This window comes from Cygnus olor, chromosome 4 (assembly GCF_009769625.2).
Source record: "Cygnus olor isolate bCygOlo1 chromosome 4, bCygOlo1.pri.v2, whole genome shotgun sequence".
NCBI lineage: Eukaryota > Metazoa > Chordata > Aves > Anseriformes > Anatidae > Cygnus > Cygnus olor.
The window spans coordinates 17,393,404-17,537,582 of NC_049172.1; the positions used below are offsets into that span (position 1 = coordinate 17,393,404).

Here is a 144,179-nt window from a genome sequence, read left to right on the forward strand (position 1 = left end):
ACCAGTACTACCCACTAAGCTACTAAATCATATCTCATAGCACCTTGTCCAAGCGTTTCTTGAACACCGCAAGGGACGGTGACCCCACCACCTCCCTGGGCAATCTGTTCCAGTGCCTGACGACTCTGAGAGAAAAAGATTTTCCTGATGTCTAATCTAAACTTCCCGAGGCGCAACTTGTGGCCATTTCCTCAAGTCCTATCATTAGTTATCTGAGAGAAGAGGATGACCCCCTTCTCATCACAACCTTCCTTCAGGAAGTTGTAGAGTGCAATGAGGTCTCTCCTGAGCCTCCTCTCCTCCAGACTAAACAATCCCAGCTTCCTCAGGCGCTCTTCGTAAGACTTGTGCTCCAGACCCTTCGCCAGTTTTGTAGCCCTTCTCTGGACACGCTCCAGGGCCTTGATGTCCTTCTTGTACTGAGGGGCCAAAACCGAACACAGTACTCAAGGTGCAGCCTCACCAGAGCTGAATACAGGGGAACCATCACCTCCCTGCTCCTGCTGGCTACACTATTTCTAATACAGGCCAGGATGTCATTGGCCTTCGTGGCCACCTGGGCACACGGCTGGTTCATGTTCAGCTGAGAATTGATCAACACTCCCAGGTCCCTTTCCTCTTCACAGACTTCTAGCCACTCTGCCCCAAGCCTATAGCATTGCATGGGGTTATTGTGGCCAAAGTGCAGGACCTTGTTGAACGTCATCCCATTCGCCTCAGCCCAGCCAGGGAACATGAAACCCCCACAACAAACCGGCACGTAGGGTACGCCGCCCAACACCAGTGCCCACCACCGCCGCCAAAATGGCGCCGCTGAGCTCCCTCCAGCACGCGGCGCTGCGAGCGGGACTAGAACTACATCTCCCAGGAGCCGCCGCGCCCCGAGGGCGATGCGATTGGCCGGGGCCCGAGCCCAATCAGCGGCGGGGAGGTGGCCAGCGGTGCCGCAGGTGCTCTGCCCGACGGAGGACAGCGGCCGGCGGGCGGGGGGAAGATGGCGTCGGGCGCCCGGCAGTGGTGGAGGCTATCGGTGCTGGTGCCGCACCCGCCGGCCGGGAGCCGCCTCCTCTTGCTGCTGCTCCTCCTCCTCCTCCTCTGCGGCCAGCTCGGGGGAGGACAGAAAAAGAAGGAGGTAGAAACGTTCGCTTCTTTCGCCCTCTCCCTGCGCCCTCCTCCTTGCCCCGACGGCTCCACTCCTTCCCCGGCCCCGAGGGGAGGGTGCCTGCGGGGCGGGGGGCGCCGGGCAGCCCCGGGCCGTGCCCCGGCGGAGCGGCTGCTGCGGCCCCTGCCCGGCCCCGTGGCCTCCCACCCGTGGGCCCGGCCCCGTGGGGCCCCCACCCGCAGCGTGGCGGGGGAGCTGAGCCCTGGCGAGCGAGCAGCAGGAGGGAATTAAGGAAAAATTAAAGAGAAGTTATGGAGAAATTAAAGGTGACGGCTCGGACGCAGAGAGCCCTGGCGGGTGTGTCTGTGTGCTGCTGCAGGTGCTCAGTCTGCTCGAGGCATCCTGGGGGTGAGGGGGGCACGGAGGAAGGGGCAGCTCGCATTCGGTTTCAGTAGGAGTCCTTCAGCAGTAGGGAAGTGTGCAAAAAGTGTTTTTTAACACATAGTGTTTATGTGTGCCGTATTCAGGTTTTGATGCTACTGCAGGTTACTACACTTCATCCTGTCTTGCACTCAGTTTCAGGCCAGGTATTTGCATACCCATCACTAGGCCAGCCAGCAGAATCTCCTTACTCTTCCGCTGTAACTTAAGGGTGAAAATAACCTTTCACTGACCAATGAATAACCACAGACTGCTACTGTACTGTGGAGCTTTATAATTTAATTAATTTATTTGCATCCCTTCTTTTCTATTAGTGTTACCAGACTTGTACTTGGTGGTGGAAAAGGAGAGGGAAAGTTTTGCTAACAAATAATCTCCTTCAACTATATAATCCAGCAGAGAGAATGGTCAAAAATGTTGGATTTGATGTTCTTTAACTATGTAGGTTATTAAGGTTTATAGGTCAAGGAAGTAAAAGCCCCAATGTAGTCTGTAAAATCCTGATTTAAGTTTCAAAGTAGTGGTCTGACTTTGTGGACTTACCAAGTTAAATAACAATCTTGGAAGTCGAGATAAATCATTTGGGTGTCAAGGTAGAAAATTAACACCTGAACTCTACATGTTCCCTTTTTTTTTGCTTGCTTTTTTTGTTTTGTTTTGGACAATTTTCTGCAACTGGAAAGAGTAGGCAGTCTTCTGCTATAATTAACTTATTTTTTCAAATTTTTTTTTGTTTTTAATAAAATGTGTTTGATGTTTATCACTATTGATTCTCCCATGCTGTGATGTACTGGCTTTGCAACTTTTGTTGACACTTTCCTGTGGAGTGGCAGCTGTGCTACCAAGATAACTGAAATAATTTTTATTTCTTTTTAAATGGAATCCTTTCCTGGCAGTAAATAATGGCAAATTAAAATGGCCATCTACAAATGCTTTCTATAAAGTTTACCAGTTTTACTGAAGAGACAGTAGATAACAGGATTGAAACAGATACGTTTTGCCTAGCTGTTTGGTAGTGCTGTTCAGGGTGGTGTTTCTCATCTGAAAAGCTTCTTGCTTGATTTCTTTCTTCTTTAACCTATTTAATTGATGAACTAATGCTTAGCCTTCTGCATAGTTTTACCTCCACTTTTCAGTCCTGTTTAATACTTCCGCTCCTATAGACAGAACACTTACGTAAACATACTGTATCTACAGCAACATCTTTACAGAAACTACTGCAACATTGTAAGCACTTTCCTCACCCTAAATGCAAACTTAAAGCATAACATAGTGATTTTCAGGGTTTAATTAATTGCATAAATATTACGATTGTTTCTTTGTATGTTTCTGTATAATATACATTACAGCTAAAGCCAGGCTTCTTTTCTTGCCTTGTTAACTACATGTAGAAAACTGCCCAATATATGGGGGAAAGGGGGAGGTATATCTGTATGAGAAATACAAAACTTGAACTTTCTCACAGTAAGCCGTTTGGAAATAATATGTGCAAAATATTGTCAGGATAATTGTGTAAATTGGAAGAGCATAGAAACTTGTGGTATGGGAGGTTGGGATTCCTGGTTTGCAACACTGTCTGGAAGCGTAGTTGCAAAAGGCAAAGGTGATGGAGGTTAAGTGAGTAAAATGAGCCTGTTTTTCCACACAAAGACTGACAAGATTGCTGTAGCTTTTGTAGAAGTTGGAAAAATAGTTGAATGTAGTGAATTCTTGTGAAGTGAACCTTCAAGAGGGAAATTAATGTAGTAGGGTTAAAATGCCTATCTTGGGAGATAAAAAGATGTCACATCTCAGATTCCTTTTTCTTCTTTGCTTTGTGTGTGCATTTCTTGGGGGTGATTGTATGGAAGGAGAGGTTAAGGACTAGAGAAAGGAAATGTCTTTCCCAATCAACTTTTTTGAAAACCTTGAGTGCTTGAAAAAGTACTTCAAAATGAAATACTTGAGGGGAACTCGAGGTGTTGATATTGGATCATAAGCAAAGAAAGGAACCTTGGTGAAGGCAATGATTTTTATTATTATTATTTTTTCTTTTTCTCAAGTGTCACCTATGTAGAAAATTATGTATAAATCGTTGTCTGGATTGATTGTTTGAGCGTGTAAGATGGAAATAATGACTACAGAAAAAAAGAGGACTGAGTTAAGCTATTAAATGTGTTTGAAGGAATTACTGCTAACAAGGAAAGACAAATAGAGGAAACTAGAGAAAACTGGCATAACTTTGTGTCGCAGATTCATTGTGTTGATTGGTAAATACTATGTTATATCTGTGTTTAGAGTGGAAAATACTAGGTCTTAAAGTGTTGAAATACATTGTCCTGTACAGCAAAATTCTGAACGATAATTACAGAAAGCTGCTGAGTTTTGTCTTCAAAAAAAAAAAAAAAGAGAGAATGGTTTTAAATTAGTTCATAATTAGTTCTGTGGTGTCATGGAAGTTGTAAAATAGCAGCATAAATCCATAAACCTATAAAACAGTCTTTTTGCTTCTCTTCAATCCTGCTATTCGCTCTTCTGTATTGTGGACACCCAAGACAGCTTTTGCCACTGAAGAAATATATAGAAACCATTTGACTCTTTTAACATGCCCAAAGGTAAAATATTTTAATTTGGAACTTAGATGAAGACCAACATCGTATCTTTCTCACCAGTCTCACACCTAAAAGCAGTCTTTACAAGTTTAACTAGCTCTACAATTTTAATTCTGGTGCTGAGCAGTACCTTTAAGTAAAGCGAAGCAAAAAAAAAAAAAAGTTTCTGATTGTGGAAATAGCAGCAAGTGACTGAAGAAGTGATTTTTCTTTTGGCAACTATATTTGTAACTTGAGAAAATAACTGTTTCCACAGTATCTGAGGTAATATAATTGTATTTTAATATAAGCATTTTTCACTAAGGCATGTTCTTTCCAATCCTTTTATTTTCTTTTTGTGTCTTTTACCTACTTAAAATTTGTGTAACTATTAAAAACTGAAAGAAATCAGAAAATCAGAATGAGACTATTACAACTTGAAATATACCACTTGGCTTTTTATTATAAATTTGCGCGGGTAATTTACATTTCATGTTGCTTTAATATCATTCATTGTTTTATGTCCAAATGGATACATTCTTTTTGGACTGAAGCACATAAAGGTAAGATGTTGGTTTTGCAATATTATAAATTTTACTCTGTGTACAAAATGCTTATTTTTGAGCTTTCAGATGGATGATTCAGAAGCTTAATTAAACCACTGATATGCAATTGGAGTAGTTGTTTTTCTGTAGGTAAGTTTGTCGTTACCGCTAATTCAGACACGGAGAAGCTGTCTTTTTATAGTATATCAGCTTCGTTTGGGTTAAGTATTTTGTTAAGCTAAAGTCTACTAAAAAAGATGCTGTTGAGGTGTAATGATGTTATAATCACTCTTCCGTATTGTAAGCTTTTGTAATGGTTTCCTTTGCCTGAGTATTTTTGAAGTGTTTAAAGACAGATGTAGTTATCATTATTCCCTACTTTTTCCTTCTTACTGCCCTCACCCCTTCCCCAAGTGTATATACAAATTATGACAGTTGTGACAAATTGTAGAAAATATTTTGGAAGGACAGACTGCTTCATCCTTTATTCCAAAACTCAGCTACACTTATATTGTTTCTGACAAACATCTTACCTTATGTGCCCTCAGAAGTCTTCAGTTGTGGTGATTCTGGAACTAAGGTAGTCTATTACAGCATCTTACTGTTATAAAGATCCATTTTTTTTGTGAAGTTCTAATCAAAACTTCTGCGTGTAGTGTCCCTGTTTTTCAGTCGGTTATTTCTTGTCCTCATGATGATCATAACAGATAATTCTTTGATAGTCTTCTCCATTTAGACAGGAACTAAAGGTAGCGTTTGACAGTTCTTCTGGGATTTTTTTTTTTTTATAAACGGAAGCAACAGCGTCTTTTCTTTAAGGCTATAAGTTCTAAATGTGATTATTTTCCTGAGTCAGTCTTCAGTCCTGAGCATACTTTGTTCTGTGTGAAATTAACTGGGATAGATTGGCAGGATCCTCTTGCTGCTTTGCTGTGTGTTCTTGTTTTCCTTTGGATTTGCGTAGTGAGCCCATCTCGGTTATTCCAGGTTCGTGATGATTATTAGTGCGTTCCTTCCACTGTAGCCAGGATATTACATCTGTTTGAAAATTCCTTTCTTATTCTAATTTATTGTGATTGTCTTTTGTTGTAAAAGTAGTGAAAGTCACCCTTGCAGGGCCTGCCCAACATGCAGCAAAACCTGCTGCCTTTGGTTGCCATTGCTCCAACGTGGAAAGGCAATACTTAATTCCTTCCTCTGTCTTCTAATGCTGTTCTCAGCGTAGTATTAATTTCTTCTGATCAACATTCTGCTTGCCTGTTTAAATTAAAGAAAGAAATGATGAGAAACATGTAGTAGAGCCAGTGGAGAAGGAAAGAAGCAAACATTAGAAGAATAGTCTTCTTCTGAAGTAATAGTGATGCTGCATTGGGCACTCTGTTACTTCAACACTGAACAGTCGGTGTTGGATGAAAACAGAAAAAAGATGTACGAAGAATTAGAAGTATTTAGCATGTTCAATAGCATGTGTGGTATAAAGGATGGATTCTTGACCTCTGATACTTTTATTTTTAAAACAAAATAGTAATAATTAAAACTCATGTTTCATCTCTCTCTCTTGAAATTTTATTTAACATTAAACTTGAATATAAAAGACTTCTTGGTATTCTAATCATTAAAATGTTATGTTTGGTCTCCAGACTGCGGAACGCTGCATGTTTTTGCTTTTGAAACAGCATGCAGGAAAATGTTTGGCATTTATACCAAGTCACAGGCTCCTCTTTAAAAGCTTTATTAAAAATTAAGATCTGGCAAAGGTTGAATCTTTGAAGGGAAATGCAGTCCAGGTTATAGATTGAACTTCAAGTAATCTTGAAGCTGTATTTAAAGTGGAAGGTCTATATCCATTTGGGTAATTTGGTATTTTATCTTTTGTTGCAGTAGGCAAAGAAGAAGTTTTTTCAATTAATACTTAAAGCACTAAAGTAACTGTCCTGGTTTTGAAGTGAAATAAAAGCAAGAAGTACTACCTGAAAATGTAAAATTCTTTGAATACAATTCTAAATGTTGTTTCTTGAATCTGTCCTAAAAGGAAAAGGAGGGGGGTGGGAGCGTTTGCAAGAATTCTTTGTTTTCCACTGATTTTTTTTTTTTCAAGCCACAAAAACCTTTGCATCCCTTCCATTTCTGTTCCTAATTAACTGAGGTTTTGGAGAAAATGGACAAAATTAACTAGCAGTTCTAATTTTAACAAATGTGCGTAGAGAAACTTAATGTCTTCTGTGATTGCATACAATAAGTGAAATAAGGGATGCTTACAACAGCCTGATAGTGTTTTTGTAATTGGATTACTGAAACTTTTTTCTGCCCAGTTGTCTCCATTTGGAATCCTTGCTGTCATAAGACAGATCAGTGGCTTAATTGATCTTTTTCCCTGTTCTGTTCTATAACCGTTTATACAGCACATCCTGTGCAGCCACATGGAAAATACAGTTAGCACTTAGAACTCAAGCAGATACTCAGGATAAATCAGTCAGTATAATTAGAAGGGGAAAGCATGGTGTTTTTTTTTTTTTTGTGCATTATTATTTTGGATCTTCAGATTTATTTTCATTTCTGAAAGTGTATTGAAGGTCACATTTTGTTGGCTAAGCTAGTGATCAGAACTAAAAAAAGCAACAACTTTATCTGGTATGATTTAGGCCTCTTCCTCTTGATTTAATAAATCTGAAAGTGAGCAGATATAAAAATAAATACCTTTTTACAATGTAAATATACAATATAAACATATATATATTGTATATATTATATATATTATAATTATATTATTATTAATTATATTTTTATATAATTTATATTATAAATATAAAAATACGTTTTTACAATATACAAATTTTTACAAATAAAAAGTATTGTTTGTCTTTTCATATAATGCTGTTAGATATAATATACATAGGCATTATAGTGCCTTCTTTAATATTTGATAGGTATATAGAATTTAATAACTACTTTTCTTCAAAAATTTATATAATGAATGATTGCCATGAAATAAATTGAAAGATATTCCTATAGTGATCATACATGCTGTATTTCAGGTAGACTTATATTTTCTATGCTATTATTACAATGTAGAAAGTTCTTTGCATTCAGAGAAAGATAAGCAAACTTATACTTTCATTGAGTGGATTGCTTGTTTTACAAAAGAATTTAAAAATAATTTGCAACATTTTGGTTTGAGATGACAAAGATTTGTACCTGTGGCAGTGCAGGCTTCTTCATGGCGATGCTCTTTGTGATTGCTGAAGTGGCAGGACTTTGTCGTTTCTAGCGGGTGTCTGTTTTACCATCTAATAGGATTTACTAGTAAGATTTTATTTTAATCTGGTAATTCCCTATAGAATATCCTCAGTTCTCCATATTCTGCTTAAGCAGTTGCAGTTCTTATCCTAATTATGCAATTCCATTATTTTTTCTTGCTCTTTTCTGTGGAATCCAAAGCAATTTGTTTCTGAATTTAATACAAATTGGACATTAAGCTTAGCAAAGTTTGGCTGTATTACATAAAACATTCATATATTAAGGTCATAACACAAGTGGTAACTACAGTTGTGCAGTGCCTTTGTGCAGTGACATCTTGAGCTAGTAGAGTTCTTCAAGGATATAGCCTGTAACGTCCACTGCTTTAAGTCTAAAAGCCATTTTCTACTTTGGTTTTAGGTTTAGATTTTGGTTTCAGTAATTTCCTATCACCATCACTATCTGCTGTACTATTACAAAATTAGAACCTTCAGTTACTTTCCTCATCCAGTTGCCATACAGAGGCCAGCTAAGACAGGTTCTAGTCCTTAATCTTGAGTATTTCCATTTCTGTTTAACTTTTCTAGATCTTGGTATGCATGTCTTCATTCCTGAGTTATTGTAAATGTCTCTTCAAAGATTTTTGAGCTACTGTAACAAAAGTATAGATAATATGGTGAAAGTCCCTCAAGCATAAGGTTAATTTTTTGAACTTGATGGTTTTATGAAGTCTTTTGATACTTAGCCTGTTTTCATGACTTATGAAATAATTGACAGTTCAGCTAATTAACTAGCTAATTCCCTTAATACTGCATATTATCAGGTTCTACACATTTAGGTTTTCAACACAAAAATAATATCAATAAAGAAGTAACATGTGAATGTAATCATTATGTTAGAGTACTGTGATTTTTTTTCTCCATGCAGTGACATAATTATGGTTAAGGTTGTATCTACTTTGGTTTCTGTTCAGGTTGTATGAAGTGGTGAAAGTACATATATTGATTGTGATTTGTAAGATGTTTCAGGGATTTCTTCTGAGATGTGGGACTTGAATGCTTTCAGGTTAATGAAGATCAGGCTGAATCTGTATCTTCTCACTTGGCCAAACACTCTTGAATTTAGAAAGGTACACGAATGCACACAGCAATAAATGTGTTTTGCTTTCAAGCATCTGTTTAAATCTTTGACTCCTTTTAGTGAGATGGTTCTGGGTATCAATTAGATTTTTTTCTCAGTATGCCTGAGGTCAGGTGCTTAGAAAAGGTAGTGCCCATGCTACCTGCTTTATCCATCTTCTTAATGGGGCCATAGAGTTGAGTTCAATGCAACATCTGGAATAGTGTAGGACATGTTCAGAGGCCCAGAGAGCACTGAAAATTATTCCTTTAATATAAAAACATGAAGAGCTAAAATTTTTTTCTCTTATGTTTGTACTTTTCTGACCTAATTTAAAAAAAAAAAGCTTTAGGTTTTCATCAAGCTGTAATGTTGCTGTAACACTGGAAGGAGGTTTTCAGGTTATGTATGAATCTAGCCGTAGCGTAGTGCAAAAATCATTTGAAGGTGGATCAGTCTTTGTGGTGATGGATGGCTGAAGTTGGTAAGATTTCTTCTTATCAGCTGCCAGCCATATGTCTTAAATGGAGTTGCTGTTAATGGCATGTAAAATGTCATTAAGAGACAGATTCCTCCTTCAAGTTCTCTTAGCAAGTCCTAGATTCTTCTAACTTATCTTATGCTGCAGTGTGACCTGCTTAACAGATGGCCTCATCAGGTTGGAGTGTTGGATCTGATCAGCTTTTTTATGATCTGATGATCAGATTTTGAGGCAAAATGCCTGTGAAATATGACAAGCCAAAAAATTGCATGTAAATATATTAAGAAGCCCACAGTAAGATGCATGCAATTCCAAAGAGACAAGTTTTGATCATCCAATCAATGACTGTTTTGACTGAGCACAAACATTTTGGTCATGCTGCTTAGATCTGTCCTCTTATTACAGTTTAGCAGCAAATGTTCTCACCAAATCCAGTGACAGTGTTTGGTAATTTGCCTTAGCAAATGGTAAATAATGTTTACCAGGTTTAAATACTGAGATTTACGAGAAGCCAGGTTCAGTGATCAAACATATTCAGAAGTGAGAGTTCTTAAAACATATTGAAATACTGAAATCTGCTAGAGGATAGAGGAGGGTACTGCTAAATTGTTTGAACTATGTTATTTTTGCATCACACTGTAGTCATGGTTTGTATTCTTGGTAACCACGTGATGGTTCAGCTTTAATGCATTTCACTGGAAGTTTTTTAATCTTTTAGTTCCATGCCTGATTTCTGTGAAATCTTCCAGCCTAGTGGAAAGTGAGTGGCAGGAATTGCATTGGAATTTCAAGGAAGATGGCAGTCCTAGAAAACCTAATCCAAGATGAAAATGTGAGACTATTATGCCTCTCTGCTGTCCACAGCAGATGGGTTCACTTACTGAGAATGTGACAGTGATTTAAATGGAAGCACTAACTTCTTTAGTGGCAGTTTGTTTAGAAACTAAGATAAAACATTATTAATATCCGCTGGAGAGGCTCCAGATACTATCATTGCTTTTCATTTCCTTTATGCTTCTTTGGTTTTGGGCATTGCTGATCATTTGCCCCTTAAAATGCGTGGTAGGCTTTCTCATTTTTCTTTTTGGTTTGTCTAAGCTGGATAAATTAGACAATACCGATAGCAAAAAAAATACATATAGTGGTTTGCCCTGGCCTATGTGAAATAACATTTGCCTTTGTGTTGACAACTATGAGTTCATCTTTCTATAACTCTAAACCCAGGTCCTATACATGATCAAAGTACTTAAACCAAACTTCATGGAGAATGTAGCATCTGGAGTCCAAAACTTTCATCTACAATGTTCTTGTGTAACTGCATATTTGTCCTGCAGGTTGCTAACATAACTAAATTAGTTCAAGGGTAATGGGCACGTGCAGTTCTGCTTTTGCGCGTATGGAGAACAATCCTTGTCTGATTTGGTAGCTTGTATTTCAGCCCATTCTGTGCACGGAAACTTGGCATTCTTAAACTTGTCATTGTTTGCTGTGAACTTGTGTAACATTGACCGATAGGATTTAATTTGTCAGTGGAATGTGACATCTTGTCCCTTTATATAGTAGCCTTATGGTTAGAGCACGTCTGGGAAATTGAAATAGTGAGAGCAGTTGATACCATTTCCCAGAAATCAAACGATTATCCTGGTTCACATAAAGTGCCCTAAATGCTTTGCTGTCTGCTGTTCTGGGCGCCTGGATCCTCTTAAGGTGGTCTGTGTTATTAATTTTATGAGCAGGCTCTGAAGTGAACCAGCTGTCTTCTACCTGCAATGCATTGCTTGCGTTTTGGAATGGGCTCTGAGTGTGCAAACTGGATTCTATTACTGAAATTAAACCGAAGCACGAAACGTTCCAGAAGTGCAGGTAATGCACTCCAAGTGCTAATTGGCATTCCGTCCTTGGAACTGGTTGAGAATTATTTTGAAGTAAAATTCTCAAAACGTGCAGGGTGTGGCTGTTAGGATTGCAACACCAGCTGTTTTGTTCTGCAAATCCATTCTTCAGCATTGCACTACTTGCTAATACAGATCTAGTCCAGCTGTCCTCTTGCCCAGGCACAGAGCTTCAGAAAAGGTTGAAGCATTCACTGGGTCGGAGAAGAACAACAAGAGGGAAGGTAATTTTGTAGCTGAATGATGATCATTCAGAAGAGGGATGTCCCGAGTTCCCAGAACTATTTATACATTTAATCCAATAACTGTTTAATGTAAAATTTTGCAATACAATCTGTTCAAGTAGGTTTACTTGTCCACCATCTGGAGATGAGTGCTGACTGCCAAACTTCTTAGTTGGGGAACACACAGAGGGCAGTGGAAGAAATCAAGGTTACTTTTGAGTAGTGAGAGTTCTTCAGGATAACCCCTACACACTGACTTTCTCCATCTAAGCTGCTGTCACATTTTCAGTTTTAACTTCCTTGATCAGTGGAGGTGGCTGAAGGAAGGAAGTTTAGAGGGCACTGTGTCCAAAGTGCCAGCCCCCAAACATCTAGATGTAATGGGGGTCTTGCAGGTAACACAAAGGTGCTCTAATCAGCACTTTTTTTTAAAAAACTGTTCTAGGTTTGTTTGTGTGTTACAGGTCTGTGGAGGAGAAGGAGAATACACAACATTTGCGCTGTAAGTACCCAAGAGAACCAGGAGAAGCTTCTTCAAACCCGGAATTGCTAGCTTTGTTCTCACCCCGTGGTTGCTGTAGGTCACAGTCCTCTAGTTAACAGCTTCTGTGTGGCTTAAACTAAGTACTACGTGGCTTAAACTAAGTACTATATACCAGGTGAGGTAAAGTATAGCATGAAGTTGCAGTGGTGTTTGACTTAGTTTATAGCTAGTCAAATATGGTGATATTTGACTTTGTTTTTAAATGAATGCAATATGGGGTGAGGGGAGATAAAAGCTGGTAAGTTTATTTTAGTGCAGGATGTTGTATAAAACATTAGTAGTTGGGCTACACTGAAAAACAATGAGACCTGAATTCATCACAACTGAAGCTTTTAGTTTAGATATTTTTACTGGAGGTTTAGCAACCTTTATTGTCATCTGTGGTAGAGGAGAGAATGGTTCCACCCACATAAGATTTTGATATTTCAGACCTCAGCATCTTCATTTAAAAAAAAAAAGAACACGCTGGTATCTTAGTGTTCATTTTACAAGATTTTTCAAGTGAGGCGAATTGGAGAGATTGGAAGTACCAAGTATATGTTGCACACTCAGATGAAATACAGTTTTGTATTTGTACAACTTTTATCTTTAATTGCATTTTTCTTGTCCCACCATGTTCAAGTAATATAATTACAATTGTATTAATACACTAGTTTACTGGCATGTATCTTAAGTGGCTCAAAAATCTAGCTGAAGTTGTTCAGTTATAGCATTATTTTTTTTGAGCAGCGAATGCATTGTGCTCTGATGCAGAACTTGTGCTCAGTTGGCTGAGAGAGGAAATTACAAGTTCATTAGCTGATACAGCAGCTTTGTTTTCCAAAGTAATTTGAAGTCTGCACTTCTCCCAGGAAGTCAAAATAGAACTTTTCCTAAATTTAATGAACTGTTTGACAGTAAAAAAGTTCTTTAGGAAACACATTTTTACTGAAGTCCATACAGTAAATCCTGAGCCTACAATGAGTTAATACAATTCGTTTTTAAAATGAGCTTATAAACAGAGAGACACTTTCAACTGGTTAGATCTATACTCACTTTTTGTAAGAAAAACATAAATAGGCCTTTAGAAATTTGATTTCAGTTAAATTTCAGAAATTCTTTGCAGAAGGTAAAAATTTAGACTTCATATGTTCATGCTGCTGTTTCCTAACATATTTAAAGTGTAAGGTTTTCTATTAAAGCATCATAACCACTTTGTACAGTCTTGATTTGACATTCCTCAAGAAACTTCTGCTTTAATCTTATCAATGGCACTTTTTTTTTTTAATTTCTAAATTATGTGATGGTATCTATGCATAGTCTTTCCTTAAACTGCTCAGAAATAGCTTTGGAACTACTAAGTAATTTTATGTTGAACGGATTAGGGGCTTTATCTGTCACAGGTGATTGTCTGCTTCCTGTTGAACCTCAGAGGCCATTCATTAGTATTAGCACCATGCGATGTTCGATGTTCTTTGTCTTGTAATGAATGAGTTACCAGCGAAGGTGGCATTCCAATGAGAAGAACTCCTGCTCCAGGAATGCTTCGTACTGATCTCTGTTAGTGCATGGGTAATTGCAGGTAAGCAAGAACTTCATCCAGATGGCTGACAGAGGAGAAAGTTTTGTATAAGCTTTTGTTGTTAGAAAATGTGGAAGTAATAGTCACAGAGAAGAAGAATGCTAAATCCAGTGGCTCTGTTGTATTTTTATTGTTTTCCTCATGAGAGATGGAAGTTGCTAAGAAGCTCTGACAATAAAGTGACCAATAAAAGGATGACACAATAGAATAAAACTACGGAGAATAAATGTCAGAGGTAGTGAAGAATGTATGAGTATTAGTAATAAAATGACACTGAAATAATGTAAGTGAGGATAGATGAAGATTTTTCTCACAATGAGAACATTAGTCATGATCAAAAGTAGTTTGAAAAAAGGTATTAGGAGGCATACTACTCTGAAATATGCATTAACACAGAGATAATGGATACAATATACAAATTGCCTGATTTTTTTTAAAAGTGGAGATTACACTTTATTAATTTTGATGCTTTCAAAACTTTCTTTACTGCCTACTATTTCTAACTTTGTCTTAATTGCTTGTGGGATCTTTTTATGGAAAGGTTTTACCAAAAGAAAAAAAAGAGGGTTGTCTTCTGATAGAAGAAGGGAAAGAAGAATCAGTCTGAACATGAATCCAAACTTTTGAGGAAGTTTTTATGAAGTCTTAGTCTGCATGTTATAATTTCCTCTGCTTGCATGAAATTTCATATATTTGGACTTGTACATTCAGGGGAACGTGTGGTCAAATAAATACAACTTCCCCTTCTGTCTTGGAGAGATCTGTGATTTCTACAACAGTAGCAGATTGGAAAGCCTGAAGATTTTTTCCCCATATAATACTGTTCATTGTCTCAGAGAACTTTTCTGTTGTGCCATTTTAATAAGTATCTTCTAAGTGTAAGGAACAAGAATACATCCAGATTGTTGGCTGCTCTATTAGTGAATGTGCAATACTATGTACATGCTCTAATAGCAGTTGCTTTGAACTGCTTAAAACAGCAGTCTAAAGAATAAGTGATTTTTGGTATCGCTTCTGTATAGCACTTGATTGTGAAGAAATGTGTATGTGAAGTGATAAATAGAGGGAAATTTTGAACTTCTCTATAACCGGTTTGCAGGATGCCAAGGACCTGCTGGTAGATCATTAGTTATATTCTGGAATTCTTTTAATAGAGGAAGATTTATGACAAAGTGTTCTGTCCTCTATCCTTACATCTCTCTGAAGATTATAGGCTTTCCATTAATGCCACAAGGACCTGGGTTAAATTAATGTAGATTACATGTATGAAAAAGAGAGAAAATAAGAGTTCTGAGCTTTTTTTTCTTCATGCCACTTAAAACTCTTCACTGTGTATATTCAGCAAGCCAAACAGATGTTATAGTTACACACTTTTTCCCACCTGCCTTCTGAGGTAAGCTTTTGTACGGTTAAGTTTAATGCATTTAAAACTGAAATCACAGGATGATTAAATAAAATTTTTGAGACAGATCTTGCTTACATATCAGCTATAGCTTTGTTCAGTTTTAACATGTTTTTTTTTCTTGCTCATCTGTTTGAAGTGGAAAAAAATAATGTGCAGAATGTAAACTTTGACAATATCAGAATCTTTCATACTTTCTTGAAAATGTATTGATGCAAAAACGTTTGTGGATCTTTTTTATTCCTACCCAACTCTAGCCATAGTGCTTACTATGTTTTACAACATTATTTGCATATGGTCTTCCTTACTGGAATCTCTTTGGGCTACATAGAATTATAGTATAAAATCTCTTCGTTAACCAAAGTGACTTATATGGAGTCAATTATATGGAGTAGATTACAGCTTTTTTTTCACCATAATGGAGAATTCATGTGCAAAGATAAGCTCAGTGAATTTTGATTATGTATCTGCCATAGGTCAAATACTGATATCTTCCTGATAAGCATGTGGAGGAAAGAGGAGGGAAATACTGTGTTGTTTTTTTTCCCACCAGCTGTCTGTCTTGTCTAGAGGACTGCTGCCAGAGTTGTAAACAAGAAAATTAAAACTATGCTTGGGAAAGTAGGAAGCTGTATATTTTCCAAATTAAAAAAAAATAAAAATGCTGATGTGGGACTGAAGACTGATTGTCTGTGCAAATCTTACCACTATCTCATACTGACTTTCAAAGTGACCAAACTGATTTGTCACCTCCTTTCTGCCCACTGTTATTTCTCAGAACTAGTAATAGGATCCAGGCTTCATGACTATAAATATTCTGCTGTTGATAGCAGAGCAGAAGGAAAAAAGTAACTTAAAAGAAGTATTTCATTTCCTACAGGAGTTAGACTATACAGAAGCATCTAGTTGCAACTTATGTTGTTCCATAGCATCTAAGATGTTAGGTCTTTTTTTTTTGATCAGGGCATTCATACCGAGGTCAAGACCTTCAAGTTGTCTCAGTAACAAAGTTACAATTGTGATTTGGTCATGTGGAATTCACTCAGTGCAAAATAAAAGCATATGTTTTTTTCATCACATGATTTTTGGAACAGTTCCTTGGTTGATGCTCTTAATACATCGTAATGTTATAGAGTATACAACACATTTCAAGATTAGAACTGTTGTATTAGCATGAAGCTGTAAGATGAGAGCTTTTAGTTGTGGTTATTATTTTAAAATTAGTGATGGACAACTGTAACATATGCATAAATGTTAACATAGAATGCTTTTCCCCTTCTTTACATACACTAATATCAGTGGAAAGCATACCACACTTGTTCTAGGCTAAGGCAGACCTTTGCTGTTGTAGTTGCTGCAGTGTTTAACTGATTTCCAGATATCCGTGAGCAGAATTTTGGAGAGTGAAGGTATAATAACACTCAAACTCATCTCCAGTTGACTAGCACCATCATGTTTTCTAATTAGTTTAATTTTTCTGTAAATAATTTTGCACGCTTAGATTAATAGTGGTGTTACTATATATCATATTTAGAATGGAAACATAATAATAGCATGTCTCAGTGTTCTTCAAAAGGTTGATGGAATTCAAAACCAGGAATAATTTGTTTCTTTAATTCCCCAGCAGGTGTAGATTTTTAGAGATATCTTCTGCAGGTAGAAATGTTGCTACACTCCAGTATTACATTTAAATGAATAACAGTAGTTTTTGTTTGTTTATATTCACAAGAGGATGTTATGTTTACCCAGGCTCTTATGAGAATAGAAATAAGATGAGCAGAAAGGTATGTGTGCTTTCTTCCAATTTCGTATTACCTGTATTTTTCCTTGTTTCCATTATTTTCAACTTGGGGATAGATCTCATGTCTTGTCAGTACAGATAACTGCTGTGTATACTGTGCCTCCAGAAGTCAAAAGGCAGGTGCGTGAGCACTTGTAAGCAACAGCAAAAGTCCTTCTGACCTGTAAGCTGTGTTATAAACAGCTTAGAAAAGGTTGCTGCACTTTGCATATTTTTGGGAATTAATCTACTGCAGTCATGGCCCAAAAACTATGGTTGGAGGGTGGATAGCCATGAGTTAGTATTATACAAAAATTCTCAGGCAGATGTTCAGTGCACCCCCTCTTAAACAAAAGAAAAAGCTCAGAAGTTACGTTGTTAGAAGGTATGTGCTAGACTGTTTAAAATTTCAAATATGTTTTGAGTTTGCTGAGAATTTCAGCAAACTGATTTTGAAGTGATTAGATGAAAAAAATCTTCAAAAGTCACAATGTTCAGTTAATGCTATGATCTGTTTTACGGTTATCTCAAGTCTTGGGCTGTTGTTGATTTATTTTCATTTGCATTTCCAATATCTTTCTAATTAGATTTTTGATACTTTCCAAATGCTTTTTTTAAAGTTACTTCTATGCATTTCCTTCCTTTACTGCTGTGCATAGATGCTGAGCAGCTAGCTGTGTGTTTGTCTTGCAGCTGCCCTTGCTAAGAAACAGGCAACCAGCTTGTGCACCACTGTAGTGGAAAAAATTCCTCCCTTAAATTTTTTGTCGATTAGAATGGTGAGCAAAGTCTAAATATTTTTAAAGACCCTTCAGATAACACATGCACCAAGATTGGAGGATTATTTCTTTCAGGTTCAGCTGTTTGAGCTGATAAGGATATTGGACTATGGATATTCAAACCTGAAAAATCCTAAGCTCGTAGGATGATTTGGTTGGGAGCAACCTTAAAGCCCATCCAGTTCCAACCCCCTGCCATAAGCACCTCCCATCAGACCAGGTAGCCCAAAGCCCCATGCAACCTGTTCTTGAATGCTGCCAGGGATGGGGCATCCAGAACTTCTCTGGGCAAAAAAAAAGGATTAAAATCTTCAATTTTACTTACAAACTGATGGAAAGATGTGCAAATTATTGTTGCAGCAGTATGAGGACTATAAACAGTTTTTATCCTTAAAACAATCTCTTATGCGTTGTATTTTAAAACATAATGAACATCCTCTTTAAATACTATACAGGGAAATTGTTTTTTTTTAATTTCAGTCTAATCAGTATATTAATTTCAATTTCTTGTATAAAAGAACATCTAAAAATATTTTTCACTTAAACATGCTATAAGTAGATGAAAGTTCAATGACTGTAATCCATCCTTGATTTTGCAAACCAATAGTTAAGATTCCAACAATGTCTTAATATTAACTATTGTAACTATTGTATTAATTGTAAATTAATTGTCTTGTGTATGATGATAATACCTATTGTGTATAGGTGCAGTAGATAAATACTCACCTCAGTGTTTCCTTACTAGTGAATGACAAAACTAGAGTGCAAAATGTTTAAATGTAAAGGTTTAGGCTTTAAAAAAAATCCGCTTAAAGGAAATTAAACTTGTGATTCAGTTTTGGGCTTCTGATAACTACTGTCTAAATTAAAGGAAATATTCTGTATGGTTTTCCCAGCTTGATATCTCCCAGAATGTCCACTGTTTTAGGTGTTGTCAGCTAGATTATACCTAGTATTTTTCACAAAGACCTCTTCCAGAGTGGATCCAAAATGGAAATGAACAATTTACAATCTCTTCCTTACCTTTCAGCTCAGCTTCTTTTATGCTTGGTGTATCCCTGTCCTTTCCTTGACTTAGTCTGTTTAGTCACCTTTTTCTCCTGTTAAAGCTGTTGTATAAATGTTTTAATTTCTCAAGCATCTTGTCTTTTAAAAAAAAAATAAATTCATAAAGGGCAAGTAGTTCACTTAGAGTTTCAGAGTTTCTCCTGTTTGTGTGGTTTTTGTTTTGTTTTGTTTTTGAATTTTATGGGAATGGGGAAATTTAGACCACTAAGAGTATTGCTCAGTAGTAACATGTCTGCCCCTCTTCTGGAGAGGGATTGCTTAACAGTGACCCACATAATGCTACGTGTTTGACAGGACTAGAATATCTGCCTTATTTTTAATAGCACCGTACAAAACAGAGAGCAAAGAACAACATTTTTGTAGTGAAGAATCCCAAGGAAGCCAGAATAAAATGTATATATTTTCTTTTTTATCTGAGTTATCTTTTACTTGCTGTGCACTCTTGCATGGCCTCAGTTCTTGAATGCTTAATTTTAACAAGCAAATTAAGGAGTAGTCGTATCAGTAGATTATTCCTGTGGTAACTAAATTATCTTGATTTAATTGGGACAGGAAGTATGTAGGGTGCCTGAATTAAATATGTTTCTGTGATACAGAATGGCATTTCAAAGTTCAGGTTACTTTGTTCTCTGGATACTATTTAGATCGTTTAACACATTTGCTGTCTTGGCCTGTAGTCTTCTTTGTGTTCTGTTAGTCATCCTGACCTATCATTTCTCCTTGAAATTTCTTCATATATATGAAATAAATTATTTCCCACGTGTGGTAGGGAATGCAGTTATCCTGTAATATCTGTCGCTTCTAGCATTAGCTTTATATGGCTTTAGATCAGAAAAGTATTTATCTTTTCATTATTCAGATTGTTTTCATTGGCTATCTTTCTTTGTTTTTGTTATCCCTTTCTACGTAATTCTCTCGGCGGAGCAGTTTGGTATCGATGTTATTTTTGGATATTTGTCTATAAAACCTGTAAATAAAGAAATGGCATAATAGGAGGTCAGTTTCTTAAAACCTCTCTGATGGAGATTTTTCAGTTTTTTTTAACATTTCTAGAAATAACTCTTAATTTTCCTGTTAGTTGCTTGTTATATTTTTCCTGCCTTTTTTTTAAGATAGAATTCTGCTTGTCTGTTGGAGCCTCTGAGCTTTTATGAAACAGTCACCCGCTGCAGTTGCAAGTCATCACACATGGAGTTATGTTTTTTGCTGCCTGTGACTGTATTCTTATTCTGCTTAACCAAAATGTCTACTTATTTCCTTTCTGTGTTCTAATTTTTCTTTCGTCTGTCTAGATCACTTCCTTGATTCTTCTTTCTGTTAATTCTTGCTATTTTCGTAGCTTTTTTGCTTTCTCAGAAATTAAATATTCATGTATGTGATGGACATCTGATGCCTGCTCAATACTGAGAGCAAACTCTGTCTTGGAATGTTTGTTGCTGCCTTGGGGAAAGCTACTGATGTATTTTCTGCCAAAAAATTGTTCTCTAGGTCTGTTCAAAGTCAGATTTCAAACTGTCACTGTTCACTTCCTGCATTATATTACATTTCCCTTCCCTTTAATGTTAGAATGTAGTATTTTTCTTCCGTTCTGTTTCTTCATGTTGTATCTCCAATTGCTTCTACATTTTTCTTCTTATGTTTTTCCTTTGCACGTTTTTATTTATCATACCTATTGCTTAGTGTAATACACTTTTGTGATTATCTAGGTATTTTTCCTTGTAGCCATTGGTTTCATCATTTGTGTGTTTTTCAACATTTTTCCCAAGGATTTTGATCCTTTTTCTTGTCAATGTACTGCTTAGTACATACAGATAAATTTAAAAAGATGACCCCATGATCTATGTGTTATATCTCTTGCTCTTAGATAATAGTTATGTTCAGCTCTACTTTAAGAACTAATGAAAATAACAAAGTAGGATAAGTTAGGTTTTGATGTACTTGTATTGAAGAAATTTCTTGTTTGGACTTCCTTTTTTTTTTTTTTTTGCCTTCCTCGAAAATCTGAGTGTCATGCCTCTAGATTTGTTTGGGGTAGGGAAGGGAGGCATGTCTGTAATCATGTGTCCTGGTCTTGGCTAGGATAGAGTTAATTTTCCTCCCAGTAGCTGGTATGGTGCTGTGTTTGGGATTTAGGATGAGAATAATGTTGATAACACACTGATGTTTTAATTGTTGCAGAGCAGTGCTTATGCTAAGCCAAGGACTTTTCAGCTTCTCGCACTGTCCTGCCAGCAGGCAGGCTGGGGGTGCAGCAGGAGCTGGGAGGGGACAGACCCAGGACAGCTGACCCCAACTGGCCAAAGGAGTATTCCATACCATCTGATGTCATGATGAACAAATAATATGGGGGGGCTGGCCAAGGTGGGGGGACCTGCTGCTCGGGGATAGGCTGGGCATCGGTCAGTGGGTGGTGAGTAATAGCACTGTGCATCACTTGTTTGTCCACATTATTATTAGTAATACTATTAGTTGTATTATTATTATTTTCCTTTCTTTCCTGTCCTAATAAACTGTCTTTATCTCAACCCACAGGTTTTCATTTCTTTCTAATTCTCTCCCCCTGTCCCAGAGAGGGAGGGGGGAGGATGAGTGAATGGCTGTGTGGTGCTTAGCTGCCGGCCGGGTTAAACCATAACATCGTGGTAACTCTGGACAAGTGTACAAAGCTAACAAAGGCTTCTTTTAATTATTTATGAATGAAATTATCTCACTCTGTATGATCTATCATAAAATCAAAGACTATCTGCACATTAATGTTGAGGTGCATGCAAATATTCCTCCTGTCTGTCAGGACCAGAATAGGTTCAGTTTACAGCAGTCAAGAAAGAGCATCTCATGTTGTCATTCTTCCTACTGGTTTCCATCAGCAGATATCTGTCACTATTTTGAATTCCTCCTCATTGCTGAGTTGACTGTTCAATGTCGCATTGCTTATTATTTTGATTATTTGTTTCTGCCTCACATCACTTTTCCTTCAAAGTCCATATCCCTTGTAAGTGAAGACAGAAATTGAAGGATTATTCATTTATGGGCTTTTAAGGAGTCAACTTTCCCTAAAACAGTAACGTTTGTTTACTTCTAAGTTGATCAAATCATCTAGAAAACTATCCTGTGGCTTCTACTCCTGAAAGAAATACTCAGAATTTGCTTTCCAGATGCTGTCTGGTTTGATCCAGGTTTTCTCTGAGAGAATTCATACCAATGCTGATTTGATTGTTTTCATATACTTAGGTGTCCTGTGTTCAACTAACACTGCAAAATAAGAGCAAGGATAAATCCTTGAAGTAACCATTATTACCATTTCTAACTGTAAGATACTAAAGGACTTTTAGCCTTAGAACTAAAATACTTGACATATTGTTAATCTGAAAGGTAAAAGGCTTTGTTAGCTCTGCTGGAGCTGTCTTTTCTAATTATGACCTATAAAGTTCTTGGATTCAGCACGATTCTGTTTCTCTGTGACCAATATCCATTTGTCTTAAGAGATTTATTACATTCCTCATTTTTGACTTAATGGATCCTTGTTGTAACTCATGGGTCTTGAGTTTATATTTCTTCTCTGAAAATTCAAAACAGGCAGTGTGAATTAACTCAAGAAACTCTCCTCCTTTGCTTTACTTGGAGAAGAAAAATAACTGGGATGATACGGTGTGAAATGCTATCAAAACAAACGTGATCTCTGTTGGATACCTTTCTTTTTCCCTCTCCGCTCATTGCAGTTCCCTGATATGTACAAGGCTGGTAATGGATTCTGTCCTTGTCATGATCACTCTCTGCACTAATCTATAAAAGGGATGATTCTCACTCATTAAACTCTAATCGTTGCCTCTTATGTTATCCATCTATTGACAGAAGATCTCACAGAAAGATTTTTGTTCTGTTGCCGTGTTGTATCGAATGAAAATGGTTCTGATATCTCTTTCCAGAGCAGCTAACTGCATGCCATATTGTGGTAATCAGAAGAAATCTTTTTCTCTCCCCTGAAAAACTACTTTGTGCATTCATTATTTTATAACCTGGGATCATTTAGGATCTCCGTATGAGGTGCGTAAGAACGACTTAACTCATTCAGATGGAGTTCACCTAGTCCCAATATTCTTTCTCAAACAACATCTGCAAATGCATGCATAGGGAGGAGTAGTAACAGGAAAAGTATTACTGCGTCACTAACCTATAATCTCCCACCATTCCACTGTTTTCAGCTCAGATTTTCTTGAGTCTGATGTTTTCCACTAGTGGAGCTCTCTGCGGAATGAACTGTCATGATTAATTCAACAGTCCTAGATCTTGTACCTTTCTTTCTATGCTTTACTTGATATATAGCTCATACAGAATCTAGGTATGTGGTTACACGTATTATGTGGAGAGGATTGCAAATTAAGAGTATTTAATCAGATGTAAATTCTGCTGTTGTGTGTCTTTTGTTGCAGGAATGTTGCACTAAGAATGTACCAAAATATTGTCCTCTCTATTCAGGAGAGCTCACTTCGCTGCTGAAGGGAGTGTTTCTTTCAGGATAATTGGGCTGATATTTGGACCTTTTATAGATAAAGTTCTTCTACTGTCTTCTACAGAAAGTCTTCCAGCTTTCTGTGACTGAGATGGCCAAAGAGATATGAACAGTGCATTGGATCTGCCTATGCTCGCTCAGTGTGTGTACCTGATATTCCTGGTTGTATATAGTAGTTCTGAAAAGTCCAGAAATGTAAACGTGGAAATTCTTGGCTCTACTTGGACATTTCCAGGAAAAAAAATAAATAGGAAAATTGTGACTGATCTGTTTTTTTTTGTCCAGAAGCTGTTAAGTGCTCAGTTGTGTATTTTACAGTTTGTACACGGTTGCCTATTAAACAGGAAGTGTCTGATAGGAATGATTTAACTATATAGAAAAAAATAAAGCTTAATATATTAAGCTGCTAAAGAGATTACAGTTGTCTCGTGTGGTAACCACTAGCTATCAGTTCTGAAGCTTTATACAAGAAGAAAAACACACCTTCTTGAACAAGCAGCAAGATGCTCTTTGTTTTGCTTGCATTTATGACATACCAAAGCATGTGGGTTTTGGAGACAACCTGTTTTCTGGTGATGAGGATGGCTAGTGTGAGGGCATGAGATTGTACTTTTAGTGGCAGTCCCTTGAGTTTGGAATGAATTTGTGATGAAGATCACCCCAGTAAAAAATGTGACTGCTTTCGAAATACATAAGCAATAAATCTTTCTTGAAAAATTGAACTAACCATGATTGTATAACCTGTAATTTATACTAACAAAAACACAAAGTAAGTTTTTATGTTTTGAATAGAAGAACTTTGTCTTAGCTCTTAAATCGCAATTTAATTCTGAGCCTGCCATTTACCTCAAATGAACTTTCATTATTTTGAAGAAGTAGCACTCTCAATTGTATTTTTATTAAAGACAACAGTTTAGAATAAAGAGAAAGGAAGGAATAGGTCTTAACGCCTCCAGAGGAAAGATGCTGTTTGAAGCAAAGAACATGCAACATTATTCCCTATGTAAAACATCATGACAATAGACTGAATGAAACAAAGAATAGTACAAAGGTCCAACTTAGTTTGTGGCATTTCTTAGCTAAAATTGTGAAGCTGTCAAGAACTTAAACATACAGAGATGACAGGTGAGGAGGTGTTCTCGCTGTGAAACACTAAGCATGACTAGATTTTCAGTCAGAGGATACTGATTTTAAGACTCTTGTATTGTCTTGTTACCATATACTGTAGAATTGTACTCCAGAATTGGTGTTTCTTTGGGGAATTGTTTTTGAATACCTAATGATTAGAGAAGCATAAAATATATAAGATTTCTGAAAAGCATTTTAATTGAATCTGCATTGAATCTTGCCAAAAGAGATAGTGCTGTGTTCAATGATAGGCTCCCCAACAGGTAGGCACTAGATGTTCAAGGAGCTAAAAGTAAGAAATGTTAATTTCAAGTGACAGGGAAAAAAAAAATTTTTTTTTGAATTATTTCATTCAAAACAGTCCAATATATAGGCCATCTTCCATCAGTCATTTGGAGAGAGAAGCATAGGTTTATGCATGATATAGGTTACTTCCGGTGGTTAAAAACTAAGGGGGGCAGTAGTTCTGTATGTTGAACTCACCCACTTGATAGGTGCATAGTACTAGGAACGAAGTCTGGAGTCACTTCTACAAGGTGGTCATAGAATGCTGTGGTGACAGGGAGGAAAATAATGACAACCGTTTACAAGTGGATACCACTTCTAAGCTGTTGTGAAGAGAATGTGTGGTCTCTGAATAAACAACTGAGGAAGTATTTATCTGATCAAATTATTTCATACGCACATTGTGTTGGCATGGACAAAGCAATTGGTAGGGTATTATAGCCAGTTGTGATATCCATGCTGAAGAAAATGTTTGACAAATATTGAAGTATTTAGGAAAGAATTGCAACAAATATTTGTTGATCTGCCTGGAAGGTAAAGGCTTGAATTCAATCCTTGAATAAAGTTAAGCATTAAGGATGACCTTGACCACAATCTAACCCTACCTATATAAAAATATATATCTGTTAAGTAAGGTCTGTCTCATCTATCAAAAATCGTTTGGTTTGACAGTTGAAAGCTGAAGCTTAGGCAAAGTGAGATCAGGTGCAAATTTTGTAATGTAAGATTTAATTTTAGTTTAATTTACCTGAGGATTTAATTTATTTTGTCTTTTTGTTGGTTAGATTAAGTGATTTGTAATGCTGCTTCTTGTCTTAAGATATGAAAATTACCCATCACCAGCACAATTTCCCTGATTTTTGTTTTGCGGTTCATTTTGTATGCTGTGTATTCTTTCCATATGCCACATATTTGTATCAACAAAGCATAACTGCATTGCAGAGTGACAAACTAGATATACTGCTCTCTTGTTAATCATTGGCTTTCTGGTATTTGAGAGTCAGTTGGATCGTTTGTTAGAATGTTAGCTGAATGTTTCTATCAGAGTATTCAGCACTGAAATTAACAGTGCTGACATTCTAAATGTCATTTGTAGATCTCAGTCAGAGCAGATGAATAACGCAAGTCATGCTTTCATAGCTGTTGAATTTTCTACAACTCGAGGAAATCAACAGTGCACTGATGTCTAATCAATCAATTAATTTATGTTTTTCATCACAAGCGTCAGCTGGAATCAAGGTGTTTTTTCTTTTTTTTTAAGTTAATATAATTTCTCCCCCCAAAAAGTGTAGCTGTCCACTTTTCTTTTTTAAACATGTAAAAATTGTCTTCTCTGCTCCTCCTTCTTCCTTTGTCCCCTGGACAACTTGAATACGGTAGTACTGTGTGAAAGTAGCATTTGCTATTAGGGACAAGATTGCTTGCATATATGCAATCCATCAGTATTCAGTTCATTGATACGTGATATCTATCTTAACGTCTTTGTTTGCCAAAAGAGGTCTAACAAATTATCAGAAGTAAATGTACTGGATTAAGTACTTTTAGAAATTGCCATTATACTATCACAAGTTTGAACATGAGATCTTATATCTGAGTGGTGGTAACACCACTTGAATGTCATTGCTAACTTCCTTGATGATCTTACAGACTACTTTGTACGCTAGCACGTGAGCAAGAAGATGAAAACAAAACCATCCGCTTGGTGAGGATGGGTACATTTCACACTTAATTTCACACAATGATTACAACAACATTATTTTAATCAATTACCTGTGGAAGTGATCAGCTGTGGTTTAGGCTGATATTAAGCTTTGGGGATGATACCAAGTCCTGGAGACTACATCCAGACAGTATTTAGTAGTAAGGTCCCTGTCATGACAGCTAACAGGTGGAATTATTAAAAGAAAATAATTTGGCAGGTAAACTGAAATCAATTTTTTCCATACCATTAATTTGGGGAGAAATGCTTTAGGGTTTACAGAAATGGAATAAATATGCATAAGGTGATATTTTGTGTTCCACATCCTTTACATTTATACTGGCTTATTAAAGATTTAATTAAGTTTTCTAAAAAGGGAGAGGATGCAGTCTTGCAAAAAATGTAGATGACAGTGTGGGTTCACAATAATTAGGGCTTCAGGGATAAAATAAAGGGTCTCTACAGTTAATGAATATTAAAGCAATGCCTGCTCTGAAAACTTACAAAAATGACAGCATTTTACTTACCCCATCTGCCTTCTGTTTGTATTCCAGCCCTGGTCCTTCAATATTTGTGACAAATGACACACCATTTACTTCTGCAACTATTGGTAGTAAACAAACGCTTCAGAACATATTTCATTTTACTGTTCTGTGCACAAGCAGATTTTTTTTGCCAACTTCCTAGTCTTCATTATCCTGTGGTGTCTTTGTTGTCCATCTGTTTAACTTAATCAAAAAAATCCAAAACTTTATTAATATCTTCCTATTGAAGCAGCATCTCAGAAAGCAATTTAAAGACTCCTGTTCTTTAAAACATTGTAAAAACTCATGTTCTTTCCCTCCTAAAGATGTTTCTGCTTTTTCTGTCATATTTCCAAAACCTTAACAGTGATTAGACCATAGATATGGTGAAATAACAGTAGATCACATTCACCTCTGTTTTCACTGATCTCCTGTACCTTGTGCACAGACACATGTAAACAAGCAAAGGAGATCTGTTACATCTTCCTTCCTTCGTGGCTTCTACATCGTTAGGACTAAAGCTCTCGTTGTTCTGTGCTTGTCTGTTACCTTCTGCAATTGTTTTCTGTTCCTTGACTAAGTTTTTATAGAACTCTCAATTATTTTGTGCAAGGAATTATTTCAATATTCTTGTTATTGATAATAATCAGCATAAAATAAAAACTATGATACTATGTGCTCTGAACAACCTAAGTCTATAAAATTTTTATCATTGCAATACTAAAAAAAGTGCATTGTTCTACAGTTCGAAAGGTGTGTTTAGTAGTGAGTTGAATACATGGATTCAGCTATGTATTTTTGGGGAGATGTGTAAGGTCTTGAACCTAGCTTCTTGTTTCTTTAAGCTTTACGCACAGATTTAAATATACTCTTCATCCATGTACTGTGGGCATGGCAGAAGCTCGCATCCTTTGTGCTTATAGTTTCTTGGCTGTTTTCACAATCTGCTTTTCTCCTTCCTCTATTATCGTAGATCCCGTGTTATTTTCAGAATATCATCTGAAAATCTTCTGGATCTCCTCTTCCTAGAAAAATAAATCCCTTGGTTTTCTGAAACTCTTGACTGTTCTCTGTGCTCTGTGCAATTCCAGTAACCAGCTCTGCTGGCAGTAAGCACAAAGACAGTTCTTTTGTCTGTCTTCTCGTTCATTTCCATGGGAGAGGGGGATAATTTCATGTCTGTGTGTAATGGAAAAGAGAAAAAAGACCTGTTAAATCTAGTATGGACTGTGAGGTAATATAACAGGTAATTGAGCTTGCTCAAAATGGTTGTTACAATTGAGCTGGGCTCTCACCAGCACAACCTTCAGCTTTTGTAAAAGCATTGGCTTGCCTCTGATATGTATCTTTTGGTGGGAATGTTTTGAAAATGTACCTTTTCCTGAAATCTCTCATATAGGTTGAAATTTAAAATTTTAATTGTCTAAAGGTTGCCTTATGTGCATCTTTTTCTTCCCCCTGACAGTCTGTTTAAATGCCATTTACAAGTAGCAGAAAGGTAAATTTACCACTTGTGTTAACTGTATTTTTTAAGTGGAAATGTTATGATGTGCTCAAACAGGGTGTTTGTTTTTGTATACATAAGAAGCTTTATTTTAGCATTACAGATCCTGATAATTTATCCTGAAGGCAGAGCTGTGTATATGCAAAGTGACTTAGTCACACTACAGGTTACTTTTTTTTTAAGAGTTGGTTAAAAAAAAAAAAAGCCATATAGTCCACCTGCCCTATGTGTTGTATTTTATGGGATGTTTAGATATGTGGACTTCTGTACACTTGCTTGTTGTTTGAACCATATGTTTGAATAATTTCTGGTAAAAGTATTTTCAGAAAAATATTAGATGTCTCTTCTTACCTTGTACCACAAAATGCTGCATTACTGGATGTTTGGCCAAACCCAATGGGCCAATCTAACAGTGTCTCAGCTGAGCAGTCAGATGATTTCAGTCTAGTCAGTGTTACTTAGATTGTGTGTATAAGGAAACTCTGTATTAGTCATTTTTGTATAGATGACTAATATTCTACAGTTTCAGTCTGCATATGTAACTGTGTATATATAATGCAGAATGTTAATTTTTATATTTGTTGTTTGCTATATACATTTTATGCATTATAAAAATGATTTCCTTATTGGAACTATATTGTTCTGCAGAGCAAATTCAATTCAGCTGAACTAAATTCTGGGAGTGGGAGATAAGTACTTATGTACCAGGATAGTAAATTGGAAAATAATGCCTCTCATGCTTATTTTTAAATGTGATTCAGACCTAAAAGTTTACAACAAATCATGTGGTGTTCTTGTTGAAGTATACGGTTCTGTCAAATGGAGATAAAGTATGTTCTTAGTCTTTATGTCTATAGGGATTAGGACAGTAATTGCATCTAATTTTTTGTAATGCTTTTCTCCTCCCTGTGGTCACTGATGTATTAGTTCAGTGAAAATGTAGGAAGGAGTTGAAGTGTCGGTTGTGAATTTCTTAAGCAACAGGACTTACGTTCAGATTTGTTTCATCTCTAGGCTTGTTAGAGCAAAGTGGTTCCCCCCACCCCTAATTGTTACTTTTGATTAAGTATAGAGTAAAAAAAATTATATTTGTAATATATTTGTAAATTATGGTATAATTTCGCAAATTTTATTTAGGGATGTGCACATACATAATGCTGTTACTCATTTTTTTCATTTTCCCCCTCATGCTAAAAGTGAGGAGGAAATTTTTCATAGTTTGTTTTGTAGAAGAGATTTGTTAGCATCCAGGTCATGAAATGTGAAACCTTGAGGCCCTTGAATAGCATGGGATATAAATTGTGCCAGGTTAGAATTGGAAGGAGCTAGTCAGTGTTATCTTTCCTTTTTCTCTGACATTTTTAATGCTATAACAAGTTTCAGCTGCTTCCAATGATGAAAATCTCCCTAACTGATTATGTTCAAAGGTATGTAACCAATGTGAAATGAATGTTCCTGACTGGCATTTTTCCTTGTATTGAGGTGATTTGGTTGATGTACTTGCGTAGTCAGTGAATATTCACCAATTTTTGTGCTAAACATATTGATGAGCTGTGTATTTATTTCAGATCTTACCTTTGTTTTTAGGACTCTATGACCTTCCTCTCAATATCAATTATTGTTAATCTGTCAAAAGCATTACCCTCTTACACTCCTCCTGCTCCCTGAACTAGAGAAAGTTTATGAAGGTTTTTTTTCCGCACTTGGTCTTTGACTAGTTAGTTAACTTGCCTTGTAGGTCCTCTTTGTAAAGGAGTTTGTAATGTTGAATTGGCAAATGAAGAGCTCAGAACTCTGCTCTCTGGTTATCAGCGGTCACTTGCTTCCCCAGGTTTTATGGTTTATCCTTCCAGTAGGAAGGTGTGAGTGTTCTAGCTTGGACCTCTGTGCTATCGTAAAAATAATAGCAACATCTCTTCTGTTATAACTGTAAAGTGATGTATTTTCACTTTTTGGAGCTATTGGTGTAGCTAACTTTGCTGTTTCATTATCATGGCAAATGGCATAGCATTTGTTGGGGAAGGTGGTACAGTGCCTTTTGTAGGATCACATGGGAGAAGTGCAGTGCTTTATGCCTTTTCAGTCATAAAGGCAAACCTTTTGCATTGAAGCTGTTTTTGCAGGTTCCTGAGGATTCCTTGTTTCATAAAACAAGGTTTCTGAGGTGCCTTTTTTTTTTTCTACACTGATGGATGGGAATTGAAAGGTGAATGGGTGCTGGAAGGTAGTGTGTTAATATTGACCTTACAGAACGCAGATTTCAAAAGAAGGATATTTAAATCTAAGTTGAGTTAGCTGCAGTGTATCTTTTCTCTTAGCTGGTAACCAAGAAGAGACAAGAAGCTGCATAAATTTTATTTGTATATGTATAGATGCGTTCTTTGAAGATAACTTAGTCTTCGGCTTCAGAAATTTTCATTGTTGATCCTTGTGAAGTTATCTTAAATACAAAGATAGCATTTTCTATTTCAATATGTCCCTGAGATACTGAATATGTAGTAGGATATATAACATGTTTGCTCAGTTCCTGCAGTGTTTTGTAGGTGTCTGCAGTTGGATGGGGACTAGGCTGATGTTTAGCATGACCTGGTACAACCTCTGTTATATCCTTACAGGACTCGAGTGGATCAGGGTGCCTGCAGATAATCAGGGGCAGAAATGGCTGTTCTACAGCTAGAAAAAAAATAGTGAAAGTGCTTCACAAAATTATCGTTCTAACTGTTCTGAAGGTTAATTTCAGGATAGGTCTGTGGCACCTACAGCTTTTACAGCCATGCCTCTTCTCTACTTTTTTTTCATTTTTTTTAATCAATGAAGTCCTTAAACTCCACCACTAAAAACAAACTGCCAAATACTTTTATTTCCCTTACTTCTCTGTCATTAAACAGCCTGCACTCCAAAAGCACAAGGGTTCTTGTGTTTTCCTCAAATTCAGAAGCAGAATAACCAGCAGTCTGAGTCAGTTCTGGAACTGAAGTTTGGCATTTCTTGACTTGCTTAGTTCTTGAAATAGGAATTTTCCTCTTTCACAAAAAAGTTTCTAGTGTCTGGGTGAGGTGGGGAGATCAGTTATTTTTAGCCCTGGTAACTCTAGACTTAGCATATTTAATAGCTATCATTTCTTGTGCAGTGAGAGGAGGTTTGCTTTTATAAGTAATATTTATTTCTTTCCATGGGAGGTACACTGGAGGTGTTAATCCTATGGGTATGTAAGTTTATGGGTGAAACATGAAGATGAAGAGAACAGATAATATTAGTAAGAACTTATACATTTCTTTAAACACAGATTCAAATTGGATATGCAGTCATATGTTACAAAACAAATTTTGTCCTTGATTTCAAGAACAAAACAATCTCTGCATGTCTATCTCTTCTTAAGCCTCCATACTTGGACAATTTCAACTCCAGCGTTAATAAATACCTGAGAATTCTTGAGCAAAAAGATCTTGTATTTCCATTACAAGAAAAATCTGTGACTGATGTATCTTACGAGACACCAGAATGTAAGCTCAAGGCACAAATACATAGGACTGGATTCGTTAGTTCTATTAATTCATCACAGAACTAGTAGTCTTTTGTTAAGTCTTCAAATGCTCATACAACTCAGTGTGGTAGTATGCACTTACTATTCATGTGTTCTGAAACCCTCTATACCATAAGCATCTTTTTCTGTCTGAATTTGAAAAGCAAATGACGATTACAGTGCATATATTAATTAGGGTACCAACATCTAATGGCTTTAAAAGTGTATATATATAAATAAAATCACAGTAGTTCACAGAAGACATTTATTTCTGCTTTTAATAACCAAAGTTCTTATTTCCAAAACAACACTGTGGAAATACTGTATTATCAGGTACTTAAATGTATAATTTTGGAGATGGCACTGTCTAAAAATAAGTCAATTACAGACTTAAAGTCGTTAGTTTATGCAGTGATTCAATTCCCAAGTGATGTGCCATCATTTTCGTTAAGAAGTTTCTTCCCAGGTCATCCATGTTTAAAAGTATATTCAGAATATCTGCAGAGCAACAGGAATTACTAAAGTTAGTAGATTAATAGCTTTGAAATAGAAAGTATACCCTTAAAATTTTTCTGTTCAGTTACGGGCGTGTGTGTATGTAAATCTGTATTGCAGGTTAGCAGAAGTGGAGTCTAAACTGAAAATACCTTGTTTTGGCTTTTGAAATACCAGACAGCATAGAAATTTCCATGCAGCAGATACTGCGCTAGCCAGACTCCTGGTGTAAGCCCTGGGACAGTATCCTACCCTGACAAGCAGCCAGTAGAAATGCTCAGAAAGAGATGGTAAGAAAAAGACACGTATAGAATGTATTTCATTAGATATAACCTCTTTCTTACAGAAGTGTGTAGTTTCTAGGTTTTCTGAGCCTGAGGTTGTGTCACATCTTTGCTTACTTATCAATAGTAGAAGAATGGAAATAAGATAGCATTCAATTTGTGATTAGACAAACTTGCTAGGAAAGTTTTAGAGTCTGCCTAGAAATCAGGCTCTAAACAATATTATATTACAAATATATTCAAAGTAATTCTACTAATTTGTAGTAACTTCGGATAATTGTGGTGCTGTAACAAAAGATATGGGCAAAAATCCAAATACATAATACTAGATTTCTTAGAGAATGAAAAAGTCACCAAAGCCAAAAATAAGCCATTTGGTCATATGCCAATGTACTGAAGCCTTTGTCAAATTGTGTTTTTGGTAGACCATATTCTAACGCATTCCCATTTTAGTGATCTCAGTACCTGACTAGTTATGCTAGCTGTGCAATTTGGACTTTTATAATTTATGACGCTACTCAAATTGAGAAACGTTCATGTTCTTTTGACGTTTTTGGCATCTAGAATTTTAAGGAAGAAATTCAGTTTGGTATCGGTGGTATTTAGAAGATGTTTGTCTTTAGTAATGATACTAAACTAAAGATTGATAACAAGATTGATTGCGATTTTTTGATTAACAGCTTTGACACATGTTGTACATAGACTAGTTTTTGCATATCTAGATATCCTACTTCAGAAAGTGTCTAATGTGCTTGTCACAAGATAGAAATTGTTTATTGCTTATCACTACATCTTTGCTCTGCAGTTAGTCTTTTAATTCACTTACTATTCACAGTGTGTTGTGAAGAAGCAGATGAGAGATTTAACTCTATTGCTTACTTTCCCTGTGTGCTAATCAGCAAGGTAACCTTTCTTTTTTTCTTTTTTTTTGGGGGGGTGGGGTTAATTGTAAACATGCCACTAGAAAATAGGTACTTGAGACTCTTTTTGGTTTAAAAAAAAAAAAAAAGGCAAACCTGTGACCTCTGTCTGTTCTAAGTCTGGGGAGGTGAGGTATCCAGATTGTGCTCATACCCAGAATGTTTTTCAGTCAGATTCTTTGTGTGGCCTCTAGATCAGCTTAAGTGGTCTTTCTGTGCTTGTGTGGAATAACTTCTTTGTAAGAACTCTGCTGATGTATTGATTTAGTTAAAGGTCACTTAGCCTCATCTAAATGTCTTTTATGTTCTTTAGTATTCTATACCCTCATTTTAACTGTCCATTATATAATAACAAAATAAGGTAATGTACTGTTATGCTCCTTGTTGGAGCAATTGGAAAAAAATAAAATCTTACATTCGTTATTCTTAAGGGGATTCTGTCAACATTATTACGGCATGTTTGATTGAGCTGTCATTATTTTCTTGTTCAAGCAGTTATATTTCTGATTACTAAGCAGTGCTTAAGTGCTCTTACAACAATTTCATTTCTGCCCTTTCATTCCTTTTTATTCTAGTATGTTTACGCTCATTTATGGAACCAAAGCATCTTTGATTTGTATTGTATTCACTTGGCATTTAAAATTTTAAATGATTGTTGAAGTTAAATTAATTTGCATCCTTTCTTTTAATAGGATGTGCTCCTGTCCCTTACCATTCTTCTGTTAGAATCTAGTTTGCTATAAAGTCTTAGTGCTTTTCCCATAGCTAGCTGTTATTATAAGCTTCTTTTTAAAGTAAAACTTGTTATCATTGCATCAGTTGTTCATAATCTTTTCTGTACATCTAGTGATTGAAAATAGAACCTACAGCATCTTCATTTTAACCTGATGTTTGAAATAACTTAGAAAATTGATGAGGAAGAAACTGCCTTTTTAACATTTACCCAAGGTTTTATTATCTAGATTTATTACTGGGTAGCACAGTACTTCACAGCTTTGAGGGGCTAGTCTCTATGTGGTTATTCCACAGTGAAGAGAGCTCAGCTATGAATGGCTTTGTAAAATGTCTCTCTAGTATTCCTAGATAGAAAAGATCTGGCTGCAATTTAAGTTCTTTAATTTTTCAGAGAGAAAATAAGTTACACTTCATATATACTGTTCTCTAAGATTGAGTCTTAAGGCATATTCCCATATGGGCATATGTATATTCTTTTGTCTTCAGTGTTTTGCCTGAGTTGTCCAAGCTAATTCTTTTTTTGTATGTCTTAGCATCCAGTAATACCCTGAACTCTTGTTGGTTTTTCAGTTTTTGTCCTCTTTCAAATGGTGATTTACTGCAGACATTTCACCAAATGAAAAGCAACTTTAATTTTCTGAAATGGTTTACCTGTGTGTTATTGCTATCGTCATCATTGAGGGGAAGAAAAGAGAAATGGCTTGTGTCTAGTTTCTATACTATTGAGACTTTGCTTTTAGTGCACAAATGCCATTTCTTTAAATGATCTGGATAGTTTAAATAAGGTGCTGATTACAGCAAATGTTGGGAAAAAAAAGTGAAGGGAAAAGAGTGGGATCAAAAGTATTTTTTTTTTAAAAAAAAGCAGTGTTAATAGTGAGCCAGAGAAGTTAATATTTCTAGCAAGAGAGGTACACATATTATGTAACAGTTGTTGAATGGCTTCCAGTTGTTACTTCATAATTCTCTACTGTACATTCAGCCAGGCTGCTGAGTGCTATGAGATAAGTATTACAGCAAACTGAACTTCATAAAAGGTCTTGGATGTGTGGAAGAATTCCTGAAACTCAGAATGGAAATACTAATAGAAACTAGCTTAAAGGACTGTCTTAGCTAAGTATGCAGTCTTAGCTAAAACTCAAAGTATTCAGAAATGACAGACTGAATGAGTGTATTAATGCCACAGCATGTCTTGATGATCTGTAGCTGTGAGGTGTGTTCCTGGGCAAACAAAGTTTTTATTTGTGAAATAATAGCTGGGCATAGAACTGATTTAAAAGTATCTGCTTAAAAATCATAAGTTTACCAATCAAAAGGTATGGTCATAACCAGTTATCAGGAATCTGAAGGGTCTGTGATTCTAAATAATGAAAAAGCATAGGCATTTATAAGATGCTTAGCCTAGTAATTGTAACTCTGCACAGATATTTCAATTTTGACCCAAAGGAATGGCATGAAGCTGTGATAGAAGAGGTTCAGACTGGATGTTAGGAACAGGTTCTTCACTGCAATGATGGTTGGGCGCTGAAACGGGCTCCCCAGGAAAGTGGTCATGGCACCGAGCCTGCTGGACTTCAAGAAGTGTTTGGACAATGCTCTCAGACACATGGTCTGATTTTTGGGTGGTCCTGTGTGGAGCCAGGAGTTGGACTCAGTGATCCTTGTGGGTTCCTTCCAACTAAAAATATTCTATGATTTGCTTCTTATTCGTAACGTTAGTTTTTAACTTTTTGTATCATTTTAATATTTTGCAAAGGCTTTTTTCCTATCTTATAATTAAAAGCTTTTGCAATATTTTTGCTAGGTCACTCTGAAATGTTTTCCAGTGAGAATAAATTGAACTTCTTAAGTCTTCCTATATAACATGTAGTCTTGGAGTCTTCCTGGTTGTCCTATATTAAGTTTTCCCAAGAGTAATATCTTTTCAGTGTAAAGGTGACCTAAACAAAATATACTTTGAGGTTTAGCAGAATTTTTCCTTCTAGTATCTTTTCTATAATTTGTAATTCATCCTCCTTATATTTGTCTTCATAGAATCATTAAGGTTGGAAAAAAAAACTACAAGATGATCTGGTCCAACCATCCCCCTACCACCACTGTCACCCACTAAACCATGTCCCTGAGCACCATGTCCAACCCAACCTGTCCTTAAACAACCCCAGGGGGGACGGTGACTCCACCCCTTCCCTGGGCAACCTGTTCCAATGCTTGAATGCTCTTTCTGAGAAGAAATGTCTCCTCATTTTCAGCCTAAACCTCCCCTGGCACAAGTTCAGGCCATTCCCTCTAGTCAGTAGTTATCTGAGAAAAGGCTGCTCCCCACAACTTCCTTTCATGTTTTTAATAACTTTTATGATCTGTAGGGGGAAAAAAAGGGGGAAAAAGTCTATTGTTAATATTGTACAAGCCATGTTACCTAGGCCTATTTCTATAAACTCTTAAGAGATTAATGCAGTGTTTAACACAGTACAATAGGGATATGTGCTTGTTTACAGTACTAGAGTTCTACTCTCTAATTAATACTGTTGACTATACAGACTTAGTTTTATACTAGGTGAACTTTATAAATAGCTATATTAAAAATTGTGACGTTATGAATGTGCTGAAAAATATTTATTAAAAAGAATGAATTTCTTATAATTTGAAAGCAATAATCAATTATGGATCCGTGGAAATTAAGGATCACTTTGAAATCCTCTGAATCAAATAGATCCATGTAAACCATTATATAGGTTAATTTCTAGCCTGCATTTTCTACTGCGAAAAATATGTATTAATGTAATTTTATTTTTGTATAGTGATCAGAAATTGATAGCTCTGTGTAATAGGAAACCAACAAAACTTTAATTGTTAATAGTGCATCTTGTGGGCTAAAATAATATTAATTAAAAAAACTTGGTACTTTTAGTTCTGACTTATTAGGTCCGGATAGGACCTTAAAAGGACAGTTTACTTTTCCATCTTTTGTGAAATAATATTTGTGCATAGAACTAACTTAAAGCATCTGTTTAAAAATCATGATGAAAAGATGAAATTCCAAGAAGCAAATCCTGTTTAAACTGTCACAGCTATATCAACTTCAAGTCAGTGGAGCATAATATTGAGTCAGTCATACTGCGCCGGTTTACATGGCTTCTCAATTATTTTTAGGCAATGGCTTTTCGTAAATAAAATTTTCCCTTTCAGACAAATTACTGTCTTTAAAAGTTTCTTTGTGCATTACTAGTTAGTAATCTTTCTATTAACAAATAGAATTTATTTTTAAAAGGCACAAAAATAAAATTAGCTTTGAAAGATCTTGGAAAGCTGCAGAGGATAGAGGAGGACAAGGGAAGAAAACACTTTAGTACAGATAAAAACTTTCTCAACAAAGGAATTAGTTTATGACCTGTAGAAGATTGTACAGTGCTTCTGATGCCTTCAGAATTTGGTGTAAATGTTGCTAATTTCTGCTGAAGAAAAGCATTTTTCTTCATGGAAGATCAGGTACCTTTAATCCTAAAGGTCTCCGTTAGAGCTATTTTCTTGTGTTGTTTATGAAGAAATTGCATTTAACAAAGTGTAAATTTGACATGACCCACAATTTCTATTCCTGTTTATAGACAAGTTCAAAACAATAAATAATATTTTATGTAAAGCTACTGATGCTGCAGGTCTGTTTTTTCCAAGAGGAATTAACTTTTTACAAAAAATGAAATACGCTTTAATAGTTTTCCAGGATCATGGAAGTGCTAGAGAAGAGTGAAGATATAGACCGATCAAAGAATTTTTTTTTAAAGTAACTTCAAGTCCATAAGCCATGTAAGCTCTAGTTTAGACTTGCCTCTTACAGAAAAGAAAGAAATCATAATGAATGTTTAGAGAAACTCATGCTTCAAGCAGTCTTTCAGTCTACACTAGCTCTTTTTGGTAAGGTATACATTTAAGAAACACGACAATCAAGCCACCTCAATTTTTTGATTAGCGAAGTCGTAATTTAATAAATCCTTTAAAAACATAGTTTATCTCCTGTAGCAATGTTAGTATAACACCATTAATTTATAAGATACTTTTTTTTTCCCACTACTGAAACTGTGAGATTTGAGCTACTAGGCTGCATTTGAATTTTTCATCAGGAAATGGGGCATGGCTTGCTAATAAATGGTTCCTCAGTCTCACTATTAGAGTCTTCATCTAATTCTTAGTAACTATTTTGAGGACTTTTTCTTAATACTGGTATCTCCTCTTACAGACCCGGGCCCTACCTTTCCAGAGTTAAGGTCTTGTGTGTTCACAAGTCTAGTTGTATTCAAGGGGGCATCCTCTTTTCTCATACCTAAAGCCTGTTCTGAAACCTGAAGGAGGCCAGTTGGTAGACCCAGTAAGTTTCAAATGAATGGGGGCTAATTTGGAAACTGAAGCATTTAGTAGGATCTTTGGGACTTCACTTTTAATGGCCGTTTGTTGTAAGTTACCTGTGTGGTGATGTTCTAACCGAAGGCAAGGTAAATCAAAAGAGGTTTAAAGTAGAAACTCAACTCAAAATACTTTTCCTGTAATGTAAACTCAAACAAAATGTTAAAGATAAAGATGCTCTGACAGAACTCTTGTAAGAATCGGGGAGAAACTACTCTTTGCCGTACTCCTGCCGTATTACTGTGATACATATTTCCCAAATCAGCTATTGCCAGGATAAACAGATCTGAATTAAAAGAGATTTAAGACTGTACATATTTTGTCTTAAAAATAAGAGGTTTGTCTTGAGAATGTATCACATCCATTGGGCAGCCAGGGCAAGCTGCAATTGGGAAAATCTGTGTTGTTTGTGTTTGTTTGTTTGTTTCTTCCCCAGCCATGCATGGTTTTATTTGGGCCAAGAGAAATTTACAAAATCTGGTCAAGGAGGATTAGCAGTCAAGTGAGGGGAAACATGTATACAGGGTGGTGGTTGTTGTTTATCCTTTGTCTTGTAGGCATTGTGTCTTTGGAGAATGGATAAATAAAGCCGTGTTTTGAGTTGCTAAGCTGCTAGTGGCAGAGTACAAAAAGGAAGGCTTGTAGATGCCAAGCTCTACTGGGTTAAGAAGCAAGGAAGAGATACAGGGGATCACTGGGAAGCAATCCCTAACTGGGAATTGCTTTGTGGAAGGCTTCTAACCAGGTGCAGATGCCAGAAGCCAGGCCTGCCAGCATCATCATTTTCATAGCTCGTCACAGTTTGTCTACACTTCTGACAGGTGGCATAGTTGTTTCATCACATCACTGGAAACCGAGATCTATAATAGATGAACTTTAACTTTATTCTTTTGCTTTGTTCTTGATTCAGTGATGTGGGTAACTTCACATGGAAAAATCTTTTGCTATAGCCATAGTAACAAAAGCAGAATTATTTAGAATTGCTCTCCTGAGCACCTGACTTCAGTAGGGACTGCTCATCTGCTTAACAGGATTGAGGCCAAAACATTAATTGCTCTGCTCCTACTCCAGCAACAAAAATGATTTTCATAGGTCATCTCTTCATGGAGAAATCCCTGAACTGCTTTCTTTATTGCCTCAGAAAATTCCTGGATTCTGATTTTCTCAGTTATGTTTCTATGGTTTATTTAGTTTTGGAAAAAAAAAATGTGCTGCATATTTGCATTTGTTACAAAACAGTGTAGGAACAGCAAGCAGTGTTACACACATAGATCTTGCATTTTCCTTTATTCTAGTTGGAGCATCAGCTAATGAAAATAAATGATACGTGGCTGCCTTTTCACCGATTAATTTAAATGTTTTCCATAGCTGTTTGCACCAACGACATTCCAAGTTTTTTCTTAAAAGAGGAATTTTGCTTCCTCAGATTTATGCTTATGTAACAACAACAACAACAAAGTCCCTTTGAGTTATCAGCAGAAAGCTGGTAAATTAACTAGTGAGTGTTCAGAGGATCTTTTTAAATAAATGTTTAAACAAATGCAGGGTCTTCTATGAACTGGAAAGGAGCAGAACACTAGCAGCACAGAGCAAAAATGAGACGATGATTGTGATTTTCTGGACGTGAGCAGCAATCGTTTGAGTATCTCAGTCATCGCATGCGGTGTTTTGCCTAGTGTGTCAGATTTAACCACCTTCTCTTATTTGGGGATTTGGAGAGATGGAGGATTGTGGCAAACAGAAAAGTTTGCTAAGTGGAAAGAGGTGTGTCAGTAACACTTTAACAAAAATCTGGCATCTTAAAGGTGATTTGCTTTGGTGATAGTTTCTGCATGGCTGGGTGATAACCAGTGGAAGAAAAATGCTGAAGGATATCTTTAGTTTCAGTAATGTACATTGCAAAAATAATTTAGGGTCATGTTAATTTTCTTTTTTAACAATGCTTTCCTGGGTATTAATTGACATTAACTTTCTTTCCCTTAGTTTTCCAACACTGTTCTTTTATGCAGGAGAAAAAATTTGACTGGAGATATAGTTTATAGTCATACTTGTAGTCAACAATCTTTTTTTCTCTTTTTTTTTTTATGCAGTCTTATTTTAAAAACTGTTTATTTTCTTACAAAAATATCAAATATACATTCTGGATTATGAAATCTCAAAGTCCAGTCCGCTAGCTTCAGCATTTAAAATATACATTTTTTCTCTTTTAATAGACTGCTCGATTTCTGACTATATTGACAGTAGGTGCCTTTTTTGATTCAAAGTTGAAAACAGTTGTAATGTTGAAATCTGCCATCTTTCCTGAACACTGGTGCTCAGCTTCAAAGTGAAATGCACAGCTACAGTGGAAACTCATTTAACACTAGATTTATTTCTTTCATTATTACATGAGATGAGCAGCATTCATTGTGTAAAGGTTTTATAAAAGACAGACCAGTATCAGACCTCACCTATCTGTAAAGTGTTATAAACAAGAAAGCCTTAAAATATAGGACATTGCACAGACATCACTGTGAAGCTACCTAACTCCAGAAGATCTGATCTATTCATTATTCTGCGAAAGCAGACTTTCAGGAATAGAAGTGATTTTTTTAAAAAATGGTAGGAAAGTTAAGTACAGTCAGTTATCTAAGATTAGGTAATCTGGCCATTAGAAGAATTTTTGTAATGTTATGTGATTATTCACTGTTTATTCAATGGTATCTTTATATTCAAAAAAATGGTAGATTTTTCAGAATCCATGGAAGCAAGTGATGAAGTTGTACTTGACAAGCAATACTTCAAGAATATGAAGTTGGTTACTTAGTACAGTAAAATTATTTGGTTAATTTATTTGCTGACTTTCTACCTGGCATTTAGAAAAAGCAGAACAAAAGACATACGTGGTTGAGAACATTGTGGTGAACTTCATGGTACTGTACAAGAGCCTTCATGGTTACATGTAGGTGACCACATCCATGGCTAAATCCGGAGGGGGGGGGGGGGGGAAAAACACCACACCACAAGGCAATTGCTTACTGCTAACACAACTGGTAACACAAGTTTCCAAATTCAGCTTTGTATGGGGCTTCTCTGGGGAATTCTCTTCTGATATCATTGATAATTTTGTAGAAAAATATGATATAGCAGTAATAAACTTTTTCTTTTTCTTCCCTGTTTTTTTCTGTCAAGATCGTGCTTTCACTTTAATACCCTTAATGATACTTCATGGGTTTCTATTTCTTTTCTCTGAATAAGACCTATTCTGTAAAGTGTGTGGTTTTCTCTACCAAGAAACATATGTTCTTCTGTGCTAATTTAAAAGTTATGTTTTTTTATTAGTTCTCTTTGGTTTATCCTTTACTTCAGTTATTCCAACTTTTGGAAATATTTTCCACATCCTTTTTGCTCTTTCTGTTTTACTGCACATTGTGCACTGGTATGCCCAATACAAAACCAGTGTATCTTTTGAAATTAATATGTTTTATCCGGATACAGCTAACTGAGGATACAAATGAGTAGGCTTTATTTTTTTATGTATTCTGCTTTTTTTTAAAAAGAACTTTTGTAATATCTTATCGATGCAAAACTACCAAAAACTAGTAAGTCTATTAGCAGAAGAAAACTTCTAGTATTAATTGATTCATTGGTATTCTCATGATAACAAAGTTGTAATTTCTCCTTTGGATTTGTGATTATAAAACTCAGCCAAAATATCAGAATGGCAATGAAAATTTAAAAGATCTTTTTTTTTTTCTTTAAGGCTTTATGGGGACAAATAAATGTAGCTGTCTCAAAACTGTTCAAGATTTATGCTGATAAAGGTTCCTTTAGACTTAAAATTTCTGATTACCACTTGTGCCTTAGAAGGAGCTGTAAGGGCCATCTTCTGATAATTTTTAGGATGGAAGATCTGACAGTAATTTTCCTTTATTGTTGTAGTTAGTCCTTCCCTCCCTCATATATGTATCTTGACTCTTAATTATGGCCATACTGATTTGTCAGAATGTTACTAGATTAAGTTAGTCTTCTATTTTATTTTTATTTATTTTTTTATCCTAGAGAAGCCATCTTGTCTCCTTGGACAGTTGTTCTTGCACAGTATTTGAGTTCTTCTTTGTCTCGCCTGTTACCATGTTCTCTTTTCCCAGATCCTCGTTGGTTTCCTCTTTCACCAACTCATCCTAGCCTTATCACAGGTCTCACACCTTGCAGTTTTCTGACCTTAGTTTCTCTCTTGGTTGGTGCCCCTTCACTTTCTATTTCTGTCTGTCTGTTTTTTCTGTCCTGCCCACCCTCCCTCAGCACTCAGCTTCTGTGTGTATCATTCCAGTTTTCTTAGCTGTTTTTTTCCCCTCTGCTATTACTCAATATAGGCAGCTTCCACAGTGTCCTTGGGTGAGGAACTTAAAACAAGATGGATTGTTGCATTGGTCCTGGTATGTTGTAGGTGTAGTGATCCACCTACAGCATAGTCAGTGCAGCCTCACTCAAAGTAGGTGATTTTAAGAAACTAACAATTCTCTACAGAGCGTGTATGACATCAGTCTCACTTGGAAAAAAAAAAAAAAATGTATAAATAGATTTTCACAGGAATAGTTAGATGAATGTATTTGATGTAAGGGCCATCTGCTAATGTGTGTCATAGCCTGCTTTTAGATCGTTCATGTGATTTAATACTTTCATGGAAAAGAAAAAAGCATGCAAGCAAAATGTGTGTTTTTTTTTCTTATACACTCATAGTTCAGCCCAAATAGTATGGTGATCTCAGTCTTAAAAGCAACTAAAACCATGATCTTATAATGGAACGTGCCTAGGTGGGTTTACAAAACAGGGCAATCTGTATCAAAATACAAAATATTAATGTATAAATTCAGCATAAATATGCATATTTGTAATGAAAGTCTGCATGTTATATCTATTTTTGTAACAGATTCTTCTTTCATCTTAATGTTTGACTGACAATATCTTCCTGTGATTTTTACTAAAAAGAGTGCGTGCATAATGCTGCATCATCTAAAGCTTCCAATTTTCAATGCAAGTTAAATGATTGCCATACTGATATCTCTTATTTAGTCAGCCTTACTCTACTCCTTTGCTGTAGGTAGGAAGCTGTCTGATTTCATTTTGTGCATCCTTTCTCTTTAAGACCAGATTGAGTTATTTTAAGATACTTACTATCTACTTGTGTACATACAAGACTAAACTGTGCTATATAGTTGTCCCCTCTGGGCATGCAAAGGCAGAATATAGCTACAAAGTGCTTGAAGTTTAAGCTTAAATGTTCCTCATCTTTGACCTCAATTACAGAATCTTCTGGCTGAGAAGGTAGAACAGCTGATGGAGTGGAGCTCAAGGCGCTCGGTCATCCGCATGAATGGAGACAAATTCCGAAGATTTGTGAAGGCTCCACCTCGTAACTACTCTGTGATAGTGATGTTCACTGCTCTGCAGCCACAGCGGCAATGCTCTGTTTGCAGGTAATTCATTTTTTTTTCCATCTTTCTCATCACAGTTTTCAGTTGAACATTTTAATCAATGTGAAATACAGGTAGGATTGTTCTTTGCTTGGGGCAGATATTTACTATTTAACAGCCTCATGTGTTTGTTAAAGCATCTTTTCAACTTCTTTTTAAGATATATGATAAATCTTAGAAGTTTTCTTAGTTTCAGCATTTTTTTATTATAGTTGAACTAAATGTATGCCACCTAGGACTAAAACTTTTTAAGAAATCTGCTTTATACTATAATCAGTCGGCTGCAATCTTTCCAAAGATGTTTTGTGATAAAGTAAATAATTACCATTTAATAATATGACATTTCACTAATTTCTCCTGTTAAGTGATGTCTAAGGCTCTGATCCAGATGTGAGTTATGCTGTGATTTCACCGATCTGGATGGTTCTTACATGCAAGTGAGTTTTTCCACGAGGAAAAATATTGTGGAATACTGTCTGGCACTGTACTTTGAAATGTGCCATTAGCTCCTTTTAGAACACATATTGGAGTGGTAGTGGTATTCTTCTAAGTCCAAGATCTTTCTCTGCAAGTTTCTAGTTCAATGCAGTTAAACAAAAGATGACAAATGATAGACATGGGAATGGGGCCAAGGGACTGAGAGCTAGTTATGTACTTAATTACATTACTAAATCAGAAATTGAGCTAATAAAACCTTCTTCAGCCAAAACATGCATTAGAAATTACTGTGTTTAGTAAAAGGTGGGCTTATTATGCAGGGTATTCAAAACTTATCTAAATAGGCACCAGAATGCTGCATAGAACTATGAAATAAGTAACATTTATATGAAGAAATATTTCTTTGTTTTAAATGGGTGTACTGTAAGCAATACTTAAAGTTGATAAATGTTAGTAACTTGTTAGATTTCTTAGGCAATGGAATGCAACATTTACAATAGAAACTTCAACTTGCTTACAATCATAAGATGTAAACCTGTAGTTATATATGTTTTTTCTTAGACTTTTTAATAGGTTAATTTTTTGCTATTGGTTTCAGTTTCTCAGTTTTGAAGAAGAGTGTGTAAATTGCATTCCCATGAGTTCACCCTCCACATCTGAACTGTGAAGGGGAGGAAGTTAGGTACAGAAGCTGTCCAACATTGCTAAGTCAAAGAAATACTGCTTTACCACTTCCTGCACTTGGTTGCTACTATTTCTTTGCATTGCCAGAGTTTAACTTTAGGAAATGAAATAAGAGTTGGAAGTTTACCATATTGTTTAAAATCACTTCTTATTTTCCTTCCAAGTAGATAAATCTACAGGAGATGTGCTAAATTCAGCATAAGGAGTCAGCATATCTGCCATTACAATGGTGGTAGCCAATTCATTTTCTATGTGATATACAGATTTTTTTTTGTAGGACATGTGAAAACAACGTAAATATTACTATTTAAGAAGTTAATTTTGCTTACAACTGTATATTGTTTAAGGAATTTAACCTTATAAGCTTCATCCTGTAATATGCTAGGCTAGATATTCATGTATAGAAGCAACTAAAAATCTTTAAGCATAACAGGAAGAAAAAAAATCAACATACTGCTTTCAGTTGGGGTTATTTAAATGAATGTGAAGTTGAGATCCTCTCTTTCATGTGAAATAAAAGAAATTTAATGAGGTTGATCGTACTGCACATAAAACCATTATTAGGAAAATCGACATTTTCGAATCAATGGCTAATTAATGGATGGGAGCCCTGAAAAGACATACAGAACTGAAATGCATGCATTACTTTGTTGTTAGCTATTCAGTAGCCAGTTTGCCTAAAGGAAAAATAGATTTTTAACTAAATCTGTAATGTTCTGTGAGGATGCTTCTGTCCACACTTTAAGTTAAATGTTGCTAATCAAAATATTTTTGAAACAGCTGTATACAAAAATCAATGTTATATTTAAAATAAAAAGTAGTATCTAGACTGAAATATTTGTCTTTGAATAACTGTCTCAAGAATTAGTACGTTCACCCCCCCCCCCCCCCCCCCAAAAAAAAAAAAAAAAAGAAAAAGGTCTAAAAAGGTCTAAAGGTCTTCTCTCTTTGGTGGATGGATTTGACATTTTGGTGTTTTACCTCAGTTTCCAGTTTGTAAAGAATAGGGGAGCAGTATTTTTAAAAGAGAAATGCAGTGTGCTGCTGTTGCATAGAGCTACCTCCAATGCTAAGCATGAATAACACAGTATTATATGAAAAAAAAAAGAAAGAAAAAAAGAGAAATAACAGGTTGGAGGGCAATGGTGGGAGATGTGCTCCTCTTCTGCAGAAGAGCAGTGGAAGCTGATTGTCATTAGAGCAGGCCATTGCAGACTTGCTCATATGAGGCCATAAGGGATAATGTGTCCTATTGTGTTAAAATAAGCTATATCTTTTGTGTATCTGATTTTGCATTTGTCTAAATTTAGAATGCTTGATGTCGGGTTGATCCCCTACTTACAATGTTGTTGTACATTCTTGCAAGTATTTTGAATGATTGTGCTACCAACAATGGAGAGGTAGTTTCTTCCATCTAGGAAGTTAGCATCACCTTTGGCACTCTATCAGGGTGAATATAAAATCAGTTTGGTGGTCAAGTTTTGTACCAGACTAAGGAATACTGTGTCTGTCCATTGCTGAAGAGTGTTGTTGTTTGGACATTATCTAGAAGGTGTGAAGAAAGATCTTTTTCCCAATCTTTTCAACACCAGAAAAGTTCCAAATTTTGGTTAAAACTTGGCTGAGTGATCGTAGCCAAATCTTAAAACTTTGGGGATTATGCTATGTAATAACGTCTGAAAAAGTGTACCCTTACATATAGTAAGAACCTATATGTGGAGAAATGACCCCATTTGTCTCAGAAAATCCAAGATTTTTCTGTGTGCAGCAAGGACGACATTATCACATCAGTCACATAAATCACTTAGAAGTTACACGTTTGTGAAAGCATGTGGAAATAATATGAATTTACTCTTAAAGTGCTGCATGCCAAGAAATCCTTGTGACTTCAGAAGTTTGGGTGAAACTATTGTGTGTAAAAATTAACCTTTCAGTTAGTAGCTGATCTTTTTGATTAAAATCAAAGCATATTGCATATTTTGTAGATGTTCTCAAGCAAAAATTACTGACGATCTTTTTTTCCAATGGAATGAGAAGCATTTTTTAATCATTGCAGGAAATAAATAGATAATGTTACATATCAGCTTGAAGAAGGGTCAATTGAAAAAAAAAAATCAATGATTCTCGCTTCATTTGTCAATTTTTATGTAACTTATCTATTCATCCAGTGCTTTATGTCTTTGTTCCTAATACATGTCATATTGTTGTATTTAATGCTTTCTCTTTACATAATTTTGCTTGATTTGCTTCAAATTCTTTTACATCATCTCTTTTCAATATTTTAAATACATACTTTTAAAAGTTAGAATTGAATACATATAATTTTTGATTTATTCTAAGCCCGTAACAAATCAGATTAATTTACAGGTGATTCTGAAAAGGCAACAACCAATTTGTCAACTCTGAGACATGGATTGGTTTTGTATTCATCTTAATGAAATATTTTCACTAACAGTTTTCCAAAGGCTTTGTTTATGAAGAAGCAGCCAAAAAAGGCTAGGAATGGAGAGAAGCTTGTATAGCCCGTAATTTTTTCAACCTGTGTTGGCTAGACTGTTGTATTTTTAAAAGCTTGTATTGAAAGGAGCACTCCTATTAGATGAAGTTGTGTATACATCTGTAAATATGTGTGCGTGTAAAGATATGTATAACAATTACATAAAATCATCTATATCGTAATTTTGTATAAATACAAAAAAGTGTATACAGTTGGTCATGAGGGAGCCAGCTCAATTTTGCAGGTGTGGCATAAGTTTTCTAAAGACTTCTTCTGTTGCATTTTGAGTGACGAGGCTGAGTTCTGTCAGAAAGGATTAACGGTGTCTGTTGGACTAAGTTGTAGTTAATGCAGAAATTATGCTGCAGCATGAGCTCCAAGTCAATTCCTTATTAACTATTTCTTTTGTATTTGTTTTAGGATTATAAAAAAGGTAAGTTATAATTCAACATATAGTTTGTGCATTTTTAAGTTCTGAGCTTAATGTCATGTACCTTTCAGAAAAGGCCCTTAAGTATAGCCGCCTTCTACTGTTGACTCACAATGTGCATAAAAGAATGACAAAATATACAAAATAATAAATTCCACATATTTTTATTACCATCTACTCCATCAGTAAGAGATATTTAAGAGGAGGTTTTTTATCTAGAAAAGAAAGGAAATCTATTGGTTTCCCTGTTCAAGAGGATATCTGAGAAAACTGTTTTCAAGTAGTTGATCAAAGAATAGGTCAAAAGCAAAAAATAAAATTCTGACAGTCAAGGAGTTGTCATGAGAAATAAGAAGACAGGATCCTCCCTCTGCCTTTCAGCTTTTTGCTGGTTGATCATGAGCGGGTAATGAGAAAATCATTGCTATGTCTCTTAACTGTACTGAGAGGGAATTATCTTTTGAACTTTTGTTCAAAAAAGGAACAGGAGGTGTGGAAGGAGCCACTGAAAGTTCTGCGTTTGTTTTTTTCCAGTGCACTTTAGTATCTCGATAGAAGTATGGATGAGTCTTGTTTTCCAGAATAGTAGTTATCTGTGTGGACCATGAGAGGCTCCTTATTCTCTTTCTACAAAATATGATCTTATAGTGTCCTTTTATCTCCAGAATAAATTGGAATTGGACCTATTGGGATGCTGTAAATAGAATAGCATGGATTTTAGCTTGCTTTCTGTTGTTATCAATATTTAGATTGCATAAATAGTGTAGTATTCAACTACTGTCCATTCTGTCTTATTTTGTAGTGTTTGGAGTATATTCTGGATGCATTTGTTAGGTTCTTTCATGCTTTTCATCATAACATCGAGTCACACTAAAAACAAAAGCAAATAAGCAGTTTGAATTTATTATCTTGATACTGAGTAGTAGTTAAAATATACATTTAGCCTGTTTGTCTTGTCTTTTAGGGAAAACCATTCCAAATAATAAAAAAAAAAAAAAAAAGTTGTTTTGGAAGTAAATTGCAGCATTGATCACAGTTCTACTTAAGCAGATGGGTTAAGAACTGGTAGGTCACCTGGTAGTGCATTCTTTGCCAACTGTACATTTGTAAATGTTTTTTGCAGTCCATAACATGCCAAAAATTGATGTTTTTACTGCTTTCTTTGACGAGTAATTCCATAGTCTATTTTATTCCTTTTACGATATTCAGTTTGCGTTTTCCCTAATATAATGTCAGACTAATAGAATAAAATTAATCAAATTTAATATAGCTCAAGCTATACAAATGTGATTATCTGCCATAGACACCAATGTAATTAATCTTTTTAAATAAAACTCAATATTTAATGAGCGCTCTTGTGTAATGTATGACGTTTTATAGACCATTTGCCTAGCAGCTTACTTTTGAGTGGGTTGAATATTCTAGGAAACTCTAGTAGTAGCATTTTATTTTGATCTGGTCATTATTTTCTAGAAGTTGGTTATTATTACTGTTGGTGTTGCTAGTTCCTATGTTGCCACATGTTATGACAAAATTAAGAGGTGACTGTAGCAGCAATATCATTTAAATCTTTTCTATCAAAAAATCCTGTCAAACTAACAAGAACAGTGCTAATGTTAATCTGATGAGTTCATACCAAGCATGGTTCTGCCCAATGTCTTTATAATGTCTTTATAGTATTTTATATAATGAATTACATAATTAACATTACTTCATGTAAACAAACTGTGATAGAAATGATGTTAACTAATGGTAGGGATAGACAAGTAGATAACTAGTGATGGAATTGATATAACTGATGTAAATTGGAGGTTGATTTTTTTCCAGCCAAGTGCTTACACTGTTTGTGATTATTATATCTAAGAACGAGTAACCAACACTTCAAAAAAAATTTTAATGCAATTTTTTTTGCTTCATCAGCATATCCATTGGAACTTATTTAGTGGATGTAGAATATCAGGGTTTTTTATTTAACACAATAAATGTAGGATGTTCTTCAGTAGTAATCCTTTAACTTTGCATTCCTGCCCCTCCTTGTTGCAGTCTCCTTCCTCCACACCCTCCAAGAGCTGCTATGAGGGTGTATTGCAGAATGCTTTGGAATGTTCAGTGAGAAGATAAAATTGTACTGTTACAGAAAATTCAAGAGGACGTTTGGAAAAATGTTACTTTCTGAAACCTGTGTTCTACCTATTATATTAAATCAAAATAGCATAATTTAAAGATGAAGAGATGAATGGAGATCAAAGGGAACAAGAGGGTTTTGTCAAATAGTGGGGGCATAAGTGGAGTATCTGAACTTCCCAGAAATATTGTTTCATCACGAGAGAAAGGTAGACTAAGAAGAATGCTAGCATCAAGATGAAGTGATTTTATCTTGTTTTTATAATGAAAATGGTCCAACTTTAATATAGCAGGTTCAACAGAAGTGTTCTACAGATATTAGTTAAAATTTTATAGCATTCCTTTGATGTTGTCTGACTGCCCTCTTCAGGATGATGGTGAATACGTTAGTCTGCTTAATGTTAATATTTGATTCTTAAAAAAAAAAAAAAGCGTAATCCACTTTTTATAATTCCAAATTTTGTGTGTTGAATAAATGTTTTAAGGAGCAAGTTTTACTCAATCAAGTAATAAGAGTGAAAGTTGAGTTTTGTTGTGCTTCGTAAGATTCCTTTTTCAGGGAGAATAGATGATCAAATTTTATTTTAACTTTTTTTTTTCATGATAGATTTTTCTTGTATACAATATATTCCTAGATACAACACAACTCTGCTGGAGTTGTATGTAATATATCTCATGCCTAAGGCTGATCGCAGTTCTGAGGAAATGGGGTATTGTCTTACCACTCCTGTAGTTCTGTCTTCCTCCTCTTTGCTCTTAAAATACAATGTTTTTGTATGTGTTTAGTGCAGAGTTTCTCTTGCAGTCCCAGTTTTTAAATAATAGTAGTCTGCACCATCATATGCCTGGAAATTATTTTCTACAGCAAGAAAATAAAGAAAATCAAGAAAAGCTCCAGAATACATTTATGCTACTTTAGTATCAAACCACATGCAAATACAAGTGGCCAAATGGTGGAGCATTGGTTTGGAATCTACTGCAGATATGATTAATCAGTAATAGGGAAATAATTAGTGAAGGAACCTATGTAAAGCTGAAAGTATCACAAGGATCCTTTCCTTTTTTTTTCCCTTTTCTTTTTATTGAATTATTTGCTGATACGGATTTGTCCAGTGGAGGAACTTGTTTTATGGTTCTGTGCTTGTGTATTTGGAGCACTTCTCTCCTGATAAGGATCCCTCCCCTCCCCCCCTTTTTTTTCTCTCCTCTCAGGGCAGACATGGAAAGGCTTAAAATAAACTAAGCAACCAAAGCAAATCCAAAACAACCCTGAACGTACAGCCACAAGGAAAGCAAATAGGAGGCTTTCTTGCAAATACAAGTAGTAGCAATATGGCTTTCTAATGATGATAAAAAAAGATTATATAACCCTATATGTTGTGGAAAATTATCCTGTATTGCTTTTAAACCTTGTTTTATAGAAATAATCTTGAGCGTTTTTATGCTACTTACGAACCTCCTGTTAGCTTAGTTACTGTCACATCCTCAGTGTTTAGCAGTTCTTGGCATAGTGTGGGCAGACTTTTTCTATGGCTGTTTTTTTTATACAGAATACTACAGTCATGTTTCTTTGTGATTTTTCCACTACGTTCAGAATCCTCTATGTGCACTTGTCTTTGGCAAGTAAATCCTGTTACTATACTTGAAGGCCATGTAAGCATCTCCATACAGAGATCTGTTTGCAGATTTTGGTGATCCTCAGGAGGCCGCTCCTGAGGGTTTTGATTGTGTTTTCTGAAGCTTTTGATTATGAAGGAGATTACTCTTGTTAACATCTTCTGGGATCCCTCTGCTTTTAGTTTGACTTAACACATTTGTGATTTTGGAGAATGCAAGTGTGAAGCAGAGAGCTGTATAATGAGCTGAAGCTTTGTTTATTAATTGATAATATGGGTGTTGAGAGTGAAATTTTAAGTGTAATTCAGCTAACCACTGCAGTTGGCTAGGGCATCTTTGTTGCCAGTGAATGCCACACGGATATATGTTTTTCTTTTAGGCAAGCTAACGAAGAATATCAAGTGCTGGCTAATTCATGGCGCTATTCATCTGCTTTTTCAAACAAGCTGTTTTTCACAATAGTGGATTATGATGAAGGGGCAGATGTCTTTCAACAGGTAAATGCTGGATATTATAAAACATTCTTAATTTTTTATAATACATGTTTATTTGATAAATGACAGCAGAAAAGTGTTCTCTCTGTAGATACGTATGTCTATATGCATTTCATGTATAAACTTTCTTGTTACAAATACCAGATGCTGGAATTTCTATAACATTAACAAGGAAGAATTGTACAAGTAGCCATTTCAAGCATTTGCTAAACGTAGTTCATAGTATTTCTTTATAGATGATCTTATATATATGTAAAATTTCATCAACCCATTATTAGTGTTGTTTTCTGGAATGAAATGCAGTGTAAATAACATTTGCATTTAAAGATTTCCTTTATCTTTAGGAAAAATGGTCTTTAGTTAAAAGCCTTTTAGTTGACTGGGTTGAAGAAAATATTCTTCAGCTTTAGTACTCTTAGTATTAGTCTGGAAGTTCTTCAGGGTAAAGAGAGGAGACTTTTAGATTTTAGATTTTATATGCTCGCTATGAAGAGTGAGGAATCAATTACTGGAAAATAGTCTTAAATTGAATAGTCAAGACAAAAAGTATCCCTGGAAAATTCATGCTAAATAAAACCATGCTTTTTTCTCTTTGATATTTTTCTACTGATTTAAGCTAAAAATAGAGATTAAGAGTAACAAGTTTTGAAGTTCTCTATATTTTTAATCACCTTTTGGTGAAATATGAGCTAGACATTTTCCCTGAAAATTTTACATATTTAATTTTCAAATATTTAATATTTTGATAGTTTACTGTGTCTTGTAAATATTTTGGCTTTCATCAGACATCTTAGAATGTGTTGTGTAAAAATATGTTTATTAATGGGTAAGATTTTGATTTTAAAACTTTCAACCTTTAAAAATTTATCTTACGTTATCCTTTATGGTTGCACTAATATAAAATACATTGTTTGATCTTGCCTTAAGCCATCAATACATATTAGAGTAGTACAGTCCAATTTATTATTTGCGTAAAAGGGCACATGTTCAGTTTATTTCAGATGATGCACATTTAAAGTCATGTAAACATACCAAATTAAATAAAATGTGTAAGTTTTTTGGCTGTCTATGAGAAATACTGTGATAAGCATAAGGGACCTGAATGACTGATGATTATGTTAAGGTGGATTTTTGGAGTAGTTCTGACCTTGTCCTTATGTTTGCAAACCAGTAATGTAATGCTGATGCCAGAGGGAAAAAGAAAAAAAAAAGTCTGGATTTCCAGCTTTTATAATGTTTGTAGAGAAATGATAAAGCTGCAGACCAACTGCCCTTTAATCTCCATACAATGTCAGAAGGCTTCTGTATCTGAGGTTTCTGAATCTTACAAAATACTGTTAAACTATTTCGCAAAATTTCTCTTAGCCTTTCTGAGAATACTTTTATTTACAAATAGGTTCACTAAGGAAGTGAGCTGATTTTTGCTTAGTTGGAAAATATTTTAATAGCTGGTAATTTCTAATGATAAATTGAGTTCTGTACTTGATTACATAATAAGTTTTGGTAATGTGATAAAACTCATTTTGCAGGAATGAAAGAAGGTTACTCTGTGTTTGCTGTTCAAAGATCTCCATATTGCATCATATTTAAATATTTTCCCTGGTTTTGTTTACGTTAATTTTCATGTTTTTCAAGTGGTTTATTACATCTTTTCTGAGATGGACTGAATATGGAGGAATCTTATATAGAATAATTATAATATATACCTATAGCAATATATACCTGTATAATAATATATACCTATAGCAATATATAACTATAGCAAAGCTGAAGTCAAAATTTAAACAAAGTGGCAAATATAAATCTGTTTGTTTATCATCTATGAGTTTTTTTTACCCTGTACAAAATATAGCTGAGAGGACTTACAAAGAGGCATACTCTCACTTTTTATTTCTTTTAATTATGAAAGATTTTAAATCAATTGAATTATATTTAAACAAACTTCCCAGATTGATACAGTGTGAATAGTTCCAAAGGCATCGACATGTGGATTAATATTCACCCGATTCCCAGAGCAAGTTATGTCATCGTAGCTAGTTATCTAGGTTTCCTGGGATTCAAAAAGGACTAAGCACTAGTGGAGTAGTCTGTCTTGAAACCAGTGAAGATGAATAGGTTAGTCTAGGTAACTTTGGACTGGTGAGAGCTAAGCAAGAGAAACAATGTCAAGCTATAAGCTTTTATTTTCCCCTGAATTTTAGCCTAATATGCTTTAATAGATTGGAGGGAGGTGGGCTGTCTGTTTTTACTAATTACTGGGAAGTTCTTACAGTGTGTGGGAACTATAAAGCATAAGATACTCTTAGTCAGAAAAGCTTGCAGGTGAAATACTCTGAATAATTAAACATCCAAAAGAATCTACCAGAAGAAAATAGCAAGGAATACTTTGAGCACTCTTTTACTAGGACTGTACAAGATGTATAAAAAAGAGTAACACATTATGCAGGAAGGCAAATAATATTTTTCGTATTGAATATGCTTATGTTGTCTGATACATAACAGGTAAACATTTTAACGTATGGGGTTACTAATTTTTTTGCTATTTTTCCTGGTTTTCTAGCTGAATATGAACTCTGCTCCGACTTTCATGCATTTTCCTCCAAAAGGTAAGCCCAAGAGAGCTGACACATTTGACCTGCAGAGAATCGGATTTGCAGCTGAACAGCTAGCTAAATGGATAGCTGACAGAACAGATGTTCATGTAAGTATTCAGACAATTTTAAAAGTTAGAGCCAAATGTACCTTTGTAGTCTGAGACAGGCAGATGACAAATGCTGTCCCTACTTAATGCCTGTTTTTCCATTAAAACATAGGCTCTTGAATGCATATTTTTAAAGAAACAAAACCAAAATAAATATTCATGATAGTTGTGGTAACTTCTACAGTTTGCAGATTATATTTTATTCTTGCTTTGTTAAATTACGTGTAGTTTTTTCTAGATGAAAAGTAGTAGTGATATTGTGATAATTAGTTTTGAATGAGTAATACATGCTTGCAATACTACATACAAAACAAATGGATCCAAAAGTAGTTGCTCCTAATTCAGAAACAACATGCATATCTGTTGAAAATACATACATTTTTTTGAGTTGAACAGTTTAATTTTCTTATAGAAGAGATAATGGAATATTCTGTATTGAAATTTTCAGATCAGTAGCGTATTATCGGTTTAAAATGGTCCCTAAAGCTTTTTTCATGCAATCTATTTATTAAAGCAAGTACTATGTTTTTCTTATTTATGGATACATTCAGTGATTAGTCTGTGTCAAAACCAGATTTCAGATGCTTCTTATGCTCCTTGTTTGTTTATATGGAAATTGATCTGTAGGTATGTATTTATTTCTGATCTATATTTGCATTTATTTTTCCAGATTAGAGTGTTCAGGCCTCCTAACTATTCTGGTACAATCGCACTTGCTCTTCTGGTATCTCTTGTTGGTGGCTTGTTATATCTGAGAAGAAATAATTTAGAATTCATCTACAACAAAACTGGCTGGGCCATGGCAGCTCTGGTATGCGGATTTTCCATACTAACATGCTTTGCATTAGTTCCCTATCTTAGCGTATGTGTCTTTGTTACTTGCGTAGTAAAGTAAAAACCAAAGGCCATAAATGATGAATTAAGTTTGAATGTGCTTAACAGTGTATTGCAGTATGTTTGTTTATACCACAGTCTTCAAACATCTGAGAAGATTCATGGAAAAACACTGTCTGTGCTGCATAGTCAGCTATCTTAGTTTTAGATAGCATGTAAGTATGATAGATGACAGCTAAGGTTTATCAACAAGTACTCATTAATTTAATTTCTGCTGTCATTGTGACTGACAGAAGAATTAAATCTGAGAAGTCACATTAAGACTTAATTTTGGGGGGACGTGCTCCGGAACCATGATTCAGGAGCCTGGTTATCAGCATTAGAGTAGCATCAAGTCAATCCAACATTTTACAGCTTAATAGAATTCCTTCCTTCTATGCTAGCAATGAGAACAGTACTTTTTAAAAATTTGTTCGTGTAATCTGTACAAGATAAGTCAAGCTTTTCTTCTCTTTCCATGTAAATGGGTTATTTGTTCACTCAATCATTTTAAAGACTTTTTTTCAACTTGCTTCTATCTGAATTAATTTTTCTTGAATGCATATGGCCAGGATTGCAGATGGAATATGAGTTTACTTGTGCCAGTGGCGTTTGCATTTTAGCTCTGCTAGAAGCAGGTTACTGGTACAAAACAAAATTGTTTTTGCCTTTTCAAAGCCATGTCATATTGGTGGTCAGTTTTGCTCTGATTCAACAAGGCAAAGAGATACTTACCTTCTTGTGACCCTTATAGCTGATGGGCTCACTGGCAGCATTTATTACATCAATTCAAGGATGAAGTTACCTAGTACCTGTTGTTCAGAAGTCAAAGAATGAAGTCCAAGATTTCAAATAAACCACCTGAAGGACTAGATTTCAAGTAGAATGTTTTCTTTCAATTTAGAGAGCTGTGGGCAGAATGTGTTCTTTGTTCCAGTATATCACTTGGAGTATCCTGAGCTCTAACACAGAATTCTGACAGCTCTCCTTCAAAGTAAGGCTGTCAAATTTAATTCCGTATATTTGTGTAGAATACTAGTATTTTCCAATGAAAAAGTTTTATCATTTTGAAAGTGAAGTGTTGGGTTGTGAATCCTTGAAAAGTGTGAGCTGAGAGTAGGGAGAGGAACCAGAGAGTAAAAAGGGGTGGATACCTGTGATTTCTAACAAAAAACAGAGAAGTGGTTTGTAGCATTTCTTTTACTATTCAGACTTACACAGGTCCAAAGTGTACAAAATGAGAACTGATTCTATGTGGTGTTGACCACCAGTTATTCCTGCAGTGCATGTGTATGCGTGTTTTTATGCCCAATTTGGGGCTTTCTGGGAGTAGACCAATTGAAAACCTGGGCTGAGTTCGGGGGTCAGGACTGGTGTCCTGACATACTCAGAAGTCAACTGGACAATGCCCTGAACTGTAACAGGTGTAAGATGACCTGTGGAGGTCCCTTGCAACAGTAATTGCCCTATAGCTATATGAGGCTGTGCTCTACTGCCACTTTTATAACAGTGTCATTTGGATGTATGCTTCTGAATAATACCACAGAATTTAGGCTTATAATATAATATTCCAGTTTAATTATTTATAGTAAAAAGGTAAATAATCTCATAGTTACTTGGGAGTATACACTTTGGCCGAAATGCAGTAAAAGTAATACAGTCAAATTTCTAGGACTGAATTAGGTGGTGTTAAACCTTTTTTTTTTATTTCCTGTCTGATTTCCTACATCATTTTAGCTTAATTGAAAGAAAAACAAAACCTCTGTAATTCTCTCTAGGAAAGGTAGTAGAGAAATTATCTCAAAAGATGATGGTAAATGACCCAAAAGAAAAAGTAACCTTTATCACCAATAGTGACTGCCTTTTAATGCAGGTATCAAACCACTTTATACTAAATCTGTCAGATTTTTGTTAGCACCATTTTAAAGAGGCCATGTATTGTGTACCCTGGGGCTGTAGTTGAAGGCATGAGCGTACTCTAACTTTGTGTATAATCAAAATTGTTTTTTTTTCTTCTCATGTTTCATTCTGCTAGATGGCCGGCATTCGTTAACCTAATGGAAAATAGCATTTTACATTTCAATTTAATCATAGATCTCCTGAAATTCAGTAATTGAAAACTAAGGATTCCGTATCATTGCAAATAGACAGGTCTATTTTTCGTTTTCATTGTTTTAAAGAGTTCTTTGGTTTGTTGTTTTGAAGAGCTTTTATACTCCCAAAGGTTGGATACCTATTTTTTTATTTAAAAAAAAAAAAGACAGTGCCTCTCTGTTCCTAAAAATTAGAAAATATTCTCTGCATAAAGTGCCTTTGCTGTTTTTACTAGAAGGAGGAAAATGGATCCTAGAAGACTGGATTTTAATTTGGTATGAACATCAACTGAAAAAAAAAAACAAAAACATACCTCAAATAATATTTCCAGGCATGTTTTAGGAAAATATTTTGGAATGCCATTTTTAATAACCCGTCTAATAGTTTTGAATAGGCACAGAATCAAGAGAACTGTCATACGTTGATTCCAATGCCAGTTAACACAAAACTGTTGAATTAGTTTTGTCCTCAATATTAGATTGAGCAATAGCAGTGTGATAAGCTGTTTCATCCTCTCATGGAAGCACTGCAAACTCTGGTAGTATCTTGTATGCCTTAGGCATTTTTACTTGCAGCATTACCCAGAAGACTTCTGGAAATGCAAACTGTGGTGGTTGAGTCACTGTACCTAGTACTCAAAAGATATCTTTTGAGATCACACTCAAAATTTATCCCCTAGATTGTTTTAGACTTTAATTTAAATCCTACTGTTCATCTATGGATATTTTCCCCTCTCACATACTAATACAAAGATGAGGAAGGACTTCAGTCCTAAAATATTTGCAGACTCCTGTCCTTTTATACTGATAACAAGAAGCAATTCAGATTCTTGTCAAGACTCTTCATTTCTTAAGCAGAGAATAAAAGGTCAAATAGTGTAAGGCTGAGCAAATTTCTAACATTTTACATAAGCAATTGCTACATTTCAGACAACAGTTTCTCTAGAGCTGAGAAAATATTTGTTCAGATGGCTAGAATGTGGACAACATGGGGCTTCTTAAAATAGTTTCTTTGCTAGGTTGCCAACATGCCTTTCTGCATGTAATTTTCAGTTTTTCAGTGTACATTTCAATATTGCCTGTATACCTATGGAATCTGGGAGGGCAAAGTCTGTTTTCAGATTCCAAGGCAGCTGCCTAGGAGCTGTTCCTATTCTTCCTAGTCAGGAGTGTGAAAGGAAGGGGTTGTGAGTATATGAGAGGACTGTCTTTGGTAAGGGGTGAGTGGTTCTCTTCTTTGTAGAAGTGCTGAATTAGAGACTCTGCTTTGCCTGGGTAAGTGAAAAAAAAAAAATCCTTTAAGTGCTCACAGAAAAGTGCCTCGCTCGAATCTTCTTTCTCTACTTGTCATCCTTTGTACTTTGGCAAGGTCCAAGAAAACTGAAAACAATTTCTCTGCATATGAATTGTTCCATTGTAATCAATACCATATAAAACCTTAAAGTAAATATGAAGTCATTAATCACATGTGGCAAGTTGCTCATTTGTAAAAATGAATTTGTAAAAGTTTTATCCTGAGGAACATTGATTCATAGCAATGAAACAACCAGGTGTTTTGGAAATTTTGGATCCCAAAGCATGGGATCACATGGAGACTAAAGGGTTTGGAATGGTAAGCATTGGGTATCAGTGTGTCTATGACGCATGTGTCAGCTCTACAAATAATGAGGTATATTTCAAGTATATTTTACAAACATTAAAAGTCTGTAGATTACAATAATGAATATAACAGATCAATATGTCATTGATAGTAATAGGAGAACATGGAACGGAGCTTGAATGTCAACTACTACCTGCTTCCCTAAGGGATAAGATGGAAATGCTATATTCTTGGGGTACTTAAAATAGATTAAGAGTTTCGTCCTACTATTGTATCCTACCTTTTTTTGTTAGATATTAGCATGTTGTGAGGTCATGTATCCATACTAGCTAGCATTAGAGAACTTAAGCAATTTGAAAGAATTACCAGTTAAAAGTACATCACTAATGTAAACTGAGGTTGCTTTTTTTTATCTTTACATATGGAAACAGACTTGCCCCTATAGAGCATAAATTAAATATATAAATTTAAGAATGCGGAAAATCACAATTTTAATAGAAGACTCACTTTCAGAGCCACCAATATTTGTGCACTACATGCACCTCTTCTCTTTTGATGTTTTACATTTCAGCTGACTTTTGCCCTTTCACATCTCTTTCACCTCACCTTTATTACCCTCATCTCAGTTTCTACACTTTTGTTATCTTCACATAAGCTATCAGCTCTGTGATTCGTCACCAAAATTGCAGTATAAATTTCTCAGCTAAAATTATCTGCAAGGTATAGAAATAATGGTCTCCTTTTTTTCAGTAACGGAAGCACATACTCTCTTCACTTCATTGCATATTATTAATTAAAACATAACCCATTTGCTAATAATCACTACCAATATGCTTTCATCTGCCATATTAATTACAATACTGTTACACTCCAAATCCTGTTATGGACAAAATGAAACACACTTTATATTTAGAGCCAAGAATCTGTTCTTAGTGTAATTGAAATCTTAACAGTATAATTAAAGTATTATTGTTTAACCAGATATCATTATTACAGGGCGGAATTTTTTTTCGTTACTTTCTTTCTGTTACAAGGGCAAAAAACGTCAACAGTAACAACACAAAATTATGCACAAACTATTATCTTTCCGTCTTTCTGAGTGTCATGGTTATTCTTCCACTGATTCTCTCTGGATCTTAAGATCCTTGGCTTTGATCTGGGGAAAGGGTGTGCTGCTATGGTGAGTTCAGTGTTTCACATTCTTTGCTGGAAGTAGGATGTTTTTCTTCCTCCTCACCCTAGAGCTCAATTGGGGCTACTTTTACACATTGTCCTTTTTTTTTCTACCGGCCAACAACTACACCTTGCGTAAAAAAATGATAAATTGGTGTTTATCTGTTTTATTTGTTACCCCTAAAACTGGTTTTGACCAGCTCCCTTGCCTTTGTTTCTTTAATTCAGCATTGGTACAGTATTTATGGACTTGTGATCTCTAGTGTGATCGTGTGCCCCCGTCTTATCATTCCATACTGGTACAGTGTATCTTGTGTTACTGCTTTTGATATCGCTGGTTACACTGCATCACTATGCTGATCATAACTAATTCATCCTAAATGGAATGGAGAGGGAAAAAATGGTTATGCCCTACAGAGATGAGCAAAAGTAGTGTAAACTAAGCATAGTCATCTGGTCTTTGAAAAAATGGCCGTTTCAGCTTATCAGGTTAAAACTCTAGAAAAGCCAGATAAGTTTATATAAAGTCTGTCAAGATTCAGTCCTAAGGCCTCCCAAAGCTGGTTCAAAGTATATTGCTAGAGGTGTCCATTCTGGATTTACTGTGCTACAGAGTACACTAGCTTAAATTTATTTCACAAATACATTATTAAATATTCTTTAAAGAAAAGCTGAAGAACTCCTCGCTAGTTTTCTTTAGTAAAGAGAAGTTAGTCATCTCTGGTTTAGCTAATCGTCCCGGTTTAAAAAAAATATATAAAAAAAAATACACACTCATGAACCATCTGCTTAAATTGCTATGGCTATACTTTTGCTAGTGGGAATATACATTTACAATAAAAATAAGCATATATATAGAAGCTGTACCTAGTTTATATCAGAGTCTTTTAAAGATTATTTGCACTATTAAATCAGAAAACATTTAGATGATCCAAGTTCAGCATTACTGTTTTTCTCATTTGGCTGTTAAAGCATATTTTAATTTCCTCTTTAAGAGAGCCACAACTACTGCTGTGACTGATTTTTGCCATTTAGGTTCTGTAGTATGACCTTCTGCAAGAAGTAATGTCCATTTTTTCCAGTTTTCATAGATTCCTATCCTAACTCCACACCTTTCCAGAGGGAATATTACTTTTCTATCAACTCAGCCATTGTCCTTTGTCATGGCTAAAAAGGATCACAGTCACATAGGACACAAAGTAAGCATTTCATAAATGAGAAAGACATTTGGATAGTTGAATTTTTTTGGTGTTTTTTTAATAATTTCATATACCTGAAAGTAAACAGCTAAGCTAAACGTTCATATTAGAGGCAGAAATAACATCATGAAAGCTTGTAGAACTCTCAAATGACAGTTTTCAGAATATTTGTAGTGAGTGCTTTCTACTATCATGAGTGTTTTCTGCCATGCAGATTTGTAAATGTGGCAATTCCAAGTGCACATAAAGAGAGGACTATTTGAAGAGAGATTTTGAAAATTTCTGTCTTGAGCTAACTCATTTTCTAACAGAAGTCATTAAGAATTTTATGAGAGCAGCACATCTGAAAACCCTATCCTAAACATCAAATAAAAGTAGATACTGTATCTGGTTAGGTAAACAATTATGTACCTAAAATAAACATCACTAGCAGAGTGTCTTTTTATTCAATTCTTCTGGGTTAAAAAACAAGTATATTGTTGTTTTTCTATTTTTCTAGTGTGTTGTATTTGCTATGACATCTGGTCAGATGTGGAATCACATCCGTGGACCCCCATATGCTCATAAAAATCCTCAGAACGGACAAGTGGTGAGTTAATTCTTTTAAATTTTATTTTGAGGGTAGATATTTCCTACAGTGAATCTGTAATTGCAGATATTTGCACTGGACTGTTCTCTTAAGTCTCAAATTAGAAGCAGAGTCCGTTACAGAATTTTTGGTGTTTAGAAAGTTCCACCACTTTTGATTTGGGCAGTGAAATGAGTGCCTATGTTTTTCAAAATTCTAATTAGGCTCCCAGCTGCAGTGAATGTGCTATAAAATACTCCATGCCACACAATTTCCACTGCTCAAATGCGTTCTGGCTTTTTAGAAGCATGATCCCTCTCAATGTGAAAAACAAGCTTTTGTTTTTTTTTCATTTACGCGAACCTTTGAGATATGTAACCTCTTCCTGTAACCTCTTCATGTTCAGCATTTTGTTTAGAAAAGATGGCAAATGTTTTAATGTTTCTTACCATTTTCCATCATACCTGTCACACACTTCCACTGAACTTTCTGAACCTTACATAATGCTTTTTCCTGTTTTTCTTTACTTCTTGAATTTAAGGTCTTTATCAGCTTCTTAGAAAGTTACCATTAATTCAGTACTGCCAAAATTGCTGTTATATGCTGCTGTTGGTGTCTTTGAAGGAATTCTTATCCTTGCTCCTTCCTGCTCGCAAATTAGTAAACGTTCATCAGAGTTCACAAGGAGAAATTCTCTTTACCTACAGGGAAGGTAAAGAGGACCTTGGCTAATTTCTACTACTCTTCCATATTTACCACTTTTCAAAGAAGTTGTTAGGATGGAATCTGTGAAATTTACAGTTGCAGACAGGAAGTTTTTCCATACTTTGTGGCATATTGAGCCATGTTCAGCTTCGACCATTGCTAGTTAAAAGAGACTGGCGTAGGACTTAAAGAATAAATTTTCTTCAAAGATCCCTTTGTATCTTAATTGGGATAGAAAAAATGATGGTTTGAATTTGATTACCAATCTGCTTTGTATTTGGAATGTAACACCATACTGAGATCATAAAGTGACATGATTCTATCTGTCAACCTTGTTATGCAGAAGTAGAGCTGGTAATGTAATAAATAATCTTCGTAAAACACTGTGTTTAGAAAAATTTAGCTTTTCATTACTGCCTTGCAGTATTAAATTTATGAAGCTTCCCTATGGAGCAACGGAAAGAAGAAATACTGCACAGAAAAAGCACCATTCCTGATTAATTAGTTTTATACCTTAGCCAGGTTTATACACACCATCCTTTTTAAAGACCTGTTTTCATTAAATCATTTAAAAGTAACCCTTTAGTTGTTCCTCAGCTTGTGCCATCTTGTCTCTCAGTTTTCGGAGTGTCAACTCAGATTCTGAATGTCTGAAAAGCTACTAGTTAGGGAGGATAAATATGAACAACTAAATAATGAAGGTAATCATTAGGCTGGCCTTAAATTCTAATTACTAATCTGCTATATAAGTCAATACATTTCTGTTTTTACTCCACTACATGACTTCAGGTAAGTTATTTTGTTTCTCTAATTCCCCCGTCTTTAATTTGTTCATGTGTCAGTGCTCCCATGTGTCAGATACCTACCATGGAGCTGTCTGTGTCATTAAGTAAAAAGTCAGATTCTAAGAATTTAAAAAGGTACAGATATTGATTCACCAAGTTCCTAATTTAAAATAGCACTGACCAATACAGTTGTAACTTAAAGCTCTGATTTTTACCAGTGCTAGAAGCTTAGTAAGTGTTCTGTAAACCTTGACTTATTTTACATTTCTGATTTTTAAAGAACTTTATTGAACATTTTCCTGTTTCATTTTTCTAGCACTAACCTATGTTCTTTTTCTAGCACTTAGCTGAATTTGATGTCATAAAACTAATTATCTGAGAATTCTGTAAGATTTATTTAGCCATGATAACTGTAACAGTGTTCCGCAGTAAGTTAGCAAGTACTATCTTTATATCTGGATGATGTTTAACTCTTCATTTTATTTCCAATGTCCAGGACTTAGTACCAATTCCAAATTTACATGCCAATTTTGCACAAGGATTTCAAGTACATTATACTCACAAACTCTGTTCAACAATCTTAACATGTAAACTCTTTTCAATAGAAGGCATAGAATAGCTCACCAAGCTTAGTTGTGTTATTGTCAGGTTCAAACTTAGCTTTTTTTTCATTTCAGGTGTTAGTAGTTAGGTTCTGTAGTGCAGGGCCTGATATGCCTCCGGTCTTTGAAAGGGATAATAATTCTGTCTTCATAAATTGTTCCTTGCCTCAGATATCTCCTATTATTTGCTTTGTTCTTGTCATAATTTTGGATGACACTTCATTTCTCTTGCTTAAATTCCTATTTTTTCAAAAGATGAAAAGACATTTGTTTGTTTTGCTTAAACAAGACTACTTATTAGTGCCAGTATCTTTTAGAAGTAACATACCATTTCTTGGCATTTTTGGCTTGTGCACAGCATTTACGATTCCTTGCTTGATTACCTAAATTACTTTAATTCTATGATTGTATTCTTTGAATGAAGCTTTTAAACCAAATTTCTCTAATTCTGGGCAGAAGTTGATACGCTGTGTTACTGAGGTGGTTGTTGTTGCTTCCTTTATTCCTTATTGCCTTCAGGTAATTTCAGTTTTTGGGTCCACATGAAAGTGGCAGCAGTATTATCTTTCAGTTCTGTTTTAAGTTGATGAAACTAGTCATGCCAGTCTTTTATCTTGATGTCTTTTTAATTGTTGTATTTTTGGAGTTCTTCATCTTTTGCTTAGTAATTTCATTATGATTAGACACTTACTAACTAAATTCAGAGTGAAAGCTAAACATCCCATTGATTATATATAAAGTCTTGAGAGAGTACTGAATTTTATCAGTGGTAGAGCTGGTGGTGAGACAAGTGGAGGGATGGTGAATACAGCGAAATAGCCTCCTGCTGAGGTAGTTCTATTGACATTTAATTCACTTAACAGCAAAGAATTCTTAAATTTTCATCAGCTTTTACTCAAATGGGTACTAAGAAAATCAAATGGCTAGGAAAATATGTATATCTATCCTGATAGATCAGCAACTTTTTTAATATTTGGATGCAAATTCTACAATTTTCATTGTGCAGTATGCTCAGGACTGCATCTTTAAAACAGTTGAAAGTTTACTATGAAGGAACACAAGATAAAGGACAAGCTTGACCTAAAATACTGAATGAAATTATTTTTCAAAGCTCATCATTTTCTTTTGTTTTGTGAGAAGTGATTAGAAGTTGGAAAAACTTTCTTGTGAAGGGGGGGGAAATACATTTTTATTTAGTATATTTATTTGTTAATTTGAAAATCTTAACCATTTTCAGATGTTTTCCCTACATAAGCAGATGCATTGTGAAATGGATAATGGTTTTATTTGCTACTATATTAATTCAATTCTCTTTTACATGTCTTATATTATGGAAGCTTGTTAAAATTGTTCAAGCATAAAAAAGTTATGTCATTAGGAAGCAATTTTTACCCATTTAGTACGTCTTTCAAATATCACCTTTCAATATCAGATCAGTTATAAATGTTTGTTCAGTTACTGAGCTGTTTATTCAGCTTGTTTTACTCCTACTTGCCTTTTAACAGTTTAAAAACCACTGATCTTTATTCAGGAACACTATTTAAAATCTCTCTTTTCAAATAGTCTCTCTGGCAGGGTAATCTGGTAATCTGTCTGTTTCCGAAGTTAAATGAAAAATGGGTTTGACTGCTCTGATTCATTTTTCCATTTGTCCATGTAAAGTTAAGGTGCTCTGTGAAAATTTATGCTTAGACTATCAAGAAACTTAATTCACATTAATCCTCTATAGCTAAGCAGGATAAAACTTTCATGTGAGTACTGAACTGTTTTAGAAATATCCCATATCAGGAAATCGGAGCAAATACATTGTCTTTTTGCCTTCAACCTATCTAGAAATATGTTTGAATTCAGATTGTATTTGAAATGCCTGACTTTTTTGAAAGTGGCCAGACTGCTTAGTTGCAGATTCAATATATAAAAAAGTCAATTTGCTGTATGATGTATTATAATGTATTTGTCTTGCTTTTAAATTAAGAAAAAAAAAGTTCATACTGGTTGTTGTATCAGTGTCAAACGTAAGATATCCAGATTGATCTCACTTGCCCCCCCAGTGATGTTTTGATGCATCTGTCAACAATAATCACAAACATTGTACTGTTGAAAGTACTTAATTTTTATTGGAATAACCAATTATTTACATTATTTACATTAATATACTTGGTAGAAGTGAGAAGTAGATTATATTATGAGTGTACTTAATGAAAAGGCTTTTCTGTGATCATCAAAACTGTGAGTTTACTTAGAAGCTGCAACTAGTAAAGGATTTATCAAGCCTGTGATTTAAACTTCTATCTTGATTTAGTCAAAAAAACAATTGGCAGCGTAAGGAGTTGGTTGAACTAATGTAAAACAAATAATCTTATTAAATAATTCTATTAGCAGATTAACACATTAGTTAATGTTATTAATTAATTAGTTATAATTAATAGTATAATATAGTTAGTTAATAGTATAATATAATTAGTTAACTCATTTGTTAAATTAGTGTTGGGAAAACTATTAACCTGTATAAGGCATCTGTTCTAATGCTTGAGATTGCAAGGCAAGTCATAGCTGACATTTCAGTAACTTTCTGTATAACAAATGTTTCTACCATGATATCAGAAAAGGGAACTCTCACCCAATATTTTGTAGCCATTTTTATTATGGGAAGAAAAGGAGGTGAGACAGAGTTTTTTGGATGAAAGAGAAGAACCTCTAAATTACTAAATTTATCAATTTTTGAAGCATATATGCTATAAAAGTTTAGAGAATATCATTTTATTGCAGTACTGTATTCTTGGCTCAGTAAAGATGGAACACATTCCCACCAAATAAAAGCAGATTTTGGGCAGGTAAGCAGGCAGCAAGTAGTCTGTCGTGATAAAATCCAATTTAAAAAAAAAAAAAGCCAGATTTTAATTGCTACTTGTAACAAAAGAAATCCAATTTTAATAGATCAGTACCACTTTAAAATAACAAACACTCCTTCTCCCTATGCTTCTGTCCCCCCCCAACTTTCCTCCCCACACACGTATTTTGACTGTGTGTGAATGGGCTTCTTAGACTAAATTCAGTTTCATTTGGAAAAAGAAACATATTATACAGAATAGCTCTTCTTATATCAGAAGTCAGAAAAACCTCAGCTGTGTGAAGTTGTGAAGTATCTGAAGATAGGAAGACAGAATGATAATGAAATACAGAAAAGCTATGTTTTCTTAAAAACACACACACAAGAAAAAAACAGAATGATGCAAGGAAAAGCATGTTTGTGTTTTGCTGTTGCTTGCAGGGACAAGAGCAGTTTTGGTAAATCAAGGTTGAGTGTCAAGTAGGAATCTATTTTTTCTCCTTGGACTTCACTGGTTGTGTATATGTTTAAAGGCCTTCTCTAGCTGAATAATTTTGATTGAAGCATACCTCTGAAGAGCATGTAGGCCAGCTCAAAGCTGGTCAGATTTCTAAGGACTTAGTCAAAGCAAATTTTTAATGTCTCCATGGTTAGAGATTCCACAACTTCTCCAGGCAACCTGTTGCCGTGTTTTACCATCCACGTAATTCTTCTATTTTTTTACTTCTTAATTTAATCTTTATATTTATATTTCATATATATATATATATATATATATGTTCCTGTGTGTGTGTATATATATATATATACAGGAACATATATATGTTTATATATATATATATATATATTGGTTTTACTTCAGGAATAGTTAAAGTAAATTTTGTCCTTCTGTTCAGTAAATACTGATATAGCTGAATTGTTAGTAGAGTTTACAATTGACTTTAGTACAGTTAAACTTAGCTAAGGGGTACACCTTTTCAGAGCTCCTGAAAGCATGCCTTTGTTTAAGTGGCAGCAGCATTATTATCTCTGCAATACTCATACTGAAAATGAGAAAATGTTAAACCTGACATACAGAGTTTTTTCTTTGCATCTTAGTACAGCTGTGTTTTACTACTTCAGGTGGAATATTTTGCAAATCTTTTGTATTTCCTCCCTAAAGATAACCTGTAACACAGGTTGGGAATCATTTTTTTAATTACTAATCAAGTATCAAAGTATATTCTGTTCTGCAGGGCCTTTTAGACTTACAGATCTTGTATATTTTTCAGTTGGAGAGTACTTACTCTCCATATAGTTTTGCCAGTAAACTCTAATGCTGTCATTTCAGTGTAACAGTATTAGATTTCTCTTATCTGCTTATGAACAATGTCAAGAGAAGAAACAGCCATTTGAATGTGTAATGCTGTAAATGAAGCGGCAAAATTCAGACAGCCTTTCCAGGACTAATTCACCCATAATCTTTGCCTTGGAGAGATACGTTTTTATTGTTTTTATTTTATATTTATTCTCCTTTATGGTGGTTGAATTGTTGAATGCAAAGAACTTCAGATACTTTATCTGCAAGGCAACAATAATTTGCTATTTTATATTTTGATAAATATAAAATGCTTTTTATATGTTTTCAAGGAAACAAGTTATTCTCATTTTTTTTGTTTAGCTTTCGTGTCAACATTAATTCCTTTCTTTGGCTAATCTTTTTTATGTGTACTGACTGTTCCTGAAGGAATAAACAATAGAAGAAGACACAAAGATAAAATTAAAAGGTAAACTAAAAAGTTTTATTCTATATGCTGAATGTTCTTCTGAGCCTCTAATAAGCAGCAGGATTGTACTATACAATCATGTCTTTTAGATAGCAAATATTTCTGAGTTCCTGGACATTAAAAGGCAAGTTATCTATGTTTTTATTTTTCTTTTCTTTGAATGACTTATTATACTTTTTTATTAACATATGTTGACATTCGGATCTTGTAGATCATACAGCAAGGGAGAGAAATCTGTTTTCAAAGTTTTCCTTAAATATTCTTTTGAAGCATTATGAATATTGACAAGGTTAATGATACTACTACTGCTATTCTTTCTACTTTTTCTTTTGAGAACACTTTTTTAGAAGTGTGTTATATTCGTGTGTTTTTTTCCCCGCTGCCTAGCAGTATACTTACGTAAGATTTCAACAGTCTGAACCCAGGTAGCTGGGAAACCAGTTTTGCCTTCAGATAATGTGCTCAGATAGGCAAAACTTATTCCTGTGCTAAAATTGAAGTGGAATAAACTGGTACTTCAAAAGGTTATATATATGAGCAGAATGTAGGAGTAGGTGCTCTGGATCTTTTTTATAAAGGTTGACTACTGGGATAAATAGTGTGGTTTTTTTCCAATTCATTGGTGAAATTACCTCTGATTTCAATGAAGTTAGACCTGTTAGAGCACCTTTGAAAATCATATCCAGAGAACATAATTTAAGTTTTATTTTTCCATGGAAGTGCTTCAATCGCAGAAGTGAATTTTTGTCTAGCCTTAGACTAAACAATGAGAAACTTTAAATAAATGAAGGACCTCTTTTCCTGATTTTTACGTTTCTAAGTATATACAGTTTATCTACTATTCGTTATTTGGAATTGTTATTACAATGTTTGTAATTATAAAAGTACTTTATATGTATATACTTTCATTTTCTCATTTCTCCTTACTGTAATATATCTTAAATACAATTAAAAGTTGTTAGAAACGCATACCGAATCTGAAATGCTTATGATGTCAGAAATACCATGCACGTGTTAAAGTTTTCCTCTGTTCTGTGAATTTTGTGAAAAATTCAACCTAAACACCCAGAATTCACTAGAATATACTTAATTTGTGAACTGTAGTCTTATAAATTAGGAGCCTGATGAAAAGTTCAAGTTACTTAATTATTTTTATATTAATTCAATTGGATTTTGTTCACAAGAATAATTTACATAGCTGTTATATTAGTGCTTATATGTAGAAGAAGGCATTATAAATTTATTTTCTTAGTGTGGGTATATATATGGTAAGCTGTCTATCAAAAAAAATGCTGGACTGTGAACATCTTCCAACTCCTCCAACCATCTTCCTTGGAGGGAAGGAGACAGAGAATGTAATTTTTATCCTGTTTGCTGGTCAGGTTTCAAACTGTCTTCATTTATTAGAAACAAGTCCATGAAAGGAATGGACTTTACATGAGCTTTACATAAGGAATTATTTTTGTTTTGCACTATTCTGGAGTCAAGGAAGCTCCTGTCCTCCACTTAAAAAGATTACAGAACTGAAACATGTATGGGTTGGAAAAGCTGGTCTTACAGCCTTACTTAGCAGGGTTGTTCATCTGAATAGCACAGCTGAGATGGATCTGCTCGTTAAGTGTTTTGAAAGCATCTTGCATCAATCTAATATGATATACAGAAGTGAGTAGGAGAGCAGGCTTAGTGTACATCACATTTTCATAGTATTCAATGGTTACAGAATTAAACTTTAACGTTTATTAGAAATAGACTGCAGTTCTTTTGCATATGTCTGTACTGAAATGAGGAGGCACTTTGCACCATTCCTCTCCTTGAATGTCTGTCATTAATATTTATTTAAAAGCTTTTAGAAGCTGGAGTGCTTTAACTTTAAGCACAATGCAACTTAGAGTTTTTACTGAAAGTCTTGCAAATCTAGTTTCTGAGCAACAAACAAGATATGAAATAACTTCCAGATCCTGAGGTCACTTGGCATAGTAGGATCCTCTAAATGAAGAGAAAATAGCATTATTATTTAAAAGATGGAAGCTATCTGGATTTACCAGTCCTTCACACTGTTAATATGGGTTAGTGGAATGAAAGGAGCCTTTGATCTCTGATTATTATTATCATTATTATTTTTTATCATCACTGTTCTGGAAAAGATTCCAAGCAAAAATACTCTTTTGCCTTTTGTTTATCCGTGTTTTTGTACTTCCAGCTAAGTAATCCCTGTCAGATAAAAGAAGGAATGGTTCTGTAGTCTTCTCTGGGGCTAAATACCAGAGTTATAGAACCAAGCTGAAAATGTTTTAAAATTATTTTTGTTTTATCTGTCTATAAACAAAGAACACTTCAATAAATGGTATAATGAATGAATAAACACAATCTCATCTTGTCCAGTGCTGTCGCTTAAGATGGTCTCTAGAACACAAGTAGGGAAACTGCCATTAAAATGCTCTGTATGTAAAAACAGAGTTTTAAAACTGAGCTTTGTAAATGTGCAGAAACATTTGGACATATTACTATTCGCAGCCATTTTGTGTGGCACTAAAAAAATGGAGAGAGTTTTGTCAATGTTAGGTACCTGACCTTCTGAATGTGCCTTTAACTATACATATGCTACAGTAAGTGGAAATAATGCAAGCATTGGAGCAGGCACACAGTTTAAGAATGGATTTTAAGAATTGATTTAAGAACTAAATTGAATTAAATTCAAACCACTAGTCATCTCATATCTTAATAATTGATCACTTGCATTATTGTTAATTCTCTCTGGAAAATACAAAACTGCAGGGACATGACATGAATATACATGCCACTTTTTGTAGTGCTCACAGAGGGACTATAGTATGTTTGCTGCACTAGTCTTTCCACTCTATTGCTCTCATCCCTTAAAAACACCATGTTAAGTCCAGGCCTACAAAAACACTTTGCAAATCTTGACTATCTGGAAAAACAAAAACCGTACACAGATTTCAACTTATGAGTGTCCTGGCTTTTTTCCTCCTTTTTGTTTTATTTCCTGTTTTCCTTACTAAAATATGGGGAAGCTTAATTTACTGAAGCCTTGGTTTGCTAAGGCCTGAACCAAGCTCTTTCACTCTTCTTTCATCTAGAAGACTATTGTGTTCTTTTGGCTTGCTTTCTGCCCATGCTAGAGAGATCCTGAGTAGAGGTGATGAGTATTATATTAACATATTGCAGGGCAGTACTTTGTACCCCAAATCTAACTTAATTTTTTAATAGGCAGATCATATTATATAAGCACAGCCTGAATATGATTCATTAGTGTGTACTTCTTTCCAACTGAGATTTTTTTTAAGGTAGTGAGAACATAATTTGTGGAAATTCTTCTGACTTTCCAAGCAAGATAATCTTCATTTCTTCCCATGTAATGTACTGTGTGTGGTTTTTTTTGTCTTTTAGTCTGTTCTTCCTGGCATCATCTGAATTCATTAGTCCTTACTTTTGTGCTTATCATCAACTTGATACTTAATAAATTAGTCCCAAAATCCAGGCTTCTTTTAAGTGTTTTTTAACAGCCCATTATGTCTCCAGTTGAGCTGGTTATTCAGCCTTCTATAATGTTTGTTCCAAACCCCTTTTTCTCCGGCTTTACATGTAACAGAATGAATTACCTAAGTCCAGATAAATACCACATTTTCTTTGTCAAGAGGATTAATGCCTAACGGAAGATACTGTACCTGCTAAATCTGGTATCCATCTCTTTGGAATAAATATGCTTTACTTCATCTCATTTTTCATGTTCCTTTATATGTTTAATTGTTCTCTATATCAAAATTTATCCCAAAGCATTTCATGTTAATGAAATCTAACTTCTTTGTTTCTAGAATCCATATACTTTCCATGTATGCTATTCTATAAATGTATACTAGCATACTCTGATAGACTTGGTTAGAATAAATACATAAAAATTAAAATCACTATTAAGTGTTAAGATTGATGTACTACTTCTGGAATGTGTCTCTTTGAATTTTTATTCAACTTTTGATGTGGTATAGATGCATTCTGTCATCTCTGAACCCTTGTCTCCCTTATGTTCATCTCAGCATTGCTGAAAACAGGATTCAGAAAATAGGTCACTACCATCCTTTACTGCATATTAACCTCTTTGCTTGCTCTCTTCTTTTAATGGCTGACATATGAGCTATCTGTTTTCATTTCATTTGCAGGGTCACCTCAGCTTACCTACTGACAACTTTCATTTTATCTCTAAGCTTCCTGACTTTTTAAGAGGGAAATGTACTTGCTACTAGTCAGTCTCTTTCCACTCTCTAAGCTCTGGTTGTTCATTGTTATTCCATTTGGGATTATTAATTAGCTAGGTCTGGAATCCTTCGCTGAAAGGCCACTTTTTTTAAAGATGTCGGATACAGATTCAAGATAACTTAAACTTTAACTGTTAGCTTGTGACTCAAATTCGATTCACCAACTTTTCTAGTCTAGATGACTACCCTCATTAAATTTTTATTTCAGTTTAAATCTTTTTAAATGGAAAATCTTAAATGGAAAGTTTTAAATGTTACTGTTCATCTTTTAGTCTAATTTACTGAATTAACTTGTAACATTTTCTGTGAACTTATTTTATACTTCCTGTGTCTTTACAGTGCCTTTTTTTCTATGAAAACTGTGCTTAAAATAGCATTGCTTCGTGTTGAACCAGTAATTGAAGATAGAATCTGCTAGCTGTCACATACAGATCACTGAAGTCTGCTGTTAGTAGTATCTGTTTCAATTTCTATCTAGAAAATTAGTCTCCCATCTACCATGAGAAGTTCTTTTTTCTGAATCCCTTTCAGTTCAGCTTCGCAATATCCTCCACCATGCAGGTAGCCTGAGTTATCTGTTGACCTTGTTCTCCTCCAGGGCCTGAAATGTTCCACTGAAGCTCAGCTTATCACTTTCTCATTTCCATTTTTCTGTGAGTTCACCTGCATCGGTACTTAGTTCAGATAAGGAACACTCTTTTGAAACCCATGTCACATTCATTCCCACCTTGTATGCTTGGTTCGCATTACATTGGGCACACTGACTGTGTTCCTTTTGAATGAAGTGAAGACAAATAGTGAACTCCAGAAGTTCACCCAGTATGCTTCCAGTTGCTGCTGGTTTGTTTGGTCCATAGGACTAGAGAGGAACTACTGTGAAGTAAAAACCCTTGAAATGTGTAGTGTGGGTAGTGAATTCTGAGAATCAATAGGCACTAACTGCTAATACAAGCATAGCCTGGGAGTCTTCAGCAGCTCAACATAAGCATCTTTGCATTAGTAGCAGTGGTATTCTTCCAGTCAAATGCTGAACTTCTGAACTTTATTCTGATGTGAAGGGTGATGTTAGTGGGAGGTTCTGATTCCATGACCATAACTGCACAGCAGATTTGTATCTGATATACCTGTTCCTAGGACAAGGTGTGTCATGTTTTACCAGATATGTTCTGGTAGCAGATCTTCAAATGTATGCTTATCTGTTTCCTGCTGCGCGCGCGCTCTCTCTCTCTCTCTCTCTCTCTCTCTCGCGCTCTCTCTCTCTCTCTATATATATATATGAAAGACACTAGATAGAGCTTTGGATCATGTCTACTTTTATCTATAGTTGCTACTACAGTCAGCTTCTATTTTAGGCTTCTCTTAGAGAGATGGAAAAAGAAAGACCAAATAGCTGCTCTTCTGCATCTCCCAAGTTGTGATGCAGACATTAATACTTTCTGTTCTCTGCTGCCTTTTTTTTTTTTTCTTGCCTTGATCAGCTTTACCTTCACAATTGCTGTTGGAGGGCTAACTGCCAAATCCTGTGATCAGACATGTAGTGTTCCCCATCCCTGGAGCAGGAAAGAATCTAACAACATCCAAGCTGCTTCTGTAGAACTTTTGCAACATAACAAACCACATAAACACCAAGCTATAAGAGGATGAAATTTATTACTCTGAGGAATAAAAATTCTTTCATAGACATAAACAAAAGCTCAATCTTTTAACAGAACTAAGAATTACTTCAGTTTATATAATATATAAATATATATATATACATATATAAAATCTTTCCTAATTTTAAAATCCCTTATTTCATTTTAAAGAAGGACAGTGCTATTATTCCTGATGATTTTTTATCTGGCCAGCTAAAAAAAAAAAAAAGGAATAGGACTCTTCCAAACATACAGAAATTGCATTTTAATATCTTTAAAAAAATTTTCTTAACCGAGTTCGTCAGAAAAGGATTGCTAGATAGTATTAAAAATACTAGTTTCAAGGGAGACAAAAGACTAACCTTCAAACTTTTTCTGACTTTGTCTCTTATCAGTCATGCAAGTGTCAGAGTCATAATGTGAATACTCGAGAAGACTTTGAATTGTCAATAGAGTAAGCTCCCTTTTTGAGGTTATATTCGCTGGAACAGAAGAGATAACACTATTATCAGTGTTTTTATAGTGTAGCCAATTTCTCATTGCATGTACTGAAATGCAGTTTTTAATATAGTTTAGATATTAGTATAATGATAAATATGTCAGACTTTAAACTAAATTCTGAATGTTTCTCTCAGTCCTTATACAGGATGAAGTTCCACTTCGATCTCTCTCAGATTTTTATGAATATTTTCTGGAAAAAAATATTTTCAAACACATTTATAGCCATGCCCCTCCCCCCCTTTTTTTTATTGACATTAAAATCTGTATTTTTCCCTGGTATGTGTGTGGAATCATCAGCCAGATGGAACTTCAGAGTCTAGCACTAGAATATAAACGCACAGAATAAATGCCAGCCCCCTACATAATGTACAAATACCATTACAAGCTATTTATGATAGTTGTACTAAGAGTTTTATGCTTTTTCTGATAATGCATGCAAACCCATTATATTTACTACTGACTGTATAAGTTGGTTTGAACTGTAGTTACTTGTTACTTGGCTTGTTGCCTTTATTTCATATAAATACTGATTTTTTTTATACTGTGGGCTAGCTAATGCACACGATGTCAATGCATGTAAAAATATTGTGCAAATTTTGCATGTTAAGATGATGACACTTAAGCTTTTACATTTGGTTTACTTCAAACTTGTTAATATTTACACTGAAATTAATTGATGGCTTAACCTTTACAACTCTGCCCACTAGCACTGGTTTTCTTTTAATTTGCTTTGAATTGTTGGACATTGTTAGGAATATGTCAAATAACTCAATAATTCAAGATCTTTTCTATGAGAATTGTATATTATCTTCACTACTAGATTTAGTTAGTCTTAGGTAGTCTTTTACTGCATCTAAGTATTCTGAAATAATATTTGTTTTACATGAGTGAAATTCTCATTCCTGATCTTCTAATGTACAGGTTAACAAATAAAGATTGACAATTGTATCACTGCGTAGGGCTTCACTAGCAATCTCTAAGATATCAGATGTATGAAAACATTCCCTAATATGTCGGCATAAATTAAATTCCAATAATCAAGTATGCTAAGTGCCTAGAGAATTTTATGTAGGCACAACTGTGGCTCAGCTGAAAGCTAGGTTATTTTTTTAGTATCAAAAAAATATTCCATATTCTATAACTATTGGAACTAATTGTTATTGAACATAGATTTCATTTTGTGTTGTGTCCCATATATTGTAAAGTTGACTGTTTCCCTGTTAATATCACTCAAGATTCTGATAATACACACATTGTTTTTAACAGTAAGACTCCAGATGAGTTCATACAGGGGCCTTTTGGTTAACTTTGGATATTGGGTATAAGAACTCTGCCAGTGGAAAATATCAGTGTCAGAAATTTTAGCAAGCTACATAACTGATAATATATATTTTATAATACATGACAGGTCAGGCTATAGTGCTCATCTTACAGAATGAGGACTAAATTTTTTTCTCATTTCCGTTTTGTTCTCTGCTGTCTTCTCTTCTCCTCCCAGTCTGCCTATCTTAAGGAAAACAAAAATGGTTGAAGCAGTAGATAACTGTTTTCTCAATTATCTTATTGCTGATAGAGTAATTCATTGAATTAAAAAGATAAAAATGAATATATATATATATAAAACAGTATTATTAGCAAATATATACTTTCATATTGCTCTGCATACCTTAGCAAGTTGAATTCCAGTATCTTTTATAGTTTTAAAAAGGTTCAAAATGCAAAAAAGGAAGTAAAGAAACAATTCAAAGAAATGAAAATGCAGAGGCAACAATGGTGTAAAATATTTTACTTAATATCCAACTTTTCTTCTTACTCTTTAGTTTATATAATGGTAATGTTCAATCTTCTTTGAGAAAGTGTCCAATAACAGTCAACTACCGGAGTGTAATCCAGGCAGCAGTAGCTCACTTTCACTGTAGCTTTTTCACTGTAGAAGATAAATCTTTTGCAAAGTGTGCTCTACAGACTGTCTTAAAAGTTCCAGACATATAGAGAAGTAATGAAACTTTATGCAAAATGCTGCAACAAACCAGCTTTACGTGTAATATTTATATCAGTCTAACTTTTAAAAAATAAAATTGTTATATCTTTACAATATTTAAACAATTGGCATCCATATTTGAAGTTGTTCTTAGGTTTTGTTAACCAGCTTGGTTTACCTTTTCTGAAGGACATGCCGTAGATTAAGATCAGGGGACTTGTGTCATGAATCTTGAATTACTATTAGGACGAGCTGAAATATACTGAAATATCTGGAACGACCTCCCTCCTGAATTGTTCTTTTCCAGTGGTTCTAATCAGTGTTTTCTGAAAGTAGGGCACGAAATTTGGTGCCATGGATTAGACTGGCTCTAGCCACTGTTTCTAGCTAACATTGCAAAAATGTCGTATATCAGTATCTTTTTTAACTGTAAGCAACACAATGAGTGTTCTCTCATAGCTCTAGGTTGTATAGTATGTAGTCGTTCTTGGGTAAAACAATGACATGTCCCATTCAGGTCTCTCTCTAACAAAGAACTACAGACAGAAACAAGAAATTCCAGTCAGCTAGTTTTAGGAAGTATGTAACTACTTGTTTTTGATGAGCTGGGCCTCCCTGAAAACTAGTAAAAGCTAAATGGAAGTTGTGTAGGAGGGGAAAAAACATTCTTGAGTCTGTTCTGTGGTCACTAAAAAGCTTTTGTGCTAGCAATTACATTTGATAAGTAAGTTTTACATTTTCCTTGTGATATGTTTTATAAAATATAGATACGGTGTTTAATTCTTAAAGATATCATGTCATCTTTGTAAGCAGTTTGAAGAACATATGCAATGCTGCAGAGATATGTGGTGAGTACTTCATTTATATTGAATTTACTTTGAGGCTGAGAATGGAATTTTGTTTAATTTACACTGAAAGGCAATGCGTGTTTCCAAAAGCAGGGGACAAAGGATGAGGAGATTTAAGATATCGCAGCTGTGTTTTTCCAAGAAGAGTAGAGAGTTCAGGCAAAGCTTCCAAGAGTTCAAGTAATCCATTATCCTTTAAGTTACAGAATGAAGTCTAATAATTTCTTCTCATGGATAAATTAAAAAAAAAAAGTGCAAATTACCAGTTTTCAAGGTGAAAGAAAATCAGTGGTGTCTCACAGGGGTTTATGTTAGCACCTTTGCTATTTGCTATTCATCCCTTTCTATAAGCATGACAGTTTGCTGTTGGCCTTAAGTTATTTGAAATGCTAAAGACTTGCCAGCTGTTGAATAATGGTAGACGGAGTTCAGTGCAGAAGAACTTCAGAAGAGGTCCATTAAATAATTACATGGAGAAAAGCATCAAAGGAATAATCTTCAATTTATTCAAACTAAATTTGAAGGTGGCATTTTCAAATAAAACATTTCTATGCATAACACAGCCAGCTATGGAACTCCTTGCTGCAGGTTGTTGCAGGCATTTAAAGCTTAAAGTATGCAAAAAGCTATTGAACAAATGTATAGCTATAAAACCTGTTCAAGATGGTAGTTTCAAGGTAGTCTGCCTAAAACCAGTATAGCTTGGGAGGCAGTATCTCAGGGAGAGATTTAAAGGGACCATTCTAGATCACAAACCTCAACATAAACATTAAAATGTAGTGTTGTTAATAGCATCTGTCTTGAAGTATGTGAAGACTATTAAGGGCAAAGTTACTTTTGTCTTTGTCCACAGCATTTAATAAGATAGAAGGATAAAAATTGTAAATAATTCAAGCGTGTGTATTTCAAGAAATGTGGAAAATACTATAAGTGTAGTCAAGAATGAAGATTTTAATTAGTTGGTCATTTAAAAGAAAGCTAGGTGGGTTTATTTATTTATTTTATTGTTGTGTTGCAAGGTTGAAGAGTCTTTTGTATAGTCATGCTGGAGTTATTTTAATTTCTTACTGGAATACCCACATCGTTCACATGGTGTACATCTTAATCCATGTCCTTTTGGAGTTAGATTTAAGGAGGAACTGAAAATGAGATGTGGACTGATAGGGAGCATTATGTAGTGCTGCTAGTGCATGCAGCCAGCTGTTCAGGTTAACTTTTGAGAGGTCACTGGAGAGAGATACAGAACAACAGAAAAGATGATCACTTGTATGGAACTCTTAAGCTGATTAGGCAAAGATATAAAAATGTACTTCCTAGCGTTGAAAGTAACTTATATTTTGGAGTACTTTATCAGGGCAGATGCTATGCTCCCTCTCACTTGGAAGGAGTTTTAGGACAAGTAAGATATGCTTAGATTCAACAAGGAGAAGAGACTTACCTCCTAATAGCAGAAGTTGAGAAATAGCAGAGGTAGTAGTTGATGGATTGTGACTGTTCTCATCTTGATTGTAATCTTTGGTGTGTGATTGTAATCTTTGAGAAGAATGAGCACATACATGATGTACATTAGCTTCTAGCCATCACAGTTCCTTGTTGAGATAGATACAGTAAAAATTAGTGCTTACCTGTCTCTTGCCTTTTTGGTAAGCAAGGAGTGTTTCACTCATGAGAAAAAAAAAATTCTGATAAGGAGCAGAGAAACGAGCTCTAGACCTGAGAAAATTCAAATGCTAAAGATGGGATACCAGACTCTATTTGGAACATTATTGTCAGCATATCATGAAGTGTCTACCAGATGTTTTTCATGCACTGTTAGTCACAGTTAGTTTTAATTCAGTAAAAAGTTCTCTCTCTAGGTCAATTTTGGAGGCATTTCTAATCACCAGAAACATGGATGACAGTTCACCTGCTGAACCTCTTACTTGAGCTTATTTGTAGAACCCATTCTTTGTTATGGAAAGACTTCGGTGTACTTTTTTCTTGTGGCACTCTATTTAGTCTTCTGAAGCTCAATTAGATGTTACATAGAAATAAATGTTAGGTTAAAATTCTTTAATATAGAATAAATGATTTTACTTTATAGTTTGTTCTATGCAATTATGGGGCTTACTGCATACTATATATCTTTCTAAATATTGATATTCTGAAACTCTATGTCCAATAAACCATTAAGGTGAAGTATTGGCTCTCTTGAAATCAATAGCAAAATGCTTATTGACTTCTTTTGAATCAGCATTTCATCCAAATTATTTTTTGTACAGAGAAGAAACCTCTGTGCTCTTTTAGAAGTAGCATGGGACTGAAACACTGCTAAGGTCAGAGTCACTGTGAGGTTTTGTAACGAGAGCATTAGAATTCATTGCTCACTGTGTGTAAACTAAAGAGAAGTGTGCAGCAAAAACTTTTTTCTTCCCTTTTTTTTTTTAAATAACATACTTTGAGAAATTGCTTGTAATGTTAAAAGAATCACTAATTAGTTTATAGGAACTGAGAGGAATCTTGAAAGTCCAGAGAGGTGAAAGCAGACAAAATTCATTATGAAGCCTACAACTGCTTCTCCAACACTGGGCACAACCTTTGTGATGAAGTGGTGGGATGCCTGGAAAAACGATCTTCAGATTTACATGTTTGTGTTAAGTTAAAGAAAAACTTGCCAGTATAGATGAGTTTTTGAAAACTGACTCAACACAGAAGATTCTAGGAATTATTGGCTGGAGTTTTGTTCCTTTTGTTCATTTTAATTCATTTAGAGAAAGCAACAAACACCACATCAGAATTTGCTTGTCTTGGCCAGCAATAAATTAGTGAATTAATTAAATTCAGAGAAATGCAGAAGGTTGAGGGCACTATTCAGCCTGTCAGATCTTGATTCGGGCTCAGCTAGTGAATAAATTTCCCTCCAGGACAAATCTAAATGCAAAGTTTTTGCTTAGTATAAGAGAGTTGCAAGCACTCTGAAAGTATTAATAAAATACTACACGTTTTGTAAAAGTCTTCAATTTTAATTGGTTTTCTTCTATTATCAATGGAAAAATATTCAAATTATCAGTGGAAAAATATTTAAAAATTGTTGTGTATTTATGTACAATGTACAAATGGGGCTAAACTTAACTTAGCAAACAAAGGTTTCACACTGATGCGTGGCTAAGCTCCACCACACAGCCCTCTCACTCCACCTCCTCAAGAGAGCAGAGGGAGAAACTATGATGAAAAAAGGTTCATTGATTGAAATAAGGACAGAGATCACTCACCAGTTACAATCATGGGCAAAACAGACTCAGCATAGGGAGATTAATGTAAACTGCTCCAGGCAGCATCTTCCAGCTGGAGTCTGCTCCTGTGGGGGCTCTCCATGGGAGAGAGAGCCTCCTTCAGGTCAGATCCTTGTGCACCACTGTGGACTCCTGCGTGAGCGTGGAGATCTGCTCCATGTGGGACCCATGGGCTGCAGGGGAACAGCCTGCTCTACCAGGGGCCTCTCCACAGGCCACAGGGGAACTGCTGCTGCGTGCCTGGAGCACCTCCTGCCCTCCTGCTGCACTGACCTCAGGGTCTGCAGGGCTGCTTCTCTCATGTTTTCTCACTCCTGTCTCCCAGCTGTTGTTGTGCAGCAATTTTTTCACTTCCTTAAATCTGTTCTCCCAGAGGCCCAACCAGTGTCAATCCCTGGCGCAGCTCTGGTCAGCAGCGGGTCCCTTTGGAGCCGGCTGGAGCCAGCTCTGATCTGACATGGAGCAGCTGCTGGGCTCTGCTCACAGAGGCCACCCTTGCAGCCTCCCTCCTACTACTAAAACCTTGCCATGTAAGCCTAATACAGTTGATGACATCAGTATTTTACCTTTTAATGGGCAAATTAATATTCTCTTCTAAAAGTGATCAATCTAAGGGTTTGCTTTTCACCAACTTTGCCCAAACTAATAGCACTTATTTGCAAACCACTAAGGGCTTACTACAGAGTCTAATTTGAAAATCTAACCATCACTTTAATTGTAACCTCAAAGATCTGTGTGAATGGGAATATAGTTTATACATGCTTAATATATTGTTTTGTGTAATCCTGAGTAATTTATCTTCTCTCATATTAGAATTATGCAGTTGCGGTAAGATTTGCTGAAAAACTTGCAGCAAAACGAAATTTTAGTGGGGAGCTTCTCAACATTTGTCCATAGTTTACATGCTAGAATTCAACAGAGGTACCAGAGGTCTGAGAAGTTCAATACAATAGAAATGTAAACATGTTAAAGCACTGTAAAATAAGCTGCCTGTCCTGTACCCCTCCTGCCATCACTCAGCAGTGAGTTCTCAAATTTGTTGGGTCTTTAGCTCAAATTAACAACAACAAAAACAAACAAAAAGCAATATACATAACTGTCTATTAGAGAAAGTAAACTAGTACTTTTCCTTTTGAAGAAGGGAAAGTCAACAGAATGCAGTAAGAAGTTAAAGAAACTGTTGAAACTATAAGAAACGCTATGAGAAAATTTCAGGACATAAACAATTTTACATATGTTAATCATTTTACATACCCCCAGCGACGGGGTTGGGCTTGTTGATTTTTTTCTTTAACCTGTAATTTAAGGTAGTTTATTTTTTTGTTTTGTTTTTCTAACATTGTGAAGTTAGAATCTGGGTGCTAGGCTACATAGGTCACATGGATTTTTGTTCTTCAGTATAGATTCAGAAAATTTCTTGTTTTATATCAGTACTGCAAATTTGTGGATAATACAAAGAGTTAAGATCTGTACAAATTTGAATTCCAGCATTTTCAATAATTCAGATGTGTGTGCACAATGGAGGTAGTTTGGCTTTTGAAATTTTTGTGATAACTGTTTGATGTTTTTGATATAGTCAGCTCTGCCTTTGCTCTCAGTTCTGTAAAGCTGTGATCAGCTAAAGGAAAGTTATTTCTTCTTTCTACCTTATAACAGAGAAAGCAGAATCATTTATCATCATGAGATAGTGGATGTGCTCTACTTTGTATTTCAGTCTTTGTTAATGAAATTCATTTTATGGCCTCTGCCTTAAAAGCTTATTTATCCACAGTAGCCCTTTCTTTTTCTTTTTTTTTGTTTCAAATCACTAAATGCTTCATGAAAATAAAATATAAAATGGGAGTAGTTCTATGAATTCAGACATAATTAAGCTTAGTCACATTCACAGATACCAGAAGTAACTTATTCAAAGCTCATGTTCTCCTTTCTGAGCTGAAAAGAGACTGCAGTTTCACAATTTAGTACTTGTAAAATTATTTTAACTTCCTTGCATACCACTGTCAAAGTCTCACATGAATAAGCAGTTATTACATCTGAGAGAATTTTTCATTTGACCTTAAATAAATCCCAGGTTTCTTTTTCCCAGTACATGGACGTTGTATTCTATTGATTTTCTTCTAGGTATTATTTTTTATGACTCTTTTAGTAAAGCTAACATTTAAAATATTTCGATATAAACTTGAAAGCAATGATCATTCTGAACTTTTGTTCAGACTTTTGTTTTTTGTAGTCCTGGAACCTTCTGGTCCTTAACAATTTGTGGGTTTGTTTGTTTTTTGTTGGAGATAGATGAAGGAAAGAACTTGAAATGCAACATGTCTTGCAAACAGCAATATTTGATTTATATTCATTGCAGGCTGGAATACTTGCTAGGCATAGCACAGTAGATAGGTCTGAGGTTTTGTGTCATAACATAAATTTTTTAGCTACTGGCTTTTATGGTATATTAAGTTAATGCTTGCAATCCTAAAATAGAACTTCATAAAATACATCATTACAAATTTGATAGTTGCCAAAATACAAGATGTTTAATGTTAATAACACATCCATTGAAAAAAAATGTTCTCACTCCTGCATTCTAATAATTAGGAAGCATCTGCCAGTGTGTTAAACAGCAAATTTAAATAAGTGACTCCCATAGCTGCTGTCATAAATCACGGATTCAAAGCACTTGTTATTGTGAAATAAATTCCTATTTGTACAGTGTCTACTTTCAAATTTTATATTCTAAACATGGAGTGATTCCTTTCTTCTCAGTTTGTCCTGCTAAAGACTTCATTTGGCTCAGTTTCTATGTCGTGTAAGTAGTACTTTTTCAAATAGGTTAACTAAACCTAAAATGCTATACAAAATATTGCTCTGGGCAACACAGAGTAGTTTTTTTTAATAACTCATCTGTACAACTCTGAAAAATATAGGCTTACTCTAGAATGAATTGATTAGAAAACAGTACAGCAAATTTTACTTGGTTCTAACCCTTTTTTTTTTTTTGCATCTCAAAATACTAGGCTGTATTCACTTATTGGTGAGAGATTTTGATTTGGTTTAGGTTTATATTAACTGTATTGGTCACTTTTAGCATGGAACAGAATAGAATAGAATAGTTTGGTTGGAAGGGACCTTTAAAGATCGTCATGTCCAACTGCCTCACCACTTCAGGGTTAACCAAAACTTAAAGCATATTAATGAGGGCATTATTGTCCAAATGTCTCTTGAACACTGACAGGCATGGGGACATCTCTCTCAGGCACCTCTCTAGGGAGCCTGTTTCAGTGTTTGACCATCCTCACAGTAAATAAATGTTTTCTGATGTCCAGACTGAACTTCCCCTGGTGCAGCTTTTGGCTGTTCCCACATGTCCTGGCATTGGTTCCCAGGGAGCAGTCTGACACCAACGTTGCCACTTCCCCTCCTCAGGAAGTTGTAGAGAGCAACAAGGTCAGTCTGGCATTAGATATTCAACCTAAAGTGGTATATGGTGAAACTTGATAAATATTACTGTTAAAATTAAGAGGTGAAGCAATCTAATTAGGTATCAAATGGAAAATAAAATGGGATTATTCATGGACACATGGAAGAATAACGTTTGCAATTGAAAATACTGAAGGACAGCTCATCATTATGAGTGATTTTTTAAAACTGTTTGTACATACTAACTGAAGAAAGGAAGGATCAAAGGGTGTTTAGGAAATAACTTGTAACCAATTATGTTTTTGTCCTTCATACGTGAAAAATTTCTTTGCAAAAATGTATTTGATAGAGAAGAACTCAACCAAAATTTATTTGGAAAAACAAGTTGGCCATCCCCAGTAACAGTCATTGACCACTACAGTGCTATAGTGAAGTGGGTTAAATTCAGTTGTTTCCTGTAGAGCAGCCAACATTTCTTACATTTTCTAATAGTATTTTACTAAGAGTATATCCTCTGTCACTGCAATAAATAAGTGTCATGTAGATGGTGAGACCTCATCATCTGATCTTAGGGTACAATTCTTGTTCCAAGCACTGTAGAATACATCACCTGAAATGAAACTACCTTCATGATTTAGGACCCTAGGAGCACAATAGTCTGAATACATACTACACATTTGAATTAATGTATCATTATTATCCTCATATTACATTTAGAGGTCACCAAGTTTGACTTGCAATCATGAGTTTCCTCAGTACAAGAAAAAGGTAGAATAGCTGTGAATTGAAGGTCTGATAGTCAAATGAATGTTTCTGTCGAGTAAATAATGTAACATTAAGGTCAGGTGGGACTGCACTTCTTCTACCATGGCCTCAATTTCTGTTCCCATTTGGAGATTTGGGCCCCTTTGGACGCTAGCCTTTCACGTTAATTCATTATGAATGTTAATTTGGATAGTGATAAAACATGCAAAGAGAAATAATCTGTTTTCTTATTAAATTCTATGGTTATCTTACCAGGTGATAGAAATCTGATTAGTTTTCTGTCTTGGACAGTGTAGCATTAGGGTACAAACTCCTACACACAGCTAACATGAAATCACAGTAATGTCTCTGTGTCATTTCCAGTCCCTCATTTACTGTTCTTTTATAGCACTCTGTCCTCCCAATATAATTTGTTTTACTTCAATCTGTACCTGTACAGTTTATTCACCCTATTTCCTAATTTGAAATATCATAGTTTGGCTTCCATGTGGTAAGCAAGCAGTGCATACTTCAACTAGTAACAGTTGAACTTTCATTAGTATTATCGATTAGCACTCACCTTTGTCTCACTGTAATTAAATCTGTGGGAGTGTCAACTTTCTTTGAGGTTTTTGTCCTCTTTTACATGTTGATTCGAAAGTTGTCAATTTTTTAAGCAAAGCATCACAGCAGCAGCATTTCTTTTTCTTAGGCAGCTTGGCTAAGCTGTGTTGTATAAACTTCCCCAAACTGCCAGAATGCTAGTTCAGAGATGCTGGAAATTTCAGCTTCATCTCCGTTAAAGTACCCTTTCACATGGGTACTGTGTGTCATAATGCACATTCAGGGAAAAGACATCTGTTGTATGCCAGTCTTTTAGGTAACTTGGGAATTAAGTGTCATGAGGGTAGCAATGTTTTATTCCTAATGAGAATTCAAGTGTGTTTTTTTTTGGTTGGTTGGTTGTTGGGGTTTTTTTTGTTTTGTTTTTTTTTGATTTCTCGAAGAATTGCTGTATCTTTTGTCTTGTTAATATTTAGTAATTAATAAATGTAGGAGAATTCTCTCACTAGAATAACTTCTTATTCAGTGGGTTGTATTAAAACCTTATAGCTGAGCAGAAAGTTCACAGTTTCTGGATTTGCAATATCACCTCTACTACCTAATTCCTTTGATAGCACTTTGATGACATCATAAGTAATACAGTATAGCTATAAAAGCTGTCTAGGTGCAACCAAAGTATGTAGCATAAGCCAGGATTTGCATACCTTTTTAAGTTATACCAGCTACCCTTCCCAGCCAGTTAGTCTGCAAAACTAAGCAGCATCTCTCCACTTTTGCTCTAGGCTTGGGAACCCAAATCATATTCTGTGCTCGGTGCCAGGTGGACCTCATGGAAGCCAGCCAGCACAGTCTATTTCATCTACCCAGTCCTGTGAAAACTGGCTGCGCTCTCTGGGCTGTGTTTTGGTTTGGGGCAACAGTGAACACAGCAGTGAGTTTAGGCATAGAAGATCTACCTCTCATTCATTTAATTAATATGAGTAAATTTAGGAGTCTGTATGAGATTGTCATGTATAGCTATAGCGTATAATTTAAAAAAAAAAAAAAATTTCTTAAATCAGGTAATAATCATTCATAGCTATTAAACTGTCTAATCAGAAGTAGCTAATATGCTTTACAGTCGTGCTTGTTAAGGGAGAATCTCCACACCTATACCAACTGTTACTCCAAGGGTGCTGAGGCAGGTTTACCTACACAGAGTTCTATTTGTGGGGTCCAATGATGATTTTCTAGATTAACCTGCAACTTTTTACAGTACAGAGCTTGAGCTTAAGCTGAACAAAATCACTAAAAGTACATAGTCACCACCACTAGTAATTCTTATGCTTATTTCTAACCATTTTTATGTGCTGGCGTGTGCACCTTAACTTTTTTCTTAGTCCTTGTCATGCTGATCTGTAACTGAGCTGGACTGGATTTTGCACAGAGGAGAGACAATGCTTAGAGCGACTGCTTACTAGCAACATGAAGTTTTCATGAGAGTAGCATTCTGTTGACTCTCATTCGAGTTGGAGGTGTTCATAGAGAGCTATTAACTCTCTGAAGGAGTTTATTTCCTGTGGGTTAATGCTAAATTGTTTTTTTGTTAAACAAAGCAAAGATCATAGCTGGCTTCACAGTTACTGCTATAGTCATATACAATTTTCAGTTTGACAGAAACACAAATTCATTAAAGCAGTATTTAAATTAGCAGTGAGTGAGTTTGGATTTATTTTGTGTTTAATACTACATTCAGTTGTAAAGCAGTTAAGCATCAGTTGCAGATGTGCCCTTTTATAACTGGATATCTACAATTAAAGAAATTACCCTGTTCAACATTTGAATATCAGCCAAACTTTGGAAATTAACGTGGTTAGGTTAATCAAAGATTTCTGAGTTGGTCAGTAAATAAACTGGAGTCAAGACTTTTTGTATTTCTCTAGTTTTTGAGATATTTCTTCATGTATTTATTTACTTTTTCAGTATTTTTATTAAGATTTTTAATACTATTTAAGATTTTTAGTACTATTTTTGGAGTTTTGTTAGAACTAGAATCCTGTTCTTTTTTCTTTCATTTCTTTTTTTCTTTTTTAAAAATTGTATAAATATGTATTTATATATACACTATATATTTTAAAAAGAAAAAAAACTGGGAGCAGAAGTGAAGCCAGTAAGTGGGGGGAAAAAACACTTTCATAAAGCTTAGGATAAGTTGAAGTGTTACAAGGAATGAAATACTTGAATTCCATTTTTGTTTGTTTGTTTGTTTCTAATCTGTTTATCAGATCTACAGAACTACTGAGATATGTGATGTTTCTTTGTTCTTATCCTGTAAATATAATAAATCTGACTACTGAGCAGAAAATCTACAATTGGTTTAGTTTTAGACATCTGTAGAGGCTTTACAAAATTAAGGAAGTAATTAAGAGAGAAGTGAGATGACGTCTGGACTATTCCGGTGGTCTGCTTTTTATTGGCTTCCAATACGCAACGTTATATGTGTCACATCTTGCAAATTCAGGGCAAGTTATTTCTCAGTTATCCAGAATGATACTTCATCAAGCAGCTTTGCATGGTGTGCTATTGCTAAACCCAACTCAGTTAAACCAGCTCCTTCCACCCTAGCTTCCTTCATCCACACACTCATAAACATTGTGATGTTTTACTGTAGGAAAGAGCACTGGAGCTCTTGAAATTGTGTTTTAACTTGATGTGACCTACTCCAGAAGGTAATTGTATTGTCTTAAGATTGAATGTGTAACTCACAGAGGCCTTAGTTTTGATTACTTTGTTTTTGTTTTATTTACATTGCATTAACAGAAAGGGGGGAAAGAGCACAGATTACGTTTAACTCAAGTATTTTCCTGAACGTGACAATTATCATCCTTGAAGGGAAATCACAAGCATATGTTGTATTTAGAGAAATTTAAAAATATATTACATTGTTGTTATCCTTGACTATCCTAGTGAGGGATTGTATGTATGTGCCATCTGCAGTTCAATAACACTAAATATTTAATGAGTTTACGAATAGTAGATAAATATTTAACACTGCTTTGTAGAAATCTGCATGCAGTAAACAACTGTTTGTCACTGACAAATAAAATGGCCTAATTTGAGGACATGATTGTTTCAGTTAGCAATTCAAATTGCTTCTGTGGAATTAGACTTGAGATAGGACAACATTAAAGATGGAAAAGGACCAGTTGTTCAATGTGTCAGTCACATTTCAGTTCCACTACAAGTGTTGCTAGCATAGTATTTGCTGTTGTCTTGGTTGTGGCAATTGTGTGGCTGTATGGCTCTTCTGTGTAAGTCATGGGTGCATCTGTTCTGATGGACTTCAGCTTTGCAACTTACGTGGTCATTCCTCTTGATGCCTCTAAAATGAAAGAGAAATACTGATTTTATTCATGAATTTATTTAAAGCTTTTGCCTAGAGCATTCACAGGCAGACTTCACAGAGCTTCCAAATATTAAATGGATTCAGTGTCAAAAAGCAGAAAAGATAGCAAAACCAGAAATCTTACTTCAGTCCATTAATAGTTTGCAGGCTCAAATAAAATTTCACAAGAATATATGCCTTCCACGTAGGTCATTCAGCAATTTTGTGAAGGGAGACAAGCGTGAAAATGAAGACGCCTCACATGTGACCAATCCCCTTGTTTTGGTTAGCCAAGATAACCAAAATTCAATAGTTTTATACAATTAAAAGCTGCTATGGAACTACAAAAAAGTACTGAGAAAACAAGTTGAGAACTGTTGAAAAGCTGGTTTGTCATACATATGTACACACACAGATATATATAGTCATACTTTATATGTATGTATACTGTTTTTAAATGTGTTCTATTTTACGTGGGTTTGAGCCACAGATGGCCATGAATTTCAAAATCTGAGTCAATAGCCATCGCAGTATACAAAACTATTGTGTGGGGGAACATAATGCATAAATATTTATCTGTACAGATAAAATGTATACCTCTTGGGTGGCCTCACAGTGTCATTATATACCGGTAGGGTAAGACACAAGTACAAATGCTACACAGTACTTCTCACAATTCTTTCTTCAAGAAAAGCTGTTTGCCATCGTTTTTGCATTAACTACTAATCTTCCATCTTCTGAATTTTTTTTGTATTTGAAAGCACATTGTTTGCAGAAAAAAATGCACCAAATAATTCCTCTCATGCAGTGGTTATCATACATTCCCCTTTAGATATGGCATGGGGTAGTGTCAGACTCAGATGATTCACGTTATAGTGTCAAATGCAAGTTATTTTGGTTTCCCTTTGTCACTGCAACAGTCTTTCACTTTCTCAAAATCTACACTCCCATTCCTTGGACTGTCATGCTGCTGTCATAAAGATGTACCCTCCTGTTGTTTTGAGAATTTGGAGAATAATGTCATTGGGAAGCAATCTGAGGAGCCTCCTGATCACCCAAAGTTAGATTTATTACTAGGTAACTTTAAAAAATAGCTTATCTAAGCAGATTCGTAGTAGAACAAAGAAGTAGTTAAAAGATAAAATGAAAAACTAAATATATATATATACACACAGGACAAAAAACATCCATCTTATTTAACATTTCAACTAACTAGCTTTTAATTAGTGCCCTCTGTCTCTCTCTTTTAAGTTAACCTGGCATATCTTGCTTTCTCAAATAAAGATGGTAAAGATGGCTTTTAAGTTACGGTTAAGGTGGCTACTCACTTTGCTTGTAGCCGTTCCTGTCCTCTCTCTGGGGAAAGAGAAGTAGGTAACAATTGTCTCTTACTAGCTTTTTAAAACATAATATCTCTGAAACTAAATTAAAGTACATCAACTTCCTTTCAAGGGAGGCTATGCCTTTAGCAATTAATATTTTTAAAAATATATAGCATCGATATATAATATCAAAAAATATATAACATCGATATTTAGCCAGAAATTCATATTCATCAGCCAGTTTTCAAAGTTCAGTCTCTGCTTTAGGTCTTCTAGGTAGGGTTTCATTTTCATTGTTTTAGGTTAGTTCAAATTTTTTTATTTGCATTTACAATAAACTGTATCCAGTCCATGTTTTTATCTATACTGAATGTCAGGTGGTGGCTAGTACTCTAGCTTTTGACACTGCCTCTCACAATATCCTTCTGGACAAAATGACCAGAAAACAGTTGGATAAAAGCATAATAAGATGAGTGAACAATTGGCTGATGGGTCAGGCGCAGAGGGTTCTTGTAAATGGGGTTACATCAGGCTGGTGGCCTGTCCCTAGTGGGGTTCCCCATGGCTCCATTTTAGGACCAGTCCTCTTCAATGTTTTCATAAACAATTTTGTTGAAGGAATTTAAGGTTTTTTGAGCAAGTTTGTGGACAATACCATATTGGGTGGATCTGTTGACTCTGGAGGTGTCGTCTCTGGAGCTGTTGAGTGTACATCACAGAATCATCTAGGTTGGAAGAGACCTCCAAGATCACCTAGTCCAACCTCTGACCTAACACACACAACTCCTCCACTAAACAATATCACTAAGCTCTACATCTAAACGTCTTTTTAAGACTTCCAGAGATGGTGACTCAACCACTTCCCTGGGCAGCCCATTCTAATGCCTAACAACCCTTTCGGTAATGATCTTCCTAACATCCAACCTAAACCATCCCTGGCGCAACTTTAGCCTATTCCCCCTTGCCTGTCACCAGGCACGTGGGAGAATAGACCAACCCCCACCTCGCTACAGCCTCCTTTAAGGTACCTGTAGAGTGCTATAAGGTCGCCCCTGAGCCTCCTCTTCTCCAGACTGAACAATCCCAGCTCCCTCAGCCACTCCTCATAAGACTTGTTCTCCAGACCCCTCACCAGCTTCATTGCCTTTCTCTGGACTCTCTCGAGCACCTCCTTGTCCTTCTTGTAGCGAGGGGCCCAAAACTGAACGCAGTACTCAAGGTGCGGCCTCACCAGAGCTGAGTAGAGGGGAACAATCACTTCCCCTAGCCCTGCTGGGCACACTGTTTCTTATGCAAGCCAGGATGCTGTTGGCCTTCTTGGCCGCCTGAGCGCACTGCTGGCTCATATTCAGCCGACTATCAACGAATACTCCCAGGTCCTTCTCTGCCAGGCAGCTTTCTAACCAATCGTCTCCCATTCTGTAGCGCTGCTTGGGGTTGCGCCCCAGGTGCAGGACCCGGCACTTGGCCTTGTTGAACTTCATACGGTTGGCCTCAGCCCATCAGTCCAGCCTATCCAGATCCTCCTGCAGAGCCTTCCTACCCTCGAGCAGATCGACACACGCACCTAACTTGGTGTCGTCTGCAAACTTACTGAGGGTGCACTCAATCCCCTCATCCAGATCATCGATAAAGATATTAAAGAGGACTGGCCCTAGTACTGAGCCCTGGGGGACTCCACTAGTGACCAGCCTCCAACTGGATTTAACTCCATTCACCGCGACTCTTTAGGCCTGGCTATCCTGCCAGTTTTTAACCCAATGAAGCGTACGCCAGTCCAAGCCAAGAGCAGCCAGTTTCTTGAGGAGAATGTTGTGGGAAACACTGTCAAAAGCCTTACTGAAGTCAAGGTAGACCACATCCACAGCCTTTCCCTCATCCACTAAGCACGTCACTTTGTCATAGAAGGAGATCAGGTTCGTCAAGCAGGACCTGCCCTTCATAAACCCATGCTGACTGGGCCTGATCGCCTGGTTGTCCTGCAAGTGCCACGTGATGACACTCAAGACAATCTGCTCCATGAGCTTCCCTGGCACTGAGGTCAAACTAACAGGCCTATAGTTCCCTGGGTCTACCTTCCAGCCTTTCTTGTAGATGGGCGTCACGTTTGCTAGCCGCCAGTCGACTGGGACCTCCCCTGATATCCAGGACTGCCGATAAATGATGGAAAGCGGCTTGGCCAGTTCTTCCACCAGTTCTCTCAGTACCCTCGGGTGGATCCCATCCGGCCCCATCGACTTGCGTACGTCCAAGTGCTGTAGCAGGTCGCCAACCATTTCCTCGTGGATAGTGAGGGCCACATCCTGCTCCCCATCCCCTTCCACCAGCTCAGGGTACTGGGTATCCAGAGAACAACTGGTCTTGCCGGTAAAGACTGAGGCAAAGAAGGCATTAAGCACCTCAGCCTTTTCCTCATCTTTTGTAACTAAGTTTCCCCCCGCATCCAGTAAAGGATGGAGATTCTCCTTAGTCCTCCTTTTTGTGCTGATGTATTTGTAAAAACACTTTTTGTTATCTTTAACAGCAGTAGTCAGATTGAGCTCCAGATGAGCTTTGGCCTTTCTAATTTTGTCCCTACACATCCTTACAACATCCTTATAATCTTTCTGAGCGGCCTGCCTTCTTTTCCAAAGATCATAAACCCCCGTTTTTTTCCTAAGCTCTAGCCACAACTCTCTGTTCAGCCAGGCCGGTCTTCTTCCATGCCGGCTTGTCTTTGGGCACGTGGGGACAGACCACTCCTGAGCCATGTGGAGAACATGTGGAGAAGACCAGTAGTGGTTATGTATAAATGCTTATAGGTACTTAATAACAGGATAGTGCTGTTAGACCCTGTTACACTTTTCAATTGAAAGGTCCATTTTTTATTTCAAGTCATCTTGTGGTCAGAAATACAGTACATATTTTAATCATTGTAAGCTTTATCATAACTTGGTGCTATGATAATAAGTAGAAATAGACGTTTACAGTTTGTTAGGCACATGTAAATCCAGATACTGCAAATGCGTATATATGCGTGTATAAATACTGCTTTAGCTGCATGAGAAATAATGACAGGGTCATTATTTGCAGCTATGTGGATACAACTGATTCAGAGTATGCTACAGAGAACTTTTTTGTACTACTATTTTTTAATAACCATGCTGGAGAAAATGAGGGGGAAAACAGCCCTAATTTAGACTATATTTTGATAGAACAATTAATTTGATTGGATAAATGTGAATATTTGTATTGACGGTGGGGTTGTTTTCTTCTATTTACAGTTTTATATGCTAATAATGCAAAGTGCTCATTTATACTACTTTGCACAGGGCAGCAAAGAAAGGCAATTAAGAAGTGGTCTGTTGAGAAGCATGTTAACTTGATCTTTAATTTTTCTTAATGTTAAATATTCTTATTTTCTTCCTTTGTTATATCAGTCTATTTTGCCTTAGTGAGATTTATAAGGGGCCCTGACAAAAAGTCCAGAAATACAGATTAACCTATTATCACAATCATACTGCAATGAGATAATCTTGTGATTTTTATCTTGTTAAAGAAAAAAGACATTTCATTTGGGAGATTGAATCTTTAGATATATGAAGTTCCTGCATACTTTAGTTTTGAATTAGTGATTTGAGTGAACACAGTATAACTCAATTTTGAAAACAGTAGATAACCAACCACTGAGTAAAAAATGTTTTATATCTTATGAACTACATGTTTAAACAGTGCATCAACCAGAATTTAACCCGTATGGATGAAGGCATTCTTTTGTATGCTGAAGCATCAGAGTATTTCAAATGTTTGATTTCAAAAGTTGTTCTGAATCTTGACATGAATTTTATTCAGGCAGAATCATTCAAAATAAAATGAATTAAAGCAAAAGGTATGAGGTAAAATAGACTAACAAAACCCTGAAGCCATGAGGGGTGCAAAATGTTTCCTTTTTCTTTACTTTAATGGGAGTGAGCGTTTTTCTGTCTATTTATTTGAGGTGAAAATTGTGTCTGTGCTTCAGAAGAATACATATAAGTAATACTTTGAGAACACAGATATATTTAATTTCCATGTAATAGCATGACAAGCTATAGTCAAGATTGTAATTGCTATAGTAGAGGAAGAGAGAGAAATTCCCTCATTTTTTGCATGTTTACATTCCTGTTTTTGCTTTCTGTTTTGATATCATAGCTAGTTAACAATAAAAACTAACAACTTCTGAATAATATGCTGTATGTTATTAAAAAATAATGTACAAAATATGTCCATTAACAATAATTATTTGGGGGGAAAAAACATTGACTAACTTAGGTTTCTATTTAGTATTGGCATCTGTGATTGTGTTTACTACAATTTCATATGAACAAAATATTTTTATTAAGTAAATTCACTCAGTCTAGAAATAAAAAAAAATGGACTTTTAAAGGCAACATTGCAAGATTCAGTTTTCATTTCTGTCAGAACTATGCTGAGGCACGGCCTTGATTTTGTCAACCTCCCTTCTCAAAAATCGTTATGTCCTGAGCAAATAAATGTATGTTCTTTACTCCACTTTAGCAGTGTGAAAGTAAGTACAGCATAATGCTCTCATATATAAAATATTACATCCTGTGTATATGTATGTATAACCCTAAATATGTTATTTTTTTAACACTCCTTTTTACCGTATATAGATGCGTTTGTTGTTTAGCCGTAGCTGCTGCTGTCTGTATTTTTCTGCAAAACAGGTTTTATTTGTGCTCACACACATCCAGTTGTGTGGAATTTTCAATGGAATTCTTTGTTTTAAACAGGTTTGCTTTTCATTTTTGTTTTACAGAGTTACATACATGGAAGCAGTCAGGCTCAGTTTGTTGCAGAATCTCATATTATTCTTCTGCTGAGTATCCTTCAAAATTGTGATAAATAGGAAAAAAAAGCTGTGCTATTAAATGAAATTGCTCTGACAGTGAACATCATTGAACTTCTGAGCAGGTATTGTATTTTGGCTTACTATGTGATTAAATAAATATTCAATGTTGTTTCTGCTGCCAAGGAAAGCTGGCATTGCTTTTTGCTTTTTGTGCCTTGTTATCACCTTTGTTACTGTTAATGTCTGGTTACTATTCTTAATGTTTTTCCTTTCAATATTATCATTGCAGTGGCAGAACAGAATTTTCTTCTCTTTTTCACTCTGTTTTGAAAGTTAAAAATGATGTGTTATTTTATTTGTTTTAACAGACAAGAGCTTACGAAATTGAAACTTACTGATCATGTATGAGGATTATTTGCCCTCCAGTAGTCTTCAGATTTTCTGTTTTTTCTTTTTAACTAATCTAAACAGTTTGCTTCTTGTTCTCATGATAATAATAACTCAGTCCCATTTGTTCTCACATTGCCTCCTGGCAGAAAGACTCAGAATCTTTCTTCTAATTTTTCATTCTTACTGACACAGGACAAATTAAGTTTTTGTTTGTTTGTTTGTTTTGGTGAATAAGTCTTAAGAACGTGTAAGAAGAACTCAAATAGTATCTGGTTTGTTTAAATCTTGCTTCTGATCAGCTTTGCTCAGTGAGTGAAAACTGTAGTCACCATTAACTGATATTAAAGTACAGTGTTTCCTTCACAAATACCTTCTTCTAAGGAGAACAAGAGGGAAAAAATAAAGTTTCCCAAGCTGTGTAGTAGCCAGATTTCAGAGTTTGACAATCGTAGCTACTCTCTTGTCCTCTTCCTGAGGATAAGTAGACTTATTTAGATCCTGCCCCTCCTTTGGCTTCCCCATCTACTTTCATCTTTGGCACTTACTATCCGAAGAGAAGACCATCATTTTGTCTTCTTGCTTCATTCTTTTCATCATTCCTTTGTGACATCGATATTGCTACCTTAAACCTTATTTGCTCCACAGATAGCCAAGGCAAATTTAATTTAAAAATTATGAACAGATTTTTCAGATTAAATGCAGTATTCCCTATTGTACTAGAGTAATACGTCCACTTCTGTACCCTCCCCACCCCCAGTACAGGATAGATACAGACTTCCTTGAGCAAGTCCAGTGAAAGGCCACAAAGATGATTAAGGGTTTGGAGCATCTCTCATTTGAGGAGAGGCTGGGACTGGGGAGGCTCAGGGGAGATGGAAGGAAATGAAGATTAGCCAGGCTTCCTTCTTAGAGGATAAGTAAGGGGCAATGGACCCAAATAGAAAAACAACTGGTTTCTTGGTCTGAAGATGAGAAAACACTTTTTACGGTGAGGGTGGTCAAACTCTGGAACAGGTTGCCCAGATGCCCAGAGGTGTTGGAGAGTTTCCATCTATGAAGACATTCAAAACCCAACTGGACATGGTTCTGGGCAACCTGCTCAAGCAGGTTCCTTCATCAGGTGTGTTGGACTAGATGATGTCAAGAGGTCCCTTCCAACCTCAACTGTTCTGCAATTCTGTAAATTCTCTAGGTTTTATATCATACTCAATTTAATATTGTGTAAAAATGAGATTGTATTCATTCAAGATTTGAAGATGCTTTTTATCATTCATATTTTCTAAATTTGCACTCCATTTCTTGGGAAGGGAGAGCTAAAGATAGATTTACCTGAAAATTACAAAGTCAAAGCTCTTTAGTTATTAATTTAATTGATACATTTTTAAACATAAACAGAGACAGCTATTATATTGTAGATGGAAATGTCTTATATAACATTATGCATATTATTATACGGGTTTTGTGCTTTCTATAGTATAGCCACAATTTATTTTGTAGTGCTTTTTGCTTTTCCCAAACTGACACAATTTAAAAAAATCTGTTATCTAAAAGAAATCATTTTGGCTGATAGAAAATGGGAATTTTTTTACAGCAAAAACTAGTTAAGATTAAAAATAAACAAAACTTTTGTTCATGACATATTTTGTTTGTCTGACTCAGACATGAAAGTGATATTTTTTGTTGGCAGAGACCATCTTTAAACTGGGAAGTTGGCTAACTATATTAAAGCAGCTGGCTGAAAGAATACTTTTAGTGAGATTGTTCATTGCCAATTGCAAAAAGAATTCTCTAAGGTTTCATTTCATAGCTCAACACTGTTGAGCTGGGATTTTGGACAGAAACATTTCACAAGTGACATGAAGTCTTGACAGATTTAACAGTTACGCATGAAGGAATTAATATTTATCCTTTCAATGCTGGTAGTAATTATGAGCTGCTTCATTGGTTCTTTATTTTTTGTTTATTCAGGAGATGTTGATAGAAAATATGGGAATTAGTTTAAAGTAATAACAATAATAAAAAGGTAAATAAATCAAGTATGCTAGATTTATAAACAGTCACACTTCACCCTTTAAGGTTTAGAAGATGCACAGAATTTTAATGTTAGACATTACCATGTACATGCTTCACTTGGTTGCTGCTTGTTACTTCATAGTAGTAGGGACAAGGTCATCGCTTCCTGATAGTTGTTGAAATGCAATGTTGTGTTTCTCTGTACAGTGAATTTTTAATATCTTTGGTGAGAAAATATGAATTTCCATTCCATTTCTATACTTGTTTTTAGTGATTCTGTGCTAGATGATTCCCATATCTGGGGGATAGCTAGATGATCCCCATCTGCTAGATGATTTCCATATAGAGATCTGCTGTTTTTGCCAAAGCTGTAACTACACAAGTAAGAAGATGCTGGGTAAGAAGGACTTGTAAAGATATCAGATATTCTGTTTCAATTATACTATAAAGCCAAATTAAGTTAACGTCTTATATTAGTAACATCTGTACAGTGTTTCTGAGTACATACTAGTTGTACGCCCCAAATTCTTATAAAATTTTAAACAAATAGTTTTAGTCCTAAAATACGGTAACTACATCTTAGTAGTAACACAATTGAAATAGTCACCATAGTAATACAGCACATAGAATACTATATCTGTAAAATGAAGACAAATGCAAAAAACACTTTGATTACTTCTGGAGATGATTTTTGTACTTAGTTTTATTTCTGTGGCATATTTTCTAACAAGCAAAATACTGGTATTGCACTTAGCAGCAGATGAAACTAGCTAAGTGTTTTATTTAATGTCTTTCTAATGACATTAAAAACTGATACTAAGCTCCTCAGAACAAGAAGGAGATGTTATTTCATTTCCAAATTCCAGGTTTTGATTCATTCTGAAGCTCTTTAGATATGGCTAATGGGGGCCATCTTACTGAGGGTGGAGTCCACAGTATCTTGCATCTTGGGTGAAGGTTCCTTTTAGAAACTGAAGAAAAAATAATAAAAATTGTATTTTGACATAGACCTTGCTGAACTTCTGACTGCAGGATAGCAAGTAAAATTTTTAATAGACCTTTTAAAAAGCAGTTAACTCTTTATGTAAGAGGTAGCCCCTTTAATTCGGATATTCCTTTTACTTTATGAAATTAGGATTTCTAGGTCTTTCAAAATCATTTACACGTGCTAATTCCAGACTGTGTTGCTTGATATCAAATGGTCATGGAGTATAAAAAACCATCTCTGGTCAAACCCCATTTCTACTTGTTCCTGGAGCATTTTAGTCAGAACAGTGTGGCTCCACTCTGTGGCAGAGATCTTATCTATCGAAACTGTAACATCAAAATCCACACATTTGGCTTGGCATCCCAATGTAATTTTCCCATTAGGAATGCAGTACAAGGTACCTGGTTGCCAATGCTCAAGCTGATCCAGAGCTAATAAACATTGCTGCACACACACTAATGCCTGTTCAGCCACTCAGATGGCACTCAGAAACAGGCTGTTATCTCAGGTATGGAGCAAATACATGGAGCTGACATCCAAAAGTGCCTGAGCTAATAAATCCTTGTGGGTGAGTACCTGGCAGAACAGTAAAAGAGCATGTTTGGATATGATTTGTGGCGCTTGTAATGTTATACACTTCTGCCACTGTGACTTTCAGGCTGTTACTACTCAGAAATCTTGAGGGCTTTATGCTATTCTGACAATACTGGTATTCAGCTTTGTTGTTGTTATTTGGCTTTTCTTTCCCTTGTCTTGGAGAGTTAATTTCAGTAAATAATCGTGGAAGTCACAAAAAATGCTGATTGAAAGGGACCTCTGAAGATCACATACCCCGAATTTCCTTTTAAAGCAGGATTGTCACCAACAATCTTGTCTTCCATATCCTTGTCTAGCCTCGGTATTGAAAAATGCTGAGGATGAAGATTGCGTAATCTCTCTGGGCAAATACAGAAGTGAATTTGTTCCTAGCATCCATTGTGAACCTCCCAATCGGCAGTTCATGGCTTTGTGTGTAGCAATCTTGTCTGTCATAATGTTTGTTGACTTCCATTTGGATTTTTTTCCAACTTTGTAGAATTAGTCGAGTCTTCAGCAGTATTTTCTTGCAAAAAGGAAAATATTGTCCAGACTGGTTCTACCCCAGTTATTTGATTTGGAATGAGTTTTGTTTAAGGTCTGGTGAGTTTCAGGAGTAGAATAATGAGATCCACTATGTTTTAGCTTTTTATTGCCTAGCAGAAAACAAAAGGCACGGTTTGCTTTTATTTATTCTAGTTTGCAGATCACCCCTAGTGTAGAGAATGGGTTAATGTTGATTTAAAGAGAAAGAGTAAAAGTGAATAAAAGTTAGGTATAAATTGAGTTTGAGGTTGCTCTTAATCTTTCATAAATATATGCTTGTTTCTCAAGTATGTTTTTATTTTTCTTTGAAATTGACTAAATTTGGTTTCCTTCTGAGGAGCAAGAGAAATGGGTTATCATTTGCAATCGAGGAAGTTTTGTGTAATATGACAGCATTTAGCTGATGATCACTGCTTCTTCAAGCAACTATGTGTAATTTACACACACAATAATTTGAGAGGTTACCTAGAGTTATATCAATATTGTGACTTTCCTAAGGAGTAAAAAAGTGATCAATAAGTCATAACAGTCTATACCTGCTGTAGAATAAACATGGCAGACTGTGCAAACAAAAATATTTAAAATAAGAGCATAGGGTAGATTTGTTTAAACAGAAATAGTTACATTGTTGTTGTGGTTGTTAAATGGATATGAAAGCAGTAACTTATGTGGAGCTACCAACATGCTAGACATTACACAGTCTATAATGCAAAGTTTTTGCTTCTGAAGAGTGTGAATATCTCTGAGGAACCTGGGACGGCATAATTTACATAAACGAATAACTTTATTCACATAAGTAATCCTGATAAGACAATGTATTTGTTGGCTAGATATCTAATTCGAACACATAAAAAGAGGATATATCTAAACACACCATGATTTAATACTAAGACTTAGCATCTTCTCAAGATATCATCACAGTTTACATCTTTGTGTGTAAGTGCGATGGTCACTGTTAAGCAGATCTTTAGAGAGGGAGAGTACAAAAACAAAATATCCAACCATAACCAGCAATTTATGGATTTCTGAGCCAGGCCTGACGTGCAGAATATTTTAGCTCCTAAACACTGATGAATGAATACATTCTTACATCTTATTAATCCTTTTTTGAACTAGTTATGGCACAGCATTCTGTAGCAATTAATTTTTGTAGTGTTAACTTCATGTAGCATCCTTTAGTTACTCCTTTAGATTGTTTGGTTGGTTTTTAGGCTATAGTTTGAACACAGTAAATCTATTGTGTGTATTTATTCCATCATAAGAAACAGTGTTTTGTCTGTTCATTTCCTTCCTTCCTTCCTTCCTTCCTTGCTTCCTTCCTTCCCTTTTTCATTCTATCCGGGTCTTTATAAAATTCATCATATAGGCTTCGTTTTCGTTTCTCCTTTCCAAATTGAAAAATCCTACTCCTTCCTTATGTAGAATATGTTCCAGGCTGCTGGTGTCTATTCTTTCAACCCTTTCTTGGCAGAAAAGGGGTCATAGATAATGAGTCAGCAATAAAAATCAGGTATTTATAGACAAATAGTGCTGGTAGAGATTATGACTGCAGAATTAAGAGCTGTCTTTTTAAGAAAGGAACAATATGAAGTAAACTGAGCAATCAGTGTTATTGTTGTTAAATATAGCTGAATACAGATAGGGTATGCTGAGTTTAGTAAACCAAACAATGGAATGTGCAGTTCTGGGCTGTAATTATGACTCTGTGTGAAGATACAACGAGAAAGGTACAGAAAGGTAGCAAGGTTGGAGAGTGTGTGTTGAAGGTAAAAGACTCCTTTAATTCTTTCATTTCACTAACCAGTACTTCTAATGAATGTCCATTTTCATCAAGTTTTTCTGTCACTCCCTTAGGAAATAAAATTGATTTGAATGTAATGAATATATATTTTTCTTTTTGCCAGGAAAGTAAATCTTTCTAATGCAGAGTTAAGTTTAAAAGTTGCAGTAAATATTTGCACTATCAAAAGAGTTTCAGTTTTCATTAAGCAAATTATTTGATTGCAAAGGAGATAAATCTAAAAGCACAATTATAGGAATTAGCAGTTACTTATAACCTGATAATCTTCCACATTATTACTGTTAAACATACTTAACTTTGATGCTGATAAAAACATATGCACCTAAGTGAAAATGGAAATCTCTCCACTTTGTTAATTTGAATTCCCAAGACAGAATTTAATGTGACAGCTGTGTAGGTGGATATAAGATGTTGATTGAAAACGAAAAAAAAAATTCCGATTGGTTATGAAGAAAAAGACAAATCTTTTCTATAGTTGTAAAATTACACCTATTATGAAAGACATTTCCTGTCCTACAGAGTGAATTTAATGAAGTGTATTAAGTGCCTCTTTGGTGTAAGGGAACTTAACTATAGAATAAATTTAAATGAAAGATGCCTTCCTGTGTGTCAATGCAAAATGTAGTCACTGAGTGTAAGAACCTGAAATTTTGAGTCAACGTCGGTAGAACAATGCTCATTTAGATCTGTGTTCTAAGACTATCAGTCATGCGTAATGGAATCAAATTATGTCTTCCAGAGATTATGTAAAAGTAAAAGAAGGTGCTAATGAAAGCAGTGATACAAGCTTTTTATTTGTTCGATCATAAGGATAAGGAAAAAAGGGAAGATCACCACAGTGGAAAAAGATGGAACTAATAGCACAAAATTACAGCATTTTTAAACGTTTTTATTAATTAACTGTGGAAATCAATGTCCAGCGCAGCAAAACATGGTGCATATTTTCTATAATCTACTTAATCTACTTGCATTTAGGCTCTAATACTGTCTCTCTGTTAACCTTGTAGGTGCTTCTGGCTCTTTTGGAGGCTACCTGATTCCTCTCAAATGTAACAATGCATAAGGAGATGCTAATTAGAAAAATTAGGAATACTGTGGTTGATGTTTCCTTCTATTATTTCATTCTCCCTCTGCTTTCATCTCAAAATAATTCATAATATGATCTCTTGAGAAAGACCCTAAAGTTTGTTAGATGTCAGTGTGATGCACAGGGACTTTAAATTTACAACTGGGTTTTTGTCAGTACAACATACGATATAATTCTATTTCATCAGCTAATTGAATGATAATTTGGTGAGTTACTCTCCGATATGATGTGTGTCCTGTGTATGAAATTGCTATCTCTGTAGTTTGGTAATTTTCAACCATTTTCAATATCTGTATCTCTAAAATTTTCCAGTGGAAGTACAAACCCCTGAGAAACAAATTTAGTTGTGGGCTGCTCTGACAGTTGCCTGATTTTCCTCATTTGCCTTTTGTAACTGTCTGACTACTAGTCCACAGACCAGAAGACATTCACTGACCACAGGCTAAAGTCAACAGAATTTTTCAGGATTTCTTTAGCTATCAGTTTAAATCTAATGGGTATTTTAATTGTTAAGAGACACATTTATTTGACTGAAAGATGCAGAAACATTGTCTGAAGTTAAGTTTTTTTGTACCTTTTGTATCCACAGACAGTTTTTAATAAATCAAATAGTCCTTGAGTACATTCATCTGAGGATAAACTGTATCTATTACGGTATCGTACAGGTCTTTAAAAGTGAAGGAAAGTACAATACCAGCCTAGAGTCATATTGGTGGTGATTTATGATATAGAAAAATAATCTGTGATATTCTTTAAAAAATCTATAGGTGCTTAGAGAGAGCAAGAAAGATGGTATGTGTGCATGCTAAAGGATTAGTTGTATACTAGCAAAGAGAAGAGGCAACGTACTAGACCAAGTATAGCATTTGTAAGTGCTTAAAAATAATGTAAAGCAAGGAAACTAAAATACTGCTATATATCTGCTTGTTCTGGTGTACACTTCTGTGATTCATATGCCTCTAGGACAGAAAATTTCTAGAGGCAATTTATAAAGCGTAAATAAGGTCAGAATAATATTTGTTTTGTACAATGGCAACTACACTACAAAAATTTGTAAGATGGACAGGACTAACCCTGAAATTCCATCAGATATAATTTACAGAACTGAAAAGGTCATAAATATTGAAAGTAAAATTAATCTCTCCAAAGTTTATTTTAAATGTGATCCTAAAAGGCAACACCAATATGAATAATTAGGATGCAAATCAGGCTGGAAAACCCTGAATGGAGGGATGAATGTTTGATTAGTGATTTAGTACAAGCCTAAGCAGGTATCTTTATGCTATTTTGTTGCAGTTGAATTAAAAAGCATTCCAGAATCTTTCTCTACTCCTAAAGCTTTTATAAAGTCTTTCCATTTTCTAATAAGTAAGAGCATCACTGGAGGTCAGGTTCCATCAGATTATCTGTGGATTAAAATGATAATCTTTGTGCAGTTCTCATGGATTGAAGCTGACATTAATTGAATGAATGATAAAGAAACTTTTTTCAACATAGGAGACTCTATATTAGTATCAAATTATTTCTCTGCTCTGTAAAATTGATGAAAAAGCACGAAAAAGAAGAATGGTGTATTTTGCTTTGTACTGATACGGTTGAAATGCAGACTTCTGGTATCTTTACAGTTATGAACTGCACGTTTCAATGAGTTGAGAGGAACTTGAGTGCCAAGACTAACTTGTAAAAGCTGTATACCTTCTAAAATTCTGAAAAGCCATTTGGTGTATCTGAGGCCAGAGCGTCTTGAGATGAGTAAGAAATGGAGCAAAGGGGGCAGGAGACTTGCAGGGATGAATAAGGAATTCCTGACAAAACTCATACATAAGTTGGAGGTATACAGGGGGTAGAAGCAGGGACCAAGTGGGGTGAATATGGGGATGTTGTCAGAGTGTGGAAAAATGTGACAAAGAAGGCCAAGAGACTGAGGAATGGAAGAAAGCAAATGTTACTCTAGTCTTCAAAATGTGCAAGAAGGGAGCTGCAGGCCAGTCAGCCTCACCTCAGTCCCTGGAAGGGGATTCCCTGGAGATATTCAAAAGCTTTCTGGACACAATCCAGATGTAACGTCCACTAGGGGACCCTGGTTGAGCAGAGAGTTTGGACTAGATGATCTCAGCCATTCTGTGTAATGTTCAGGGTTGTTGCTGTGATGATCAGTACATCTACGTTCAGGCAATTAAAAGTATTGAAGTATGTTCTGATCCTGTACAATTTATAAGTAAATTAAGCTCATATTCAAATCATTTTCAAATTATGCTCCGTTTTCTCAGCTTATGATTTAGGAGTCATCCTTCTTTGCTGAGATCAGACATACAGAGATTAGTATCTTAAACTTGCCTCCTTCCTCAGCCCTCAAGGCCTGTTGAACCATCCACTGGGATGGTTATGATCTAATTCAGAATTGATTATACATTGAAGAGGCAAAGTGGAATATTAGAATCGTTGTTCATGAACTGAAGCGACAATGTCATGAAAGAAAATGAGAAATGTTTAATTTCGGAACTGTACTTTTTGTCTTGATTATTATCTTCACACTAACATAAAAAAGTCAGATTCTCAAGGTAGAAAAGTGACTAATACCTTGTTTTCAAGAATTGCACATAGCTAAAGAATATCTCCTAAACAGAATGATTGGAATGTGTGTTATCTTGGGATTTCTCAAATGTAAGTTGAAAGTTAAATACACCTTGAAATGGTTCAGTTAAAGAATGTGTAATGTGGTCAATATTTCTGAAGTTACAACAGGTATTTTAGAGGTTTAAATATTAGCAGGAAAAAGTTAAGGCTGGTATTTCTCTAGGTAAGTGGGATATGTCCTTCTCATAAGGGGGCAGTAAAGAATTTTATCGTTTTACTTACTATTACTCAAAGAAAAAAAGGGGGGGGGGGATAAATCATAGATTTTCCTGTAGATCTTGATACTCCTTCACAAAAAATGTATGTGCTTTCCTTTTACCCACACACGATAAAGTGAATGAGAGGTTTTTAAAGTTCAAGGGATAACCTGTCCCTATTTTAGTTAACAATAAACTGAACACAAAGTTGAGTGGATGAACATTTTGTCCTCCTGTTGTTCTTGCTTATGAGTTATTAAGCAAGCTGCGTGATCTGCAGCTTTAATGTAATTGTTTCTTTATGTGAATAATGTTAATGTAGGTTTTGTTTTTCACTCTTGGAAGTAATCCAGCAGATTATGAATGAGACCACCAAACTTTTTCACAAAGGTAATGAGTTGTCTATCAATTAATTTTCTCTCCTTTTCCTCCTCACTCACAACAGATTAGGACTAAATTTATGAAGAAAAGATATAAATGATACATCACATTAATACATTTATGGATTACCAGATTTTCTTCCTTTTGGGCACTCTGGCTGGAATTAGTAGCAATTAAATTTTCAGTCAAAGCATGCTAATAAACAGCAGCCAGAATTTACTAGTAATCACTTTCATTTTGTAAGGTATCTATCATTCTGGAGTTTGTTGATGCAATGTTTATTTTTGTTTTTTAATACTTCCACTCAAGCATCTTGGTATTTACGGAGCTAAATATTATGCTCTGCTACTTCTGATCATTTTATAAATAATCTTATGAATTTTGGTGATCACTGTTTTTCATCATACTATTAAACTGATCTCCCTCATGTATCAAAATATTTGGAGCCTTTTGAAAAGAACTAACTGAATTGTGTATGTTGTCAATTTCTATGAAAAGTATGTACCAGCTGGGGAAAAAAGGGCAGCAGAATTTCAGTAGGTAAATCATTCCAAATTTAAAAATGAGAAGATATTTAACTGGATTTGCACACACACAAGCTTCCTACAAAAGGATACATTTATCAGAAAACATAAGCACCTGAACTTGAAACATTTGCTAGCCATGGTTTATCTGAGTGCCACATTTCCCTCATGTTTTCAGAATAATTGCATAATGCATAGTAACAGGGATAAAGAGAAACAGAAAATAAGTACATCTTTTAATGCCATCTTATTTTTTGTGCATAGAAAACTGTCCAAGTAACCAATACTGGAGAAATGTGTTATCCTAAAAGATTATCTCTGTAGCTAGGAGATTTTGCTCTGTAGCTAGGAGATGTTGCGTTATTTTGTGAAATATCAAAATAATGTAAAAAAACATGCAGTATTAGGAAACAGCAGCCCAACATAGTAAGTTAGGCTAAGAATTCTGTGGTAAAAAGCTAATGATTGCATTGAAATCAGAACTCAGTAAGACTGATTCTTTTGCTTCAACATCATGAAGTAAGTGACACTCACTGTTAGAGTGTGAAGTTATAAAGCTGGTGTCATTGACACTAACCAAGTGAGGCTAAAGTTAGAAAGCAACAACTGAAGCAAAAATAGTGACAGTGTGAGGGAAGTTGCAGGGGTAATGATGTGAGGCTCCAAAAGAGTTGGGACAAAAAATAAGCATAGTTCACTGTGCCAGTGCTCCGTCACCTGCACAGTAAAGAAGTGCTTCCAGATGTCGAGATGGAACCTCGTGTTCCAGATTTTGCACTGAAACAAACTGTTCATTAGCTGAAGCTTCAAACTCCTTGTGTATTTACCTACTAGTTTTATTCTTGTTTTTCTTCTACTTTTCATCTGCAATCTTCCCAGTAGTAATATGTCTATGTCTGATGCATTCTCATTATTTCCAGGTTATTGTTGCTTTCAGTTGTATCTTAAATGACTAAAGTACTTAGGTATACAATTCTACATATGTTAATGTCTGATTAATGAAACTAACATCTTCTAAGATTCACAATGAAGCATCCTGGTGCACAAGTCCCTTGAAATCACCAATTCCTTTAACACGGTCAATGGACCCTGTCTCTGGACAGCATTGTATTAGGAACAGAGTCAATAAATTTTAGACCTTTTCTTTCAAAACAGGCATTGAAAAAGGCGATAATAGTGATGCTGATGTCTCTCAACATAAATTTAACAAATTCCTATGTCTATTGATTCTGAGTTTCTGATGCTTTGAGGAAAAACAAACAAATTATAAATGGCCTTAAGACTGGGAATTGAAAGAGATTTTTCCCCAGTATTGTTGGGATTCAGTTACAGTCTTTTTTTGATTTTCTCTGCCTTTAAGAATTTTGCATTTTTTCTCTAGGTAAAGTAGGACAGCATCATCAGAAAGACAGGGAGTGAGTTTAGGAGGAATTAGATCCCCAGTTTTTCACTCCCCAGGCAATTCTAAGCAATGATTTTGTGCAGAACTTGAATATAACCATTCATTCCAAAGGGTCACTCTGTGCCTTATACCTTGTACATGTGTGAGAAAAGTAATTCAGGCTACTAATGTGTTGCTAGTGTCTAATTCAGGACTGTAGATAAGATGTCTGTACCCAAAAGATTGTTTATACTTGTATTTCTTTGATATTGCAGTGATGAGTATCTACCTCTTTTCAACACTGATGCTTATTTTTGTTAATCGCGTTATTCAATATTTGACTTTTCTCATTCTTCATGTATGAAATTTAGAAGTCTCAAATGTGAATCATAGAATCATAGAACAGTTTGGGTTGGAAGGGACCATCTAGTTCCAGCCTCTCTGCCATGGTCAGGGATACCACCCACTAGATCAGCTTGCTCAGGGCCTTGTCCAACCTGGCCTTAAACACCTCCAGGGATGGGGCATCCACAACCTCTCTGAACAACCTGTTCCAGTGCCTCACCACCCTCTGAGTGAAGAATTTCCTCCTAACCTCTGATCTAAATCTCCCCTCTTTTAGTTTAAAGTCACTCCCCCTAGTCAGGCTGCTGATCTCCTCTGAAGTGGGATGATGTTAGCATTGACATGCTTTTAACTTTTCCAATGATAAGACGAGGGGAAATAGCCTCAAGTTGCGCCAGGGGAGGTTTAGGTTGGATATTAGGAGAAATTTCTTCACTGAAAGGGGTGTGCAGCATTGGAATATGCTGCCCAGAGAAGTGGTTGAGTCACCATTCCTGGAGGTCTTCAAGAAATGTGTAGATTTAGAACTTATTAGCGTGGTTTAATGGTAGACTTTAGTACTAGGTTAAAGTTTGGATTAGATGATCTTAGAGGTCTTTTCCAACATGAATGATTCTATGATTCTATGACATTTCTAATCATTTTGCCCAGTCTCAGTTTGAAATTGTATAACTGCGATTTAAGATGTCTTTAAGAATTTTGGTCTAATATTGATCATTTCTGACATGAAAAAAAAATGTTAATACAAATATTGATAGGATTAGTGCAAGTATAATGTTAGAGGATACACATATTGTTCATGGCTGTAGCATGTTTGAAGTATCTCTCGTGCATTATCTGTGTAGGTAAATTGGAATACATCTCATTCTTAAAGTTGATAGTCTGTCATCCTGCTACCTAGCCCCAGAGTCAGTAAAATTTAAAAAAACTCCTTATTCAAGATTCAGTTGTCTCAAAGTTTGTATTTTCTGACGTTGTGAAATATAACTCACATGACATGCTCCTGCTTCAGTGTGGCATTCATGCATGCCTCCTCCTCAGAACAGATGTTAAGCACAGTAGTAACCATTCTTTTTATTTATACAATTTCAAATAAACAATTAAGTGAATGGTTTAAGATCTTGCTAAATTAGTTAAATTGCTTTATCATTATGTGCTTGTTTGTATTTGTAACAGTAATAATTAGGCAATAAAACACTGCAAGTGACTGAGGACTTTGCCTCTGGGATGTTTCTCTGCTGAACTATTAAACAATATGACACTAAAGAGGGAGCTAATATCTGTCAAGAAGCAGAGGAAGATAAAGCAGTCCAACTGCTTCAATTTTCATTTAAATAAATAAATTGTGTGCAATAACAATGATTTCTGGTTTTAGTCTCCATTGTCTAAAATCCTTTATTTCCAATATACAGAATATTGGAAGATATTGGGGAATATCTATTTCCATAACTCTGCAAAAGTTGTGTGTCCTACATGAGGACTTACCCTTTAAAGCTTTTTGAACCTCCTATCCTCTTTTATGTCGAATGCACAAAGGAAAACGTTGCTACCTACTTTTGCTACAGGTGAATCTATTGTTACGGTATAGATTGTGATATGCAGCTTTGTATGTATGTAAATACTTTTTCATTTTATTACCGTTAAAACTTTAGTTTTTAGCTGTACCTTTGTGACTTTCTGAGGTATCCACACATCTGCTGTTTCCTTGACAATGGCAATACAGATGCTGCTATCACCATGGGAATGGTACTCCTGAATGAAGCTGCTACCTCCAAAGGGGATGTTGGAAAGAGGAGAAGTAAGTTGCTTATTACAATTAAGATAATGTTTGCACAATTAAAAGATACTGAGAAATTACAGATGAATCTGATTAATCCTGATTAAGTTTTCAAAAGGTATCCCTTAAACCAAAGTTTTGTGGTGTGGAGAAGATAGTGTAAACCTTCAGGAGATAAAACTGCATTCATATGAAGTTGTAGCTGTAAAATATGTATGTATATATGTATGTATATATGTATGCATGAATATGTATATATATAAATGGATTAAGCATCCCCAGCCAACCTACAGGTTGACACAGCATCTCCATGACGTAGTAAGGCATAATGTGAATGATTTTTGGCTTAGGATTATGTTGAAAGTCAGTGAGTTAAAGAACAAGAGTTTAAAAATATTGTTTTTAAAACATGAATTCAGGCATTTAAAATGCTTAAGATGACAACATCGGAAGGAGTGGAAAAAACTCTCTTACTTGGTACACTTTGCCAATATCGTAAGTTTCCACAGGAAGGAGAAAGCCCAACAATATAGAACATACCCTATTCTGTAATGTCTAAAGATTCTGAAATGCAAGTTTAATATTTTTCTGAATTTCATTGTCATTCAGAATATTTAAAAGATTTTTGGCAATAAGTCGTGTAAGAACATGATATGAAAGTATATAACTAATACTGATTTTGAAAGAGACATTGACATGAGTTTAATTGGCATGTGATCATAGATCCAGATTGCATCTGGATGTGTGAACGTAAGCATAGTGAAATAACAACGGACTACAGTACAAAATCAAACTCCTTTCTGCTTGTGGTCCTTACGTGAATGCTTTCTGTGTACTTGCCTTGCATTGTTTGTTCATGCTTAGTTATTTATTTATTCATGTTTTGAAATCATATTTGTGACTAATGATTTTCTGATGATGAAATGTGTTTATAAGATTTGCATATGGCTAGTTTTCTTAAAATAACTGCAGAAATCATATATTTAAATTGACATATGTCGGTTTTCACATGGCCAATTTTAATGAAAAAATGCATCCGTTTTCAGGTTCACTGACTTCATGGTTGCTTGTTCTTTGCTCAAAGCCAGCCACTTTTGACACATAAATATTGCAATTAAATAGCAAAGGTTTGCCTAGGCTAGGAATAGTATAAGAAAAAAAGCTTTTAAAACCAAATTTGCTCATTAGAACCAAAATATAACCTAATGTAGATGAGATGCATCTCAATTATCTGCAACAGCTTGTAAAATGTTTCTTTTTTTTTCCCCACTTATGTACAATTGAGTGAACAATGATGACTGATAAGGTTTTATGCTATGGCACACAGGTGCCAACTGCTGTTTCACATATCATTTCTTAATTTAAATTTTTACTTTGCTAATTCATTTGTAGCCTGAAAAGACTTAAAAGAGCTTGCATCTCATCTAGGTGCTATGAGAAGCTCTGTGTCATTATTACTTATCTTCAGTACCAAAAGATTAATATCGTTGTTAAGAGTAAAAAAGAATTTGGCTACCAACCTTGAAACTTAATACAGTGTAATGTTTTAGCCATTAAGAATTAGATAAAGCAGCTACTAAACAGCCTTTGCTGTTACTTTAGCCTTAGAGGGTTGACTAGAGAGAACATGATTCCATTAGTTAAGCAATATTTTTCTAAATGTGATTTGTTTTCTGAAAAGAACAAGCAAATACCTGAAATGACATTACGTGATATGTATAATTTACAGAGTTACTAAATCCATTATCAGTGGTAAGATGTTTGCATCCACACACATTTGAGTTGCAAATTGCTACTCTTTTCTTGAAAATACATTCATACTGACAATTTATTTTTTCTTAATAACCATAAATATTATTTCAGTGTGTGTTTGAAATCCTGTCAGAAGATAGTGGGCATCAGTAGGCAAGGCAGCAACATTTTTGTATTTCACTGTCAAAATCCCTTATAAATGATTGACATAAATAATATTCTTTGTAGAAATTCCAGTTTAAGTCTTTTATATGCTAGTAAACAAAGTTGTTTTCTTTCCAGTAATATGCCTGGTAGGCCTGGGTCTGGTGGTCTTTTTCTTCAGCTTCCTTTTGTCGATATTCCGTTCCAAATACCATGGCTACCCATATAGGTAATCTCTCATTAAATTCTCATTTTATATATTTCAATAACTTTGAATAAGTTTAAGAATAGCTTTTAGGTAACAAATATTTAATTTTTACCACTGGACTCTGTGGGAGCTGGAAGAAGCAGGAAGAAAGGTGATTAATCAAAGCGAACCGAAAAGGGCTGGAAAGCTAGTGGGGTTGACATGACTGTTACTGCAGATCAGTTAAATTAGTTTGAGCACAGACCATGGCATCTACAGTGCCACCACTAAAAATGCAAAGAAAAACATATGCTTGAATTTATAAACCTTTTTTAGATATTTCTTTGTGCGTCTTTAAAACTAAGATAAAAGAAACACCAAACCAGTGTACAGTGCTAAGTTATACTTTATCACTAAGTTCCATCTTTTTTGTCAGAAACACCGGGGAGGAAATAAAGGGTTATGATCTTTAATTATATCCACATCTGCCAATTAAACTGTTGTAGTTTGTCAGACAAGCAGAAAAAAGTGGAGAAATAGTAAAGGAAAAAACAGTTCTTGCCCAAGGATGTAGGGAAGCCTCTCTCCATTTTGCAGGTGGATGCTCTCATCTGTGAGTCACCTGTAGAGTTCTAGACTTGATTTACATCGCCTTGCTCATCTATTAACGTATTTTTTCAGTAGCCTGTTAAGAATCCATATCATTTTCTCATGATCCCAGTATAATTTTTAGATTTACATGAAAAATCCTACCCCAGAGGAAAGGGAAATGTGCAATTATGTGAAGTCTTCAGTGCTATAGCAATGATGGACCAGGCTACTGAGATAAAAGCAATATAGTGACATTTCCTGAGTCATCAAGTTTGTGGAACAAAACAGAGAGATCTGTTGATTTTTCTCATTCAAAGCTTTCTTTTATAAGATGACTAAAATATTTTTAATGAGGAAGAGTCTTCTGTTGTTCCAACAGATCTCCAAGATCAATAGTTTTGTTCCGTTGACTTTTGATCCTATTTGAAACTATGCTGTTCTTTCTTTTGCTCCAGTCTTTGCTCCTTTTTAATATTTTTTCATGTATATATATGTACATATTATACAGTTGGCATAGTCTTAACGTGCTATGTAAGGCTTTACAATAGAGATAAGATGCATGTGAGCTGTTTTCCTCCCTCTAGCTGTCCACAATGCATTTTAAAGAAGATGTTTGCCTTATTTCCAGTAAAATTGGTTTCTATAAACTAGTAGACTAACCATTCACAGATTATTAATCTACATTACTATTTAACATGGATGAAAGTAAGTGGATGATATTCATGTTGCTGTATAGATATAGTAACATTTTGCTGAAAGATCTGACATGATGAAATGTCATCTAATACATATACAAAATATACATAAGGGAAGCTTTTGCACCACAGATTGAAGGCTATATTTTGAAGTAGAGAACAGAAGAATTGTCTGTTAATGTTAACAGTTCCACTGTTAATGCCACTGTTAATGAATCATGTAAAGAATAGTTCTACAGTTTTTCTCTTAGTGTTGCTTTCTATGACTAGCTCTTGTGCATTAGTGCAGTAGCCAGTTTTATATTCTGTGTTTTGTTCTACCACTCAAGACAATAGAGCTCTTCCCCTTGCAATATGCACAGAAGGTCTGTTCCTGCTTTTTATTCTTTCCTGCTGGAAAGGGAAGAGGTCTTTAAAGAGCTCGATACTATAATACTGCAAGATTTCATCAGTATGGAGTTTGTAATTTTCAATTTGGGATAGTCTGTACAGCCTCTCAACATCTTCTACCTTTTAGCCTTCAATAACTTGGGGTGAAGAACAGAATCTAGTCTCCAAAAGTGTGAGATATTCTTACTTCCCATTAAGAGCTTAGGTTGAAGAAGTAATTATTAGCTTCATCTGCAGCACATTAAGGTCACTTTTCATTTTTAATCCTTTCATCTTAGGAATGTTCTTACCACCTATTAACAACATGCTTATATGATTTTGCCAACTTCCAGACTTTGCATGGTATTTCTGAATGCTAGCACTAGAAATTTTTGACTGTTGTGTTACACTTAAGATGTCTGAGGTTGAACTGTACCTTGTGAACATGACTATGGCTTGGCTACACAACACCATAGATGTTCATGCATACCTGTTTTCTGGGGGATTTCCTTCTTTTCTTGCTAATGTTTTTTGCTGTAAATTTTGGGGAAGCAGGTTTTTTTTTCAACAATTGAATCTGCTCTTAGTGAAAAAATAAGACATCCTTTTTTGGTTGTCTAGCAGAAGTTGAAGCTTGTGTAGATTTTAGACTTCTCTGTTAGTATCCAAGCTAAGAATAAAGGATGTGAAGAAGTAGGAGAAAAAAAAAAGAGAAAGAGAATTTGATTTCTATCAAAGGTTCAGTAAATTTAATTTGATATGCAATTCATGTGGAAAAATGCACGTTATTATGTTACAGCTGGTGAAGAAAGAAATAAAAGAAATCTAGGATAGCGCTGAAAAGAATGATTCATTACAATCCTGTTAAAGTGAGATACTGCTTCATCATGCTGCTACTGTGAAGAAACTGTTAGACCCATAAACCAAAATCTGGCCTAAGGAGCTGAGGTAGAATCAGCATCACAACTTACTAATCAATAACACCCATGAGATAAATTCATGAAAGAATGAACTCCATGGATGCTAAGTACATGAGAAACATTTAGTAGCTGACGCGGTGTGTTGAAGTTGTTCCTTGTTTTTGTTTTTGTAACATTACTGCTTCTACAGAATTTAGCAAGATTTTACAGGCTTGCTTGTTCTCTTCTAGATTCTCTGTGTTTTCATGGGAATGAACTAACCATTCAGTCCTAAATCCTCATTCAATGCAGAATTACTGGAAACTGTCGCTAGAACTGATACTATTACTTTGCCATGATGAAATTTCATTTACTTGTTTCCAAATGTTTAATGTACTTATCTGTTTCTTTCCATTGTTAAATCTTTGAGGGTTTTGTGGGTCTCTTGGGTAGTTCTGAACCCATTTTCTATTCCATTATTGTAAATAAACATACTATTGATTCTTCGACACTTCAGTTGTCTCAACCATGTAGTCTACATGACACTGTCATACTCTTTCTGAAGAGAAGCTTCTTTATGTTCATAATTAATTAATTTTAATTTAAAGCGAACACACTGAACAGTAAGGTAGACTAAGTATATAAATTCTGTTATTTTGTCATTGCTCCTTTAATTTTATATCCTGCACTTAAATCTTAGTCATATATGCTGATACACATTCATCTTTTTGTCTGAATTTCTCAGCATCTTTCCAAAGAGTTTCTTGTCCCATCAATTGATCCTGGTGTAGATATGTCTTACGATGTGAAATATGTCTGTCTTTTTACTTTCACTGGTAGTAGGTTTCACCTTGAAACTATCAGTCTTTATGTGATAAATTGTCCTCAGGCTAGTAAAGCTTTGCCTGTAACAACAGTAGCAACAATGCATACTAATGATTTGTCAGAAAAAAAAGAATGTTCATCTTATCATGCCTAAAGCAGTATTTAAAGAAAATGTTTTAATGCTATATACATAGTCACAAGCATCAACTTCTGTCTTAAAAAAAAAAAAGTCTAATATACCAAATTGTTTGTGCTGTCACTAAACAATCAAGTCCTCTGTGAAGCAGTATGCATCAATAAAAAATGAAAAACTAACATAACCTGCTGTGCATCCTCTTTCTCTCCACTGACCTCTGTGTTGTAAAGATAAATCAAAAACAGAGGTAGATAAACATAAAGCAGGAGTCAAAAACTGGAGTAAAACAGTCATTTCCTTTTCTAATGTGCATAAATAAAAGTACTGGGAATGCTGTTACTTCCTTGACCCCAGTAATGCCATTGTCAGTGTTAATTTCTGTGACAAACAGAAAAGTACTAGAGAACAGCACAAGTCTGTAAATGTGCTCTTTAGAGAGCACGTATGTATATAGGAAGGGAAAGTAACATTATGTTTACATTATTTTCATCTACTTCAGACATCTTCCAATTAAGTTTTCAATTCTTCCTTCCACAGAATATTACTTTCTGAAGGTTAGTGTTGGGAAAAAAAAAAAAAAAGTTACTATGTTGGTAAAATACTCTTATACAATAAACTTTTGGAGTGAGAGAGGTGATGCAAAATGGAGGTCACCGTGAAGGTTACTTACTGAGTGTACACAATCATGATGGATGAGTTAGCATGTAATAAATCTCTCCCCTCGAGCCATTTTTACCTGGGCAGTTTTTTTTCATGCTGATACTAAACTACATTTTTGTGAGGAACAAGATGGAATCTTTAATTTTGCTAAAACTTTTATTTTAATTGTTGTCATTGATGGTTGAATGATAATGCATTAATTTTATTTCACACTGTTGAACATTTTCCCCTTTATAAAGCTTTCTGGATAAGATAGGAGTGTTGTTATATCCAAAGGAATATTTTTAGAAGTTTTTTTCGCCCCAACATTTAAACTGAATAAGTGATATATTAAGTATCAGATATTTGGTCATTGAGCAATAAAATTTCACTATATCAACACAAAATTTTATCAGAAACTAGTACACATGGAAACAACAGAGAGAATATACTTAACTCTGAGCCAAAAGTATGAACTCTAGGTTAGCTTTTCTGGTCAGAAAAGAGCTTTGAAAGTTCAGTGCAAATGTCACTTTGGGCAGTTGCAGTCCAAAAAAAGCACAGAAAATATTAAGAATGAGAAAGGACAATGAGAACAAAACAGAAGATATCAGTACGCTAGCACAGTAGTGTATTACTGTGAATATTAGGAATGTAAATATTTGTAACACTGGTTTCTTCAAGAGGACAGACAGACAAAAGTCTTACCCACTGTTTACTGATGTTAAAAAATATATATATTTTTTTTTTTGAGCTTTGGCTGAAATTTACCAAGTGTGTTGTCTTTTATGCTTTATTTTCTGCATTAATTTTTAGTATGGCTTTGTTAATGTTCACACTTTTTACAATCCTTTCAAGTCTACGATTTACCATGTACTTTTTTCTTAATCTGATTTTAAATGATATGAACAGCTGAAAAGTTGAAGTTTTCAGATAATTTTTATTAAGTTGCTTGCATTATGTAACAAAGGTGGTGTTTTTTTTTAACCTGCATTTGAGTGTTTCATTATCAGATTAGCCTTTATATCAATTGCATTCGTGTATTATTGAAAAGATTAAGGTGAAGAGGTTTTAGTTAAATCATAATCAGCCTTCAGAACTATGTACTGGGAGAATGGAAAAATACATGTTCTGTATTGACTAGCAGAGAGAAAGAACTAAGCTACAAGATAGCACGATAAATAAAAGATGCCTTATTTTCATGAAATGAACATAAATGTTAAGTCAGACATGAAGTATTCATTCATTGCTTAGAGAAAAGCAGTCAGTGCAACGTGAACAGACAAATTACAAGATGCCCCAGAGCTGCAAAACTCCTTGCATTCACTGTATACACCGTATAAGAAATGTCTATCCTCACTGTAATTAAATTAGTTTCAGTAAAGAAAACTTGCATAATACTGAACAATAGAGATTAAATACAAGTGAATAAAATAGAATAGTTATTTCTTAAAAATATATTGGTAAAATGTAAGTGAACATGTATGCAGACAAATTATTTTTTTTAATAGATGTGAGTGCTACAAACAACTACTCAGGTGTTCCACCCTGACTTCATGCGTAATTAGTTTGATTCACCTCAAGTTTATGAACTGATAAATGTATTTCTGTTGAACACCAAGATTCACAGTCAGGTCTATGGTGCTCAGCAAAATAGGTTATTTTCCTCAAAACAGAGGAAATAAGAATAATTTTAAAAGACAGGAGAATGATAATACACATTTATCAAGACAATGCACTTCAAATTTATTGTTTTTATATTACTCTTCTTAATGTGGCTGGACAGCAGTTTCTTGAGAAAGAAGCTGTCCATTGAAAAGGAAACAAAACAGCCCAGTCTCTTCCGTGCATCTAAACTATCCAACAGCATACCTAATTAATGAATAGCCACAAACCACTGCATTTCTCTCTGTGAGAAATGTCCATATTCAGTGCCAGTTTGTAGTCCTTTAAAGAACAGACCTGAATTTCAGGTGTCTGGCCCCATAGCACATCTCTTAAGAAGGGAATGCTTCTTCCTGTGGCAGTTTGCATGCTGTTCAATGAGTAGGACTTCTGTGATTGTCACCATTAGAAATTTCTTTTAGCTTTTATAGCTTTCCTGTAAGTCCTATAAGTTCTGCCATTTCCTCCTACCTGTTGTACCCATTTCCAGTTAGTTAATGTCTGGAAGGGCACAGTTGGGCCATCCTTTCCTGCTGTGCTTTGCCTAAGGGGATATGGTTTCTTTTTTTTCTTTTTGCAGATCTTTTCCAACAGATGTTGTCCAACTTGTCATAGATTTTTCAGAAACCCTGCCTCCTCCCCTTCTTTTTTGGCGACTCCCTGTATCATGATTTTTATGATGTTTTGGCTTTTTGTCATTTTCCACCTTTGGCTTTTTCCTTCTTTGAGCATCTCTTTGGCTTGTTTTATAATTTCTACATTACTTTCGGTGTTTACCGTACGCATGTTCTATATTATGTCTCTTAGCTGCTAAAGATGCTGTTCAGTTACAAACAGAAAGTAAGGAACAGTAGATACGATAATGGTGTATTTATTCAAAATGATGCTGCTATATTTATATATTCCTACAGTTATATCTTTCAGTCTTTCAGCCCTATCAACACAACCTGCATGATTACTGTAATCTTCACCCTTCCCACTCTTCACCTCCAAAATTTTTCACTGACTGTATTCCTCTCTTTTCTTCTCTCCTCTCCTCTCAATTCCGTCTTTCCTATACATGGCCTTACATGTGTATCCTAGACCTAGGTTACCTTTCTAGTATCCTGTGCTCAGCATTCTCTTACTTCTCTGTTAGCACCTTACAATTCACCTCGTCACACAGTTGTTCTTGCTAGCTTTTCCCTTTCAGTAATCACCCTCCAGCACCCAGCCAGTTGCCACCTGTTTTGCCTTGGCTTGTATGTCTTGCCTAATAAGCGTGTCAACTTTTTGCAGCAGGGAACATCTTTATACTGGTACTGTCTTTTAAGCTTATGGCAATTGTGTGGCTGTTTTGTAATGAGTAATTATGCCATTAATGGAAAACTGATGAAGTTAATACAGTGTGTACGCTAGAGCACACTGCATTTCTATAAAGGAGTGGAAAGATCTTTTATGCAAAGCTAGAGGCAGTGAAGCTGTAGAAATCCTTCCATTCAGTAGCTCATTGTTTTTATGTTTGTACTGTTAACTGAGTCTGTGATTGTGTCTTTGTGTTCCCATTAACCTATTTGTAAGATAACTCTTCTTTGGTAAAGTCCTTGGAAATCCCCAAATGAAAGGTATGACAAGCAATGTGTATGTGTTTTTTTGTAAATACAAAGCTGTGTTCTGAGGTAAAGAAGCAACGATGTCATCTGAAACTTCTTAATTTATTAAAACATTAAAAATGTGAGAATCTGCAGCCTTACAGAGCCTTGCTAAGTCCTCTATACCCTCCTTGCTCAGGGGCCACTTCAACGGTAAAGAATGCTTAAAATAAATCTGAAACATCTTCTGGGAGAGGTAGTTCTCCCTTTAAGTAGTAAGAGCAGATGCAGAGCTTGATTGAAGAGAACAGATGTTTGAAGTGCATTTTGCTTTTAAATTTTTTTAATAGGAAAATTTAAGCTTCAATCACTCAGGTTTTTATTTGATGGCTTTCATCTTTCTTAGTAATTACTTAATGGGATATAAAAATTTAAGAGATTATTACACAAACATTGGCTGACTTTTCAAATGAATGTTTTCAAGTCCTTGTTTATTCTTTTTGAAATAATTGTGGTGCTATATTTTATAGACATTTCTCAGCATTTAATCATGTTTCCTTTCTTTTCAGCTTCTTAATTAAATGAATTCAAGAGGGATTCATTTAGAGCTGCTTACCATGAAGATAAGCTGTTACTGATATTATCTGCCGGCCAATGTTACATGTATTCAAGAATCTTTTGTTGGTTCGTCTGTTTTTGTGATAATTTATATAGTATGCTGATAGAGAAATGAATACAGTTTTATGCAATGAATGCTTAATTTATAGAAACACACAGTAAACATCTCATTGGGAAGTGCTAAAAAGTTATGAATATAGTATATTTAGTGCTCAAGAATTTAAATAAATTTCTTTATAATGTGCTTCTGTTTAAGGCTTCCTCATTGACAAGAATCCAAGGTGTATTGCCAGGATTTTTCATCTGAAGTTTGTTAAAAGCTTTTGAGATGTGTTTTAGCATATGAACAAAATATTGTTCTTTAAACTCCTGTTTAGAGAAATACCATGATGGGGACTGTAATTTAACAACTCCATACATCTTGCTACCACTTTGCTTTGAAACTGTTATCTTAGGGGACAATAGAATTCAGCCCAGAAGTTTTAATTTTACATGGTTGTTTGCACACTGAGCATACTAACACAGTGTCATGTAGGATCCCCCCAAAACACAGTGTAGCCCTTTGGTAGCCATTCTAGAGATGGTACAACCTGATATATTTGTAGCTACCATTACAAGAGTAAGGGTCAAGGAAGTCTTGGAAAAGCCCCATCTGTTTAGGTAACATTCATTTTTACTGAACTATTCAATAAACCTCCAATTAGCCAGACAACTCAATGCCTTTGTCTGCAGTTCTAGAGGTACATTTAGGACACACCTAATGCTAGTCCTACTCACTGGAGTTTGGAGTGATATGGAGAGAACAGCCTGTCAGCATTCATTTTGGCAGGTTAATAGAGTCCCTAATTCACCTCCAACATATTGAGCCATTAGTATAAAATGATATTCCACAGGCATATTTTCATGTTGGATTTCTTTTTTCTTTTCCTGGCTCAGCACTCAGTTCATCTCTCTTCCATACCAAAGGATGTAGTTCAGAATGGTTTGTGGAACCTTGCAGTCAAGAAGGCTTAGATAATCAGAACTACACATACGATTTTTCCAAGGACCAGTTTACTATCACTGGCATTCCAGGAATAAAGTCAGGTTGGAATTTCTTTACGTATCATACACAAATGCCTCTAAATATGAGGATAAAATTCACTAAACTGTACAAAACTCCCTTCATCTAATGCTCTAGCTATTCCTTTTCTGGAAACTAGAGTTATGTTAACAGGTGGGAAACCTTTCAGGACAAGAAAAGACAGGAGGGACACAGTATATCTTACACAAAAGCACAGCAAGACTGCTGGTGTGTAAAAGTTGCAAAGATGTAGATCAATATATAAACCAGAAGCTGGGGAAAAAAAAACGACAAAATCAAAGGACCTGTTTCATAGCCTGCTGTGAAACATGAAGGTGAATGTAGCCTTGTCAAAGGTACCCTGAATGTTAGCTGGAACAACACCTCACAACATGTAGGGAAGGCAAATCAGACTGCCCACAGTGCCAGTTGACTGGCACATACCAGTTTGGTGAAGCTAGGGCAGAATTTACAAGTGCTTTATATCTACACTAGAAGCTTAAAAAAAACAGGTGGAGGAATTAGAATGTGTGGTGCCAAACCACAGCCCTGGTATAACACATCACAGAGACCTGGTGGGGAAAAAAAAGTCTGTAAGACACTGTTGCCAGGCTTCTGACTTAGGAATGGCACAACAGGATATGTGGGTGACAAAGTGGCACTGTGCACGAGGGATTACATAGAGTGTGACAGCATAGAAGTGTTATGGGGTAGAGGGAAGGGGAAGTATAGCAATAATTCTCTGTGGTTGGAAGTCTGTACTTCTCTAATAATTTTTTTTTAATTATTATTCTTAAAAGAGAACTGTTCTACTGACCCCTAATCAAGATGATGATATTGATCAGGAAGTAAGATAAGAGAAACTGCAACACTCAGGCAGTAATAGTGAGAGATCTCAAGACGACATCCTGATGAGATTAAGTATTGCAGCTTTTGCTGAGTTAAAGTGTTCCAAAAGTACATGACTGCCTCCTGGAACAAAGACTAGATCTCACAATTAATAAGCAAATCGAGAGCAGCAACTTGAGCAGTGCTACTAAGCACAAGAAAGATTAATTGGAAAGTAACTCTCTAAGAGCAACCATAATACAGCGGGTTCAATACTCTTGCAAGAGTGGACAATCAAAGTGAAATCTGAGATAATCAGTTGCAAAGAAGGAGTAATGTAGAAGTAAGGGCAGATAATTAAATTTTTAAAAAGGAGCAGTCCAAATAGCCAGACACCAACAAGCAGCCTGCAGACTGTTAAATATTCTATTTAAAGCTTAGGTAAAATGTGCCACAACTCAGAAAGAAATAAAAAAGACTGGTAGCTGAACAAGAAAGTTACAAAAGGTGTCTTAGGGAGTTCTGTGTTTTAAATGCTGCCAAGGGGAACAGTAACACTCATATAACATTAGGTCAACTGTAAACTTAAGAAGGCTAAAAAAGTAATGAGAAGATGATGTTCAAGGTGGTAGCAGCGTGGTAGCACAGAATTCTTAAAACGAATCAAAAGGAGGGGACCCAGCAGGGAACTGGTGAGAGAGCTGATGACCAAGGTTTAAGATGGGGCACCCACTGATTGCCTGCATTCTCCACATATTTAACAGTTGGGCTTGATGATCTTAGAAGTCTTTACCAAGCTAAATGATTCTATGATAAGACCTTGACAGAGAAGCTGAATTCTCTGTAGCAGATAGGTCAGAGCACCTTCTGTGTATTTGCTTTAAATAGATAAGCTAGATGCTGCTGAGATCTCAGGACCAAATGGCATTTATAAAAGAGCTCTGAAGGAAATCAGATGTGAGGCTGCAGAACTGCTGACCGAGGTGCCTCCACCTATCATTAGGTTGCCAGCTGTGTCAGAGGACTGACGGATTGCCAACACAGCTCTCATCTATAAAAAGGAGTCCAGAGGGAGGCCTCAGAGCTGCAAACTGGTGAACAATTTCCAATCCTGATAGGATGGTCAAGTGTCTAATAAAGACTAAGTAAGTTTACTGAGGACAAGGATTAAAATGGTCAGCTGAGAAAGCTGTAGGACTTATAAAGGAAAATTCAGGCTCACAAAGCTTCTAGAGGGATAGAATGGTATTAGAGAAGCACATGGATAAAAATACCTAGGCAAGGTTTTATTAAAGAACCTAATCCAGAATTGGAGGAAATGTCCTTTTCATGAATTGAAAACCAATTAAAAGATACCAAGCAAAGGATAGGACTTCCTATACCTTACTTCTCATGACAGAAAAAAAAACAGCAATGGCACCTTCCAAAAGACTGTTGCTGGGACCACTTAATTGATCAATGACTTAGAGAAGGACACATTCAGGGCAGCCTGTCAGATTTGGATACTGAAGTGCCATGCTGATGGGAAGAAAACTCCAAAAGAACCTCTCAAAAGTCAGTGAATGGGCAAAAAGATGGAAGATGAGCATCGATGCACATAGAAAAAAAAAAAAAATTATGCCTTATCTTGCTGCAACTCAGGAAAGGCCCCTATCCCAAGATGTGATCAAACAAACCCTGTGGGGAGGGAGGAAAAAAAGTACAAAATTTAGCAGAAAACAAATACACAGAATACTGCATTTAGATCTCAAGAACTGCTAAGTTATAAAACACATACAAGCAGGTTTTAAAATATATACAGAAAAGTGTTAACAACTTCAAGATATTTTCCTCATGCATCAAAAATCTTAAGATCCTCTTATGATGCTAACGCACAACATTTTCTGAAGTGCTAGACTATTTGTTGTAAGATTTAAGTATTTCTGTTATATTCATAAGAAGCTGATAACTCAATTCGTGTCTTATTTCATAGGTGATCACTTCCAGCACTATGAATTTATCACCCTAACTATGGCATTCACAGTAGTCTGGGGACTGGTTGAGGTTTGATTTAAAGAACAAACTAAAGCAGTGAGAAACAACACAACTGTAGTACAGGCAATAAGAACTGCACATCTACACACAGCAGGCAATACGGATTCCTCCATTTCTGACGGTTGCTCTATCTTATGCTACTTGGGCCATATGCTTCCTCTCCAACCCCTGGGTTTAAATACTTTCCTATGGACCTCAGTAAGCATTTTCAAAAGCATTAATTCTGTTCTCTTCCAATTTTGTGTACCAGCAGCTTCTTCCTTGTGTCTTTTTCCTATATCATATGCCTTTGAGTTTTTACATGGATCCAGATGAAGTCTGAGGAAGCATATCATACATTTATTTTGTTGCACTTAGTTACTTTAATTAGATGTTGGTGTAACTGGAATAACATATATTGTCATTAAAGGAACTGTTTAGTTAGAAATTCTGGCAGTTATTCCTATAACTCTTTATAATAAATATATATAACTGAGTATGATTTTGCTGTTTATGTCTGGTAGTACTGAGTAACTAGACATGAAAAATAAATAAATAAATAAACCTATAATCTTACCTCTAATGAAAATGTAAAATAGATGTGTTCTTGCATATTCACTTATAATAAAGTAGACATTCACCTATGCACAGTCACTATATTTTTACCAGGATCATTTTATGTTCACCTCAGAGGGATAGATGCATGGCTACACTAAGAGTTATAGCAGTTCAGAACTCAGCGTCTTCTGTGTGACAAACCAAATCCAACATCATCCTGAATAAAGGTTAGGTCAAATGACATGTCTTTTGCTTTCTTTGACATTGTCACATAAAACAAATATCTGCAGCCGGAACAAACCTTTACAGAGTGTTTTTTAATTCAATGTTACCTATGGTCAAAATCAAAATTCCGTGTTCTCTGTTCACCCCAGTTAGCTATAGTATTATGTAAGATATAGGTAGAATTAATAAGAAAACCAAATATTTGTCCTTGCGTGTTGCAGCAAGTGCATAATGTCAAAAGAAGCATCTTTCCATATTTTCAAGGGAGGTTTGTATTCTGCGTTAACAGAGATCAGTGCATTTTATTTGAGATTAGTAACTTCCGTAATCACTAGGTTGTGTATTGGTCCTCTAAATTAGAATTTAATTAAATGGGGAATATTTCTCTGGTTTGTATTTAGCCTTTCTGTCTTGCATTTTAAAAATTGTTCAAAAGTATAAACAGTAATGAAGTCTCAAGTTCCCAAGTTGCAAAGCTTTGCTTTGTCTTCTAATAGTTACACTTTTGCTTTAGGAGTCTTACTCTAGAGAGAAAAAGAGCCTCAAGGTAAGTCATTACTAAGGAGCCCTTCAGGCAAAAACAATGGAATATACGAGTGTATCCAGGCTGCAATGCACGCACTTCCACAGGTATTTATTTCCCCTCTGGTAGCATGTGGTGCAGAAGTTTCGTTTTCTAGGTTTAAGGATAGAGATCAGTAAGCTCTATATTACATTTAAAGAAGAGCTTTTTGAGTCCTATCTAGTTATAGTTTGTTTTGTCCGGGTATGCATTTTCATCATCAATGGATTCATTTTGCAAAGTGAAGGTAAACAGAACAGTTTACTTCTTATGTGAAAATATTTTCACTGGTCAAAGCTAGTGGAAGTTATTGTAAGTATGAGAGAGTGCTTTTAGCCAGTCTTTGCCTTTTTCCAGTGGGGACATATTAACATGCACATTTCAAGAGGGCTACCTACTACCAACACATCTGGTGGCAAGTAGTAAATCACGCCGATACTGAGCTGATTTGGCCATCCATCTGTGTCAATAGTGCTCCCTTTAGTCAAGGTATTTGGAGCTAGGAATAATCGTACCTGGTGCAGAATAGTCTTATAATTACTATAATTACTCTCAATTCTTCTCCCCACCTCCCCTTTGGATAGGGTCATGGAAGGTTGATGGCCCTGCTTCCATGTTACTTTAAATCCTAATGAGCTAATTGCTGGTCAGATGCTCCATTTCCCCAGGCTCTAACTCCTGCCTCAGCAACTTGCCACTTTTATGACCAAATTACAGGGCTCTACATTGGGTTGTGCTATGACTTTTCCCAGTTGCATTCATTTCAGATGTGTCCAGCCTCAGCCCAAAGCTGCTCTGCCCTCCCACATTATTTCTTACTGCTAGAACTCAGATGGTCTTCTCCTAAGATGATCATGGTTCAGAAGAGGGCTTGGCAGGCCCAGTGTCCTTGCCCTTTGAAGCAGAATAGTCTTTGACTTTTCATGTCTTATATATTATAAAACCATAAGAGGAAACAAAACTGGCCTCTGCTGCATGGTGTCACATCAGTCCATAGACAGAGGCCTTCCTACAACTAGAAGCCCAGTTTTGTTTCTGGTGGACAGGCTGAAAGTACAACAGATACAGATTTGGGGAGAAAAAAAAAGTAAATAAATAAATTGCAAACTGCATTTTTCATGTAAACACTACCATTATTTGTACCTAAGATCTTCAATTAACATGTCGTGCCACGTATACTTGAATACAGAGGATGTGTAGAAAGTGCAGGGTAAGTATTTCTCCAGCACTTCTCATTCTATGCCCAGTTCTCACACCAAAGCTGGCTCAAGAATTTCCTCAAAGGAAAATGAGATTTCCTGCTGTGTGTGTCGCTCCTCCCCCAAACCGGTTCCACAGAAAATTGTGCAAGCCACAGCCACACACATCACAGCAAACATTAAGACTACATTTTAGTTCACTAAATAAAAACAGCAGATTCATGCATTCACACAGGTACGTCCTGGTATTAACTGAAAGCACTATCAATCAGCATCATTCAAAATTTGGCCACCACAGCTTTGGATACAGCACTTGTCATGTTTTAAACTGTTGGAAAGTCAGGAAAATCTTAAAGGAGCAAGAAAATTAGTCTGAAGTGCCTTAATTATTCAAATGTCCTATTATTTTAAAGCAAGACCATATTCATTCCTGAGACTTCAGTCCTCACATGCCTGCATAGGCTTCCATTCAGCTTCCTTTCTTGTCAAATCTTAGGTGTACTGAAAATCCTCAAAGTTTACTGTTCCTTTACGAGGCTCTCTACTGCTGTTAGTGTACAAGTAGCATCATTATTCTCTCTGAAGTGGCAGAGTACTTTCAAGTGTCATTCACACTGAGGGATACCTGAAGAAGTGCATTAAAATACTTTGGTTTCAATTGGTCATGCTTTCTGGGTTATTCTTCCTTCAAACACCTCTTATGTCTGATTCATTTCAGGAAAACATTAACATTTACTGTCATTACAGGCCTAAGTAGATATTTGTCATCCTTTTGAGGGAGGGAATTTCCTTTTTGCAGGTCTCAATTTTTGTGACACTAATATAAATCAGTGCTGAATGGTGCTCTGGTGTGTCATGCATTAATAAAGACAAAAAATTGGACAAGAGAGGTAAATGAAGATGTATAATAGAATGCCTTGATACAGACTAGCATTCAGCACAGCTTATAGGTGGGGTGAAGCAGCAGCAGTTCTCCCAGGAGTGTCAGAAGTCTAAAAGGCAAAGCTCAATATTGCTCAATATGTAGATTTAGAATACTCTTATGTGCTGGATTTAGAGATAAATTACAGCTACAAAATGTATTCTTGATGCATAGCAGGTCTCAGGGTCTCATGCTATTTGCATTTTACTAATGAGTATATTCATACAATCTTACCTGTTTTCCATGTCATACTTCCCAAACCAAAGCTTATATTGTGAAGAAATAATTGAATTAATATTATATTAATATTATTTGCACTTGAACATGCTCTGCTGATAATCCTGTATTTAAATCTAAATGTAAGCTGCAATCAGCCGTATATCATATTCAGGTAAGTAACTGAAAAGTTTGCTCTTAAGTAATAAAACTAAAGCCATGTTTGGTGTAAGTAACTGGTGGCACTCGGTGCTCAGTGCTGTAACCAGCATGAAAAACCCAACTGCGGTGTTTTTAGAAGACAGAAGAAACACACACAAGTTTTTGTATCATACTGAATAAGGAAATGGCTAGGAAGAGTTCATTCAGCCCGTGCTCTGTAAGGAGAGGATGCTGCAGGTGATTTGAGCTTAACAAAACAACTAGCTTCAGTGTTATTACCTTCACCAAGGGAACGTTTATCCATTTCCAGATAGCCATAAAAGAAACAGTATCCAATGGCCTCTACTGAAGAAGATAACCAACTTTCTAAAACAATTAATTCAGCTCACCAAAGCAGAAAATGTAGTTGCCTGTCTAAATTGCTGTCGGCATATTGTTTGCTACATATGCAACCATCACCTCTCTGCTGGATTAAACGTAAATAGTGCAGTTTAGGTATTTTATCAGTTGATACAGGGTACTGGGTGACACCACTCACACAACCTAGACAAAACAGTCTTGTGTTATCAATACTGGTTTATTATTAAATCTAGAATCAATCTCCCAAATCAAACAGTTCCATTAGTAACTTGAAGTGCAGAAGAACCACAACATCTATTGTTTGCTCTCAGCACTGAAATACTAGAAAACACTGAAGGAACAGCAGTACAAAGTCTTATTTTTAGTTGTGATGGGAATTTGATTTCAGTTATATAAAAACCCAATAATAAGCATACTTCATTGTTTTTAGTCAGCATTTTTCTTCAAGTAATAACTTGTCAGTTGTTGTGGCCTTTCAGAGCAGCACCAAATACCACATCTAATATAGAGCTACAGGCCAAAAATTATGCAGAGAGGTACAGATGTTCTAAACCCTGAACCTGTAAAAGTGTACATACAATCACATCTACGTAACACAATTTTGTGTGCTTAAGGAGGAGTAGATGCATACATACTCAGAGCCATTAAGGAAGGTATTTAGATGGGTGTACATAAGGTACAAATCAGGAAACACTAACCACATCAGTTGCTGAATAACTTTAGGGATTGGAGAGCATTTTTTATTTTTTTATTTTTTTTGGTCTTATGTAGATATAATGCTTCCTAAGCACCTTGAAATGAAAGGTAATGTTCACACATACAGTATTACTGTTTTCCGATTATTTTTATTTTTAAAAAGCAGTACTCAATCTTCAAGACAAACCTCTTCACCTCATATCCACAATTTGTACATCAATATAAAGCATAGCCTTGTTAAATCCAATGCAGTACAAAGCACTGAAAATTTATTGACATTTTACTGTTTCTTAAGTGCAGCTAATCATTAAGACGAATAACTGTCTCTTATTGTTACTATTTTTTTTCTTGAATTACTATGCTTTTCTGTACACAGTTTTTCTTCATCCTATCCAACATAACAACAAGATTCAGTAAGAGTTATTCAGCAAACATTACTTATACCCTATAATGTCTCATCCCTTTAGCAGTTCATTGCTCTAAATTATAAAAAACATGTATACTATCTATTCTATTTACCCTCAAGAAAACATTAATTTAAAATCAAATCTGATTACTGTTCACATGCACACACGCACACACACAAAGAAAAAAAAAAAAAGACTATACTATACGATTAGTAATGTCCTCAGAGTAAATATTTTAGGACTAGAGGATATAGGATTAATTTGGCTTGTGGATCTGATGCGTAGCCATCTATGTAACTAGGATTCCAACATTATGAGATACATAATAATGAATAATCCTGGCTTATAAAAGCAACAATTCCATTTTACATGAATCTTTTCTTATGCAAAGTGCTTGTCTTCCTCCTTAGAAATAATTGATTGGTTAGCAGTTTGCTCAGTTTGGTAGACTGCTGGGCTGTGCTCTAACTCACTCATGCTTCCAGAGGGCACACATTTGCTCTAATTATCAGAATCATCTTCAAAGTCCTAATCAAAAATGATATGGCAAGAACAAGAATGTGTAGTACTTCTGATAAAGAGATTAAATCAAGCTTAAAAGTTTCATATGAAAATGCAATTTTTTATTTACAAGTTACGGCTCCTATATCAATTATTTCAGTTATTATTTTCAACACAGTAAGCATGTGAAATATAAAATGAAAGCAGAACAAGCAACGTGAAGCAGAAAAACACAGACCATTTCCAGTTAGAAATGCAAGTTATGAGTCCCTGTTATTTCCAAGCAGATGTGAGGTCAAGAAAATGATAAAGTTAACTGGAATGTGAATAAATAAAAATGTATTGGTCAAAATTAAAACAAAAAAGGAACCATTGAATCCATATACTCTTCTTGCCTTCTATCTGCATGTAGTTTTCATGGATATTAGGACAGATAGTACAGGTTGCTTGCTCAATTTATATCTACTTGTTTGCTCAAGACATTAAGACAGCTTTGCAGTTGGACACAGCCCTGGGGACAAAGGACATCACATGCTGCCTGAGCATGAAACCTGCTGACACAGGTTTCGCACAGCACAGGGTCGGGCAGCAGGCTGGGGAGAGACCAAGCAAGTTGGGTACCTACCACATAAACAGATTTACAGCACTCTAAGAAGTAGAAGAGAGCAGATCCACAGCTAAAGCTCAGAGGAGAGACTGCATAGCTTATTGCAACCTAGGGGGGTCCTAGGAAGAAACCTAGGAAGAAAATTATCCATCCTACAAGGATACAGAGGGCAAGGTAACATGAGGTTAAATAACTCATCTTTTGTTCCATTTTATGTAACAGGTCTGCATTCATCTTTGGGGTACCTTAATAAAATTCACCCTTTAAAGATCGCAAGCTCTTTGGTATCTTAACTTCAAGGAAAAGATAGAAACAACTCAATTTTAGCTATCTCTGATCAACTTAAGGAAATCCCATCTCAGACAGACATGGGGCTTGAAATGACTTTGCATGTCACACACAGCAGCTCTCGCAGAGGAAACATATTAGTTCATATACTTTCTGCAGCACAACACAAAGATCTGAGTCCACGAAACACGCACTGAGATCTTTGATGGAGAAAGCTATCTAAATTACAGGTGATATGTGCATATCTGGGATAATTTTCACAAGCCAACACAGTGCCAGCAATGGGCTGAAATCCTGTGGCCATGCCTCTGTCCTCCAGAAGAGCCTCTCCAGGCAAAGAGCAGATTCATAACAGCTCTCTGGCACACCACAGCCACACATTACTATTGCTCATGAAATCAATATCCTCTGCATCCCTGAGGCTCACTCATCTCTGCAAAGCTTTAGCTGTGCTCTCTCTCTGTCCTGCCTCTTCCTGCGCTTTCATCCCACCAGGTAAGGCAGTGGCCTGCTGCTCTGCCTTGTTCTTGAGGTTAACCCTGGTCTCACATGGCATGTTTGGACAAAATTAGCATCATCTCTTTTATATTTGAAACACTTCCTCTAAACTATGCATATTAATCAATACAGTGTCATTTGTACAATTAGTAAATAAACAGATTTATTTTGTTGGGTGATTTATTTGTTTTTATTAAGGTTCTGTTCTGTTCAAAATAGAAGATGGTTCTGGAACTCAAAACAGAAGCTTTGAAACCATCAATAAGATTATAACAGTGAAAGATATCAGTTGCACTTCCTTTTTTTCTTCTCTCTATCTCTTTTTTTTTTTTTTTGATTGACATCATTGCACTTACTAATATATCTGAGCTATTGCCAGAATCTCTTGCAAAGGGTGCATTCATTAAATTTTAAAGCTTGGGTGTGCAGTGAGAGACTGCCTGTGAAATGAAAGCTCTGTTCTAGTGAGATTCAAAGCTGAGTACAAGCTCAAAGGAAAATTACTTCTCTTGTCAAATCCTTGTTAAAATTTTGAGCAGATTTCTGCTTAATCATCTTCAAATTCACTTGTCTCCTAAACTGGAGATGCTTATTTGTAGCAAAGGCAAAACTACTATTTATTGTTGAACCTGGGCACCACTTGCAGGTTGATTGTCGATAACTGGATACCTTTATCTGAGACAGTCCTGAAAGCGCCATGTTTTTGTGACTTAAAAAAAATAAAAATAAAAAAAAAATCTGCAGAATACTACCTATAAATAATATAAAGCTCCTAGGCTCTGGCTATAAATATATAGTTAGAAAAGACTTCTCATGGACTCGTTGAGAGAGTATTTTGCCTAATATTTTATCATTAAATGTACTGAGTTTTTTTTCCTTCTTTGAACTAATTACCTTTGATCTAATAGCTGGTGTTTAATTAAGACTAATCTGTTCTAATGAAAAGGACAAAAAATCACAAAAGAGAAGATTAATGGTCACACCCTCACACGTAGGTTGCCCTCTGACAAGGTCTGCAGCTTTTTCAATGTGAATCCATTTGATGGACTTACTGTCTGCCTTTACTGCTCTTGTCCAATGTCACAGGGGTACAGTCCATCAAAGTAACTGTTCACGAAGAGGTATGTTGTACTGGTGCTAGCTGCCAGGGTGAGAAATGAAGTTACACTATTAAACAACACAGTGGCTGAATCCTTCTCCTTCTCTTCACTTGAAGGTAACCGAGAAAAGGATTAAGAAAAAATACTAACAATGCTGAAGAATGCTACTGCCCTCACAACTCCCATTGTTAAGTTCTTTCATCCTTTCCTAATTGCAAAGAAGGACTGGAATATTTGTTGGAATAAGAATAAAAATGCAAATTCAGCTGCCGAGGGGACTGAGCCCACAGCTGACATCCTGCAGTTACACTGTTCGCTCCAGGACTACCCAGGTGGATGTTGCTTATCTGCTGCAAAAGCTCTTGCAGAGTCCCTACAGGGATCTAGCACAAATATTGGTGGCCACTCCAGTCAGTACCCACTCTTCTTTTCTCCTGGTACCTCCAGTCCTTACCCAACTGCACACATTTCTCATGTTGCATCCTACAAACCTCACCGATTCTCTAACTCACAGAAGGGCAGGCCCTGAAGTTGTCAAAACAAAGAAAAAAGGAGTCTGAGTTCTTTCTATGAACATCAAGAAAAGGAATGAAAGTCAGCAAAGTATCTGTTATAGAAAAATGAGCAAGTCACACTTTTAGTTTGCCAGCACAGTCTGTGAGATGGGATGACCAAGAAAAATGAAAACTTTTATATGCCAAAATCTGAGCCCACTTGGAACTATTGAATCAATAAAATCAGCTGAATCAATAAAATAAATAGAACAGAAAGAATAGAATAGAATAGAATAGAACAGAACAGAACAGAAAAATAACTAAAGGAAACTAAAATAAACCAAGGAAACACCAGTCCTTCTATATTAAATATAATAAACTAAATACCGGAGTCTATTCACTATAAATTTTCTACTGAATTCAGTGGTGCTGTTCATCAGCTGTGTATAATAAGCCCTAAAAGGGTAATAGAATTGATATAATTATCCATCATTTGCAATTATACATAATTCTTCTGGGAAAATAATACATGTTGGAAAAATTTGACTATAAAATAGAATTAACAATTATGTAAATATTTCAAGGAAATTAAATTCATAAACAGAATTTGATTATTTGTTTTAAAAAGTTTTCTTAAATGCTCGATAACATTTTTTTTGTTAGTTTTGTTATACATTTATAAAATATGTTACTGTAAGAAATATCTTCCTTCTCCCATTCTGTGCGTTACTTTTGGAAAAAAAAAAATCTGGTCAGTCCATAGAGAAAATTGACTAATTTAAAAATTCATAAAATCTGCTTCTAAAAACAGACAAACAAAAAACACAGCTGTTTATGCTAATAGTACATTTAGCAGTGCCTGCATTTGTTATCTTATCTATGTGTTCCTAAAGCAATAATCTGCATAACCATTTGGCATAATTTGATGCAGTAGGGATCAATAACCAGTCAGCCTTTTTTCTGATCTTTTTCCCCTCTGATCACTGTTCATACAGCAACAACTTATCTTCCTTTCCTTGATAAGTGTTGTTTCCCAAGTAACAAAACGAAAAATAATTGACCACTGATTCTTTTTTTTTTTTTTTTTCCTCCCCAAAATGTCCTTCACGTTTTTTTGCACATTTATTTTCACCTGTTGCTAGTGTGGTCTCACCTCACATGCAGCATGTAAATGTATGCAGCTGCTGGAGAAAGAGCTGGAGAATATGCCCCCCTCTACTTAGAGTGCCACAGAAGTAAGTGCATGATCCTTTTTGAAATATTTTAAAATATCTCTGACTGGGAATTCACAACAAAGTTTCATGGATTTGGAATTTGCTCATTCGATTTCTATCCTGATTCACCTTTTGAGAAAGAGAAGGGTAGTACAATGATTTTGAACTGCTACAAGTAAGCACCAAATTTTCAGATGTTTATTTTCTAAACATGTAAATATTACCATGAATCTAAGGACATCTGCCTTATTTTGTCTGCATCCCATAAAGTTGTGTTGTTAAGAAACTTTTTTTTTTTTTTTTTTCCCCCAAAGGCCTTTATATTTGTTTGACAAAGTAATGCCTACATGTGTCTCTTGTAAAGGGCCTTGGGATCTTTGACACAGGAGCATACTAAGCCTTATCTTAACTCTACTTTCATACTGTAGGAGGTTTGTCCATCATTGATATTGTCAGAATTACTTCTTCCAATGCCTCAGGAGCAGTAATCAGTTCTAACATCATCTCTGCTGATCCATAGAGGAATATTAAAGGCAATGGGGAAAAAGGTATGAATGAACTTGAAGAACAAAGATAAGTTTGTCTGATGATGATATACTGGAATATTTTGCCCATGACTATCTCTGTCTTTTAATTCACATTCTTTTTATTCTGTAAAGAAAAAGGATCTGTGATTCATAACTACCTTTGTTTCTCATCAATTTCCTTGGGATCTACCCATCATAAGAAAAGTTTTAATTGCATTGTCAGTATTCATTAAACTGTATTTTAATTTGAAATTCATTTTCTGTCATGAATGAAAAACTTTAAAATATCAGAGCTCCTTTAGGAAAACTATTTGAATTACTTTAACCATGAGAACTGATGTTTTAGAGGGTGAAAAGAAATGACAAATCTAACTTTGTAAACACACACAAAATGATGTAAACAGTAATATAAGTAAACATTTATAGAACATTTGAAAGAAAAGTAGATGTTGGATATAAGAGAGAGGACAAAAGGCCTTGAGAAGTATAGAACTGCCAAAATGAAATAATACTGCTGTCAATAGCTTGACCAAGAGAAAAATCATTTTCCCAGTTCTCTCTGTTGTGGCTAGCACTGGGTGACCATTGCAATCTGGATGGAGAAAACAAAACATAAACCACAGAGAAAGCTGAGATGTGATGGCAGTGAGACATGGTGAGCAACTATTATTTCTTGTAGTCTCTTGACTACATTTTAAATTAGAGAGTAGTGTACTTATGGAGTTAACATCAATGAGAAAACAGTAAGCCTCACCTGACTCAAACTCCATTTTCAATTTAACTTCTGTCAACATGTTTTTCTTAACTCTGGCCCTAGGCTGAAGGAAGGAGATGGCCAGACAAGCTCCAGCCACTCAGGTGGTCTCAGAGAGGATAACTAGTTTGAGAATCCAGCTTATGGGACTGACTGTATCTACATTCGAAAACCCTAGGCAGAGAAGTTAACTTATAATATTCTCCATTTAACCAAATTCCTTAGCTCATTGTGTTCTCTAAAGTCTAATTAACCATTAGGTTGTACATATTCTTATAAGTGTAGGCTCATTATATCTTCTCCCTCAAGTACTTAGCATTCTTTGATGTCCACTGTACTTTAATTTCAATTTTAATATTTAATCTTAGATCCTTTTTTTTTTTTTTTTTTAAATTTAATCCAGCAATCAGAGAAACCTGACTGGTTTTAGATATTTTGGTTATAATTTTTGAACTAAGTATTTGTCTGTTCTTTCTGCTGATTTACAGCAGCTGACAGATTATTAAAGCTCCGTGTGTCCAGTCACCAATAAGTTATTTCCCCTTCTGCATTAGCTGATTGACAGGAAAGGTGAGAAATGAAAGTTCAGACAGATTGTAGCAAACGAGATATTTTTGAGTTTGCCACTGTGGGAAGAAAGCAGCATTTCATATTACCAAATAGAGAAAAAGTAGTGCCCTAGTGTCAAAATTTTGACTCTGTCAGAATCTTTATCCAGTTGGACTTGATTTTCTTTTTGATAGCAGGACATGCTTATAATGTGTCATGGATTAAACAAAATGCATCACATGACTTTGTTTGTTTGATTGTTTGTATGTCCTTTGGATATATTAAGGTGTTTTAATGCTGTGTAAAATTCAGAAAACTAATGACGAAGGGAAGGGAAAGGGAAAGGGAAACGGAAAGGGAAACGGAAAGGGCAGGGGCGGGAAGGGAAGGGCTGGGGAGGGGAGGGGAGGGATGACAAAAGGGTCTCTTCCCAAAAATATTGTCCTTTCACTCCTTTCTCTATGTATGAAAGAGGCCATGGGAAGTTTGGGGATAAAAGGGGCACCCATTGATCCAGTCATCAAAATGGGGTTAGGTCATGTAAAAACTCAGCCATACAAGTGAGACAGCAGCTAAAGCTGAAATCTAGTGTTTGTTTGAAATGGTGGTTGAGCTCTAGAGGGGTTGTTATGCACAAAGGCAATGCAGAAAACTAACATTAATAACCTAAGACTTTGGGATTGTCTTAGTGTGAATCAAGACACACAAATGGCTTGCTGTAGACACTCAGTAGTTGCAGGAAGTATCAGGACTGAGTCATTGAATTTAGTTACTAAGATTGGACTGTCGGTACTAGCCCTGCATAACCATTCCAGGACAAACTGAGTTTCCTTATGATGTAAATTGAGAAGATACTCAAGATGTAAGAGGTGTGAAGGAAGAGAACATCTAAACATAAACAAGAAACAGAAAGATGCAGAGAGGTTTTCAAACCTTTCCAGTTATTCCACTTTAGCAAAAATGTTACTTTCCTTGAACAAACAGGATATTATGACAGTCAGAAAAACTGTGAGTGGATCTCCTGTGTACATGAGAAAAACTGAGTAAATCAACATTTGGGCCATTGCCAGAATGCAAAAAATAATAATAATTAAAAAAAATCATAAAGTCAGAACAAAGATAAAATTTTAAATATAAATCTTCAGGAACTGATTTGCCTTCTAGCATAAGAACAGAAGGTCTAGTGTTTATGATATAAAGCATAATTTATAAATTCTCTCCATACATTTTTTGAAGAATTATAGTGGGTAATTTTTGTGCTTGTAAATTTTACCTTGTATGAGATATCTGTTAATCACAACCTTGAAGGCACATCATCTATCCTCTCACATTTTCCTAAAGTCATCATCAAATATAAAACCAACATTAAAAAAATAAAATTTAAAAAATCTCTTTATCATGTTCTCTGATCTTTTACATAAAAATATGATGACATCTCTGGCCTGATCCAGATCAGATATGTTCTGATGAGTAATGGAGTCACTAGACATGGTCACTATATAGAACAAGACAAGTGTGTAATCATAGCCTAAATTTCTTGTATTTCAACTTAAACTAAAGTACCGGCTCTGTTCTGTCTATACAACACTTTGAGCAATATTCCCAGAAAACAAATGTGAATTCTTGGCCCAATTAGGCCATAAATGGAGTGGGTAAGTTTTTTAAAGAAAAGGAATGTCAGATGTTTAAGGCTCAGGTCAGTATCTTTTAAAGCTAAGCAGACATATTGCTAAGAAAATCATTATACAAGACAAATATCCTGCTCTGCACGAGGGTGCAACATCCTCTTTAGTCATTGAGAAACTCTTTTATTCCTGCACCACAGAGCATGCCAAATCAATGCCAGACAGTTCCTTTTTATGTCAGTTTTAAGGAGGCAAAGTAATCAAGGTTTTGCTATGGCACAGCTCAAAAGGCTCCACTTTTTCTCAGGATCCAAGCCCAGGAAGAATGAAAATGAAAAGAAGAGGCTGGAAATGTTACCTGTTCACGGTAATAGAATATGCCAATTTTCACTTGTACAATATTTCATAAAAAATCAACATTTTCCTTTCAAATGATTCATTTTTATATTTTGCTTTTCTCCACTGAAATTTTGGCAGAGCTTTTAATTTTGTATAGATTTTGTCACTAGTTTTTTTTTTCCTTTGGTTTTGGTTGCATGGTGTCTCTAGACAAGTACGTTATTGCAGAATGCCAGCATTCATTGAATTTGAGTAGTTTACTTCCTCTGAACACTTCTGTAGTCTCCAGTGAATTGTTATACACAGCACTGGATCTCTATCATGTAGTCTAATCTGATTTAATATTTTCACAGAATGCTTAGACACTAAGTATCACACAGATAAATTAGATCAATGTAGGAAAAAAAAAAAGCAAAACAAAACAAACAAGAAAAACAAATCAAAACAAAAACAAACAAAAAACAACAAAATGTAATAGAGTTTTTCCCTTTTAATAGCTTCCAGTTCTAATACCTTATACCTGAGATACTTTTAAACATAGTTCCTGATATGGGTGGAAAGGATATATAAAGTAATGACATCAAAATATGATCAGAAGCAGTTTTGCTTGCTCTTATGTCTTGGTTGAGGTATGCTTAACCAGGAACCTCTTATTAAAATCTGGGAGGCCCATTAGACAGGGAGACAGATAGATTGTCTTTGCAGAAAAGGAGACTGCTCTAGCCAAACTCTCATGAGTGAAGGTATTCAGGAGATTCACATGCACAGACATCTCTTCTTTAATCCCTAGCAGTGTTCATGGGTTCAGGTGCAACTGTACTGGAATTATGTGAGTCAATTTGCTCCAGTTTGGCAACCTATCACACAAGTACTTGCATCATGTGGAGATATGGAGAAATGTACACACAATCAACATATGCAAATTTAGGTGTCTTTGGAAAGAGTACAGAGAACTCATATTTCTCAATTATGTCTCTCATGGGACAGCTACTGAACAATATCCTTTCTCTCTCATTAAACTGAAATCCTATTTCAGTGTAAACTAAGCTTATTAAGTTTCCTAAGTTAAGTTAAGTTTTCCCAGACAAAATTTTGAGTGAAATTTGGACTACTGTTCATCTGGCAAATACTTAAACTCAGTATTTGTAACCATCATTGACTAATCAAATACTCCTAGTAATTTAGGCTACAGTACAGTTGGCCTTCTCATTTAGCAGAACTGGGCAGGTGATATTTTTTAAAGACTTTAAATTTGTTTGTTTTTCCTGAAAGGATGTTTGCTATATGTTAACTTCATCCAGTTGTGACTTAACTATCTAATGTTAGAACTTTTTGTCTTGTCAATAACATTGTATGAACATAATGCAATATTTGTTTTGGTGATTATCTGTGTCTGTTATTGTCATATCTAAACACCATAATAAAAAAAAAGAAAGATAAAATTCTGATGACTGAGATGCAAGCAAATTTCATTTGTCTCAGTGTCTTTGAGCCTAAATACGTATGCATAACATCTACTCTTTTTAGGAGTCTCTTGAGCAGACAATCAGGATTCCATGAGATTACATTTCCTGCTTCAGTGATTATTTGGGAATGTATTGACCCACTTCAGCTCATTTGGGATTATTTTAAGTCTTGGAAGAATGAGTAAAAGAGAAATGCATTTAGCAGGCTACACCTGAACTATAGAGTGTTGTGATTCTCAAGCAGGAAACCAGTGGCAAGTGACTAATAAGCACTGCAGATAGAGTTATGCTCTTTTATTACACATTCTCTGAAGACACTGTGCTTGCTTCCTACTGAATTGTTTGTGTTTGCAGTGATGCAGAGAAGGAATGCAATGCCTCCTCATTTTCAGCAACACATGACATAGTCTCAGAAATCCATAGACAGTTTGTCTAGGGAGCTCGTAATGGCTGATGTTATGTTCCACCCATGATTTTATTACATGTTTTTAACCCTGGAAATAATCATTATCTACAAACTCCCCCATGATCTTGAGTTCATGTGAAAATGCTAAAGAACTTGAACACTTTTGCAACAGAATAGGAATAAATCTTACTCACAGGTTTTTATTTCAGTCACCATTTTCTTCAATATTTCAAAAGATCCAACTCATCATCTTTGAGATACATGTAACAGCAATAACGATTATTCTCTCTCTCTCGCTCTCTCTCTCTCTTTTATATATATATATATATATATATATATATATATATATTTCAGCTATTTTAATTTCCATGTACACTATATTCACTGCTAGATTTGGTCACATTCCAGGATCATAACTTGCCCTACAGCAGGGATTGTCTTTCAAAGTCCTGTGGGATCTAACCTTGAAATACTTCTCTAATAAAACAACAGTTTTTAAGATTTTTTCTCACATATGAGCTACTTGGTCTTTCTTTCTTATTTTAAAGGGAGTTTTACATCTCTAAAGTTCATTGTACTACTGGGTCCACCCCATTTTCCCAGTCTGTGTGGTGGAATTTCAGGATGGTGCATCCTCCATCCTGCAACAATTTTGGAAATACCTTTATGTCTCAGCATTTAAGTTAAGATAATATTTCTTTCCCATTTAAAAATGTTTAAAACTGTGAGGCTACAGGGATTTGTATGAAATTTCCTTTAATACGTCAAAGATTTTGTAGTTCTAGTATTATCCATGAAAGGCAGGAAATGTGAAACATAAGCTCTTTCCTCTGTGGGCTGAATGCCTCTGGCAGCTAAAACGGAAGGAATGGACTTCGTTACCCTACATCTCCAAAACAGCAATAGTTGCAAAAGTCACAATATTGCCTGAAGGTTATTTCTTATCTTATCAAATGCCTAGAGGGGACAGTCAGTCTTTGTTCTCTCACACATGAGGAAATACAGTTCATATTTCATCTGGTACAGGAAGGAGAGGTAAGAATTTTTTATATATATTTTTAACTCTCTAGAAATATATTTATATAAACTTTCATATAAGTAGAAGAACATAAAATGAATATACAGTAAAAGATAGGAGAGTCAGTTTAAGAAATATTATTCAAATTGGAATATTTTCATGCTTACTAATTTACTTATGTCACATAAAGCTAAATATTCCTCACCAAAGTAAGCTGCTTTGTAGAGGTGACACAGAAGATCACATTAAAGAAAGCAAAGAGTACAAAACTGCTTGCCTGTTTTTCTCCTTTAATAAAGCCTGCAGATTTAAAAATAATTGTATTCCAAAAAAATTAAAATCTATGCTTTTTCGTTTGAAACTGTGTCTGGTAAAAGTGTTGGTAATGGTTCTTATAAAGACTTCCAGCTGAATTTCAACAATCTAGAGTTCTGGTTCTTGGTGTCAGAGATAGCTTCTACTGCTTAAAGCAAGTAGGAATAAAACCCATTTATAGCTGGAGTCTGGATACAGGCAGACAACAAAGACATTAAATATAACATAAATATTTTATGCTTTTTTATAAACCGTGTTGTATATGTCATTCCAAAGTTAAACCAAAGACAGAACATTATTCTTTTACAAGTAAATGTGTTGGCCTAAGACAAAAGAGAGCTGAGAGAGACTGGTTCTAATACTATCTCAGGTATCAAAATGACTTGAAATGGTGAGCAAACTGAACCAGTGTCAGTGTTTGGTTAGTTGTATAGTTTTTAGGTCAAAAGTTTCCAAACCTCAGTTCTAACATCTTTCTGACCTAACAGCTGTCATAACTAAATGTTGGTTTTGTTTGGCAAACATAACAAGTACTAAATGCTCTGATGATTTTCATTTTACATTGTCATTTTGTTTCAATACAGGGGGCAAGATGGAGGGAGACATCTGGTGAGAAACAGGGTGGAGATATAAATAAGGAAGGACTCTCCACCTTTGAGGACAGTCAAATTGCCAAACCAATTTGGGAAGCTGAGCTTTCTGTCACAGTAGAAAGACAGAGTAGGATAAATGTGTTTAAAGTAATAACTTACCAGTTCCCGTATAGGTAAATGGCATTTAAAAGATGCAATGTAGTTGGGAGCTGACAGGAGATGGTGAGCAGAGACCTCCACACTGGTGTCTATGGTAAAGACAGATTATTCACTCTATTAGGTTTGAGAGGAATAAGTAATCAAATAATGAGCCAGACTAGACAAAAGCAGCAGGTAATTTACTGCTAGAGAAAACGATAGGAAAGGAGAAATACAGGAAAAAATATACAAAACAACCGTATTCTGTTAGAAATATAATTTCTCAAAATAATGTGCACCAATTTTTGTGGCAGTATGTGACCCAAGCAGGAAAGGGTGGCTAATTCTTATTTGATTCAGCTAAGCTTCCAGTGTTGCTATAACACTCTACAGTGCACAGCCTATCCTTGTTTTCATATCCTATGGGCTGCTTGGGATCTAGATCTTTGCTCAGATGTGCCCGAGTGCTCTGCCTGGCACTTATTTGCTGCTTTGTTTTGTGGTCTGCTTCAGTCAAAAAATGTTTTCATAAATTAGTTCCAGCTCTCAAAGTGTTCATGTCCAAGTTCAGAAGGACCTGCCCATAATGCACCTGCTTTTATAGCAGTAAGAGCTTGTCACCTCAACAGTCAAGGCCTCTTGGTTCTCACTGAGCTGGGGGGTTGACAGGAGCCAAGAAAAGACCACCTTTCCTGAAAACCATATCCTGCCTTTGCAAGAGTGTGGTTTCCACTCTGCTGTGAAGTAATCACAGGGATTCCTGCCTTCCACAGAAGCAGTGTCTTTTATCTGGGCAGAAATAAGTGCTCTTGGCTCACTGTTTCCCCTGGGTTCAGACCTCTTTGTGTTCAGGGATGCAGGCTGGGAGTGGGCATAGCCTGAGATCCAAGATGGGTCCAAGACACTGCAGATCAGCAGGACCAAAGTCTTTTGGACTTTTGAGGTACTTCTCTGGAGCCAGTCTGGTCCATTTGGAGTCTCACCAGCTTGCACTGCTACTGCAAGCACACCAGAAGATGTCATTCTCCATGGTGAATCGAGGGGCAGCTTTAAGAAGGGTAAAAAGAGAAGAATAAGAATGTATCATCAGAAATATCACTTTCCAGTATATGTAAACCATCTTTCTTACTTTAATTTCTAATATATTTCTAGACCTGCCTGTATTTACATTTTCTTTTGAGAAACTAAGTTCACGAGTACAGCATACTTATACAACACTAGTGAGAATACTGCTTGTAAAGAAATCTGGAGTGAACATGAAGCCATTGTATTATTCATTTCATTTTTATCCAGATCACAGTAGTAGTTATAATAACTGCCAATACACAATTCCAATTTAAACTGAAAGAGCTAGTATGCTCCTATGTATTTCAAGTAACAACTGATTTTCTTTCTTATTATGCTATGAGGAATGTCATCAGCATTTCTGTTGTATGGGGAAGAGGTAGAAGAGGGTGGATAGGGGGAAGGTTTTTAGTTTGCTTTTAGTTTCTCACTGTTCTAGTCTGCTATTGTTAGGCAATAAATTGTATTAATCTCTCTATGCTGAGTGTGTTTTGCCCATGATGGTAACTGGTAAGTTATCTCCCTGTACATACTTCAACCCATTAGCCTTTTTTTCATCATATATTCTCCCCCTGTTCTTCTGAGAAGGGGGAGTGAGAGAGTGGCATGGTG

The 144,179-nt window shown here is 35.5% G+C and overlaps 1 protein-coding gene across 2 annotated transcripts; it reads left to right on the forward strand.

Annotated features, from left to right (window-relative positions):
- The first annotated feature begins 910 nt into the window (after positions 1-910).
- On the forward strand, positions 911-121,101 carry TUSC3 (tumor suppressor candidate 3). Of its 2 annotated transcripts, none has more exons than XM_040555864.1 (10): positions 911-1,132; positions 44,037-44,206; positions 52,373-52,490; positions 55,048-55,188; positions 55,859-55,999; positions 62,626-62,715; positions 96,093-96,156; positions 110,715-110,789; positions 112,803-112,893; positions 120,811-121,101. In XM_040555864.1, exons 1-10 carry the CDS (start codon positions 995-997, stop codon positions 120,824-120,826), a joined length of 1,044 nt encoding a protein of 347 aa, XP_040411798.1. In that variant the 5' UTR covers positions 911-994; the 3' UTR covers positions 120,827-121,101. The 2 variants fall into 2 exon arrangements, with proteins under 2 accessions (XP_040411798.1, XP_040411796.1); XM_040555862.1 differs by lacking the exon at positions 120,811-121,101 and adding an exon at positions 119,251-120,575.
- The last annotated feature ends 23,078 nt before the right edge of the window (positions 121,102-144,179 follow it).

Coding starts and splice junctions, on each gene's coding strand:
- TUSC3 (XM_040555862.1), top strand. CDS start 995: ATGGCGTCGGGCGCCCGGCAGTGGTGGAGGCTATCGGTGCTGGTGCCG. Junction 44,207..52,372: donor CGGCAATGCTCTGTTTGCAG/GTAATTCATTTT, acceptor TTTTTCTTTTAG/GCAAGCTAACGAAGAATATC. Junction 62,716..96,092: donor ATCCTCAGAACGGACAAGTG/GTGAGTTAATTC, acceptor TTTGTTTTACAG/AGTTACATACATGGAAGCAG.